Source organism: Phodopus roborovskii, unplaced genomic scaffold (genome assembly GCF_943737965.1).
Source record: "Phodopus roborovskii unplaced genomic scaffold, PHOROB, whole genome shotgun sequence".
NCBI classification, from domain to species: Eukaryota; Metazoa; Chordata; class Mammalia; order Rodentia; family Cricetidae; genus Phodopus; species Phodopus roborovskii.
The window spans coordinates 2,832,313-2,976,491 of NW_026126550.1; the positions used below are offsets into that span (position 1 = coordinate 2,832,313).

A 144,179-nucleotide genomic window follows, 5' to 3' on the forward strand; every position below is an offset into this window, starting at 1 on the left:
AATATCTAGATTGAAGCATTATTTTCTTAAGTGACTATCTTGTGTACGTAGTTTCTTCTCTAGTGGTAAGGTGTACTTTATTTAATCTAGTGTGAGAGATAAAATTCACCATTCAATGCCTCCAGATCTCACCCCTGATATGAAGGAATTACATACATTAAAGAATTTCAGGAACAACATATGGTATTGGGGTGGGGGGATGGGAAGGGAGGGTGGTTAGAGTGCATGTGAGAGGGCAGAGAGGGTAAAAGGGAGGGAAAGAGGGAGGGAGGGAGGGAGAGGGAACTGGGATTGACATGTAAAATAATAAATTAAATTTAAAAAAATGCTTTGACTCCAAAATTTAAGTTCAAGGACAAGTTACTGGGGAAAAGGATTTCTATTTTTGTTTCCACAGAAAATGAAAAGCTGTGGATTCCTTCCAGTCTAATGTGGTTTGATCAAGCCAGACTGCCTGAAACTGAGTACGAGGTGATCCTACATTCAAAACAGCTGGACAAAGCAGCCTTACAGACTACAGCCAGGATTTCTGAATCTTCTTCAAATCCCCCATGACAGCACCCCTTACCAGCAGGAAGTAGTTTGGAAAGAACAACACCCAAATTCCCAAATATTGTCTATAAATGTTTGTTTTCATTTAAATGGACTTTGTTATATAAAATAAATTAAAAAAAAAAAGAATTTAAGGAACAAAAGCTAGGCATAGCAGTGCATGCCTGCAGTTTCTGCACTCGGGAGGCACAGCAGAAGGTGAGGTGCTTAAGACCTATCAGGGCTAGAGCAGACGATGAGGGAAGCGCCTAAGACCCACCTGGGCTATAGTACTTAAAAGGCTTCACCAGCTTAACCTAATGGTGGTCAAGAGTCAACAGAATTCAATACATCCTGACAAATTCACAAGAACCAAGAGAAACTGAGAAGCTGGAAATAAACCAACATCAACTACAACTCACAACACTTTATAGATCTTTGCTGGCGTCTCATTGGTCCCCACACCTGCCCTGCCCCACACAGCTCTCAAGAGCACCTGTCTTGTTTTCTGTGGGTGGGCATGGGCTCAGGGAAACCAGAAAAATCAAGGGGTAGAAGAGACTCCAAGATATAAAGATACAAAACACGACCAAAATTTGCAAAAAGACTCCATGGGACTGCGACCTCACCACAAAACAGTATCTGGTGGGAAGTGTAGTGTCCTGAGGCTGCAGTCATCCAGATAATGGTGCCATCCCATTAAAAGCCTCTGCTTCCTGACTGGCAGAACTGGTGCAGTAGACAGAGTGGCAACAGTCCAGCAAGGGAAGATGTAAGATGGACAGACAGACCATTTCTCTGCAGCTGTGCAGAGGCTCCTAGGAAACCCTGCCCTAAGCAATGAAAATGGGCTGTCTGAGTTCAGCTTGGTCTCACTGTAGTATGTTCTTTCTATGTCTCTCAAGAGGGAGGCCAGGGTGCTGTGTTCTCAGTCAGCAAGTTGCATGTTTCCTTTCCTTGACCATCTTCATCAGGAACTCCTCCGCTCTGAGAAAACCAGCAGGGCCTCACCAAGTCCACCAAGCAGGAAGCTGCAAACGGTAGCAGATGGTTAGCTTTCTTCACCCCTTCAGCCTGCTTGGCACCTACAGACAGCAAGGAAAGGTGATGTAGCCCACATCCACCAGCCCAGGCAAGGTCAGATACAGCTCAGGAACCACCATGCCACGAAAGGGGAAAATGTCGGGGTAGGGGGTAGGTTAAGGGGTCTGGGAGGCTGCCTCAGGGAAGGGTACATATCCCACTTATCCTGAACAGTTAACTCTGAAGGAAAACATGAGAGGAGGAAGCAAGGCAGAAGAATTTCCCATGACCCCTTAGGTGCTTCTGGCTAAAGTGGATTGTGGGATATGAAGTTATACAGACATTCACAACCTTGTATTAGGAGGGGCATGGCTTCTTAGACTAACAGAACAGTTACAGGTGAGCATATAAATGAGAATCGTGAACTTCCCACCAGCACAGAAATGTAGCAGGCGACTTGAAAACTAAGACATGAGAACTGCAGCCAGGAAAAGAGTGAATATTCAGCATGCCTATAATTTAATACATCCAAAGGTCTCTCCATCTTCATTTACTGTGAAGAGAGCCAAGAGGTGGATTTGATGTTGTTTTCTAACCAGCAGGAGCAGTTCACAGAGGATCCTGTAGTCTTAACAGCATTAGAACTATTTAAGTCAAAGCTTGCGTGAACTGTTTGCAAACCTTGTAATCCTCAATATTCCTGAAATGAACACACTTCCCTGGGTGGAGGCATAAACCTGAGGCTGCAGAGCACACATGCCATAAACACCCATTCCAAGTGTCTCTACAGAGCAGTATTTCAGGGCTCTCCAGCCCTTCTCCTGCTGGTATCAAAGTTCCTGTCTCACCTTAAATCTATTACTGTGGCTGCCTGGCTAATTCCTACCCAACTCAACAGACAGATGATATTTTTCCTCTGATGAAGACCCAGCATACACATACACACACACACACACAAAATGAATGACCAAATTGTTAAATATGTTCCCCATCTCCCCTCTATATTTCAATCACTTGGTTTTTACTCCCTTCTACCCTACTAAAATGTATGTTGCTAACATCTCACTACCTTGTAGAATGAAGTTCACAATCTGATAAAGTATGAAACACATGAAAGATAATAAACAACTTTATCTTTTTGTTTTTGTTGTTTTTTTTTTTTATAGCATCTGATGGAGCCCGAATTTAAACTCACTATGTAGGCAAGATACCCTACACCCAGTTGAATGTGGTACTAGGGATGGAACCCATGGTTTTGCAAAAGCTTAGGCAGGCACTCTACCAACTGAGCTACATCTCTAGGCCTAGATAATACCTTTTAAAATGAGACGCCAACATTCAATTCAAACAGGAAACTGGTATGTTTTATTTGCTATAGTCCTAAAGGGATTTAAAGGATACTAGGACATTATTTTCTATTTACCAAGACTTGAGTACTCTCCAGGAAGGGGTCCTAAAGTCAGAGGGAGAGGATATCTTTTTTTCTTTCTTTTTAAACAGGGTTTCTTTGTATATCCTCAGTTGTCCTGGAACTCACTTTGTAGACCAGGTTGGCCTAGAACTCACAGAGGCCTGCCTGCTGCTGCCTCTGGAGTGCTGCAATTAAAGGTGTGCACCACTACTGTCTGGCTGAAAGTCTTTTTCTTTATTCTGGGTCTCAATCCCAGGCTGGTCTCAACTTAAGATGACTCTTGCCTCAGACTACTACCTCATTAGTAGTCTGCCTTAGCATTTCCTCCTGCCAGAGAGCTGTCTTGCTCTGATTTCTCTCCCTCAATTCAATACCTGGGTTTCTTTTGTTCATTTTGAAATTCCATACAAAATATGAAGGTGTGTGTATAAGTGTTGGAATTTTGTACATAACGGCATATCCAGCTCTTTACAATCATTTTCTAAAGATCCTTGGTGTTCATGAGGTCTGTACTGGGATAAGGTCTGGGTGACTGTCATGGTTGGCAGCCTGTGATGGATGGATGGCAGGCCAGGTGAATGATGGGCAGAGAGTTGTCATGGACTCCTCAGAATGAAGCAGATGCATGATGGTCATTCTCCACAGCTTAACACTTGAATCATTCCAATGAGCACTGCTCACATCTGGGGGCAGGTGCTAGGGGAAAGCCTACACAACTGACTGCCATGCAGAGCCACTTTCAAAGCCATACCCAGGGTGCCTAGGTGATGCTGCCAAGGATTCAAGCCACTTCAGATCCCTAATCAAGAGATGAGCAAATTCCTTAGGATCTTGTTGAAAAGTCAGATAGCATTTTTTCCTGTTCATTTGCAGGAATCTTAAGACTGGTGATTCTGACTCCAGAAAAACACTCTCCAGTGCCTTAAAGGCATTTTCTATTACAAATAAGAAGGTACTACTAGCATCCAGTCAGGTTTGCTACTTGGCATCCAACAAGGCACAGGATGGTACTCTACAACAAGGAATCTGGCCCCAAATACCAAAAGTGCCAAGAGTGACAAGCCTGACTTTATTTTTATATTTATGTATCTATTTTTTGTATGTGTGGCATATGAGCACATGAATACTATGGGGCACATGTGAGTATCAGGGACAATTTGTGGCAGTTGGATAAAGCTCAGACTTTATCCACTGAGCTTGCCAACCCAGAAACCCTACTTTAGATGGCCTAATATAACCAGCCAAGATACTGCCCTCCCAAGAGAACTGCCTCCCAGTTCAGGCATGGCTGTGACCATGCTCATCAGAGAACACTTTCCAGGTCAGTGTCTGTCCACTCTGACAGCTGCTGCCATGAGTGAGCATAGGCCCAACAAAAACTCACAGCAGTTTCTGTTTTCAAAGGAATATGGAAATCTACCTTTGTAAGAAGAAATCACCTAATTTCTAGATGCTACTGACTAATTTAAAATATGAAATTAATCAAAACATAAGAAACAATAACTGTACAGGAAAATACAGTAGTTCTAAAACATTAGAAAAAAATCCAAGACCTGCAAACCCTACCCTTTGGGACTTCTGATTAGTTTAAATCACCAGGGTACAAAGGCCAGCCACTTCCATCTGGAACTCACGAGCTGGTATGGCACTTGGCCATGGGCTAACCACCTGGGTAAGAGTTAGAAGTTGGGGTTACATCTTGACATACTCCTGGCTGTTCACTTTGTGGTTGGAGAATTCTTTGAGGCTGAAAAACCATCCCTAACTGCAAGAGTTCTAAAAGCCCAGGAATTCTCAAAGCCAAGGGTCCTTTTGTAACAGACATGTATGCTGCTTCCTTGGTTTGGGTCCAAATGGTCTCTCTTTCCATTTTGTTCAGGGCATAACCTCAGTTCCACAGATGTGACACAGCCTGGAGACAGAGTCCCTTCCAGACAATCACCTCGTTAGTAGTCTGCCTTAGCATTTCCTCCTGCCAGAGAGCTGTCTTGCTCTGATTTCTCTCCCTCAATTCAATACCTGGGTTTCTTTGGTTCATTTTGAAATTCCATACAAAATATGAAGGTGTGTGTATAAGAAATAAAAATACTGTCAAGAACTCAGGCTAGCACCGTAGATGGAAAGATACAGTGTCCTGTGTCTTCTTTGTGGCTTTAACCTTACACACTAACCTGTAGCGCTGACAAGGCTTTGCCAGTGCCCATGTTAGTTCTGTAAGTTTGGGGGGCTTTGGACACACTGAGGCCTGGGTTTGAATTACAGTATGATCTCCTCATGTCTATAAAACTCTGGGGAAAGTCACTTAAATGCCTCAGGACAGGACACAAATTTGGTGCTAGTGGGATGGCTCAATGGCCAAAAGTGCTTGCTCCTAAGCCTAAAGACCTGAGTTCAAACCATGGGACTCACTGTAGAAAGGAGAACCAACTCTGGAAATTGTCCTCAGACCACCAGATGAATGCTGGAGTATACACATGCATGTGGACACACACACACACACACACACACACACACACACACACACACACACACACACACACAGATAACACATACTTATATAACACACATATACAAAGGCCTGTGCTCCTCTTCTGACAGTTTTGAAGCATGTGTCTTCCTCCCCATTGTTAGTGTCACTCTGTTGCAGGACAGAAAGAGTAAGCGTGGGGTTAGCTGTGTGGCCTAGATCCCATTTTTAATCCTATATCTTGCAACCAGAACCTCTAGTCCTGTGTACTGTGGGTGGGAGAGGCCAAATCCTCTCCTATCCCATCGCATAGCCAACTTCCCATCAGCATCAGGTCCAGTGTCAAGCCAGTTCAAAGCTTGCCTTCAAAGCATATCCATCCATCCTCTCACTTTAGTCTTCATGTCTACTGCAAATTCAGTAAATACCACCCTATGCACTGCATAAAACATCCTTCTGGTTTTGTTTTCCCTTGAATATTCATTGAGAATTAGATAATAACTCACACTTATTTAATGTTTTCCCCATGTGTTACATACAACACTCAGTAGAATATATTTATGTGGTTTTTTGCAAGACAGACTCTTACTATGTAATCCCAGCTATCCTGGAACTCACTCTATAGACCAGGCTGGCCTCAAACTCACAAAGACCCACCTTGCTCTGCCTCCCAAGTGTTCGGATTAAAGGCATGTGCCACTATGCTTAGCAATGCTCAGTATAGTAATTTAACCAACAGAATCATAGCTATAGTATTAAAAATCTAACATTCCTGGGGCTGGGACAGAGGGGGAGAGTAATAAAAGAGATGTCTTGATTGGGGGGGGGTTCAGGGTTAGGGAGAAATCTAGTGCCAGGGAAACTTCCAGGAATCCACAAAGATGACCCCAAGCTAAGACTCCTAGCAATAGTAGAGACGGTGTCTGAACTGGCCATCTACTGTAATCAGATTGGTGGCTACCCTAATTTTCATCAGAGAGCCTTTATCCAGTAACTGATGGAAACAGATGCAGAGATCCACAGCCAAGCACTGTACTGAGATCTGGGAGTCTTGTTGAAGAGAGGGAGGAGGGACTGTATGAGCTGGGGGAAGGGGGTCAAGATCATTATGGGGAAACCCAAGAGACAACTAGGTGACCCCCATTTGGGGTTGCCTCACCCAGCCTTGATGCAAGGGAAGAACTTGGTCCTGCCTCAACTTGACATGGCATGCTTTGTTGACTCCCATGGGAGGCCTGTCCCTTTCTGAATTGAGACAGAGGAGTAGGGGAGAGTGGGGGAGAGGTGGGTGGGAAGAAGGCAGGAGGGAGGAGAAAATGCAGTTGGCATATAAAATAAAAAATTTAATGAACAAAAAATGTAATAAAAAATCTAACATTACCTCCACAGCTCAGGGGACATAATGGAGAAGGGTGGAAAGGACATGCAGACACACGGACAGAGAGGAGAGCTGTGGGACACTGTCTTCTGGGTGTTCCATGAACTGACTGCAGGTACAGATACCTGAATAAGACCAGCTCAACCACGACGAGATTAGTCAGCACTGCAGCAGGTGGTGCCAACTGAACTCAGTAAGCCACGAAACAGGGCAAATGCGAGACAGCATGAAGCAGGGAGGAGAACGCCAAAGGGAATGGGGGGAGCGAGTTGAGGGTAGATATGATCAAGATCCATTGTACATATGGATGTAACTGTGAAAGAATAAATAAAACATATTTGAAAATCTAAAATGATGAAGTCTTCCTCTTAAACACATTCTGCTGACATTTTGAGTATGCCACGTCCGTCCCTAAAGGAGTTAGTACTGTCTTACCCAGGAAACGCTCTCTCCTGTCCAACTGTCACCATGCTCTTTACAGCTGACCATTGCTATTATCTGAGTAAGTGGCCCATTGTGTTAAAAACTTTGTCACCGGCCTGTGGCACTATTGGGAAGGGTAAGGGCCTTTAAGAGGTGGGGCTAATGGGAGAAATTGGGTTGTTGGAGATGGGACCCGGCCCCTTCTCATTCCTCACTTACAGGCTGTAACATAAGGTAGACTTCTCACTCCAGCATATGCTTTCCATCATGGCATTGGCCTCACTCAGGCCCAAAGGCAATGGAAAGGTCTGAAACAGAGCCAAAGCTAACTTTTCTTCTCTAAGTGGGCCTTCTCCAGTGCTCATTACAGCAGTGCAAGGAGAACACATCACTGTGTGTTTCTTGTGTGTCCCTCGCAGGCTTTGACCCTCTACACTGTGATGGTGCCCAAGTCAGTTCTAAGTTATAAAGCTTTGGACACAGGGAAGCCTGGGTTTGAACTATGTAAAATCTCCCATAGCTATAAAATCCCGGAGGGATTAACATCACTTAAATGCCTTATAACCCCAGCTACTTCATGTTTAAAATGTACATAGCTCAGAGGATTGTGAAAGTTAGATGATACTAATGAAAAATGTCAGATATATAGTAGCCTCTCTGTGGATGGTTAGGTTTTGTATGTATTATGTGTGCACATGGCAGCCAATCATTCTCCCCTTCGACAACAAGGGATCAATGGTCACCCACTCTGAGACAGATGAGTGGCTAAAAGGCACTCTGGTGACACGGTGAACTGAAATTAGTTAGGCATGGAATCTTCAGTTGTTGAAATTGTATCAGGTCATATAATATATAACAACATACTGTATAAATGTACAATATTGTATATCATGTAAGTTGTATAAAAGTAAGAGTACACTCTTCTGAATGTAAATTCACACACTCTTAACAGTTGAAAGCTAAAGAAGCAGGGCTTGCTTCCTCATACCTACCACCCCAGCATTTGAGAGACTGAGGCAGGAGGATTAATGCAAATTCAAGGTCTACCTAGGCTATAGTGTGAGGTGTAGGTTAGAGGAGAGTGCTTGCCTAGCACAGGAGGCTCTGTGTTAGCTTTAGTACTGCAATCAATCAATCAATGACTAAATAAAACAGTGAAGGCTTCAGTAACATGAAACACTTCTTAGGATGGAGATATCTACCCACACACATTCCTGCTTTATTTGAGCAGAAATCAGTATTGTGATGAATTTGCATCTTCTCTCTCTGCAGAGAACTTACCATCCCACAGTTGCACTGGTCAGGATCACATCAAACAGCAATAGTGACAAGCCAGCTGTGATGACCTGGAGACAAAAAAATGCCATCAGGGCAGCAGGAGTCTCAGAGACTCTCATGCCATTTCTCCCAAACTTTAAAAAGAACTGTCTCTGACATTAGACACCCCTGCCCATACATGCGTCCTCTGCATTTAGTATAGCCTCTGAATAAAATCATGGCATGGAAAATGCTACGTCCTATAGTCTTTTGGAGTTCCCGAGGAAGAATTTAGTTTCTAAACTGCTCAGAAGAGAGGTGTAGTGCCAAAGTCACAGAGAGACTATCAACAGTATTCCTCTTGTCTCATTGCACATATTCTAGCTCAAGTGTCATGTTGACCACAGACATTGATTGGCTTAGATCCCCAGGGGGAATACTTATCTGTCCATACCCGTTCTAATACTCTAGTCTTTCTAGATTGTGACACACATTCTAAGAAACCAAGGGCTTAATGGGGGAAGATAGCAGCTGAATCACTAAATTACTTGAATCACAAAGATGGAGGCAGAGGGAAGAGGTTAGTCTTATGCCTTTTAAGAAATTCCAGAGGACTTGGGAATGGCACCCCTGGGGTTCAGACTCCAAAGTGTGCCTCAGAACACACTGAGTCATGAAATGAGTGTGAACCAATGACCCAACTCTATCCACACTTAGAATGTCCATGTTAAGACAAGGTTGTGTCTAGAATTCTGCATTCTGTAGGCCAGAGACGCTTCTCTGAGGAAGGTAACTCCAAGGACATGATTTCTTGCTGAGAGCCATTCAAGCTGGATGTTCTCAGAAACCTCTGCTATTCCACCCCAACCCCTGTCAAGGGGTTGCCCTGCACTGTCCCAGAGGCCTTTCCAGGTGTCCCAGCAATGGGTTTAGTAAGCCCCTCCTCAGGCACTATCTTTCCTTCTCTCCTCTCCTCTTTCCTGCCCCCCTCCTTCCTTCATTTTCTCCCTCTTTCCCCTTCGCCACATGTGTGTGTGTGTGTGTGTGTGTGTGGATATGGTCACTCATGTGCTATAGATGCATATAGAGGTCAGAGGACAACTCCATGTGTTGGCCCATACCTTCTCCCTTGTCTGAGGCAGGATTTCTTGCATATGCCAGGATAGTCTGCCCCACCAGCTTCTGGGAATTCTCCTGCCTCCTATTTTGCTATAGAAGAGCTAGGGTTATATATGCCTACTGCCGTGTCTGGCTTCCTTTGGGCTCTGGGAATCTGGTCCTCATGTGTGAATCACTTTTTATTCATCATCTCAGAGACAAGTCTGTTCATCTGACCCAGAACCTTTAGAAACTAAGATTGTGAATTATTGTAGGTTATTACATTTGTTTAATGATGTAAAGATGTGTTGCATTCTTTTATTCTGCATTTGTTCAACTCTGTGAAATTGTATTACCTTGCCAGTCTAAAGCACATGACTGGTCTAATAAAAAGCTGAACAGCCAATAGCAAGGGAGAGGAAAGGATAGGCAGGGCTGGCAGGCAGAAGAGAATAAGTAGGAGGAGGAATCTAGGAAGAGAAGCAATCAAAGAATGAGAAAAGGAGGAGAGGAGGACGAAAGGGCCAGCCACCCAGCCACCCAACCAGAAACGGAGTAAGAAATAAAGGCACACAGAAATAGAGAAAGATAAAATCCCAGAGGCAAAAGATAGATGGGATAATTTAAGAAGAGCTAGCTAGAGACAAGCTAAGGCAATGCATTCATAACTAAGAATAAGTTATTTATTGAGAGCAGGGTAGCAGACCCCCCCCCAAAGAGTAAAAAAGTTCAAAACAAGACAAAACAACAGTGACTCTTTGTGGTTATCTTTGTCTCCTTTGAAAACTTTCTATCCACCTTACTTTATTAATTTGCAGCAAAAACTTTGCCTATACAAAAGACCTCTATATTGTTTGCAACGACATCAACACCAAGCTAGAGAAAGAGGAAAAGGATGATGGCTCTCTCCTTCCTCCTCTCCCTCCTCCTTCCTCTTTAGTCTGTGAAATAGTCCCTGTAGCTTAGGCTGGCTTTGATCTTGAGATCCTCCCAGTCCAGCCTCCTGAGGACTAAGACTGAAGGCGTGTCCCACCATCCTCAAGCTTTTTGTCAACTTAACATCTGACATGATATGTGTGGTCAAAATTCGAAACAGAGCTGTCTTTTAGGGCAAACGTCTAAGTTTGGAAATGAGCCATGCTTCCTATACAAATGTGTTTATTGTCTCATCTTCCAATAGGGGACAAACCTGGAGCTTCTGAATGCAACGGCTTTTAAGGACCACTGTCCCATCATGTCTTACTTTTCTATCAGAAGTATTTCATTTGCACTTTTCCCCAAATGTGGTGACATATTATTTGTGATTTATTAAAGCTTGCCTGAGGGTTCAGAAAGCAAAGCTAGCCCCAAGCCATAGAAGTCAGGCAATGGTGATACACACTTTTAATCCCAAGACTCAGACAAGCAGATGTGTCTCTGTTAGTTCAAGGCCACACTGAGCTACATGAAATTGATCCAGTCCTAAAGAGAAACAGCTCACACAAAGGTACTCCCAGCACCTGAGAACACATGCCTTTAATCCCAGGATTTGAGAGGTATAAAAGGAAGAGGCGGCAGTATAGGATTCGTGGAGCTATCCAGATCACCCTTTCAGTCTTGGTAGAGACAAGATAGCCATTTCATCTGGGTAGAGATAAGAGCCACAGTTTTGCTTCTCTGACCTTCAGTTTGAAGCTTCAACCTCAAAATCTGTCTCTGGGTTATAATTAATTGTGTTACACCCAAAATATTTCATCAAGGTTTTCCCATTTATCTGTTTGGGGAAAAAAATTATCTTATACTGTATGTCTGCTTTCACCCCATTCCTTTTTATTTGCACTCTTATCGCCATTTTCTCTTTATTTGTTTTCATTCCACAATACTGAACAAAATTAACTATCCTGATAGTCCCTTTTTTCTTTCAAAACATTTATTGTTTCCTGGCACAGCGCCAACAGGGATGTGTTTCCTGGAAGTAACCGGAGGAAAGTTTGCGATCTACAATGGCCGTAGGCTGTACTGTCAGCTTGGTGCACTGCAGCGCCCCACTGTGACTGTGGGGACCCTGCTCACATCTTTCTCTCTTTCTTCACCATTGCATGCATCGCATCCTCCTTTCTTCAAAAAATGTACATTTATTTATCAATAATGTGTACATGCGTGCGTGCGTGTGTGTGTGTGTGTGTGTATGTGAGAGCGTGTGTGTGTACATGTAAAGGAGATGGTTTTCTCCTTTCACCATGTGGGTTCTGGGATCCGAACTCAGGTGGCCATGTGTGGCAGCAGTGACTTTGTCCCCTGAGCCATCTTTCTGGTCCTCCTTCACCCATCTTTATCGGTTCATAAAGGCTTCCTTTGCCCATCTTCTCTGCCTGTTTTCTGACAGTTCTTCACGTGACTTAGTCATGACTTAAAAAAAAAAAAGGGAGGTGTCATTTCTCAGGGACTATTCTCCACCAGGCCTGTGCCTCTGCACCTGCACACAGTTCTGGAGCTGAGCAGGAATCCCATCTGCCAGGATTCAGGCAGCTGGCTCGGCTGTGCCTGTGAATGGTGCCTTTTGCCAAGAAAAACATGGCTTAAAATTTTCAAACGAGTCCTTACTTGAAAATCAGTTTGGTCTAACAGCCATGTTGGTGCCTCTGCCTCTGCTCCTTCCTAGAAATGTTTGTGCAACCTCCCACCTTCCTCTTAAGCCACATTTTCCAGCTCCCCCGATGTTTTCTCTTTTAATAAGAAGGCTGCTGATGGTTGTGACATGTGTTGACATGTTATAAATCAGTGTGGCTTGTTTCTGTTAGATTGCAGCAATGTGCTTGCCTGGCTGGGCTGCTGTGGGGCTAAGCAGCTGCTTTCCCATCTACTCCATAAGAACTATCATACTTCCGGATTTCACACTTTCTTTCCTTCCATCACTAGTCCCAGTGGGGCAACCTCTCAGTAAGGTGCATGCTAGCAGCCGGGTAGTCCAGCCCGCCCGCCCAGGAAATGGCTCCTAAAGGCTGACCTCTTCATGTCTGAGGGTCAAATTTGTATCTGCTCAATGTGACAGGTCTCTGTACACAAAACTGCTCACTCCTAATTTTACCTATGAGGAAGTAAAGGCCAGTGTTCCAGGTTAGAATATAATGGCTCATGCATTGCACTCAGGGACAATACCCAAGCAGTAGCACCCAAGCAGTAGAAGGACCTCCCTGGCTAACAGGTAGGACTGTGACTCGGAGATGCTGTGTGACTTGCCCCAGGGACTTTGAGGTTTGTGGCAGTATGAGTAGAACCAAAGCCTTGTCTCCTAGCTCAACCATCTCTTAAGCCAGGAACTCAAGAAAGGGACACACAAGCTACATGTGGCTTTAAGAAGCCACTGGAAGGTAAGGGAGATAGCTAAGTTGCCTCACAAGCATGGCCCCAAAATCCATGTAAAAAGCTGGCATGGTGGTAGATGCTTCAAATCCCAGTAGTCTCGAGATAGGCAGAGACAGACAGATCCCTGGAGCTCGCCTACTTGGTGAGTTCCAGGCCAATAAGAGATTGTATCTCAAACAAATAGTAGAAAAGCACTTGAGAAATGATACCTGAGGTTTTTCTCAGACCTACACACCCATGTACACAAGCATACAATGCACAAGAGTACCCACATGCACATACACACACACACACACACACACACACACACACACACACACAGGAAAGCAAATCTCATGTCTTCACACATCCACATTTACAGTGACATCATTTGCAACAGGCAGAATTAGGAGCAACCAAAAGTGTCCATTGAAAAATGATCATGTAAAGAACCTAACTCACAGTGGAGTATCACTAAGCTTTTAAAAGGAGGAAATCCAATGCATATTTAAGCATGGATGTTAGACCAAGTGCAAATAGATTCCACTTGTACATTATCTAGTCATAAATTCACAAGGCAGAGAGGAGAATGAAAGTTTCCATGACCTAAAAGGGAGAGTTAGTGTTGAATGGGTATAGAATTTCGATTTAGAAAAAAGAAAAATTATTGAGAGAGACAGTAGTAAGGGTCACACAATGGTATAAATCCACTTAATGCTACTGAACTGTTTATAGCTGCTTGAATAAGAATGGTTCCACAGCCCCATTATGACTGAATGCTTGATTACCAGAGAGTGGCACTATTTGAAAGGATTAGAAGGACTGGGAGTATGGCCTTGTTGGAGGAAGTGTGTCACTTTGAGGTTTCAAAAGCCCATGCATGCAAAGTCCATATTCTCTTTCTCAGCCTACACATCAGATTGTAGCTCTCAGCTACTGCTACAGTGCCGTGAGTATTGCCTGCTCCCCATTATGATGATAGTGGACTATCTTCTTAAATTGCAAGCAAATAAGAGTTGCCTTGGTCCTGATGTCTCTCCACGGCAACAGAGCAGTGACTAGGACACCACTCTAGAATGGTTAAGGTGCTGGCGACATGGCTGAGCAGTCAAAGTGTTGACTATGCAAGTGTGAGGATTTGAGTTCAGATCCCCAAAATCCATGTAATTTCCATGTGGACATACCATCTTGCCTGTATTTCCATACAAAATGTGAAGACAGGATCCTCAGACCAAGCTCGCTGGCAAAAACAGCTTTGAGGTCAACTGAGAGATCTCACCTCCATGAATGAGGTGGAAACAGAGTAGAGGATGATTGCCAGCACTAGCCTTGACTCTACATGCTCAGGCACGCATATACGTGAACAATAGAAAGAAAAAGAAAGGCTAAGACAATAAATCTTATGTTTAACCAGAGAGACAACAGAGAATTTAGTTGCTGACTCCCCAATGCCAATGGATCACAGAGCAGTCATGCTACCAGGGACAGCAAGTACAGATTGCCTTGCCCCTCCCCTATTGTTTGCTAAGCAGCAGTTGTGGGAAGGCATTGATTCTGATGTTTGCTTGTACCAGGGGTTTCTTGAATGTCTTAATCTTTTTTTTTTCCTGTAATAACAGAACACCTGTGTAATTTATAAAAAACAGGGATTGAGATGGGTATGATGGTAGATGCCTGCAAATCTATTTTAGCACATGGCTGGTGAAGGCAAGGAAGACTTATTTTATTTTAACATGTATTTATTTATTATTTATTTTTTATTTGCAGGGGAGATATGTGTCACGAGTTGACTCTCTTTCCACTGTGTGGCTTTTGGGAATTTGGGAATTGAACTCAGGTTATCAGGCTTAGAAGTAAGGCTGCTGCTTCTGCTTCTCCTTCTCCTTCTTCTCCTTCCCCTTCTTCTGTTATCAGGCTTAGAAGTAAGGCTCTTCTTCTTCTTCTTTTTTTTTTTTTTTAAAAGACAGGGTTTCTCTGTGTAGCCCTGGCTGTCCTGGACCTTGCTTTGTAGACAAGGCTTGTCTTGAACTCACAGAGCTCCACCTGCCTCTGCTTCCTGAGTGCTGAGATTAAAGGCAGTGCCTGCAGAAGCAAGCACTTTTTTCAGTTGTGAGTTAGTTTTAACAGCTAGTTGATACAAAGCCTAGATCAGATTAGCCTGTGGGCATGTCTGTGGGGTATTATCTTATGTTAATTATGGTGGGAAAGCCTGCTTACTATTGGGGCACCATTCCCTGGGCAAGAAGTATAAAACAGCACAGGTAGGCATGCATTCATTCTTTTCTGTTTTGACTGTGGATGCATGTGGCCAACTATCTCAAGACACCTGTGCTTCCTCAAGGACTAGAAACAGAGCTATTGTAATCCTTTTTCCTCTAAGTTGCTCCTGTCAGAATATTTTATCACACCAACAGGAAATGAAACTAAGACATCCACTGAGCTCTCTCATTAGTTCCCCATGACCCAGTCACAAAACTCTAAAACTAAGGCCAGGGAGCTGGCTTAGTGGATAAAACACTTGCTGTGAAAAACCAGAGTTCAGTTCCCCACAGCCCATGGAAAAGCCAGGCAAGCATGGGGACAACCTGTAATCCTAGCAAACAAGGCAGGGCAAAGAAATTGAGCCAAATTCAACCTTTTTCACAAGAGCCCATGATAATCAACCCAATTTCAGGAGAACAGCATCATCTATGAGGGAAAGCCTTATGAGTTAATTGTCCCTTTATACTGTTGCAATGACATTAAATGTCTTTTTTCTATCATTTTATTTCTTAAGTACTAATCCCAGTCCCCCCTCTCTCCTTTCCTCCTGCTCCTCCCTTCCTCTCAACCCACCCTACTTTTGCTCCTCAGAGAGGGTAATGCCTCCAAAGGGGGGGTCGAAATCTGTCCCATCACCATGTTGAGGCAGGACCAACGTCCTTCCCCAGTGTGTATAGGCTGAACAAGGTATCTCTCCATAGGAAGTGGGCTCCAAAAAGCCAGTTCATGGCTCCACAAACTGCCCAAACCACCCACTGTCACCTACATTCAGGGGACCTAATTAGATCCTGTGCAATATCCCCAGCTGTCAGTCCAGAGTCAGAGAGCTCCCACTAGCTTGGGTCAGCTATTTCTGTGGGTTTCCCCCTCCTGGTTTTGACCTCTTTGCTTATATTATCATTCCTGTCTCTCTTTGACTGGACTCCAGGAGCTTGGCCCAGTGGTTAGTTGTGGATCTCTGCATCTGCTTCCACCAGTTACTGGATAAAGGCTCTATGATGACAATTATGGTAGTCATCAATCTGATTACAGGGAGGGCCAGTTCAGGCACCCTCCCCACAATTGCTTAGAGTTTTATCTGGGGTCATCCTTGAGTATTCCTGGGAATTTCCCTAGTGCCAACTTTCTCATTAACACCATAACGATTCCCTCTATCAAGATAATTCTTCTCTTGCTCTCCCTCTCTGTCCTTCCCCCAACTTGACCATCCCATTCCCTCATGTTCTCCTCCCCATTTCCCTTCCTTCCTCCACTCCCCTTCTACCCCAACCTCTGCCACACTTCCAAGTTACTCAGGAGACCTTGTTTATTTCCCCTTCCTAGGCATTTGGAGGGGACAGTCAAATCATAGGGCAAGTGACCTGGGACACAGTCGGTATTAGCACGGTGGCTGAAAGCAGGGGGGGCACTTCTCATGCTCCCTCTTACACGGTGCCCCCTCCCTGCCAAGGCTCACTGGCCCATAGAATGGGATGCAACCTTCACACTGACTCTAGGGATGACTCACTCTCCCTCCTAGTGCTCTACACTTCCTAGCCTGCCTGGTTCTTGCCAGTCCTTGACCTCTTGACTAGAGCCATAACCCAGAGTCCTAGGACTGAAATTCTAGAAGGGCACTCCACCTGAGTTCTAACTATGACCTGCTATTTGGTTGTCAACTTGACTACATCTGAAATTAAAATCCAAATATGGAGGGTTATGTTTCGCTTAATTCAAAGTAGGAAGATCCATTTCTAATCCGATCTTGAGGTGGGACAGCACATGCCTTTAGTCTGGGTCTTGAGGCAGGAAGACAGACCTTTAATCTGGGACACACCTTCTGCTCCAAGCTTACGTAAGGAAATGGAAAAGAAAAGCTTTTGCTCTTAGTCTGCTTGCCCTAACCTTGTTAGCAAGTGCACTCCTTCGATGGTATTAGAGCCTTCTTCCAGCAGATACTGAAGACAAGCTGAGTTATCCAGCTTTGTGGACTGAGCAGCTCTGGGATTCCTGGACTTTCTGTTCATAGCCAGACATCATTGGACTAGCTGGACCACAGCCTGTCTAAGTCTTTCTATGTATAGAGAGGTTCATTCTATAAGTTCTGTTACTCTAAAGAACCCAACAAATACACCTGGATTTCTGACTCTATGTTCCATCTGTCATTTTCGGAGGTAATGAAACTCTTATGTCCCAGTGGATACCATGCATGGTTCCCAACTAGTTACACCTCTGAGCCTGCCTTGCTGTATGGCAAATCTCCCAAATTTGGCTATCTCCTTCTCTCCTTGCCCTGGACTTTAGGCCTCATGTCCAGGGACTAGGTAGTTGCCACATGTTCCAAATTGAATAGTTGGTTGGTTTTCCAACTACACAAAACAATCTTTTCACCTAAGCAACAGGCAGTTCCTGATTAGAATTGAGCTTCCAGTGTTCCTGAGCTGAGCGAGTTCAGAGGTAAGGACCCCACTGAAGTAACCTTACTCCAGGGTCTTTCCACCTTTTCAGCACCTCCAACCATCTTTCATACAATAATACTGCTCAGGTTACAAGAAAGCACCTCAAAATAAACTATGTCTTCCTCCACAGTGTCAGCACAGCATCTGCCCTCTTTAAAGAGCTCTTAAAGTGGCTGAGGCCGCCCTCGTGGAAGGCTTCCAGCTAATCACAATCTGCCATCTAGAAGATGCAAGAAATGCTCATTAATACTACTTGCTGTTCTTGCTTTTGAAAGCAGTTTTAAGAGATACAGGTTTTTCCAAAGAAAGAATCTTGTCAGCTGCACATGTCCCTGAAGCCTTGAGTAACAAGCACTAGAAGTTCCACAGGCACAGCTCATACCAGCAGCAGCGGGAATTCAATGCTACCAGCAGCGTCAAGCTTTGATCTTTAGGGCTTTGTTGATGGATCTCATAAAAACTGTGTTATTTAAACAAATTTTGCTATTTAAAGCTACTAAATTTTTCAAACATTCCTTTGAAACCTAAGATGGGGTGGGGGCAGGAAGATCAGTGGGGACTTGCCAGACAACTTGGGGGCATGTTGGAGATCAGAATTCCTGTCTGCTGTGACTTCGATGCACTTAACTCTTTTGGCAGTTTTGTTTGAGATGTCCTGGAACTCACTATGTAGGCCAGGCTGGCCTTGAACTAACAGAAATCAGCCACTTCTGCCTCCTGAGTGCTGGGGTTAAAGGTGTGTGACACTGTAGCCAGCTGTCATGACTCTTGAGAAAAAAGAGGCACCACAGCCTGCCCCTCAGCAAGACCTCCCTGCTGGAGACTTCACAGGTCTGCCCACACAATTCCTGCTCACCTCCCAAATGTCCATCCCCAGAAAGCCTTTCCTGACAGCCCCCACAAATGTATCAGTTTCTTCTCTGGGTTCTCAGGGTTCCTTGTCACCACACATGCCAAACTCTACTCAAACATGTGGCCTGGTTTCTCTAAGCAGTGTGTATGTTAATCAGCTGTGTGTGCTTGGGAGCGAACAACAGATCTCCATGGGATGGATGTCATGTGACTCTATGAGATCACAACACTGATCACTTAAAATCCTTCACAGATGCCAGCTAACTGGAACCAAGCCCTTACTAAGATACCCCCCTGTCTCTCACTGCTAATTATCTCCACCATTGGGGGTAGGAAGGGCTCCACAGAAAGGGTTGAGATCAACCTGGTGTCAACTCAAACAGGAAAGGTTCTAATGGCATCCTGGACCAGCTGTGGCTTTAGAAGCACAGGGATATAAGAATGGAGAATTTTACTGTTGAATTTCATGGGTGGAAACCAGAAGAGAACATTTCTTAAAGGAAAGCATGGTAAGTTCTTACAGATAGACCGAACAGGAGATAATCTGTTTCTTCTTTCCATGTGTATGTACACATGTATGTCCATGTATGTGTTGTTGTTGTTGTTGTGTAAGTGTGTGTGTATAGGCCAGAGATTGATGTCATGAATTTTCCTCAACTACTCTTTCACCTTATTCTTTGATCTCTCAGTCAAACAGACCTCACCAGTATATCCAGTTACCAGACAATTTGTTCTTGGGATCCTGCCTTTGCCGTCTGAGAAATACAGGTGAACTTCCACCATCACCCAGCATATGTGGGGATCCAACGCTTGTCCTCTTACCGTGTGGCAAATGCTTTAACGTCAGAGTCATCTCCCCAGCACCTAAGTGTAGCTCCAGACAAGCTGCACTGATGCCACACCTACAGAACAGCCCTGGTACAGATGCTCAGGGGATGATATACACACTCAGAATGGGAGTCTGCTTCACGCCTTTAGTGCCAGTAGCAAGACCACTTCCTCCTGCTCTGCCACACCTCCAGGGACAAGTGAGCAGCTGGAGGAAGTGATTCTTCCACTGTCCAGGTCTATGTCAGACAATCCTGGAGTCTGCACTGCTGACTCACATAGAAATGACCCAAACCGAGCTTACTTTTAAAGTTCAAGTGGAAATGTAATATGATATTAATAACTTGCCGGGCAGTGGTGGCACACGCCTTCATTCCCAGCACCTCAGAGGCAGAGGCAAGTGGATCTTTGAATTTAAGGCCAGCCTGGTCTATAAAGAGAATTCCAGGACAGCCAAGCCTACACAGAGAAACCCTGTCTCAAAATAACTAACTAACTAACTAACTAACTAACTAACTAACTAACTAACTCTTGAAAGAACTTAAGATCAGGCTTTTTGGCTCCCTCCACCCATGCTCTCCTGATGGAAGCCATGGCTAAGACTAGGAACTTGACTTGACAGCCTCTGGATATTCAAATAACACCTTGTGGTTTATTACAATGACCAACATAGTCAAAAATGAGCAACAACTCTCGATAACCTCCAGATGTGACTATTAATACTACTTGATATTGCTCATTAAAATACATGGACTGTTCACCACTTTGCCAGTCTTATGAGACTGGTGTTGAGAACACAGATAAACCAAAAAAGGTTAAGTCTACAATTTTAATGTAGAGATTTTTTTGTTTTGTTTTGTAAACACCTGTATTTTATGAGACAGGAAATAAGAGAGAAGAATTAGGGAAATGTGATAGGACTTTCTAGGCTGAAGTAAAGGATGTAAGGAGGAATAAGATGAGGAATAAGATGTCAGATAACCAGGTTCTCAGGAGCATATCCTTGGTCTCAGGAAATCCTTACTCCAGCTCTGCAGTGGAGGGAGGTAAGCCCACTTTACAGGTGAACAAACTGCAGTCCTGATCAGAGCAGTGTCTCCCAAGTCCTGGGCCAAACTTCCTCTTCTTGCAGTGGGCAAGCTGACTTTCCACAGTGGCTTTGTTTAACCTGAACAATGTCGCTGTGCCTTGACAGTTCTCAACTTTTGCTATATATGAAGAATATATACATATTCTTCAAATATATTGCCTCCTGAGTGCTGGGATGAAAAGTGTGCACCATCATCACCCAACTCAGGTTTAACTTTCTCAAGAAATTCTCATGACTTTTGTAATGAGATAGGGGTGGATCCCTGGTTACTGGGATTAATTTGAGTGTTGCTATATTAGTAATTTAAGTAAAAAGTCCATACAACTGTCAACATCACAGAACCATGCAATAACACAGACATATAAACCAGACCTTGGTAAAACAAGTACTGTTCCTAGCATCACTGTGGGCTTACTCGCCACACCCTTTTACATTCTCTCCGGGATGTATGAGGGCTCCAATTTGTTCTCATCTTTGTTATCATCTGTGGCTATGAAGTACCTTGGACTTGTGTTTTTCTGTAGATTAATGATGTTCTGCATTACCTTATGGGTTTACAGACCATTTGTTCATCCTCCCTGGAGACCTGACTATTTAGATTCTTGGCCCATTTTAAAGATTGGAGTTATCTTTCACTATTTGAGGCATAAGAGTTACACATTCTAGATTTTAAAATTTTTAATTGCATGTATGTGTGGGGGGGGGTGGGGGGGTAGGGGGAGATACACATGAGTTCAATGCTGCAGAGGCCAGAAGAGGGCATCAGAGTCTTTGGAGCTGGAGCTGCAGGCAGCTGTGAGCCAACCTGGATGGACAATGGGAAATGAACTTGGGTCCTCTGTGAGAGTACTAGTCACTGTTAGTCACTGCACCATTTCCTTAGCCCCGCTTATTATCTAAGATCAGGTCCCATGTCAGACATATGATTTGTCCGGGAGTATCTTTTCAGCTCAAAGTTTTTAATTTTCACAGACCCTACGTGAGCTGCTATTCTTCTTGCTTGTGCTTTTGGTCTCATAGACACATTTTAAGTAATAAGGAATTCTAAGTCACTGTTTCACCCAACATCTTAATAAACATAATCCGTACATACCAAAGTTATTGCATGATTTCCTTTTTTGTAGAGTTATTCTCCATTTGTTCTTTGAATACACAACATGAGCTTTCTAAATTATACACTAAGTCACCTGTTATTCATGGCTGTCCAGTGTGATATTAGGCTCTACCACAGGAATCTTTTTATTACTTGGAAGAAATCTGATTGGGATATAGAGTGAACATGGGAAATGAGACTATAGAAAACCTCACATAGTGTATCTCCAAATATTTCCATAGTAATTTTGGAAAGATGGGTAACCACCTCTTTGAAGTAGGAATAGAGGAATGGAGCAGGAGATGACCATCCTGTCCCTATACTTTATTGGGCAATGTTACTTCTCTGTCCATTATTCTCATGGTTTCCACTAAAATGTCAGCCTAGCCTGAGGCTGTTTCTTCATTTTGAATCCCTTTCTTCTTTCCTCCCTCTTTCCTTTCTTTTCTCCTTTATGTGGTACTGAATGTTGAAACTGAGACCTTCACATGCTAGGCCAGTACTCTACTATGCTATAATACTGCTAATCCCAGTATGTGGAGCACTTGTCGTTCTGTTCTTCTTGTTACTAGGCACACTTACCAATTTCCTATCTTTGCTGTGAAGTTCTTTGTAAAATAACTACAGGGCTTCCAGGCAACACCTTCTACCAAGAAGCACTTCCTCCATCACGGGTGGGGATGAACAGGGGCATGGATGGACTCAGAGATGGGATGCAGCTCTAGTGAGTTAGTCCTCTCTTTTACCTGGTCCCTCAAAGACAAATCACCAGACTTGAGTTTAGGGGCTTGGTGAGTCTCTATCTCCTCATTCATGAAAGGTCTTCCTTCTGGAGATTCTGAATTTGGCTTTTTAACTCTCCCATCTCATCCCATCCTACCCCATCCAAATTCTGACCACTATCTAAACTCACTGAACATTTATTGCTGGTAGCTTCTTCTAGAAGGATTCTGTCTCACAAGATCATGAGTTTTTCCTTTGCCTTTCTAGGCTAGGCCACAGCCTCTATGCTGCCTCAGAATTTAGCAAACATCTCAAGAAAACTGGACTTGCCTTTACAGCTACTCCATTTCCAAATCTTAAATAAATCTGCTGTCTGTCAAAAGGTCTACTAGTTTTTCCTTTCCTAAGAACATGGCCTCTTGAGCCAAACAATATCTGTAGCTCACATCCAGAAACAGCACATACCTTCCCTCTAGCCTGTCCCTATCACAGAGATAGCAGTTTGTGCTACTGCATATACCTCTCTGGAAATGTATTTCGTAAATCCTCATTGTCTTCATAGCTTTCCAACTGTCTTAAACAATATGACACATGTAACTTCTTTTCTTCCTAGTTGTTTCTGTTACAATACATAAAATTCTAGTCTGAAGTAAAAGTTTCCCCTTTATTATAAAGGAAAACAGAGTCAGTGAGATATGATCTAAAGACTACTGGCTTTCAACCCAGATTTGGCCAAATACTATGCCCCCACAGACATTGGATGTCATGCTGAGGCAAGGTGGAAGAGCCATGTGGGAACTCTCCAAACATCTTCAGAAAGTCACTACTAGAAAGCCCTTTTCCTAGTAAGGTATCCCAGAGAGCCACACCTACTCAGAGAGGCAGCTGGCCTGTATGCTTGTAAATCAGAGGTTGACAGTTGGCATCTACCTTCTTTTTTGAGACAATAGCTCTCACTGAGGCAGGGCAGGCTAGGTAGGACTTCCAGGCAGAAAGAGGAACTAGGAATGAATTTGAGCCATGTGAGAGATGCCAATGAGACATAGAGGTAGATACAAAGAATGGAGGAAAGGTAAAAAGCCACATGGCAGAACATATATTACTTGAAGCAGGTTAATTAAGTTAAGAGAGCTAGCTGGAAATAAGCCTAAGCTAAATAAAGGCTAAGAAAAATTATTAGTAAGTCTCCATGTCATTATTTGGGAGCTGGTGGTCCCCAAAAGGAAGTTTGACAAGAAAGTCCTTACTTAGTAAGACCCAGGTTAAAAGATTTTAAAAAGGGGGTATGGTGGTTCACACTTGTAATCTTACTGCTGGAGAGGTAGAGATAAGAGGGTCCTTGGGGCTCACTAGCCTGCCAGATGAGCCAAAATAGGGAACTTCAGGTCACAGTAAGTCAGTGATTCTCAACCTCCCTAATGCTGTTCCTCATATTTTTGCTGTTACTTCTCAACTGTAGATTTTGCTATTGCTATGAATCATAATGGTCAATGCAAGCACTGCACTCATATGCACACATCCACACAGACCCACACAGAGAACTAAAAGCAGTACATTAAGCCAGGCATGGAGACACACACCTTTAATCTCAGCACTCAGGAGGAAGAGGTAAACAGATCTCTATGAGTTCTAGAGGCCAGCCTGGTCTATATAGTGAGTTCCAAGACAGCAAAGGCTGCATAGTGAGATCCCATCTCAAAATAAACCAACAACCCAATAAAATAAACCAAAAAACCAAACCAAACAAACAAAATACACACAGAAAAGACAGGTGATGGACAGGCAGATGACAGGGAGGTGGATGGGCTGTGGTCAAATCAATAAGCTTTTTCTTCTTTTCATTCACTCTCCAAATCTCTCGTTAGCCTTTAGGGTTTCTCCTTTTTTAAATTGTGTGTTTTGGTTTTTGTCCTGTCTTTATTTTCTGTTTAATTTTTATGTATATGGGTACTTTGCCTGCATGTATGTTTATGTGCCATGTTTGTGTCTGGAGTCAGGACCCTGCAGGAGGCCAGAAGATGACATGGATTCCCTTGAACTAGAACTACAGATAGTTGTGAGCTGCCATGTGGGTACTGAGAATCAAACCACCTCCTCTGGAAGAGAAGCCAGTGATCTTACTGCTCTAGTTCCTTGTTTTTGTTTTGGGGGACACAGGGACTCACATATCCTGGGCTGACCTAGAACTTGCCATGTAGCTGTTTGTTTGTTAATGGGTCTTTATGCTTCTAAAATGCTGGGCTATGGGGCTATTCTATCCTGAGACCTTACCCTAGCCTGGAATATAAGAGACCCCCTGTGGTGGTTTGAATAAGAATGGCACCCACAGGTTCAGATTTTTGAATGCTTAGTCATCTGGAAATGACATTACTTGAGAAGGATTAGAGTGGCCTTGTTGGAAGAAGTGAGTCACTGGGGTGGGCTTTAAGGTTTCAAAAGCCTAAGCCAGGCCCAGTGTCACTCTCTCTTCCTGCTGCCTGCAGATCCTGATGTAGAGCTCTCAGTTACTTCTCTAGCACTGTATCTGCCTATGTACTGTAATGCTTACCACTATGATGATAATGGACTAAACTCTCAAACTGTAAGCACCCCCACCCCAATTAAATGCTTTCTTTATAAGAGTTGGTGTGGTCATCGTGTCTCTTCACAGCAATAGAATACTGGCTAAGACACTACTTTACACATCTGCTGAAAGAGTTTGCTAACAGGACATCTTCTCACTGAGTTACTTGAGAAATAAAACTTCAGGATGAAGGCAACTCTCTTAAGAATCAGGACTTAGGCAAGTTCCAGGCCAGCTTTAGCTGCATACTGAGTGTCTGTGTCTCAGTCAGTACCCCATGACCATGGTAACTAATAAAGAAATGCATTTAATTGGGACTAGCTTACAGTTTAGAGGATTAGTTCATTAACAGCATGGTGGCATGCAATGAAACACAGTACTGGAGAGTAGCTGAGAGTTCTACATCTGGATCCACAGACATCAGGTAGAGAGAGACATTGGGCCTGGCCTGAGGGTTTGAAAACTCAAAGCCCATGCCTAGTGACACAGTTCCTCTAACACATTTCCTAATCCTGGTCAAGTAGTACCACTCCCTAATGCAATCATTTAAATGTATGAGCCTATTAGGGCTATTTCTTTTCACACCACCATAGCCTGTCTCAACAAAACAAATCACAAAGCAGAAAGGGGGTACAGAAAGCAGCTTCTAACTGTATGGGAGAAGAAACACTAGCTGGACAACTCAAGTCAGGGGGCTAAGGGCAATAGAACACATGTGACCACAAACAACGTCCTGGAAGCTTCAGGAAGGATCATACAGCATCTGGCTTCACACACCAAGGCACGGATACTCCACTAAAGGAAATGTTTGCTGTTACTACCAACTTCTCTTCTGCTTTCTAGAGTGCACTAGCTTTCTCAGAAGAACAAAACAGAAAGGCAACATAGGGCGCCTATGAAAGATGAAACTAAAGTATAGCCAAACCTTTTCTCTCAAATCCTAACATTTTAAAGATGCAAAGAAGAAAGTGGAAGGCTTTCACACAAAATGGTGTAAATGCTTGGAAATCTGGAAGAGCAAGGCAGATAGATGTCTAAGGAGGGCAGGTCAGTGAGATGTCTCAGTGGATACAGATGCTTGCCAACTGACCAGAGGGCCTGAGTTCAATCCCTGGGACCAATATGGGGAAAGCAGAGAACTGACTCCCATGGGCTGTCCCCTCATCTTCACAGAGAGCCATGACATGTACCTTCACACATACACAAATAAATAATTATAATATAAAAGATTTTATATTTATAAACCATCTAAAAAGACTTTTCAGGGGAAGAACAAGGCCTAGCATGAGAGCCCTTTCAAAGATGACAAACTCTCCTGCTTGGGGCTAAGAGTGGAACATTCACTCTAAGAGTGAATCTCGGAGATGAAAGCCTCAAAGTGCTGAGAAAGAAATCCAACACAGTGTGGAAAAATGTCACACAATTTTGCTCCTTTTCAGATGGGAGGGCCAGGAAATTGTGTAAAGGACTGGCTTAAACAATGGCTCCTGACCCCATTTTCACCAGACTGGTTTGGGAATGCTTAATCAGCTAATTTCCACCCTGCTCCCTGGAAACTTGTTTATTTGGTTCTCTTTGATGATTAATCACAACCCTCACCCCCACTCCCCCCACCGCCAAAATAGGAAGTTTGTAAATGTGTTGAAATAAGAGACCACTCTAGTTATTTTAAGTTATCTAGGATATGAGGCACACCCAGAAACGACTCACAGTCAGGACATTTACAAAATGTCTCCCTTAGTAAATAAGAAGCAAATTCCTTCAGGCCAAAAGTTGTGAAACCCAGAATTGCCATCATATTTTTGCCACCCAGAACCCCATGATGATGGATGATACTAAAAATAGCCCAGGGGAGGGGTCCACAGAACTAAAGACAAACAGCCACCTCATCTCCAGACACCTGTGAACATCACCCTCGTCTGTGGATTAATCTGGCAATAGGAAACAATCCGGTTATTTTTTCTCGAATCCAGAACAGTATTTCCCTCCCAGAATCCTCTTGGAAAATCGTGTTCATAAACAAATGACTCCTAGGTAACCGGCCTCTTTGTTAAGTGTTTCCATATGCATCACCACTAAGAGTCACTCCGTAACATGCCACTCATGTTCCTGTCGCCTCATTGCTGATGTTATGGAAAGGCATCAACATGCCGTTATTATTGCCGAGCTAGAGACTGTAAAGGAAATTATGCTGCTACCTCTAGGTTTCAATTTTCCATGAAAAATTGTTCCCAATGCCACAGAGGCTTAGCCAGTCAACAAGAAAAATGATTTAATTAAGAGGCAGCCATAATAAGATTTTTTTTCAGTGCACTCTTTCAACATAAAAGTTACATTACAGCAGAGCTTCATTTTATTTCATGTCTTATTTTCATCAGACCATTCCAGAACACACAAAGATGATAAGTAAAAACTAAAGGAAAAGAAGAAAAGGAATACTGGAGTGAGAACTTCCATAGTCAAATAATCTTAGAAATGTGGTGTGAAGGGGGGATGGGAGCAAGAGGCTGAGAAACCAAGAACCATGAACACGTGGGCACAGGGAGAAGAAACCTCACTCGGGATGAAACCTGAGGTGAGAAAAGACAAGACTAGCCTGGCCACCTGACAGACAGCAGAAGGCATGTGAGTGTAACAATAACAACAAAAAGTTAACAGGAGTACCAGAATTCACATGGAAGGAAGAAGACCAAACTCTGCAGTCCGTCCTTGACAGACACATGTCAAACACCAAACCTAACAACTCTGGTTCACAACCTGAAGGCATGGCCACTTGTCATCTCCTTTAATGTGCCAGGCAACAGCCAAGACTAAGCCTTGGGCCTTCTTCTAAATACATCAAGATACTGGGTAAAAACTTAAAAGCTAAGAAGGACTGCAGAGATAGCTCGGTGGGTAAGGGACCTGCTGTGCAAGCATGAGGACTTGAGTTCAGATCTCCAGCACTCATGAAAAAGATGGCTGTGGCAGGGCATACCTGTAACCCCAGTATGTAGACATTGAGTATTCCCAGACAGCCAGCTGGACAAAAAGTGAGTCCTGGGCTCATTGGCAGACCCTAGGGCACCCATCATCAACTCTGGCCTCCCTACTGACACATGGGCATGCACGTCCACACATACCATCTGCACATATAAATAAATACATAAAATTAGTCAAAAGTAAAAAGGCATATTATTTAGTTGTCAGAAGATTTGTATGATTCCTCTATTTCAGCCTTTTGTATGTGGTGTATGTGTATCTGTCTGTTTCTGTGCAGGTGTCCTATGTGTGAAAGTATATGGAGTCTAGAGGACAATGTTGGGTGCCTTGCCTCAGTTTTTCTTTTCTTTTCTTTTTGTTTGGGGAGCATAGCGATAGACCAGTAATTAAGAGCACTTGTTCTTGCAGAAGACCCAGGTTTGATTCCTAGCATCCACACCCTAGCTCACTACCATCTGCAACTCCAGTTCTAAGAGACCCTCCTCTGGCCTCTACAAGTACCAGAAATGCTTATGGTGTACAACATACATATGGGAAAAACACACATACACATAAAGAAAAAACTTTTAAAAACTTAATTTTATCTAGACAACTGACATAGTGAAGACTCTTCAGTTAGTATCTTGGCAACAGGACAAGAGATAGGTCAACATGTCATCTTGACAAAAGAAAGGAGCTGTGCTATGGCCTTCACCTGCAAGAAAACCTGAGACAGGAAGTCAGAGCTCAGAAAACTTCCTGTGCACATCAAAATTTCTCATCAGGACAAATCAGCCAACTTATTAGCAGCATTTGCCCACCTCTTACTAGAAACTCCCACGTGGGAAACACAGACCTGGGTGGCAGTCACGTTATTCCACAAGATGTTGTTATGGAGACAGCTCTGAAGGCTCCCAGGCAATGCCAGTATATAATCAAGGCTAGTGAGTGATCACAGAGCAGCCAGCTGGGTGGTCTCCATGGAAACCAGCAAACATACATTTTCACATGCACAGTGGCTGCTTTGGATCAATGACTCTTTATATAGGTTTAAAGCATGGTGAATGGCACATCAGTGACCTCTTTTGTTGGTCTCTCCCAGGTTCGGCTGTGAGGAGCCTTGTTCTTGTGGATGCTGCACTCAGAGCACAAGGGCAGTGGGCAGTAAATCCATGCCAGGAACCAGTGAACACAATGGGAACCTAAGAGCCAGGAAATCACTGGTCAACTTTTCTAAAGGACTGAGCAAGTATTTGATAGAGTCAAGGACCTGCCCAGGACTGGCTCTCACCATACCAGAGCTGTCAGGCTGCTTTTAATGCCATCAGTAAGGTAGAAATTAGTATTGTACTTATTTACAGAAAACCAGTTTACAGATCTGAAGTGGCAGACCTGAGACTAGGTGAAAATTAAGTCTTTATTTGCAGGTCTCTATTGTCCTACATAGTGCTGGTTGCAAAGCATACCCCAGCTATTTCCACATACACTAGCTCATTTAATCTGTGAACTAACAAGAGCTCATATTCTAGTGCCTTTCAGCTTTACAATATCCCCTCCATATGAACAGCATCCTATCTGAAGAGCAATGTGAGGGAACTGCCTTCTAGGGTGAATTCTGACCATCTGGGTTATGGACAAAATTCCAATAAACTACCTGTAACACTGAGAGCAAGATCTTCCCCCAAGAGAAAGTGGGTCCCAGTGACAGGGACAGAAGAAAGTCCCATAGTGGAGTGATAAATTCCAGTTAGTTCTTATAAATCTGGCAAATGTTTTTGTTCAGTAGACATGGTAACTATCAACACAGTTCCCAGCAGTTCACTGTACAGGGCTACATCAGATGTAAAGGCCATCAGCAAGTCAGTCATTTATCAGAGTCACTGTGGTCCTGCCAGCTTTGAGCTATCTTTAGATGCCTTTCAGTCTAAATTCTGCTTTACAGAGGAAGAATGAACCCAGGCTCCTGTGTTTAAGATGCCACTGTTTTGGGGGGTGGAGCAGCAATTGGTCAGCTGTGCAGGCCTTGAGGTTTAGAGCCTAGCCCCACTTCCTCTCCAGGAACTGCTTCCTGTTCCACAGAGAAATGAGAGTCTCTTTATTAGTATCAGCATACTGCATACGCCTGTGACCATGGAACCACTTGCTGCTATGCCTTCCCCATCACAATGGCCTTTGTCTTCCCAGACTGCAAGCCATAATAAACCCTTCCTGCCTTACCATAAGAAAAGTAACATGTGGGTATCTCATCCACCATGGCTGCTGTGACTAATGACCAGAGATCCGGTAGCTTAAAGACAACATGATGGTACTCTTCTGAAGGCTGGGAAGTGCAGATTAGCATACTGGTAGATTCCATGTCTGGGAAAAGCTGCTTTCTCAGAGACAGCATCCTCCTCCCGTGTTCTCACAGTGGATGGGGCAAGACAGCTCCATGGAACCTTTTATTTTGACAGGATGGCCTGGAACTGGCCACACAGACCAGGCTGGCCTCAATCAGTCTCAGAGATCTGCCTGCCCCTGTTTCCTGGGTACAAGGATTAAAGGTATGAGCCACCATGACTGACTGGAGTCTCTTTTGTAAGAACAATGATGTCATTCATGAGGACTTTGCCTTCATAAACTTACCATGTACCCAAAACTGCACCTAGGACCATTGTCATCGAGATTAGGATTTCAAACTATGAATTTTGGGGGGAACAAACATTTCATATCATACAAGTTCAGTGAATAGTGGTCAGAATCAAGCAGTGAGCACTCCCCCCAGTCCCAGGAGGATCCTCAGTCCCTCTCCCACACACATCCCACACAGGAGCCCTGACTGCCTCCTTCCCATCTATCACTCTGTCTGCCAAGGCACATGGGGTAAAAGGCTTTCTGGTTTCTCTAGGACAGCCCTAACCCCCTAGTCTTTCCACAAACTATCAACACCAATCTCCCTAACTTTCCCTCATCCTCTAGCACCTGGCTTTCTTTGTTCTCTCCCCAAGTCCTTCTTGTAGAAAAGGTCTCATTATGAGATCCAGCTATTACCCGCTTAAGCACAGCTCAGGCCTCCACTTCAGTGCATTAATGACCCATCTTGCTTTGTCAAAGGCTGCCGATATCCTTGCTCTAATTTTTCCCCACCTGCTCTCTCAGTGGCAGCTCTTAGAGCCCTTGTGGCTTTCCTCCCACCTCTTTGCTGTTACTTCTCTGTCCTGTTCATTATGGTCCCCTGCGTTTGAATGCCTCCCGAGTTTTGCCTGTGACCTCTCATTCCCACATCCTTCCTCTCCCAGTGAGCACTTCCGTCCCTTCACAGTTGGGATGTATGATCTAAGTCCTCACCCCTCTCCAGGTTCTCAATTCAAAGCAGCTCCATTTAGCTATTTGGCTGCCACACATTTCACCAGCTCTCCCCCTGCAGTCTCATTGTAACCTCTTCTGTCTGTCATGCCACAGGTGTCCCACGTCTCCAGTTACAAACCCTGGAGACATCCATGCTCTTCTGGATCCATCATTATTGGTGTTCTTTGACTATCATCACCTACTCCCATCTGTTCTAACATGGTCTAGTCTTTATTTTGTCATGTCCTATACCAATCACATGATACATTTCCTTCAAATTTTCAGGAAGAACTGACTTTCATCTTTTTTTTTTTTTTATTCTTGCCACTGAATTGATTACCTCCTGACTGGATGCTTGAAGCGCAGTTCTGTCTAAGCTGTTTCCACAGTAACATGCCCAAGCATTATTTACCATCATCAGCTCATCCAGAGGTGCACAACCGGCTCTACAGAACAGCTTCTTTGTTCTGTCATAGGACTTTTTGTCTAATTTCTCTTTGCCTCCACTGACTCTTCCTCTAATCAAACTCACAGTTCCCCACAAGCTCATACTGCCTTATTGCTTGTGCTGTTCATTCTGGAAGGTTCTTCCTTTCTTCAACCTTACCCTGGCAATCATAACTTTCAGGGCCAGTGCCAGCCACTCCCTTGCTACCTGGATTGGCATCATTGCCCAACTCAACCTTATCTATTCTGAGTTATAACTGGCCTTAGACAGGCACTGAACACAGCCAATTCATTTTTCCTTCCTTGTGTCCATCAATCTCCAAATAGTTCCTTAAAGAAATGTTGAGTAATGGTAGAATCATGTACAAAAGGGGGTCCATTGAAAGAGAAGCTATATACCTTCATATCATCGTATCATATCATATCATATCATATCATATCCCCTGGTGTGTCTTAAATCTTACAGGGTTGCTAACTGCTTTGGGCTGGTAGTAAATTAGAGTAAGAAAGGATTTAGAAGCCAAATGAGGCACCTACACACTGAGGTTACAGCACTGCAGAGATGTTTGCTCTGGTGCTAATGGGATTAGTACTAAACTGCAAGAACCAATTAAAAATTGCCCTCCTCTCCCAGAATTGGGGAAAGAGTTATAAACTTCCCTTCAAGTTTTGAAAAAATAAAGGCAAAAGAGACACTTAGTGACCAGTGGTCAAATAGGCAAAACCATACCAAACCTCTCAAATTGTAAAGGCAGAATGAGTGCCAGGGTTTACAACTCTTAGGGATGGCTTACAAGCCAAGAAACTCTGTCACTGAAATGTAAGGTGTGATTTTTTTTTTAATGAAATGATTTTTAAAGTTTTTTTTAAGATATTTCTATTTATTTCTTATGCAATTGGTGTTTTGCCTGTATGTATGTGTGAAGGTGTCAGATCTCCTAGAACTAGAGTTACAGACAGTGTGAGCAGCCATGTGGGTGCTGGGTGTTGAACCTGGGTCCTCTGGAAGAACAGCCAGTTCTCTTAACCACTGAACCATCTCTCCAGCCCCAATGTGATAATTTTTAACAAATTCTGTACATTACTGAGTGATTTTGCAATCCTCACTACAACCTAGCTTTAGTTCATTTCCAGCCCACAAAACCACAACTTCTTTAAATCTAAATGTTATAAATTTCTGCCCCATGAAAAAACACCAGTACTGTTTTCCTAAATTCACCTTTTCTGGACATTTCACACAGATGGGATAATATATACATTACTTTGTGACTTGGTTTTTCCACTTTGCAGAAGACTTCTAAGTCTTATCTGCATTATAGCATACATTAACAGCTCATTTCTAGTTGTGGCTCAGTAGTATTCTACCACATACATACATATGACCTTTGCTTATCCATCCATAGAGAGTCGCACATCTACATTATTTGCCTGTATAAACACCATGCATGGGGTTTTGGTGGATGTGTATTTTCATTCCTCTTGAGGTTTCCTAGGTACATAGGTGCTGCAGGAATGTCAGTTTACCTTTCATGAAGTACCAGAGCCATTTTCAAAGTGCCTGCATACATGTGTCCCATAGCTTATAAGGGCTCTGGCTCTGCTCATTCTCAAAGTCAGCCTACATGTATCCCTGACTCAAGGTCTCTTCTGGAAACTGTAATTTTGTCTTCCCTTTTAAAATTACAACCTAACTAGATGGTGGTGGTACACATCTTTAATCCCAGTTCTCAGGAGGCAGAGATAGTCAAGGACAGCTCGCCCTACAGAGCTCTAAAAGCCACAGAGAAACCCTACACCGAAAAACCAAAATAAATAAATAAGTACAATCTAACAACCTCTGTTTTTTTTTTTTTAATGGAGTATTTTTGAAAAAAATCATTTATTTTTATTTTATGTGTTTGAGTGTTTTGCCTATAAGTATGTATGAGCACCACATTCATTCCTGGTACCCACAAAGGTCAGAAGAGGGTGTTGGAGCCCTTGGAACTGCACTTGCTGGTGACTATGAGCCACCATGTGGACACTGGGAAACAAACTGGGTCCTTTCCAAGAGCAGCCAGTCCTCTCAACCTCTGAGCCATCTCTCCAGCTCTTTAAAAGTTTATTCACATTTAATATAATTATTGATATTGCCATTAACAACAGAGCTTTCAGTATTTATTTGGGAATATCTTTATTTCTCTGTCATATTTGATGGACAGTTTTGCTATATACTGAGTCCCTAGTTGCATATTTTTTTCTTTAGCATTCTGAATGTGGCCTCCTCTTGCTACCTATGGCCTCTTAGTTTTTGTTTTGAGGTTTGTTTTTTATTTTTAATTAGTTGCATTGATTTCCTCCATTTATAATGTATCTTTTTTTCTTGATACTTTTAATATTTTCTCTTTGTCTTTTAACAGTTGAGTTATAATTTGTTTGGGTAAGGTTCTGTTTTTGTTTGTTCTTAGGGCTTAATGAATTTTAATGTCCTTCATAAAATCTGGAAGTTTCATCCATTATTTATTTAAATATTTTTATATCCCTGGCTCTTCCTCTTCCACGACTGCTTATACATGTGTGTATATATGTAAACACACACACACACACACACACACACACATATATATATATATGTTGATATGTATGATATCTCACTGGTGTCTGGAGTGCGGTTTACATTTTTAAAACGATGCCTTCTCCCTCTTACAGTTCACTTTTCTGCCATCTAAAATCTGTTCAGCCCCTCTGCAGGAATCTCATTTCAGCTATATCTTCAATTTGGACTTTCCACTGGTTATTTCCTAGTTCTCTCTGAGTGACATTCTGAATTCAGGGAGCCTTTCTTTATATCCTGTAGCCCCCCCCCCCCGCCCCCAGTGTCTTGATGGAGGGTGGGCAATGCTCCAGGATAATACCTTCTGAGCCACATACCCAGAGCCAGTTCCCATGGACTTCCTTTTCCTGCACATAGGCCACAATCTGCTTCTCTAAATTTGTATAACGCTTGCTTGAGTGCTGTGCTTTCTAGATAATATGTGGTATCAACTCTAGGTTCTGACTTTCCCACATATCTTATTACAGTTGTTTGTTTTGCCTGTTCAGTGATCTTCCTAAACCAAACATAAAATCTGTCTTTCATAAAAGGTGCAGTGCTAATTTGTTCTTATTCTTCATGCTTGTGTAACCTGGTGTCCTGGCAAGAACCAATCAGAGCTTTTGTCTCTGCTTCTACACAGCTGGAGAGGACATCTGACTCTTAGGCAGTTTTCACATCTGCCTTGGGTTGTACTTTCCACTTGCTCTTTTGTGTGTGCAAGCAGGCTCTACTAGCCAGGGATATGTATGTGTGTGTGTGTGTGTGTGTGTGTGTGTGTGTGTGTCTGCTCCAACACTTGTGTGTTCCTAGATGCAGAAGGCATTCAATGTGAGATATACAGAGAGCAACACAGCTCACAATGCTCTCTTATCTCCAAAATTACTTAGGTCAGCAGCAAAACCACTGTCCACAGCTGACTCCAGTGAGGCCTGTACACTCAAGACAGTGAAACTACTGGCTTCTCCTGTTCACTTCTGACCAAAATGGCCACTTGAATGAACAATACCCCAAGCAAAAGGAGAGACTTCTAGAAGCAGCAAAGCTGATTTTTATGGCTCTTCACAGCCTGCTCTGGCTTCATCACACAGATAGCTGAAAGGAGGGAATGGGGCAGTGGCAGGCAAGAACACCATGAATTCACTCTCTTCCTACCAAGAACAAATACTTCTGGTTTCTTGTGTGCTTTCCATCAAGTTTTGGAGCACAGAAATGGAGACTTTGAACAATGATTTCCCAGCTTTCTGCTTGTTTTGGAGATTCTGCCAACTTCTTTCCTCTCCCAGCCAGTCTCCACATTCTACTGTGAACAAGACTATTAAGGGTGGACCGTTTAGGTGACATCAACACTGTGTAATCTCATTTTCAGAGAAAACAACTGAAAAACTAGACATGACTGAACACAGAAGCTCTGATAATTTCATCATGGAATCTCACTCCTCAGCAGCAGGTCCAAGGCCCCCTGCACCCTAACTGCTTCAGACATGAGATGAAAGGAAGGCCCTGGAGGAGAGAGCCCTTCTCAAAGCATTTCTGTTACCATGGTGCTTCCCACTGTTGCCTTTTGGTTCCTGAGCCTTCATAGCCCACCTACCTCTCTCTTACGTCAGTCAGCCTTGACTCTGACAAAAGCTCTTTTTGCAACAGCCCTTGCCTTGAAGGCACATGGAAGTCAGTTTTCCTGTAGTACCTTTTAGGAATGTGATGATGTCTTGCTGATAAAGTAAGTGAAAGGTCTCAGAAATTGTCACCAGGCTCCGATCACTAAAACTGGTTTCTTAAAGGTTCCACTTTACAGAACCCAGGCTGAGAAGGCTGGCTACACAGGACTAGACCTTCCCACCCCTACAGCCCCTCTCTCTTACCTTAGCAAAGAAAATCCAGGCTGCACACTGCCCTGGGGCCAGAATACTTTTCAGCTTTACTGTACTGAGCATGAGAAAGAAGCCCAAAGCTCCGCTGAAAGGAGAAAACACCCTTTGGTTAGTGAGGCTGCCTTCCTTCATCTACAGCCAGTCAGTTCCTTCCCATCCACCTCCACACTTGCACCAGGCTTGCCACATGAAGCTCTCAACCCTCCACCCCTTCTTCCAAGGGCTGTGACTACAGGCAAGTGTCATGCTGTCACACTCGGTTTATCAGTCAACATCTAATTTCTGAGCATCGCACAACCTCCATCATATTCGTGTTTTCTAGTGCCCCTAGGGAAAAGCAGTGTAGAAGCCTGGCCCTCAGCCTTTCTAATGAGAGGAGAGAGAGGCTCAGAAACCTTGCTATGTCACAACAGAGAAATGTATAAATGGGCATTGTTACTGCTTCGATATTAAGTATTGCTCCAAAAACTCAGGTACTAAGACTCCACAACAGATGTAAGCAGTGTTAGGGGAGGGGCCTTGGGGAAGTGGTTCATCATGAGGTCTCTGATTTTGGATTGGTCCATTTACGGAGTCATCATCTGAAGGCATTATTGAGAGATAATGGAAGCATCAGGAGGTAGGGCCTAGTTGGAAGAAATGCATCCCTGGGGGTACACCTCTGAAGTATACACACTGCCCACAGCTCTTCCCTTCTTACCTCACTTCTCTGCTTCATTAGGCAAACACCTCATCTACTGTATACTGTCACTGTTAAAGAATTCATATGCCTTCCCATCGAGAAATTGTTCACTTAGAGGAAAATCTTCACACACACACACACACACACACACACACACACACACACAGAAGGAGAGGGAGAAAGAGAGAGAGAGAGAGAGAGAGAGAGAGAGAGAGAGAGAGAGAGAGAGAGAGAGAGAGAGAGAGAGAGAGAGAGGCTACCACTCAAGGAAGAGCCAGTCTCGAATAGAAGTTTTGGCTAACACGCATTTTAGGCTTATGCATTTACAAATGCTGTCATCCTTAAATCTCTTATAGATCCCAGCCCCAGGTTACACTTTGAACAATTTAAACTCACAACGGGGACTGCAAATCTGGCCACTTGGGCAGATGGGACATTTACACAGCAAAGAACCCCAGAACTGTTTCTTAAGTATACCAGGTGTGTGTGTGTGTGTGTGTGTGTGTGTGTGTGTGTGTGTGTGTGTGTGTGTGTGTGTGTGTGTGTTTTGTTTTGTTTTTTTCTGAGTAATTGTTACCTGGTGACATCTTCTCCACCTGGCTTGGGCTTTTTCCTGACTTGGGCACAAAGAACTTACTAACAGACTGGGACTTAACAGCCTTTGTAACCCTGTACTACCCCCTTGAGCTGCATGTTGGAGGCATGAAGCTGGTCAGTATTGGTGAACAAATATTTTATCCTAGCATGGTAAACTGCTTACCTCTAACAGGCCCGGGTAGCTACTACTTATCTTTGGGGCATTTAAGGGGCAGCACCCCCTTAGCTAAATTCTACATTGTATGATTTAATGTCTCCTAAGCAAATCTATTAGTATCCTCTACTGTCTATTCTATGACTTTTGAGTTTTTCCTACATCACCACCACTATTGTCAGTCTCTCTCAGGCCCAAAGTGGGATAACCGGACAACCTTGGGCAGACACTGGAGCCAGGAGCCAAAAAAGATCCTTTGATAAAATTTGAATTGTTTCTCTTAGACACCTGTCACAGCAACACATCGGTAAGTCAGAATGGGATGTTCTAGGGTGCATATCTCTGAGGGGAGAGGTACACAGAGAGGCACTCTGTGCTCCAAGTCACCTCTTGGTAGCCAAGAAACAACATCACAGGTGTGTTCAATATCCTAACCCTCCTGGGATCCTTGGGATGTGCCCTTCCTTCTCCCCCTCCAGCCAAAGGACATGAGTATAATCTGTTCTCTCAGAAGAGACTTGATTAGGAGGAGGTAGCCTCAGTTGTGTAGAGGAACATCCAGCACTTTCCTCCCATTGCGTGGCTTGTTAGCTTGTAAATAATTTCTATGCTGTGGCTGCCTTACTCTATCCTCCTTCTGAGTCTGAGAGTTCCATAGAGGAGGGTTTTGCAGGTTGCCTTCATCATCAAGTGGGAAGCCAAGGTCAAACTGGAGAGGACACAAACAGCCCTTGAACTGAGTCAATCCCAATAGTTTTATACACTGCAGTTCTGCGTGGTGACTGTGGAGTTGAAAACGTGGGGAAGCACAGCAAGCTTGAAAACCACAGCCCTGGCTGAACATCGCCACAGGCCAGGGTCTGCTGCATTCAGGATGGCTGTGAGCGGGTGTGAGTGTACAGGAATGACGGCCAGAGACAGAAGCCTGCTCCCACAGTACCCCCTCCTTGTTTCTACGACTCACTTGGTTCACCATAATTATGCTGGGCTGCATACAGATGAAGATACAGCTAATGGCACAGAAAACACATACCATGGCTCAAGGTTACCTGGCACAGCAGCTGCCGTGGAATCTGTAGAAATACAGGAATGGAAAGTCCAGGACACTGAAGAGGTCACCTAAGGAGCACAGCAACGGTGACACAATAGTCTACAGAGCTCCCTCAGCTCCCTGCACCAAGCTACTTCGGGAAACATAAATAAGACAATGTATCCTGCATGGTGCCTTTAGTCCTCCAACTCTCCTGTCCCTAAGAATCTGCTACTGCCTCCTAAGAATGAGGTGATGGCAGTGACCATTCAGCGAGAGCATGCTTTGTGCAAAGCCCTATGGGAAGTGTGGTGACTTCATCTCTTACTCCTTGCAGCAACCCTGAGAGGTTCTGTACCCCCACTCCAACTGCAGTTAGAAGAGACACAGCTAGAACTGTATAACTGTTGAAGTGTGGAGCTGGAACGTGAAAGCAGGTCACTCCAGGCCTTAGGGCTTCCCTTCAGCATCAGCACCCACACAGGGACAGTATAAGGAAAGAGCCTGCCTTTATCCACCAGTTCCAGAACTTAAGTGTACAATGGCACATTCTGAGGCTCTTTTCTGCAGAGAAATGACAAACACGATAACCCTGGGACTGTGGACTGCAAGAGAGGATGAAGCTCCTGCTCAGGCGTGCACATGGAATGTCCATGGAGATTCTCTTCTGTCTCTTCTGCAGATGCTGGCTCTTGGCCTTTGCCCAATCTCCCAGTATGAGAGGAACTGCAGTGCAATCATAGAATTAATGAGAAATGGCAGAGAAGGCGATCAATTAAATCCAGGACCTTGAGACCTCTCTGGATGTGCCTCCTTTTGACATCCCATCTTTCATCACAAATGTTCCAGCTGGGTAAGCCAGTGAGAGAACACAGGTAATATTCATAGCCTAGCCGAGGCTTTGAAAGGGAGTCTAAAGAATAAAAGGGATGGTCATGGGTAGATTATGATGAGGAGAATAACAACGGGGAGTGTCAGGGGTAGATGAGGGGGAGGAGAATAACAAGAGGGATGGTCAGGGGGAGATGAGGGGGAGGAGAATAACAAGAGCGATGGTCAGGGGGAGATGAGGGGGAGGAGAATAACAAGAGGGATGGTCAGGGGGAGATGAGGGGGAGGAGAATAACAAGAGCGATGGTGGGGGGAGATGAGGGGGAGGAGAATAACAAGAGGGATGGTGGGGGAGATGAGGGGGAGGAGAATAACAAGAGGGATGGTGGGGGAGATGAGGGGGAGGAGAATAACAAGAGGGATGGTGGGGGGAGATGAGGGGGAGGAGAATAACAAGAGGGATGGTGGGGGGAGATGAGGGGGGAGGAGAATAACAAGAGGGATGGTGGGGGAGATGAGGGGGAGGAGAATAACAAGAGGGATGAGGGGGAGGAGAATAACAAGAGGGATGGTCAGGGGGAGATGAGGGGGAGGAGAATAACAAGAGGGATGGTGGGGGGGAGATGAGGGGGAGGAGAATAACAAGAGGGATGGTGGGGGAGATGAGGGGGAGGAGAATAACAAGAGGGATGGTGGGGGAGATGAGGGGGAGGAGAATAACAAGAGGGATGGTGGGGGGAGATGAGGGGGAGGAGAATAACAAGAGGGATGGTGGGGGAGATGAGGGGGAGGAGAATAACAAGAGGGATGGGCAGGGGGAGATGAGGGAGAGGAGAATAACAAGAGGGATGGAACCCTAGAGCCATCAGCTCCTTTGAAAGCAGGGACTCCATCTCACACACCCGGGTGGCCACTCTAAGTCAGGATCACAAAGACACCTTAGCAAGCACTACTGAAAGAAGGGTATCTGTAAGACTGGGTGCTTCTCAGCAGGCCAGAAATGTTCCAGACTCGACTATGTGACCCTCAATTTCCAGCTGACTCGAAAAGCTTCGCTTTTGGTGCCCCGAATCTGCCTATTACTAATGCAGGTTTCTTCATTTTAGTTTTTTTATACAATATATTCTGATCATGGTTTTCCCTCCCTATTTCCTCCCAGATCCTCCCCAACTTCCCACTCATTGACCTCTACTTCTTTCTCTCTAGAAAACAAACAAGCAAATTAAATGAACAACCAAACAACAACAACAAAAAGAAAAAGCACAAGAAACACACACACACACACACACACACACAAAGTCAAATCCACTGAAACGAATTCAGGAAGTAAATAAATGGGAGGCCAGGGGAACCTGCAAGGGGCACATGAAACATCTGTAAGGCCCAAAGCCTGAGAAGGTGTGGTGAGCAGACAGGTGACAAACAACACAGAAGAGCAGAAAGCATTTGGAGCTCACAATTTTGTGGGATATACTGTGCTTTTAACGATGACAAAGGTGAGGACATTCAATAGAGTCCCAGGTAGTGTTACCATTGCTGTGAGAATATACCATGACCAAAAGCAAGTTTCCTCTAAAACTCATGCTCAAGTCTAATACCTTGTGAAGTAAAAGAAGGTTTTTAAAAAAGAGGAGATGAGAAGGGGGGTCTTTGGGAGATGAACTATGATTAAATGAGGTAAAAGGGTTGAGGCTACCACCCACTCACAATTTAACACTGGTAGACTTAATGATATAGGTGTTTACTTGTTTGCTTGTTTCCTTTCTTCCTTTAAAAATAATTTAAGACACGGTTTCTTGTGTAGTCTTGGCTGGTCTAGAACTCACTTTATAGACTAGGCTGGCTTTGAAATCATGTAGATCTCCCTGCCTCTGTCTTACAAGTGCTAGGATTAAAAGTGTGCAACACCACTGGCCAGATGAAATGAAAATATTCTAAAGTGACATCATTTTGATATAATTTCTTATATGTAGGTGTGGAGGCTTACTGAACCTCTTTATTTGCTCCTTTTCCCAATATGGTTACACCAATTAAATCTTTCTCAGCTTTTCACTATTACTTATCTCCTTGATTCATCCACTGATGAAGGGCCAATTCTAGCCTCCTGTGTTGCTAGGGCCCAGACTCCAACCCTAGAAACCCTAGTAACATAATGAGAAAGCCTCACCAGAAGTGACCCTGTAAACCTGCACCAAGACTAGGGACCAAAATAAGCCTCTTTTGAAAAGATAATTTACTCTGTCTGCAGTTTTGTGTTACTAGCAACAGAAAACAGACTAATAGTACTCCAAAACCTTTTAAAGTAAAAAACAAACTGCAAGACAGAATAGACCATTTGGGGAAATTCCAAAATCTGAAAAAACAACCTCAGTGTAACCAATGCAACAACAATGTAAAGATAATTTGAAAGCCAACTCTTTACTGCATTATTAAAAAGACAGGGTGGCAACTATGATAAGAAATTATGTTAAAATGATGCTGGCAGGGCCAGTAGGATGCACTCTATGGCAAAAGCACTTCCAACCAAGTCTGATTATTTGAGTTTGAGATCCTTAGAATCTACATGTTGGAAACCAACTGCTGCTAAAGATGTTCCCTGACTTCTACATGCATATTCTCACACACGCACGCACGCATGCACGCGTATTCAGCCATAAAGGAAAATATTATATCAAAGGGACAGAACTATAGATCATCATACTAAAGAAAACAAGCCAGACTCAGAAATATAAATATCACATTTTTTTATCATGTGCAGGTTCTAGGCTTAAACTATATAAACTCACACTCATGGCATGAAGCATGAAGGAGGCAGGCTGTTGGGGAAGAAGGAAACAGTGGAAGTGACACAGCGGGGACAAGGGGCAGTAGCAGGGTGAGATCATGAGTGAAAAACAGCAGCACACATGTATGAAAATGTCACAATAGTGCCTATTATTTTGCAGGCTAACTAAAAAATCTCAAAGTTTAAATGAACTTTAGATTAATTGACTCAATCACGTCTCCAATTTTTTTTTTAAACAGGGATAAGAATAAATTGGTTGGCAATAAATCTTTTTTGTTTTTGCGTTTTACAATGCTGGGATCAACCAGGCTTATACGTGCTAGGGATGTGTTCTACCACTGAGCTATACTCACTCCCACCATTTGGGTTCAGGGTAGTTTCAAATCTAGAGACCACTTGATCCTCACATTCTGTTACACAATGCCTTAAGAGCCCTGGGTGAACAGGGGTTATAAGTAAACATTAGAGTGCTTTACCTGTGGGGTGCGATGCAAATGCCAGGAGTGCCACACTGCAAAACAAAACAAAACAAAGTACAGCAAAGCAGTCAAGAAAGCTCTCCCCAGTACATAACCAAGCCCTCCCCAAATGCATAAACAAATCACATTTCCATCCAATTCTACCAGTTAAATTTACATGAAAGAAAACTGTCTACACTCACAGATCTTTCTGCGTGAACCCAGATCCTGAGAGAATGAGAATCTCTTGGAACTGCTTATGCCTTGGCAAGAGGGCTCATGGTTAGGACAAAGACTTCATGTCCCTCCGTCTATTACTTTCATTAGCCCTGGCTGACCCTATTATAATGTTCATTTAATTTACAATGATTATTTGAAAGCTAAGCAACCTAAAACGATTATTAGGTTGCAATCTAAAAGCTAGCTGTTGAGTGTGGGCCAAGAATATTTTTATTATGAGCTATACAAAAAGGAGTTAAATTTCCAAGTGATTCACAAATTTATCTATCTAAGCAGATGCTCAATAGATACCAAGTATTGAAGGATGCAAAGGAGGGTTTCTTTGATGTGGGCCATATTCGGTCTTGGCACTACATCCTTTTTCTGGTAGTCTCTCCATTTCCCGGAACTCCTACTGTTCCTGGAGCTTAGCTGCAACGGGGCTACATTTCCACCTTCTGCTGCTGCTTTTAGCAAAATTCCATGTCATCTAGGCAACTGAACTAGTGACAGGGTAGGACTAAAACTTGCTGCCTAAATTGGATGGTGGTGGCACGTCTTTAAACCTAGCACTCGGAAGACAGAGGTAGGCAGGTCTCTGAGAGTTTGAGGCTACCCTGGTCTGCAGAGTGAGCTCCAGGACAGCCAGACCTGTTATGCAGAGGAACTCTGTCTCAACAACAACAAAACCCTTGCTGTCTAAGTAGGGTATCCTCTGGGCATATGCCCAAAGTGGTATTGCAGGGTCTTGAGGTAGATTGATACCCAATTTTCCAAGAAACCACCATACTGATTTCCAAAATGGCCCTACAAGTTTGTACTCCCATCAGCAATGGAGGAGTGTTCCCCTTATACCACATCCTCTGCATCATAAGCTGTCATTAGAGTTTTTGATCTTGGCCATTCTGACAGGTATAAGATGTAATCTCCGAGTTGTTTGATTTACATTTCTCTGATGACTAAGGATGTTGAGCATTTCCTTAAGTGCCTTTTGGCCATTTCAGATTCCTCTGTTGAAGAGTTCTCTGTTTAGATATGTATCCCATTTTTTACTGGATTTTGTCTTTTAATGTCTACTTTCTTGAGTTATTTACATATTTTGGAGATCAGTCCTCTGTCAGATATGGAGTTGGTAAAGATCTTTTCTCATTCTGTAGGCTACTGTTTTCTCTTGATGACCATGTCCTTTGCTTTACAGAACTTCTCAGTTTCAAGAGGTCTTATTTATTCATTGTTGCTCTCAGTGTCTGTGCTACTGGTGTTATATTAGGCAGTGGTCTCCTGTGCAGTCAAGGCTACTTCCCACTTTCTCTTCTATAAGGGTCAGTGTGGTTGGTTTTATGGTGAGGTCTTGGATCCATTTGGACTTGAGTTTATGAATGGCAATACACAAGGATCTATTTGCATTTTCTGCATGTCAACCTCCAGTTATGCCAGCACCATTTGTTAAGAAGCTTTCATTTGTCTATTTTATAATTGTAGCTTCTTTGTCAAAAATCAGGTGTTCATAGTTGTGTGGATTAATATCAGGGTCTTTCATTCAATTCCATTGATCCATCTGTCTGCTTTTATGTCAATACAAAACCGTTTTAACTACTATAGCTCTATAGTAGAGTTTGAAGTCTGGTATGTTGATGCCTCCAGAAATTCCTTTATTGTTCAGGATTGCTTTTGTTATCCTGGTTTTTTGTTCTTTCCATATGAAGTTGAGTATAATCCTTTTGAGAACTGTGAAAAAATTTGCTAGGATTTTGATGATTATTGAATTGAATCTGTAGATTGCTTCTAGTTAATACTGCCATTTTTTACTATGTTATTCCCACCTATCCAAGAACATGGAGTTTTTTCCATTTTCTGATGTCTTCTTAAATTTCTTTCATCAAAGATGTAAAGTTCTTGTCATACAGGCCTTCCACTTGTTTGGTTAGTGTTACTCCAAGATATTTTATGTTATTTTTGGCTATTATAAAAGGTGATGTTTCTCTGATTTCTTTCACATTCTGATTATCATCTATAGGAGGGATACTGATTGTTTGAGTTATCTTATATCCTGCTACACTGCTGAAGGTGTTTATCACTTGTAGGAGTTCCCTGGTAGAATTTTTTGGGTAACTTATATATACTATCATATCATCAGCAAATAGCAAAAATTTGATTTTTCCTTTCCAATTTGTATCCCCTTGATTTCCTTGTGTTATTTTATTGCTCTAGCTAGAATTCTGAGTGCTATATTGAACAGATATGGAGAGAGTGGATAGCCTTCTCTTGTTATTGATTTCAGTGGGATTGCTTTGAGTTTCTCTCCATTTAGTTTGATGTTGGCTATTGGGGTACTATATATATTATGTTTAGGTATGTTCCTTTTATCCCTGTTCTCTCCAAGGCCTTTATCATGAAGGGGTGCTGAATTTGTCAAAGGCTTTTTCAGCATCTAATGAGATGATCATGTGAGTGTAGTAGTCTGGGTCTCTTAGTGTCTACATAACACTTTCTGGCTTTCATTATTTCAATTGAGAAGTCAGATATAATTCTGATAGGTCTGCATTTATATGTTACTTGGCCATTTTCTTAATATTCTTCATTTTGCATGTTTAATGTTTTTATTAATACATGACCAGGGGACTTTTTGGTCTAGTTTTCTAGTTTGTCTGGTGTTATGTAAGCTTCTTATATTTTCATAGGTATGTCCTTCTTTAGGTTGGGAAAGTTTTCTTCTATGATTTTGTTGACTATATTTTCTGTGCCTTTGAGCTGGACTTCTTTTCCTTCTTCTATCCCTATTATTCTTAGGTTTGATCTTTTCATGGTGTCCAGATTTCTTGGATATTTTGTGTTAGGTATTTGTTGGATTTAATATTTTCTTTGACTGGTGAACTATTTCCTCTATTGTATCTTTAATGCCCGAGATTCTCTCTTCTATCTCTTGTATTCTGTTACTTATGCTCGCACCTGTAGTTCCGGCTCGTTTACCCAGTTTTTCCAATTCCATAATACCCTCAGTTTGTGTTTTCTTTATTGCCTCTAGTTCAGATTTCAAGTCTTGAACCATTTTCTTCATCTGTTTGACTGTTTTTTCTTGGTTTTCTTTAAGGGACTTGCTGGTCTCTTCCAATTTTTTGTTTGTCTTTTCCTCCATGTTTTTCTGGGAATTTTTTTATCTCCCTTTAAGGGCCTCAATCATCTTCATAAAGTTATTTTTAATGTTCTTTTCTTCTGCTTCAACTGAGTTGGGATGTTCAGGTCTCATTGCCATAGAACCACTGGTTTCTGGTGGTGCTGTATTGCTCTTTGTGTTGTTGAGTGTATTCTTACCTTGTTGTCTACCCAACTCTTCTTCCAATTAGGATAAGTGGAGCCTGTGCTTCATGGGGTCCCTCCTCCTCCAATTGATGCAGTTGAGGGTTGTGGCATCATTGAATGCTCCTTCAGCAGGTGAGCACTCCTCTAGGTATAGACGGGTCCAAGGCTTAGATGGTCACTCCTATCGGTGTAGGTAGGACCATGACTTGCATGCTAGCCCCCCCCCAGTGTGTGTGTGTGCATGTGTGTGCGTGTGTGTGTGTGTGTGTGTGTGTGTGTGTGTGTTCTGGCTTCCAGGGTGCCTGCTTAGCTGCTGATAGCTTTTGATTTTTTTTAATGAATGCACTTAGAATGGCAGAGGTGGGAAGAGAGAAGGCTTATGAGAATGTGGAAGGGATCAACCCTGTGCCCCATTATTCAAGAACCTGTAAGTTAGTAAGACAGGATTTACACATACACACACATGCATGCCATACACACACACACACACACACACACACACACACACACACACACCACTGCAGAATTGGTATGCCTAGTTCTCTGCATGGGCTCTGTACATCTGCATATTTTTTAAATGTATACCCTTCATTATTTTAACCTCGAGATACTCTTTTGATTATAACTTCAGGAGTGTAGATTATTGGTCCATGATAGGATAAGGGAACCCCTTTTCCATCTCAAAGTATCTTCTAGGACCTACCATGGTGCCATATTACCTTAAATGCTATCAGGGTCGCTCTGAGTAAAAAGAATTCAGATTGAGTGTCTAATCCCTATTTTCAGTTTCACAAACCCAGCCTGACCCCAGACTTGTGTGGTGCCCTCGTGGGGGACCAGAGCCATATTTTCCTCATCTTGGGATCACAAGCAATGAGGCATATGACTGCTGATCAATATGGGTCCTAATGAACTCAACGCCCCTCTAATTGTATTTGTGGTAAGAATATGTCAGAACAAAAATAAAACTTGAAACCCCCTAGTAATAAATGACATACAAAGGCTAAAAAGAAAAATGTGCTAATATAAATTACACTAATATATAATACCTAGTGATTAGCAGACCTTTTAAAAACTTACTCCTTAATGAAATATTTAATGAGTGACAAATCTGTGTGTGTGTGGTGTGTCTGTCTGCCTGTCCCTCTGTGTGTATGTGTGTGTGTGTGTGTGTGTGTGTGTGTGTGTGTAATGTCTCTCCGTGTGTGAATGGTGTGCCTGTCTCTTTGTGTGTGTGCATGTGTGTTATTGTGGATTGAACCTAGTCCCTCGTGCATACTAGGCAAGTACTCTGCTGCTGAGCTATAACTTCAGATCTATTTTTACTGTTGATTTTTAGAGATAAGGTGTCACTAAATTGTCCAGGCTACCCCTGAACTCACTTTGTAGTCCAGGGCAGACCTTGAACTTGGGATCACCCTGCCTCAGTAGCTGAACATAGATCATAGCCACTGAGCCTGGCAAGTACTGTCCTAGTATGAGAACAAAGCAGCAGATGAGAAAGCATCTCAGTGCTCCTAGGAAACATACCTGGGAGAGCTAGGGGAACTGTGATCTCCAAACACTAGCCTGCATGTTTTCTGTCTCATTGAGTCATCCCCCAGAGAATACCTGTCCATTTCCCACTGATAGACTTGTGCATAAGCTCACCCAAAGAATGAAGTGGAGAATGTGTTAGCAACATTGCAGTAATAATTTTAAATTTTATACATTGGGGGAATTCATTTAGAAAGAATTTATAATATAAGGATCTATTAGTTAAATTCTCCAAAATGCAGACAGAAGGCACACCTGCATTGAAAAGTTCCAGTTCTTTTCAGCTGTCTAGCCAACCTTTCCCTGTACTATGGTCTTATTCATCTATCTGAACTGTAAAAATGGTGTTAGCCCTCTCCTTGTTCCACACTGTCCCTCTTCATGGGAAGAACTATGCTTTATTTACCTCTGGGTCTCAAGCATAGCAGTATAAGGCATATAACAGATGCTCAAAATAGGTTCTGCTACAGGTAATCACCTCCAGGTGTGTTGGTAGTGGGAGTATATGGGGGAAACAGCAAAGAGTCAGAGTCAGGAGAATATGCATTCTCAGTGAAGGGAGACTATCTGCCAAAGACTAAGACCCTTCCACCTATTGCAACTCCCAGAATACTGACAGACCAAAACAGATCTACCCTGGCAGGCAGTGCCCCATGCTGGTCCAGACAGGGGCATCCATAAATCTAAGCAGAGGGCAGATTTCTGGGTGCTAATTTCCCAGCATCAAGTAGTAGTGGCCTGTGGGAAAGTGGTCCTCATTCTGATTCAAACGTCTTTACCACTTTACTGAACAGAGCAAAGCTGGACAGAATTGGGGCTTTACTGGAGTGCACAATAGACTCATCCAGGAATCCCGAGTACCATGGTCAAAGCAATAAATATCCTCACAGCAGACAAAGTGAAAAACACAAGAGTTAAGGACCACAGTGCTCTTTTCTCTGTACTGCTATACCTCTGCTGCATGGCATATGTCTTCTGTGAAGAACTACCTACTATGACCCAACTCTGGGAAATATTTTTCTTTTCAGCAGTGGGGACTAAACTCAGTGCCTAGCATGCTGGGTATTATACCATAGAACTATAGCTCTGGAAAAGTTTTGAAATATCCAGAACTATTGGCATTTTGGGGGGAAAGTATCTTAATTCCAGCCAGTGGCTGGAGGATGGCAACAAGCAGATCCCAGGGGGCTGCCAGCTGGCCTAGCTGAAATGGAAAGCTCTAGGTTAGGTAAGAAACCCTGTCTCAAAAAATAAGGTAAGCAACAAAGGAAGATTCCCCCCCCCACACACACACACAAACACACACACACACACACACACACACACACACACACACACACCACAGCACCAGCAGAATGAATTGACTAGGGCTTTTTGTTGTTGTTGTTGTTGTTGTTGAGGGTAAAGGTATTGAACAGCCATGCTTAGAGTGAATTTTACATTAAAACATGTGCTGGAGAGCTGGCTCAGTGGTTAGTGTGTACTGCAGAGGACCTGAGTTCAATTCCTAGCATCCATATATCAGGAGGCTCACAACCATCTATAACTCTAACTCCAGAAGATCTGACACCCTCTTTTGGTGTCAAACACATACAACCTAATTAAAAATCAAAATACTAACAGGTGTTTTAATAATTGCTGGGCTGAGTTGTACAACAGGAGATTTCTGTGAAAATGGAGCTGCAGTGAGTACTGAAGTTGTAAGTCAAGTAACTACCTATTGCTGGAGTTTCTTTCCAGCCTGGTCCCACAGCCACTTTGCCCCAAATAAACACATGGGTGCTGTATTAATTCTAAAACTGTTGGCTGATGGCTAGGACTTCTTATTGGCTAGCTCTGTTTTAATTATTAACCCATTTCTATTAATCTAAGTATTTCCATGTGATCTTATCTTACCAGAGAAGGGTCCAGACCTGTTACTCCTTCCTCTGCTACATGGCATCTCTCCACAGCCTCCCCCTCTCTCCTCATGCCTTCTACTTGTAGCCTGGCCTGTCCTTTCACCTGGCTATTGGCCAAGCAGTGTTTTTATTCATCAATCAATAAGAGAAATATATATACAGAAGGACATCTCCCATCAAACATCATCAAAAATCATTGCCACCAAGTGCTAAGGCAACCCAGTCCTGCCACTGATAAGTCTGTATGTCAGGCACACTTGGATCCCCAGCAGCAAGTCTCACTTTCTCAACATCAGATAGCCTAAGGCTGCTAAAACCCAAGAGCCATCCTGAGCTGTATGATACAGCAGGATGACCTGTCCTCTGCCCGGCCGGGGTAAGGGCGCACACAGGAGTCCATATGCCATGCCTAAAAGATTATAGATTAAGCTTCAGACCTGACTAACCACCTTAATAAATACACCATACAAGCAGCCTAAAGTCTAAATTAGTGACTGACACTTCACATCAGAGGGATCTGGCCTCTGGCTCTCTGTTCTGAACCAGGTTGTGTGTGTGTGTGTGTGTGTGTGTGTGTGTGTTTGTGTTGGAGTATTGAAAACATGAGGGCCAAGACAAAAGCCAAGGTCAGGACCACTTGTATGGGAGATTCAGGATGCAGTCTAGAAGCAAAGGTGTGGGCACCAAAACAAGTATCATTCACCCTCCAGGGAGAGGGTGGGGCCTCTGAAGCTCAAGACCAAACAGGCTCCTCTTGTCTGGGCTAAGGGCAGGACAACTTTGCATTCTTCAGAGTGTGATCAACTCACAAAATTTTAAACTTGCTTCCCTAGCAGGCCAACTTGTTTAAAATTGTTTATTCAAAATCTTACTGGAAAACAAAAACTCATCTCTAAGCAAGATATACATTATTCTTGAAAAATATAAATTCTGTCTTACCTGAATATATAGTTTAAGTACTGCTGGTCAATGTCACTGAGAAATTAGAGAAAAAAAGATAAGACTAATAAAATAATAGAAAGAAGTCATTATCCTCTATTAATAAATTCTACATATAAGTTACTGATTTCATAAATTATCCAAGGAGAAGTGCTTTGTATTTAAGTCCAATTCTTCCATTTGACCAGAAATAACTTTTTAAATTTCACACAACTCATTGAATATGGAGAGCTGGTGCCTACATGGTGTCTCACCTCTACATTCTCATCATTTTGGTTTGGGAAGGGATTCTGCAAACCACAGAAAGAGAAATGTGGATACCAACCCAGACACAAAACTTTTCACCTACAATTTGTCCTGCCTGCAAAATATTCTAAGGCATCAATGGTGGCTCAGGACTGTGAGAGCAGCTAATGATTGCCTGATTTGACTTAAGGCCCACTCCACAAGAAGGAAACCATACCCAACCAAGAACCAGGGACTAGATAGTCCTAAGGCAAATATCTAAGGTAAAACCAAAACAGTTTTCCCTAAGGATAAAACCAAACACAACTGGCCAATAGATAGATGATAGGTAGGTAGGTACGTAGGTAGGTAGATAGGTAGGTAGACAGATCGAAAAAACTGATTCCTGGTGATACTATGCTATACTCATAGATCACTGTCTTGTCCATCATCATCATCAGAGAGGCGTCCTCCAGCAGCAGAGACCCACAGGCAGACATCATGCAGAGAGAGTCTAAATTGGAGGTCTCTATCAAATCTTTCCCCGCAGAGCTTGGGGAATTCCATGGAAGAGCTGGAAGACACCAGGAGAACAAGGCTCTCTGAATCAGCTAAGCAAGGTGCATACTAACTCCCAGAGACTGGAGCTGCAAACACGGGGCCTTCACCTGAGTCTATATTATCGATGCTAGCTTAGTGTTTTTATGGGACTCCTGACTGTGAGACTGAACAGGTCTCTGACTCTAGTGCCTGCTTTCGGGACTTTTTTCTCTCCTTTTGCGTTCCTGTGTCCAGATTCAAAATAAAAGATTTTGCTTCATCTTAATGTATTTGTTTGTTATCTCATAGAAGCCTGTTCTTTTCTAATGAGAGACAGAAAGGGGATAAATAGGTCCTGAGGGGAAGTGCAGAGAAACTGGGAGAAACTACAATCAGGATATATTGTATGAGAAAAGATCTCACACAGTATTTCAATAAAAGAAAGAAAGGAGGTGGGGGGAGGGAGGAGGGAAGGAAAATTAGATTACTGACATGGCAAAACAAATAAAAAACAAACAAACAAACAAAACCTAATACTTTTCAGGACCAAACAAAGTATGTTTTCATTTCAAGTTAGTTATCCAGGTAAGTAAAGAATAAACCAGCTCCCTCAAACCAGGAGTCAGGCTAGAGTGGCAGAGCCCACTGCAGCAGTGGACATGCAAGCAACTGTCAAGGAAGCAGGAAATTCGAATTCTAACCTTCCACACAATTGCTAGTTTAGTGCTAATACACACTTCACCTGGGCCAGCTGTTTCCCCCTGTGTGTTGGCTACTTTCACAAGAGTGTCAGCTCTATCTAGTGTCTTAGACCACTGGATGCAATGGCTTCCTTAGCAGACAAATCCAGGGCCTGTGAGGTGGCTCAGCTGGCACTGCTGTCCTGAGGCCCTCAGGTTGCTCTCTAGGAACTGATGGTAGAAGGAGAAAACTGACTTCCAAAAGCTATCTTTTCACCTGCATACAAACTGTGGCACAAGCACATCTCATGTATGCTTACCATAACACAGTATTTCCTTTTAAAAAACCAGAATACTCAAGTAAATTCAAAATTCAGCTAAAAACTTTTATCTCAGTGTATGTTCTAATACCACATGGTATATACTTAAACTTTAAGAACCATGTGCTATTCATCCAACCTCAGATTTAAGTGGGCATCATGCACTTTGATGTGCTTTGTTTTTTTCTGAGACATGGTTTCTCTGTAGGGTCTAGTCAAGCCTTGAATTGTAGATCCTCCTTCCAGAGAGGAATTTATAGGAATTTATAACCACACCTGGCTCTCCTGGTTTCTGGATGCAAAAATACTTCACTCAAAGAACAAAGGGTGACCCAAGAGATAAAACTCACAGGGACAGCACCTTGGCTTGGGAGCCATCCCTTCCTTTCTGGGCCTCCAGACCCAGGGGCCAGATGGCCAGTCTCAAGCCCCAGGTCACTTTCCTTTCCTTTTTTTTTTTTTTTTTAAGTTTACATTCTCCAAAGCTGTTTTATTGGCTGTCTACAGCAAAGACTGGGAGCTAGGAAGACTTCCAGATATAAACTGAGTCTAATTTTAGGGACAGTGGAAACAAGAACAAAGAAGTTGCCCTTCTGAGGTGGATTCAGTCAAGTGGCACCCAGAACAACTAGGGTATGGGTGTTTCATTACATCACCACCTAAATGGCTATTCCCCACCCCCTTGCCTGTGCACATACTGCTAAAGGCAGGTGGCAAGAGGTAAGTGGCCTAATTAGCAGCAAGAGGGATGGCTTTGGGGACATCTGCTCTCCTAGCTGCATCACTCACTTAGGGGGAAGACTATATCACTTGTGGGGCTCATCTCTTTAGCCAGCCAACTCCCCAATTGTTAAGAGCTTACCTTAACACACTGGGCTTCTGGGACTTCCGAAGTATTTTGTAAGCCCCTAGATATGAAGAGACAAGAGTCATTGGCACTTTCTGTTTAGGGAGCTGCCCACACTTCCAGAAAAGCAGAAAAAGCCACAGGGAAAAGGTAGCTGGGCCCCCAAGCCCCAAAAGGGTACTGGCCCCTTCTCCCTATTTTGTTAATCTCAAAGATGAAAGGAGAAAGACCACTTACCCAAATCATCAAGGCCAAATTAATTAATTAAAGCAAACATTTTTGTTTGTATATATGGGCTGCCTCCCCCAAGGAGAGGTTTGAGAGGTCAGCACTATACATGAGGACGACAGGTTTTTATAGCTCAGGGGTGGGGGGTTTCCAAATGGGAGATTCAGTGGGCAGAATAGGTGGGTTATAGGAACAGAACATAACAAGTTAGTCCTAACACCTCCTGAAACAAAGATATGATTGCATGGTGGTCATAACAAGGTAGTCATAACAACCCTTTTAAACAAAGGTAGAGTTGCAAAATGGTTATTAACTTTTTGAAACAAAGACATAGTTGCCATTCCTGGAACAGGCACTACAGAATCATTTGTAATTAGGTTACAGGTGGGGCAAAGCCTTAAGAAACAGGGATTTATGCTGGGCAGTGGTGGATCACACCTTTAATCCCAGTACTGGGAGGCAGAGGCAGAGGCAGGCAGATCTCTGTGAGTTACAGACCAGCCTGGTCTATAAGAGCTAGTTCCAGGACAGCCTCCAAAGCCACAGAGAAACCCTGTCTCAAAAACAGTAACAACAACAACAAAACAAGAAAAAGAGGTTTAATCATAAACAGGAATGAGCCTAGTTAGTCTTTAATACATGATGGTTTTTAAGCTGAAAATGGAGGTAGGCTGGCTCCTCAATCTCACAGAGAAAAAGCCCCAAAGGGGCAGGTATGCAAATCCCATGCTAATGTGGGGCACTTCAGTCTCCAGCAGGAAGCACTTGGCCATGAGTGACCAGGTGGTACTGCTAACAGTGCAGTTTTGTGTCCTTCCCAATGCATGTGGAGAAGGGAAACCCCTAAGATTTCTGATTGCAACGAAGTCAAACAAGAAACACTGAAGTCATGACTTGAAATGAAATCAGATAGTCTTTTAATTTCACTTTTTTTTTTTTTTTTTTTTTTTTTTTTTTGCTACTGAAAGACTTTTAGACATGACATTCTGAGTATCTTTCAGGAAGCCTGGATGTCCAGAAATGAGCTCCAGCTGAACTATATAGGACGATTTCCAGTGGTTTAGATAAAGCAAGCATTCCTTAGGAACTTGTGAAACTGATTTTCCATCCCCAAAAGGAGCCCTTCCAGATACTCACCCCTCACCATCCCCACCCCCTACAACTCCCCATGCCCTGGGGCTTTCTCTCCTACTCAGATGTCCTCTTGAGCTTTTTCTGTTAGGCTCTCTCTTTCCATAATCTCTACTTTTCTCTCCTGCTCTCCTGATTCCCTAGCCTGACCATGTCCAACCTGCTTTCCTTTCTCTGCTCTGGACTCTTCCAGATGCCTCTGAATATTTTCTTTCTAACCCACAATAAAGAGCTTGGAACAGTGACATCAGTAGTTTCTTTATTGAGCCCCCTTGTAGACATTGAGCCCACCATTTTTACAGAGGACCAACCAACATTATAAGTAAACCCAAACCAAGGAGAGTTTGGCACAAAAGAGAAATTATGTTGGAAATATCTGAGGAAAAGTACAAAGTAGGAAAAAAAAATCTAGAAAATGTCTATTTAACTTTAACCTTAATATCTTAATTTTCATATTGTATAGGGTCATTAAAAAAAGACTATACAGTAAGAGCTTAATAACAGTCCTTAATTATTTAAATAAATACTTAAAAAAAAACTTACCTACACAAAATAAGTGAACTATAGCCCAAAAATATCCATCTGGATCAAACTGTAACACAGGATTAAAATGGAAAGGAGAAGCTAAGTTATAGTCAAACAAAATATACAGCAATCAGGACCAGGTGAACATAGCAAGCTCCAGAGCAACCTTCCCAGGGTATAGAATCAGTTCATTTCCCCAAACATCTTCCTGGTTCTCCAGCATCTCCTCTGCCTCACCCCCCATGTGTTCAAATGTAAATTTATGACATCCAATGACCACTATGACTGTTGTGGTAAAGAATGGGACCACTCTCTAGATGGAGACATGCCACTGTTTCCTCTCTGAAGAGGTAATCTGGTTGGGTGGGTCCTACACCTGTCAGGGAACTACCCACAGAAATGCAGGACCTCCTGAGGAAGGCTGGTTCACCTTAAAACATGCAGTGGAATAATTATCCTTTTAATGAGATACTGTATTTTACTTACCAGAATTCTCATTCTCAGCACTGTCCCTACTGGCTGCAATGGGATTCAGCTGTGTCTCCCTTCCTAACTCAGAAAGATGATGTGGAGGTTTGAATGTAACTGGCCCCCATAAGCTCATAGGGAGCAGCACTATTAGGAGGTGTTACCTTGTTGGAGGAAGTGTGTCACTGTGGGGGCGGGCTTTGAGGTGTCCTATGCTCAAGCTACTCCCAGTGTTGGAGACCATTTCCTGTTGCCTGTTGTAGGACTCTCAGCGCATGCTGCCATGTCCCACCATGATGATAATGGACTGAACCTCTGAACTGTAAACTAGTCACCCCAATTAAATGTTTTCCTTTATGAGTTGCTGTGGTCATGGTGTCTCTTCACAGCAATAGAAACCTAAGAAAGATGCATTTCCTTCTTCTTTTTTCTCTTTCTTCTAGAAGTTGTCCATCCTGACACTTTGGGTTTCCTAATTTTCTTTAATGCTCTGCTCCTCCTCAACCATGGCAGCTGTCTGCCACCCTGTGGCTGACCTCTGCACCAGCAGTGTGGAGGCACCACCACCTGCTTCTCTCCAGCATTCTCTTCAGCTGCTGAGATGCACAGCTTATCCATTTGTGGTGGTGGTCTTTCAAACGCTAATAAAATTCCCCTCCAGTTTCTGTTTCAGTTCATTCTTTATATCTTTATTAATAAGAATAAAAAACCCTGATTTCAACAGACTTAGATTTCCTAGGGAAGGCCTTATCCCTCTCCGTGGAGATGGGAGGGGAGGGGAGGAGAGTGGGGGGAAGCATGGGGAGGAGAGGAGGGAGGGGGGACTGGGATTGAAATGTAAAAAATAAATTAACAAAAACAAACCATTAAAAAAAAAAAAAAAAGAAACCCAGATTTCCCGTGTATCATCTGTGACCGCCAAGGGACTCCCCAAAGCCCCAGTGATACCGCAAGCACATCTTCAGTTATACCGACAGCCTCCCATTCTGACGAACAAGGACATGGTACATTTTCCCAAGCATGAATGCTTCCCCTTCAACTCAGCCAAGGAGACTCCCTCCTTCCTCTGTATTTCTTTACTAATTTACTCTGGCAATGCTGGGGAATAGAACCCAGGGCATTCCCAGATAAACCCCAGAATAACCATGCCTCACCCCAGGTCACCCCTGCTTTCTCTCCTATTAACACCCTGCTCTTCTGTATTTAAGTCTGGTCAGGAGAGGCCTGTTTCAGTGTCACAAAGCTCTGGAAAAATTCTAAAATACACACTTATTAGCTGATCTGGACCACACCAACTCTTTAATTATAAAATAGAGATTTAAAAAATCCCCACTCTTTCAAAATTGTTGTTGAGATTTTTTTCTTTTTGGTGTGCATGTGTATACGTGCACATGTACATATGTGCCTATAGGTGCACATGGGAAGCCAGAGACAGACAGACAGACAGCAGGTGTATTCCTCCACTGCTTCCTGAACTTATTTTTGTTATGTTTTGTATGTGGGTACTTATGACTGCACCTGTATGTGGAGGCCCAACTTATTTTTGAGACAGGGTCTTGAATTAAACCTGAAGTTCGTTGAGTAGAAGTCCCTGAGATTCTCCCTGCACTGGGATTATGGGCTTGTGCCACCATGCCCAGCTTTAAAACAAAACAACAACAAAAAGAAAAAACCAAACAAGCAAACTTGGGCACTGGAAATCCAAACTCTGGCCAAGTACTTAACCAATGATCCATTTCCCTAGTCTGTGTTATGGACTCTAAAATAAAGCATAAAATAGCACATAAATCACTGGCACAGAGCCCGCCATACGGCAAGACCCCTAGCTGTGAGCTACAGTCAGGTGCTTTCCAGCTTGGCCTCCCGTGTGTGTTACAATGATCTGTTGCCTAGGCCTGCTCCCTCTCCCTTGTTCTACATGGCCTTCAATATCTGCTGCAATATCTGACTGTATTCTTGTATCCAAGCACAGTGCCTGACATTTGGTAGAATACCCAGGGAGAAAGAAAAAAAAGGTAAGTAAGAAAGAAAAATCTAGCAATGAGATGATGAGATGGGCCCCTAAATCCTCATCAGTTGGGCACAGAATGCCAGTGAAAAACACCCTGCAGAAGAAGCTGTCTTAGGATGAGAAGGAAAATCAGCTTTGATTGAGTGCCCAAAGCTGGGCTGATATTAGGTTTGGGACCATAGGTTCCTGAGGCAGGTCAGACAGCAGGCCTCCAGAAGCCACTGTTTGAGGCCTGGAGAAATGATAGGCTGGGCCACAACACCGCCAGTTTGATAGCTTTTTGAACATCTTTGCTAGGCCAGGATATTGTGGTTCTACAAGAAAGCCATGGAAACAAGAGTGTTTGACAGTACCTTTTCACTGGACGTACCTGCGCATCCTGAAAGGGAAGGCACAATGCAGCAGCCACGAGGAAGAGGGCACTGTGGACAGGCAGACAAAACGGACAGCTTCATCTTTCCACATCAAAACACGTCCCAGAGAGTGTGGCATGGATGAACACACACACACACACACACACACACACACACACAGAGGAATCTGCAAGTGGCCAAGAGACTGTATGACCACCCCTGCCCTGACCATCCTTCTAGTCCTACTACCTACATCTCAGTCATGTGCTCTGCTGACAAGCAGGTATTTCCTTCTCTGTGGCTCAGCTAGCTTGTTCCTAAACCCAGGATTTACAGAGTACCTGAAAACTAGAGTGTTCCTGTTCACTATCAATCCCCCCAGATATGAAAGAGGCAAGCTGGGAGATCAGATCACAACCATGTCAATCACTAGATTAATTCAGCATGGAAAGTACATTATGTCCCTGGCCTTGTTCACCACCACCTTGTCTAAACAACTGATCTCAATGTCATCGCTAATAACAGGGCGTATCTGTCATGTGCTTCTTGGTAAGACACACTCAGGACACAGAACGGAGCCTCTGGTATCTCTTTCTTATGTGCTTTGAATTGAGTCATGAGGAAATAATACAACAAACCCAAACAACAGGTCCAGACTTTCACAAACATGAGACCAGGCTGGCTGAGGAGGTAAAGGCATTTGTCACCAAGCCTGATGACTTGAGTTAGAAGAAAAGAACTAAACCTAGTAAGTTGTTCTTTGACCTCCACACATCACATATGACAGGGCACAAGCACATGTGCACACAACACACACACACACACACACATCACATCATAATAAATAATTATAGTTTTTAAAACTTAATAGAAAAGCAAGTTAAAAAAAAAAAAGAGATACAGAGAAGGTTGAAGAACTGACCAAGATTAAAGGATAAGAATGACACATACCATTCTGGTGGGAAAATTGTTATAAAAGATAAAATGGTAATTTAAACATGGACTCAGTGTCAGACGAGAGCATCTTATCGATGCCAGTCTTCTAATGTAACTGGTTAGGGCAGGGGTGGCTGACACTAGAGTATTTAAGAACAGGGTTATGGTCTTTGCAACTTATTCTCAAGTGGATTAGAAAAATATGAGTAATGAAATATATATTCTTACATACACTGTTATATTTATACACATGGGCATATATATATATACATATATATGCATATACATATGCATACATATATAAAATGAGAATGGAGAAAGAGAAAAAATAAAAAAGGTAGAAATAGGTAAATGTAGGGATTTACTGTAAGCTTTTTGCTTAATCTTTTTTAAAAAATACTTTTTAAAAATTGTTTTTATTTTATGTACAACTCCATTGGTATCCTGCCTTCAGCATGGGGCTTCTTAGTCATTGCTGAGGGAGGGGCAGTCCAAGCCACAGGACACTGTTAGAACGAGGACATGAAGGTACAAAGACTTGGGACATACTCTGCTAAGGACCTGAGGCATGGAATTTTTAATCTCATTTATGATCACAGCCCTGGACCACAATTCAGACCCTATCATAGAAAATCATAGAGACCCAATGTGCTACCCAGGTTAATGTTAACTTTATCTGAAAGGAGGGAACCTCACCCCAGTTGAGAATGTGAGAATGTCTCCATAAGATCCAGCTGTAAAGCTTTTTTATCTTTTTGAGACAGGGTTTCTCTGTGTAACAGCCCTGACTATCCTGGAACTCTATAAATCCACCTGCCTCTGTCTCCTGAGTGCTCCTGAGGCATTTGGTAAGGAGAGCCCAGCCCATTATGGGTACTGCCATCTTTGGGCCGGTGGTCTTGGATTCTATAAGAAAGCAGGCTGAGCAAGCCATGGGAAGCAAGCCAGTAAGTAGCACTCCTGATAGGCCCTGCATCAGCTCCTGCCTCCAGATTCCTGTCTGCTTAAGCTCCTGTCCTGACCTCCTTTGGATGAACTGCGATATGGAAGAGTAAGATGAATACACCATCTCCTCCTAACTTGCTTTCTGGTCACATGATGTTTTGTTGCAGCAACAGAAACCCAATAAGACACCCAATGATGCAAATTATTTTAAATGTAAGTGTATGCACACACAGACTTGTGTGTGAAGGGATGCACACACATGTGCACTCAGGAATGATCCACTCTGCTATTTTCGTTTGGTTCTCCATCACTTATTGCACAATTAATGAAGTTTTGTGTACTCAGTGTAGAAATATAATACGGGTTAGTTTTTCCTTTCAGAAGAAAATATTGCACCCTTTAATCCCAGCACTTGGTAGGTAGAGGAAGGTGGATCTCTGTGAGTTTGAGGCCAGCTTGGACTACCCAGAGAAACCCTGTCTCCAAAAAGGAAAATACTGCAAAATAGAGGTGAATAATTTAAAAAAAATTTAAAAAGCACAAATATATGACTGTTCATAATAAATTCTCCCTTCAACAGTTCACTAGCTGAGTTAAAATTAGGACGAGCCTTACATCCTCGGGTGTTTTAACTTACCTACAGACCTTTGTGGGCGATGTTTTCTGTATGAAAGTGAAAAAGCATAATTAATTAGCCTTAAAAACTTTAGTTTCTTTGAACAAAAACATTAAGATTAAAAATCAAATAAATTATTAAGTCAAATTTTTAGGAGGCTTAAGAGCTCACTATCAGAGGCTAGAGAGATGGCTTAACAGTTCAGAGCTCTGGCTGCTCTTCCAAAGGTCCTGAGTTCAATTCCCAGCACTTAAAAGTGGTGGCTCATAACTATAACTGTAGTCCTACAGGATCCAATGCCCTATTCTGGGGTACATGCATGCACACAAAACTGCCACATACATAAAATACATAAATAAATAAGTCTTCATTTCCTTTAAAAAGAGCTTGCTTCCATAGTGCTTCCTGCTGCTTGGACCAAAGAATGACTTGGGCTGCAGCTGAGTCCTCTGTCAAGCACTTTGACCACAGATACAGTGTTTGCTTATGAACAAGATGACACTGGTGCCAGTTTTTAAATCTTACACACCAATCCAAGGACATGAAGAGAAAGCAATGTGATCTACACAAGAGAAGAAACTAACCTCTATTTACTGATTTTAAAAAATTATTTACTACTTAAGTGTGTGTATGTGTGTGTATGTGTCTGCATGACTTTACATGTACTACACACATGCAGATACCCACAGAGGCCAGAAGAGGGCATCAGATCTCCTAAAACTGGAGTTACAAGGTTAAGACACCCAGTGTAAGTGTTGGGACCAGAACCCAGGTCTCTGCAAAGGTAGCAAATGGTCTAAACCCCTAAGTCACACCTCCCGTCCCATCCCTTATTTAATGATTCTGGGGAGGGGGTTGGCCTTGCTATGTTTCCCAGACTGCACTTGAACTCCTAAACTCAAATGATCCTCCTGCCTCAGCCTCCTGTGTAGCTGTTACAGGAATGCATCAAGACACACAGTTACACCTGTGTCTCCCTAAATACCTCTTCATTCATCCTGGTCTGACTCTTAGCAATGTTATACATTTTCTATTCTATAAAAATTAAACAGAAATGAGGATGGGGCAATTTATCTCATCCACAAAGAGAAGGGAAAAATAACAAGTTGGGAGAATATAAATCTGGCATTAAAATGCCTTGAAACAAAGAACTTCTAACCTGGACTCTTAGTCTTTTTAACAAATCAAGTAAATTAACCCTTGGCACAGAAGAATGGAGTTTTAGCAGAGTCGTACAGATTTTTTCTGTTCAATGATGAAGTGGACAGGAAGAATGGCAGCTTAATTCTGGATATTTCAGGATCATGTTACTATCTGGGACAAACTATAATTTTTGACACTTATTCAGATAGTGTGTTGCTTAGAAGCAAAGGGCTGAAGCCAGGCACAGTGACACACACCTGTCACCCCAGCACTCCAGAGTCCAAAGCAGGAGAATAATAGGTTCAAGACCAATGTTGGCTACAAAGTAAGTCCCAAGCTAGCCAGTTCCAGTGCAGTCTGAGACCAAGACTGCAGTCTGCTCTCCGAGATATTAGTAAGTAATCAAGCTTTCGTTCTTTTAGCAAGCAGAACCTATTCAAGTAGAAAGCTACGACTTGTATCTTTGGGATCTTCTGAACATGGGAAGCATGGGCAAGCATGGGCAAGCATGGGCAAGTGGGCAGAGTGCCTGGGCTTATAAGACCTGCATCTTTGACCCTGTTATTGTAAACTGTGCTGTCTTTCAAGCCATATTAGAAGCTAAATATAGTGGAAACCTTATAAATCTTGCTGAAAGTGAGCATAGAGGGCAGGGGTTGTGGGGCCAGTTTACCTTTGCTATGAATAACATGTCTACCCAGCAGCCCTACAGGGCTTATGACACAGAACAATGCAGCTACCCAGTCCCTAAGAGTTCAGCCTCTCAGATGGGTAGTCTGTTTTAAGTAATTGTTTTCATCTTATCTATTCTGGGTTTTGTTTTGTTTTGTTCATGTATACCAGGCAGGCCTTGAACTCATTCACCTTCCAGAGCTGAGGTTCAGGAGGGCACCACCACACACCCCTATTTTGTTTTCATGAGACACTCTGTATCTCAGGCTGGCCTGGAACCTACCATGTAGCTCAGGTTGGCCTTGAATTCAAAATAATTCCCCTGCCTCAGCCTCCTGCGACCCGGGATTACAGGTATAATCTAGCATGCCTAGACCTTTTAAGATTTCAAACCCTTTCAGATGGACTAAAGGAGTGAGAAGCAGAGTGAAAGCATGATACAAGCTCATTACACAGCTCCGCCCCCAGGGATCTGGACACGACTGGGGCATTCTCATTCAGGGTTTGCTCCAGAATAAGCGCTTGCAATTATATCTCAAGGTCTGGGGTTGCAACTCCCCAGTGTGGTAGCTGAGTGTGGTAGCACAGGCCTATATCCCCAGTCCGGGAGGACTACAAGGTCAAGGCTAGTCAGAACTACACGGTGAGAAAGAACCCATTTAAAAGGAAACAGTCACATGACAACAGTTACAATCAGGGCTAAAATCACTCTGGACTATCTCATTTCCTGCAAGCATCACTTAGTATGTACTGGGCTTTCCCTGTATTGTCTGGTATAATTATGAGTCAACAGCGAAGACACGATGTAAAGCAGGGAAGAGGTTGTCCAGGGTCTTGGGAGTTTGGGCTCAGCATTCTGGTTCCACACCTGACCCTTTAATACCTTGCCTGCCAGTCCTTCACTGACAGCCTCTCTGACCTTAAGCCACCAGCCTCCAGTTGCTTCCTCTGCCTACCTGAAGTGTACTTTCTCCTCCGGTCCAACTAGCAACCCCCACCCACCCCATGAAGCTCAACTCAAATCTAGCCCTTAGAAAGACTTCCCTGCAGTCTCTGGTCCCCTGCATCCAGCTGCAGCCCACATATGATCCTATGGGCATCCTGGCCCACATGTCAACATCAGATATTCCATACTCAATGCTAAGCTCCATAAGGGTCATAGGTGTACTTTTCTCATCTCAACTTTAGGCCTGGTAGAATGTTTGCTATTTAGTATAAACAACATACACAGTAAAACAAACCACCAGTGACAGTAATCTAACTCATACCAGGCAGTGAGGATAATCCCACAGCTACCATTACCTTATAGCCAGACTCCTTGTGGGATGGGGGGGAGGGGGGAATGACAGAGAAAGAGCACATAGAACTAACTGTGTGTGGTGAAAAAATGACCTGTAGACTACATCAAGTTAACTCATAATTTGGGAAAGATATCACAGGGTGTCAATTTTACTCTCTAGAATTTATACATTTATACATAATGGTAAAGTTTATATATGGGTAAAAAGCCAGACTTTCTCATAACTTTTGACATTTATTATTAGTGTGGTGGGGGGGGATAAGGGGTGCATGTCACCAGGTCTAAGGACAGCTTATGGTAGTCAGACACTCCTCTTCTGCCACCACGTGGGTTCCAGGAATCACACTCGGTGTGAGCCACCTCACTAGCCCTCACTGTAACATCTGGCAGAGCGTGAGGGAGGGAGCAACTGTGTTCTTCACGGGAAGGACATACCCCAAATCAAGGAGGTGGCAGAGGCAGAATTTCAGGTTCCAGGGTAATCTGAGCTACAGACCAAGACCTTGTCTCAAAGGTACCAGAGGTGTTGTACAGACCTGGAGTCCTAGAACTATGGAGGCAGAAGCAAGAATATCTGTGGTCCAAGCCCAGCATTGGTCTACATAGTGAGTTTCAGACTAGCCAGGGCTATAAAATGAGGCCCTGAATTTAAAAAAAAAAAAAAATCAACACAACACAAACAGAAACCCAGAAATCTTCATCTCAGGGAAGATTTTAACAATAAACTGGGTGGGGGGAAGCTACATGTGAGCAAACAGGAACTCGCCAAACATGCTTCGTCCAATAAGAAACAACAATAGCAGTAGGATATCTGAGATTTGTTAAATGAAAATGTCTGTAAAAAATGCAGGGTTACGCAGGAGTAGACGCCAGGAAATAATCAACTTGAGGGCTGAAATCAACAAAATACAAACCAGGAAAACAATACAAAAAATCAATGCAACAAAGAGTTGGTTTTTTGAGAAAATCAACAAGATAGACAAACCTTTATCCAAATTAACGAAAAAGCAGAGACAGAACATGCAAATTAACAAAATCAGAAACGAAATGGGGAACATAACAACAGACACAGAGGAAATCCAGACAATTTTCAGGTCATACTTTGAAAATCTGTATTCCACAAAAATTGAAAATTCAAAGGAAATGGACAAGTTTCTGGATAACTATCACTTACCAAAATTAAATCAAGAACAGACAAACAACTTAAATAGACCTATAACCCGAAATGAAATAGAAGCAGTCATCGAAAGCCTTCCAACGAAAAAAAGTCCAGGGCCAGATGGATTCAGTGCAGAATTCTACCAGACATTCAAGGAAGAACTAATACCACTACTCCTCAAACTGTTCCACAAGATAGAAACAGAAGGTTTATTGCCAAACTCTTTTTATGAGGCCACAATAACTTTGGTACCCAAACCTCACAAAGACACAACTAAGAAAGAAAACTACAAACCAATATCCCTGATGAACATCGATGCAAAAATACTCAATAAAATACTGGCAAACCGAATTCAAGAATACATCAGAGAAATCATCCACCATGATCAAGTAGGCTTCATACCCGGATTGCAGGGATGGTTTAACATACGAAAATCTATCAACGTGATCCACCATATAAACAAACAGAAAAAGAAAAACCATAGGATTATCTCCCTAGATGCGGAAAAAGCCTTTGACAAAATTCATCACCCTTTCTTGATAAAGGTATTAGAGAGGTCAGGGATAACAGGAACATATCTAAACATAATAAGAGCAATATACAGCAAACCAACTGCCAACATCAAACTGAATGGAGAGAAACTTAAGCCAATTCCTCTAAAATCAGGAACAAGACAAGGCTGTCCTCTCTCTCCATATCTCTTCAATATCGTACTAGAAGTTCTAGCTAATGCTATAAGACAACAAAAGGAGATCAAGGGCATCCAAATTGGAAAGGAAGAAGTCAAACTGTCTCTATTTGCAGATGATATGATAGTTTACATAAGCGACCCAATAAACTCTACCAGGGAACTCCTACAGCTGATAAACACCTTCAGCAAACTAGCAGGATACAAGATAAACTCAAAAAAATCAGTAGCCCTACTTTTTTCAGAAGACAAAGAGACAGAGAAAGAAATCAGAGAAACATCACCCTTTACAATAGCCACAAGCAACATAAAGTATCTTGGTGTAACACTTACCAAACAAGTAAAAGACCTATATAATAAGAACTTTGTGACTCTAAAGAAAGAAATTAAAGAAGATACCAGAAAATGGAAAGATCTCCCATGCTCTTGGTTAGGTAGGATAAACATAGTAAAAATGGCAATCTTACCAAAAGCAATCTACAGATTCAATGCAATCCCCATTAAAATCCCACCACAATTCTTCACCAACCTTGAAAGGATAATAATCAACTTTATATGGAAAAACAAAAGACCCAGGATAGCCAAAACAACCCTATACAATAAAAGAACTTCAGGAGGCAATACCATCCCTGACTTTAAGCTCTACTACAGAGCTATAGTTCTGAAAACAGCCTGGTATTGGCATAAAAATAGACAGGTAGACCAATGGAATCGAATTGAAAATCCTGATATTAATCCACGCACCTATGAACGCCTGATTTTCGACAAAACAGCTAAAATTATACAATGGGGCAAAGACAGCATCTTCAACAAATGGTGCTGGCACAATTGGATGAGGGTGTGTAGAAGACTGCAGATAGACCCATGTCTGTCACCATGCACAAAACTCAAGTCCAAATGGATCAAAGACCTCAACTTCAATCCAGCCACATTGAACCTCTTAGAAGAGAAAGTAGGAGGTACCCTTGAACAAATTGGTATAGGAGACCACTTCTTGAACATAACTCCAGAGGCACAGACACTGAAAGAAACAATTAATAAATGGGACCTCTTCAAACTTAGAAGCTTCTGTAAGGCAAAGGACACAGTTGACAAGACCAAACGGCAGCCCACTAACTGGGAAAAAATTTTCACTAATCCTATATCTGACAAAGGGCTGATCTCCAAAATATACAAAGAACTCAAGAAACTAGTCAACAAAACACCAAATAACCCTATTAAAAAATGGGGTACAGAACTGAAGAAAGAATTCTCAATGGAGGAAATCAAAAAGGCTGAAAGACACTTAAGAAAATGCTCCACATCCTTAGCTATCAGGGAAATGCAAATCAAAACAACTTTGAGATACCATCTTACCCCTGCCAGAATGGCTAAAATTAGAAACACCAGTGATGACTTATGTTGGAGAGGATGTGGAGAAAGTGGAACACTCCTCCACTGCTGGTGGGAGTGCAAACTCATACAGCCATTTTGGAGATCAGTATGGCGGTTCCTCAGGAAAATGGGAATTAGGTTACCACAGGACCCGACAATTCCCCTCTTAGGCATATACCCAAAGGATTCACATCCATGCAACAAAGACATCTGTTCAACTATGTTCATAGCAGCACTATTTGTAATAGCAAGAACCTGGAAACAACCTAGATGCCCCTCAATTGAAGAATGGTTAATGAAGATGTGGCATATCTACACAATGGAATACTACTCTGCAGAAAAAAATAATGGTATCTTGAAATTCGCAGGCAAGTGGATGGCACTTGAAGAAACCATCCTGAATGAGGTAACCCAGTCACAAAAAGAGAAACACAGTATGTACTCACTCATATATGGATTTTAGAACTAGATCAAATGATCACCAGCCTATAATTCACATCACCAGAGGAAATAGGATACAAGTTGTATTCTAAGAGATTCATATAAAGTCCCTCACAGAACTGGGAAGGGACAAGTCCCCCAGAGCTCAGGTAAAGTGGGGGAGGACAGCGAATGGAGAGAGAAGTAGGAGAAAATGAGGGGGAGGAGAGGAAGGCATGTGCGACCAGGAGGATTGAGCCTGGTTAGGAATGGAAAATAGGAAAGAGAGAGAGAGAGACAGAGACAGAGACAGAGAGAGAGAACATAAAAGAGGGAGCCAATATTGGTTTGAAGATAAAATTGAACACAAAGAAAGGTCTAGAGAACTACAAGACTGCTCCCAACTAACAATCTGAGCTTTCGTGGAAAGGCTATCATAAATGCCCTTCCTGGAGAGTGAGATCAACAACTAACTTCTCCATGGAGCCCTCAACTAATGCCTGTTGAAAATAGGAGCAAACACCCATACATAAACACTGAGTCGAACTAGAACCCAGAAGCAGATCGAGAGGACAAGACCATGCGGTAGAAGTACATAGAGACAGCTTACCTGAACAAGGAGGAGCTAAGGGCCACTAGACTGATAGCTGGGAAGCCAGCAGGGGACTGACTCGGACCCCCCTGAATATGGGTCTCAGCCAGAAGGTCTGAACAGTCTAAGAGACCTCAGACAGTGGAGCCAGGATGTATCCCCTGGTGCACAGAAGGACTTTGCAAACATATCCCCCATGGAGGGATAACTGCCTTATTCTAGAGATAGGAGAGAAGCCCTAGTCCCTACTTCACAGGACCTGTCAGATCTACATGACCCCAACTGGATGGCATTCCCCTACATATGGTATTGTGGTGGGGGGTTGGGAGGGGAGGGTGTTTAGAGTGCATGTGAGAGGGCAGAGAGGGTAAAAGGGAAGGAAGGAGAGAGGGAGGGCTGGAGGGGAGCGAGGGAGGGAGGGAGAGGTAACTGGGATCGACATGTAAAATAATAAATTAAAAAAAAAAAAAAAGCTTTGACTCCAAAATTTAAGTTGAAGAATAAGTTACTGGGGAAAAGGATTTCTATTTTTGTTTCCAAAGATGTGGATTCCTTCCAGACTAATGTGGTTTGATCACACCAGACTACCTGAAACAGAGTACAAGCTGATCCTACATTCCAAACAGCTGGACAAAACAGCCCTACAGACTACAGCTACAGCTAGGATATCTGAATCTTCTTTGAATCCCCCAAGACAGCGCCCCTTACCAGCAGGAAGTAGTTTGGAAAGAACGACGCCCAAATTCCCAAATATTGTGTATAAATGTTTGTTTTCATTTAATTGGACTTTGTTATATAAAATTAAATAAAAAAATTATATTATATAAAAATGCAGGGTTTTCCTCGTTTTTTTTTTTTGTTGTTTTTTTTTTTTTTTGTTTTTTTGTTTTTTTTTTTTTTTTTTGCATTTTCTAAAGCTGTTTATATTTTGCAACTCTCACTGTGTAAAGATTTGGGTTTTGTTTGACATAGGGTCTCAAGCATGACCTTAAACTTCTCATCCACCTGAGAAGTGCTGGGATTATAAACACATGCCACCACACCCAGGGCTTCACACATGCTCAGTAAGGACACTACCAGCTGAGCTATGTCCCCAGCCAAAGGTTTTTAAGTGACTGAAATTTTCACCCGCTTGCTTCCCAGTTTACTCTGACAAGAATGGATGCTAGCTAGGTGTAGTAGCACATACCCAAGGTTTCAAGGCTATCCTCAGCCCCTTGCCGAGTTAGATTAGAAGCAGCCTGTGCTATATGACACCCTATCTCAGGGGGGAAGAAAGAGATGGTTTGTTGGTTTGTGTGTCTAATGAAATAGACTTGAAGATTCTAAATACTTTGTGAATGTTCATTAGCTACTGTTATTAATCATTTCAGCCAGAAGCCTGATCCTAATTTGCAAGTAAAGAAGGGTCTCCTGGTAGACAGAAAAACCCTGAGGTTACTCCCTCACTTACTTGCCCTCATCTGTAGAGTCTGCCTAACCAACAGGGAAGCAGAACTCTGTGGAAGTGCAGGCCTTCATTTCTAAACTCGTGGCTAAAAATGTAGGTGGTGTGAGTCAGGCCCCCAAAAGCTGAGCAGCTGAACTTGAATCTCAAAGAAGAAAGTAACTAACCAGAAGCCCTGGGGCTTACTCCTGGAGTTAAAAAGAGGTTCCTCATGTGGCTCTGACTGGGGCGGTGGGGGGCAGTCAAAAGAAGCCAGCTAGAAATGCAGAGAAAAGAATGCCCTGTCATCAAACACAACAACAACAACAACAACAACAACACACACACACACACACACACACACACACGAGAAGGGACTGGTAACTCCATTTTACAGTTCTATATTCTATATTTCTATAACTCTAGAGGTTGAGGTGGGAGTATCTGAAGCCAACTTATGTTACATAGCGAAAAGCTGTATCAGCAACAACAAAAAGATATCACATAAAGTTTCACCTTATTCTATGTATTCAAAGAAAGTCACACCAAAGTGCATCTGACTATAAGAGCTTCAATTCTAGGTCGTTAAAATGGAGTGCTGGTGGTGGGGGGAGACTTGTGGGAGAACTGAGGAGATAAGGATAACACAGTGATGTGTGGTAAAACGTCAGAGAGGTGTCCCCCTCTGAGCCCAAGGAGGAAAGCTGAAAGCGCAGAGATCTGGTCACTCCCTCACTCTGCTCTGGGACAGCCTCAGAAAAACTGAAACTGGTCCTACCTGGCTGTCTTGAGAACATGCACATTGAACTCATTCATTAGTCCTCAGCCAGCGACCCTGAGACAGCAACAAAGACCTGTGAGTGGCCACGGCAGGGGAGTGCAGAGGGAACAGGAATGTGTGGAAGACAGAGGCCCTTAAATTCTGACTCAGATGATCCCCAAGTGAGGGTCAGGTCTGGGGAAACGGCTGATGGCTTTGTACTTCAGATGCTTTGGGGCCTCTCAGAGGACAGAAGGCCAGAGGCTCTGCTGGGGCTCTAAGCTCAGGGGAGACAGCAAAGTTGGAGTGGACACAAGGGAGCTGGGGTCAGAGGTGTCTGTGGGCATGAGGACAGAAGGTCCTGACACACTGCCCTAGCAAGCCATGAAAAAGCAGGTGAAGACTGAGGAAGAGGCCAGGTTATGAGGGGAAAAGCCTGGGGCTCAAGAGAATCAGGTCCCGTATCTCATCATCTGGAAAGATGCTCCATGAGGCATCCATAACTGTAGCTCCACTCACTCAAGGTCTTGGGTGATAGTAATAGTGTCAGACAGGATCAGCACTGGAAAGAAAAGCCTATCTCCCCAGAGTGAGCAAAGGCCCAACACCCCGTATGAAACTCAGCTGTGGGCTCCCTGTGCTGTTGAAACTGGCTACGAGTAGGAATGCTCTCCCACAGAAAATTCCTCTTAGGGTCTGGTTCTTCCCTCGCCAGGAGTCCAGTTGTATGTCACATCATCAAGTGAGCTGGGTCCCCGGAGCCAGTGACCACTGCCAGGCAGTCTGACTAGAACTGATCAGAGAAAAGGACCCCATACATTTGGGCTGTGTGCTGGCTGATTTTATGTCAACAACCCAAGCTAGTCATCCGAAAAGAGAAAACATCAGTTGACAAAGGCCTCCAAAAGATCAGGCTGCAAGCAAGTCCATAAGGCATTTTCCTAATTAGTGACTGATGGGGAAAGGTCCAGTCCACTGTGTGTGGAACCATTCCTGGGCTGGAGGTTCTGGGTTCTATATGAAAGCAGGCTGAGCAAGCCAGGGAGGCAAGCCAATGAGCAGGACCACACCATGGTCTCTGCATCAGCTCCTACCTCCAGATTTCTGCCCTCACTAATTTTGAGATGAACTGTTAAATGTAATGTGAGTGAAATAAGCCTTCTCCTCCTCCAGCTGTTTTTGGCGTTTTATCACAGCCATATGTATGTCAGGCTATTGAGTGAAAAGCAGGTCTCTGACACTTAAAGGAAGGGCTGTGAAACTAGCATCTTGCTTGATCATTTACCTCTTTCCAGACACATTTCTGGTACACGCAGATGAGAACTTCAGCTACATTATGCAGAATGAAAAACACAGGAACAGCCTGAAAGCAAACAAAATAACAAGCATGAAAATACCTTCTCCCATCTTTCAGCTACTTGACTTTTGTTTAAAAACAGGATGTATGGGAGCATGCAATATTTAGTCTCTGGAGCAAAGACTTTTTTTGCTGAAGTGTTCTTCATTTTTCCTCCAAGGTTTTCTTATTTATTCTCTATGAGTACTTTCTCCATGTGCTTGTGTACCATGTGCATGCAATGCCGATGGAGGCCAGAAGAGGGCATCAGATTCACTGGAAGACACTACGTGGGTGCTAAGAACTGAACCTGGGTCCTGCCAGAGCAGCAAGTGCTCGTAACCATTGAGCTGTCTCTCTAGCCCTTGAAGTGTTAATTTTGGTGGGGTGTATGTCCAGGCTTCTCTCCTACAGGTTTTTCACCCACAGTCGTAAGCACCTCCTGTGTATCAGGCACCATGCCAGTTGCAGGGCACAAATCCCATGAGCATGGTGGACACACTATGGAGAGCCTGTCCCCAGCACACAGCAGCTCAGGAAAGTTTTGTCTCACATATTGAGGCAACAACCGTGAGGCAAAGCGAGCTAACTAGGAATGGCTTTTGAAACCCCAAAGCCCACCCACCCCAATGACACACTTCCTCCAACAAGGCCACACCTCTTAGTCCTTCCCAAACAGTTACACCAGATGGAGACGAATCATTCAAACATACAAGCCTATAGGGACCGTTCTCATTCAGACCACAGTCAAGAAAGTGGAACCAGCTTACTAACTCTTTAAGGCCCACCCTACTGACCATTTCCTTTAGCAAAAGATCCACTTTCTAAAGGTTCTAGGGCCTTCAAATATAGAAAAATGTCCCACAGAAAACACTGATCCTGCACACATGCATGGCCTTTGGTCAATCTACACAGGTATACATAACCCTAGACTAGCTTCTTTTTTTATTACTATTATTACATCTTAGTTATTTCTGTGCATATAGGGAGTAGGTGAGTGTGGGCACATGGTATGCATGTAGAAGTCAAGGGACAGCTTGGAGGCATCAATTCTCTTTTTCTACCAAGTGGATCGCAGGGATTGAACTTAGGTTCTCAGCCTTATCAAACACGCATGTTTACCTGCTGAGTCATCTCACTGGCTCCCTGGGTTAGCTTCTTAATTTCTGTAAAACAATGGCAGTCCTGTTTCTTCTCTTTGGGTGAGTTTTAAATATGCAGATACATCCTTAATGTATTATACAAAATAACTGCACTTAGGCAGGCCCTCTCTGCAGAAAGCAACCTTGAGATGCTTGTTTTTCAAGACTGTATCTTAACACTATAGCCCAAGCTAGCTCGTAATTCACTATGTGTCCCAGAATGACCTTAAATTCTTGGCAATCCTCCTGCCTCAGACTCCTAAATGTTAGAATTTACAGGTATGAGCCACTATACCTGGAAATTTGTTTATTTGTTTGTTCGTTTTATGGATACCACACTGTTTTCCACAGCAGCCATACTATTCATTTCTGGTTTTTGACAGTACCGCCAAAGCACATACATTTCAACACGTCCTTACCAGCACTTGTGGTCTGATCACAGTAACCCTGATGGAAATGAAGTGGTGTTACCAGTAGTTAATATCTGCATTTTCCTTTTTTACAAATTATACTTAACATTTGTGGATGTTTTCCCTGCATATATATCTGTGGACAAGTGTGTGCCTGGTCCCTGCAGAGAACAAATGTCTATGGAGGGCTCAGCTACACATGGGACTTCCCTCATGTCTCCTCTGCACAAAACTTGGGCACCATCACTGAAGAAAGAGTCAGAGGCCAGTGAAGACTGGATCAAGAGGGCATCTTCTGAACATGACAGGACCACTGCACTCATGACCCCACAGCAGCTGCAGCTGACTACACAAGATAAGACAGCCAACACTGCAGTGTGGAGGCAGAAGTGGCTCACCTGTAGCTAAGGTGCTAGTGAGAGCAGATGGCTTCTAGTAGGATATGGGCTCTGGGGGACTGACCACAACCTCATGAATAGCCAACACCCATGAGTACATGAGCAGCACTAATTAAATGACTTAGAAGGTCTTTTTTTTTTTTTTCATTTTACATGTATAGATATTTTGCCTACATGTGTGTCTATGTACCATGAGAAGGTCACAACAGGGCATCAGATCCCCCAGGAAGTAGCATTATAGCTAGCTATAAGACATCATGTGAATGCGGGAAATCACACCTATGAGCTCTGCAAGAGCAGCCAGTATGCTTAACAACTGAGCTAACTCTCCAACCCCTTGGTGAATTAAAAAAAAAAAAAAAAAAGTAAAATTAAATTTAAAAAGACATGAAGCTGAAGAGGCTTGGACTCTGGTTCTAGGAGGAGTTGGAGGAGTAAACATGGTCTAAATACTTTGTATACATTTATGAAACTCTTAAGGATTTAATAAAATTACTATTTTTTTAAAGAAAGAATTGGGTATAGAGCTTACAGGTAGAGTGCTTGCTTAGCATGTGCAAAGTCATGGGTTCAGTCTTCAGCACCAAAGAAAGAAGGGTGGGAAAGGGGGAGGAAGTGAAGAAGGAAGAGGCATGAGGCCCATCTCTACTGGGCTATGAAACATGCTAAGGCAGCCTCCATTCTATATGACACTTACATGATTAACCTTTGTGGGTACAAATTCCTTTGTGTGGCGACAAACAATGAAAGGGGATTCTATTCTGCTCAGTAAGGAACTTGCTCCCTATGGGTTTAATTAACCATGTTTTTCTCCAGTCTATTTCCATCGCCTGTCCACTTATGACATGCTGAGTGACAACTATGCTTACAGAAGCCAGGAACATTGACAAACAATTAGAAGGACCAAGTTCAAAGATATGGGCAAAACACAAAAACCAACCCAAGACCAGGTATGAAACATGCCTGTACTTGCAGCACTGGGGAGGTAGGGACGGTCAATCCTCCGCTACAGTGGAGTTCTATGCCAGCCCGGGCCACATGACACATTGCTACCAAAAAGGGGAAAGGAAGGAGGGAAGGAGGGAAGGAAAGAGAGAAAGAGGGAAAGAAGAAGGAGAAGGGAAGGAGAGGTGGAATCCAATCCAGTCCTATTGAGCTACCCGATCTGCATTTGTAGTCTCTCTAGCTGCTCACCTTGGTCTTACCTACTCAGGAAAATATGCAGTGTGCTCTAATCAGGTAGCCAACACCAGTCCACTATTTACATATTTAAAATCAAAATAAACATATGTCCTAATCCCTTGGCACTCAGGCTTTGAGGCAATTCTGTCTTGCTGAGACTTTTGGCCAGGATTTAGAATGAAAGTAATAATTGCTTATCAGAGTTACACTGTCCAAAGACTGCTTTCAGGGCATGAGAGCCACCATCACTGTAACCTCATCCATTGTAGAAAAGCTGACAGGCAGGCCTGAATCATTCTGTGCAAAGAGGACAGGAAGTCCAACATAAATCCATAAGTCATCAAGATTGGCAACAGGAATGCCTCACACATCTTCACAACACACACTCAGCAGCTGTTCCTCTGGACATGTGTCTCTCTTTGGCCACACCCCTTTAATTTCCTCAGGGTCAGAAACCATGTCATCTATGTCTTTAAGAACACAGTACATCTAAATGCCTACATGCTGAATAGCTATGAAATAACCCTCCCAGGGTTGGGGATATAGCTGGGTTGGTGGAATGCCCGCCTAGTAAGTACTACACTAGAATGTGAGTCAATGCTCTACTCCCCCAAGACCTGCTGTGAACCAAAAGTCAACTCAACTCCACAATGTACTTAGGGCTTACGGAGCATAAGATCCTGTGTCAACCCCAGGACAGCATAAGCCAGATACGTCACTGCATCTCTGCCATCCTAGACAGGAGAATCACAAGTTCAAAGTCATCCTCAGCTACAGTTTTAGGACAGCCTGGGTCAGATGAAATCACTCCTCAAAACAAATAACAATGACAACAAAGAACATGCAAATGCTCTCTTCTCTTCTAACCTCGACATGTCAGTCAACTTCAGTGTGATGTGGGAAACACACGAAAACTCCCTACATGGCCCAGCGAAGCTTGTTTGGCTCCCAGGTGCTGTACAACACAGAGCTTCAAGACTTTGTCAGATCAAGAAGGTCTTCCTGAAGCACAGCTAGTCAAGGGTCTTGTATATCAATACACCCATGATGTTAACTGCCCTTACCCCCAGTTCTTCAGATTCATTAACTGACAGTTTGGCACCAGAATAGTGAGGAATGCTTTCCATCCAACACAAACTGAGTTCCCGGTGTTTATCCACCTAGGAATGGCTATGCAGCAATGTAAAAACAAAGAACTGAAAAGATGTTTGGTTGAATTATGTCACTAAAAAACAATACCAAATGTCTCCTGCTCATTGTCCTCCAGCTCCCAAAGGACATAGGGGGTTGGGGTGCTTTTTCTAACATTTGAATTGAGCAGCGACCCCAATCTAAGTGAAGCCTGGGACTCGATAGAGTCATTAGGAACCAGTCTCTGGGGTGATATTTTGCTTGTGCTATAACAAATAAAGCTTGCCTGAAGATCAGAGTATGGCTAGTTAGCCATAGAGGACAGGGAGTGGTGGCCACACCTTTAATCCCAGAACTTGGAAGGTGGAGACAGAAGTAATATGGTTAGGCAGAGAGAGGAATATAGGGCAGGAAGACACAGAAGTTCTTGGCATTCAGTCTGAGGATTCCTAGGGACAGCACCAGTTTGAGGTTTCATGGAAACAGAATCTTGTCCCCTTTGTTCTGGGGATTCAGTAGAGGTAAGAACTAGTGGCTGGCTGCTCCATTTCTCTGATCTGTCAGAATTTACCCCTATATCTGACTAATTAGAATTTGTAACACAACTCTCCTTAGGAACTGTGAGGTGAGACTGAGGTTAGTGACACCAGAGAGAAGGGGGTGACACTGGGATAGTTATGTTGTATAAGTGAAAGACAAAGAGACAAACCGGATTTTCTGGGTATGTCACTCCAGTTCCCTTGCAGGCCTGAAGTGGGTGTCTATCTTATGACTTACTTTCATGGAGAGTGCTCTTCCCTGTTACTTAGACTAGAGTGAGCTTTCTAACAAACTAAACAGTTCCATGTGGCCAGGCTAGACTTTCTAACAAACTAAAACAGTTCTATGTGGCCAGGCTTTGTGGCACACACTTGTAATCACAGCTACCGCTCAATTGACTAAGGACAAAGAATTGTAAGTTAAAGCTAGAATGGGCTACAGAGGAAGACGGTTTTTTAAAAAAGAAAAGTCCAGGCTAGAGAGCTGGCTCAGTGGTTAAGAGCACTGATTCTTCTAGAGGTCCATGGTTCAATCCCCACATGGCACCTTACACTTGCCTGCAACTCCAGCTCCAGGGAATCTGACACCCCCACAGACACACATCAGGTAAAACAACAATATGCACATTAAAAATCATTTAATAATTTTAAAGCTTTAACTTTGAAGACTCCCCATGGAAGGCCTCACCCCTCCTGGGATGGAGAAAGGAAATGGGATGGAGGTTGGTGGGGGGAACAGGGGAGGACAGGAGGTTGTGGGAACTGGGAGTGACATATAAAACAAGCTTGTTTCAAATTTAAATTTAAAAAATTAGTTAAAACAAAATTTTAAAGCTTTTCTAAAAAACAAAAAGTCTATATGCACTAGTTCTTAAAGAGACAAATTTGAAAAAGACAAAATATAACAAACCATTAGAGCTGCCAATATTTGGGGACTAAAGGCAGGTTTTTACATCTGTTTCTTCCTCCATCAACGACTAGTATTTGCCTCATCCCTCACTTGTCCAGTGATTATCATTCACATAAAGGAGTGTTGCAGAGATGGCACATGCATGAGTTGAGTTCAGATTCCCAGAAGCTACCTAAAAGCTAGGTGTGAACATGCATACCTCTAACCTAAAAGCCAGTGTGAAGGTGCACATGTCTAACTTAAGAGCCAGGTATGAAAATGCACATCTGTAACCTAAGAGCCAGGTGTGACGATGCACATCTGTAAACTAAAAGCCAGGTGTGAAGGTGAACATCTGTAACCCCAGTGCTAGAGGGAGTGGCGATAAGCTGATCCCAGGGTCTCACTACCTAGCTAGTATAGTTGAATCTGTGAGATACCTTGAGGTGGGGTGGGGTAGTGAGAGGGAGGGAGTGTGTGTGTGTGTGTGTGTGTGTGTGTGTGTGTGTGTGTGTGTAGTGGAGTATGATAGAAGATTTTTTCACTGGTAAAATGGTCCAGGGGATGCTGAGTGCAGCTGGGAACACAAGTATGGCACAAAATGGACTAGTTCCTGGGGTACTGGTAAAGTTAGTTGTTCATTCTGTCTTCCTATTTTCTTATTCATCAGCCCAGCCCCTCCAGGACTGAGCTCCTCAAATGTGTGGTTTCTGAAAAACAGAGATGCCTCCCAATCCAGAACTCCACATCCCAGAGATAACATGAAGCATGTTTTCTGCTTTTGTTAATTGAAGGTAACTAGAAAATATGGGAGGGCCAGCTTGTCTCACAAGGTAGAGATGGGCAAAGAGAGAAGCATTAGCAACAATTGTGAAGTCTGACCCAGTTAGGCCTCACCTGAGCAGCTTTGACATGGAGGCCTCAGCACTGTGCCTGAATGCAATTATCCTTGGAAGCAGAGAGTTCAGACTAAGCCTTTCCCTGCTACTGAGGAGTTGGAACTGGGTGTTATAGGATATTCTTGTACACTGTGAAGATGTGTCTCTACTAAAGCACCTTCTTACTGGCTTAATAAAGAGTTGAATGACCAATGGCTAGGCAGGAAAAGATAGGTTTGCCTATTAAGTGTCCTCTCAGAAGGGCTGACATCTGCAGGCTTGGTCTCTGAGTAGCAGTACTAATTTAGCAAAGCCTGGAAACTTTAGGTAGCAAGACCTCTAGTAGGTTCTTGGGGCAGGCCTTTGAAAGTCATTCCTGGCCCTCTTTGTTCTATCTTGCTGTTTCCCAACTGCCATGGTGTGAACAGCTCAGCCACATCCTCCATTGTCATGGTGTTCAACCTTACCACAGGCCCAAAACCTAAGAGGCTGGGACATTCTGAAACAATGAGACAAAGTGTGTTTCCTTAAGTTGTTCCCTTGGGTATTTTGATCACAGCTCCCCTATTCTCTCATCTAGTTTTACCTGCAAGCCCAAATGGTGCCAGGTGCAACAAATTAGAACACAAAGGACAAAGGGGTTATGTGTCCTCGTCATGGCCGTTGCCATGTCTTCCCCCCTCCCCCACCACACACACACATTCTAATACTTACCAGTCTGGACAAAGCTCTGGACCCTGCATAGATTATACCCACGAACAGCACTGAAGCAGGAAGCCATGCCAAAAAATTAGATCTGAAAAGAGGGGAGAAATTATAATGCTTTGGCTACTTCATGTTTGAAAAGATCTAGCTGGATCTAGCTTCAACTCATTCCACCAAGGTTGTGTATACATCCTTGGGGGACCTGTTAAGTGAGATGTGCTCTTTACTCACTGAGACATCTACTTAGCATCCAGGAGCACCCCCAAAACTGAACATGGTACTGTTGCATGCTCAGGGAGAGGAAACAGCTGATTTTATTCAATGATGGTAATTTTCAAGTATACCAATAAATTTTTTAAAGACTGTTCACATAAAAAGTTTCAAACAGCTTCACAGAATCACAACATGGACAAAAATCTAGAAAAAAAGGTTTTTATAGAAACCTGGGGTCTTTAACAGGGTAGTATTCTGGCTTCTTCAAATGTTAATCTGGAATTCTGGAGTAGCCTTAGGATACACTTGTATGGCTCAGGTTGGTCATACTAGGATCAGTTTGTTTGTTTGCTTGTTTTCACTAGAGTCTAGAATCTTGTTTTCCCCCAAAATAAATAAATAATCTGGGAGTGGTGGCTCACACCTTTAACACTTGAGAGGTGGAGGAAGGTGGGTCTTTGTGAGTTTAAGGCCAGCCTGGTCTACACAACAAGTTCCAGGATAGCCAGGACTATATCATGAGGTCCTATCTCAAAAACAAAAACAAAAATAAGAGATGAGAATTGAACATATAATACACTTGCTTCCTCTCACTGGAGTTGTAAGTGAAGCCTCACTACTACTTGAGGGTCCCAGAGTCAGTGTCACATGAATAAACATAACTGAAACTATCTGAGCAATAGACAACATAATCACCCAAAGCATTCAACCACCACCAATGTGTCTGCAAACTCACAAGAAGTCTTCCCTATTACTGTGCAGGACAGGCAGTCAATCAAAGATGAGACCTCAACCTAGCATACCAATGTCCCAGGCTCCATGATGGCCTCTAAATCTTACTGACTGTATCAGTTGCAATGCTGACAGCAACCAACTTATAAAACTCTAGGACTCGCTGTGAACAGTGACCTCACAGTTTAATCAGGCACTATGTTAAATGTTTTCCATGCTTTAAAAAAATATGTATGTATGTATGTATGTATGTATGTATGTATGTATGTATATGTATATGTATATGTATATGTATATGTATAGACTTTTGTGTGTCGGCATATATGTGTAGAACCCACAGACGCCAGAAGAGGGCAGGAGATCTCCCAAGACTGGAGTTACAGAGAGCTGTGAGCTAACATTCGGGTACTGGGAATCTAATTGAGGTTTGGACCAGTAGCAGTGAACCTAACCACTGAGCCATCTTTCCAGCCCCATGCTACATTAAAAAAAAAAAAAAAAAAAAAAAAAAAAAAAAAATTCCACACAGTAGGGGCTAGGGAGATGGCTCAGTTAGCAAGGTACATGATATACAAACATGAGGATCTGGGTAACATCCCCAGTACCCATGTAAAATGTGGGTGTGGTGATACACCCCTGTAATCCCAGCAGTGGCGTGATAAAAGAATCTTTGGAGCTTAATAGTCAGCCTGGCTGAATCTGAGGGCTCCAGATTCAGTAAAAAACATGTCTCAAAAATTAAAAGTAGACAGCCAGGATTTCTGAATCTTCTTCGAATCCCCCATGACAGCGCCCCTTACCAGCAGGAAGTAGTTTGGAAAGAACAACGCCCAAATTCCCAAATATTGTCTATAAATGTTTGTTTTCATTTAAATGGACTTGGTTATATAAAATAAATAAAAAAATTAAAAGTAGACAGTGATTGAAGAAGGCACCCAAAGTCAATCTCTGGCCTGTGTACACATGTGCACATGAATATACACATGTATACACACAAATAAAAAAAATCCACACAACAATCTCATGATAAAAATATCTGACCTAACAATAGTTAAGATTGTTAACCAAACACTTTTTCAACTTTATGACAAAGGGAGAGCATTCCCAAATGCCCACTCTGCTTTCGACTTTCAATACAGTACTCAATCCATTACATAGTAAACCATAGGAAAGTTCTCCCCCTCTTACAGACACTGAAAGGTGTAGGGAGTACAGCTTAGAATAAGCACTGGATAAACCAGGACTGTCAATCACATGAACCTATTTTCTCCAACGGAAGGAAATAAATGATGCCTAGTCACCTGGAATGCCAGGGTAAAAAGTGGTCAATCAACCTGCTGATGTTTTGCTATTCTGTGATCCAGCCTCCTTGAATCCCCCAGTATCCTAAGTATTGTTCAGGCCCTAATCCTGAGCTTAGTCTCTCAGTGAACAGAGCACATCCCTATTAAAGAGACCCCATGCTCTTTGCACCCTCCACTAATAAAATCTATCCTTACACCTATCACAGATCCTTCTCTAGGCCCCAGCCCTGAGCTCTGTTTATCAGCAAATAGAAATCTTTCTTATTGTAAAAGCCACAGGTCACAGTTCTACTATGCTTAAATGTGTAAGGCTCAGGCCCTGGAGTGTACTTGGTTGTTTGACTCTTTGGGGTCCTGCCACCTAGCTCCCAAATAAATCACACATGGAGGCTTATTCTTTCTTATGAATGCATGGTCTTGGCTTGGCTTGTTTCCAGCCAGCTTTTCTTAAATTATCCCATTGACTTTATGCCTCTGGGCTTTTAGCTTTCTCTATTTCTGTTTCTTTCTTTACTTCTTACTCTGTGTCTGGTTGTGTGGCTGTCCCTTCTTTTCTCACTCCTTGTTTCCTTCTTTTTTTTTCTCCCATTTATTCTCTCTGCCTGCCAGTCCCACCTATCCTTTCTTCTGCCTTGCTATTGGCCATTCAGCTCTTTATTAGACCAATCAGGTGTTTTAGATACAGAGAAAGTAACACAGCTTCACAGAGATAAACAAATGCAACAAATCTTTGCATCATTAAACAAATGCTCCACAGCATAAACAAATGTTAACACATCTTGAAATAATATTCAACAACACTGGAGGCCTTGACCCAGAACCCACAAAGATGGCACTGTCAGCCAGGCAGTAGTGGAGCACACCTTTCATCCTAGCACTGAGGAGGCAGAGGCAGGTGGATCACTGTGAGTTCCAGGTCAGCCTGATCTACAGAGCAAGTGCTAGGACAGCCAGGGCTACACAAAGAAACCCCATCTTGAAAAACAAAAAAACAAACAAACAAAAAACAAGCAAACAAACAAAACAGGCACTGTCCCAAGTTCTCAGTCTTATCTCTTCCTGGTTCATTTTCCTGCCAGTGGCAGTACCTGCAAGAACTCCTGCTGGGTCAATGCAGACAAGCTTTCTCACCTGGGAAGTGAGTTGACATGAAAGAGCTCTGATGTTACAGCACAGACACCATGCACCCTGTTCCACCTTCTTCTATGCCTCCAGCCTGGCACCCAGACAGCCTGACAGTGGCTGCCACTATCAACTTCCTGTCATCCACTAAGGTCTAAGAGGCTCCTTCCTCTGGCATTTTTGCTCTGGTTCTCCTCTTCCACACCTCCTCTTCTTCCACCTGTCCCTGGTGCTGGGGCTTGAATTCTTCCCAGTCCACCTCTTTCTTTTTGTCCACGGTGTTAATGATAACTCGAGTCCTGGTAATCTGTCTCAATGTCTTGGATAGCCTGTCCTATTCACATTTCAGTAATATCCAACAGTGTAAGATGGGCTCTGTGCTAGATGATTTTCTAAGTGCTTTGAGCATTCAGGACAGGCTAGACAAACCTCCAATGTGCTCAAGGTTCAGTTTACGTATATAAAATGCTTTGTTTGCTTTTGTTTTTATTTTGAGACAGGGTCTCATGTAGCCTAGGTTAGCCTTGAACTTACTATTTAGCCAAGACTGGCTTTGAATTCCTGATCCTTCTACATCTATTTATCAAACATCAGGGTTATAGGTATTCACCACCATGCTTTGTTTGCATTTTCTACTTACAAAGCAATACAGAAATAGTGTTCTTGAGAACAACAGAGCCTTTCTTGGAGAGTTAGAGCTCTGGAAAATTCAATGTCCATTATGGTAGTTTGAATTAAGAATGGTACCCACAGCCTCATATAATATTTGAATGCTTATTTGAAAGGATTAGGAGGTATGGCTTTGTTGGGATAGATATGGCTTTTTTGGAAAAAGTATGTCACTGAGGGTGGGTTTTGAGGTTTCAAAAGCCCATGCCAGCTCCGGATGTGGATGTGAAACTTTTGATGCTTCTCCAGCACTATGTCTGCATGCATGCTGCCATGCTTATTGCCATGATGACAATGGACTAAACCTCTGATACTGTAAGCCAGCCCCAATTAAATGCTTTCTTTTATAAGAGTTACTGTGGTCATGGTGTCTCTTCACAGCAATAAAACACTGACTAAGACAGCCACAAATAGCTTTCTGGTTCTTGTCTCGAAAAATCAAAGAATAAAAGAAAGCCAGACAACCTACAGAATGGTAAAAGATCTTTAGCAACCCATCTGACAGAGGACTAATCTCTAAAATTTACAAAGAACTCAAGAAACTAGACATCAAAAGACCAATAACCCAATTTTAAAAACAGAGCTAAACAGAGAACTCTCAACAGAGGAAGAGAATTCTTAAATGGCCAATAAACACTGAAGGAAATGCTCAACATCCTTAGCCATCAGGGAAATGCAAATAAAACAACCCTGAGATACCATCTTACACCTGACAGAATGGCCAAGATTGATGATAGCTTATGCTGGAGAGGATGTGGAGAAAGAGGAACACTCCTCCATTGATGGTGGGAGTGCAAACTTGTACAGCCATTTTGGAGACTAGTATGGCTGTTTCTCAGAAAATTGGGAATCAGTCTAGCTCAAGATCCAGCAATACCACTTTGGGGCAAATATCCAGAGGGTGCACACTCACACCACAGGATATTTGCTCAACTATGTTCATAGCAACATTATTTGTAATAGCCAGAACCTGAAAACAAGCTAGATATCCCTCAACCAAGGAATAGATAAGGAAAATGTAGTACATTTTCACAATTCAGTACTACTTAGCAGTAAAAAACAATGAAATCTTGAAATGTGTAGGCAAATGGATGGAACTAGAAGAAACCACCCTTAGTGAGGTAACCCAGTCACAGAAAGACAAGTATATGTACTCACTCATAAGTGGATATTAGGCATAAAGTGAAGGACAAACAGCCTACAAGCCACAACCCCAGAAAAGCTAGGTAAAAAAGAAGTCTCTTAAGAGAGACATACGTGAATCCACCTAGGAAAGGGACAAAGCCAGATCTCCTGAGTAAATTGGGAGGAGGGGGGGAAATGAGAGAAGGGAAGAGGGAAGGGGAGTAGGGGGAAATGTATAGCTTGATAAAACAAGTAAAAAAAATTTTTAAGAAAAAAAAATAAATAAAAGGAAGCCAGCGAGTTGAGAATGAAGTTCAGTTCCCACTCACTCATCTGGCCTCAAAGGTACCTGCCATACACTCCCATAGACACACACACACACACACACACACACACACACACACACACTTTCTCATATCCCACCAGGTCCCACTGCTTCAGCCCCAAATAAACACACAGATGCTATATTAATTATAAAGCTGTTGGCCGATGGCTAGGGCTTCATATTGGCTAGCTCTGTCTTAATTATTAACCCATAACTACTAATCTATGTATTTCTACATGGCCTTATCTTACCGGAGAACATCTGGCACATCCTATCTTCCTGGTCTCTACATGGTATCCCCCCGGCAGGCTCTCTCTGCCTACCTTTCCCAGAATTCTCCTTGTCTCTTAGTCCTGCCTATCTTCCTGCCTCTATTGGATAGTGCTTATTTATCAACCAATAAGAAACATTTATGCAGGAGGACATCCCCCATCACACACACACACACACACACACACACACACACACACGTAAAAATTAAAATAAAAAATAGTGAAACTCATGAACCACAAAGGATCATTTAGACAGAAATTTATTATAGATTTGTGGGTAGGAGCTTAAGGAGTTCCGGAAGAAGAACAAGAGGGAGAAGGAGAGTGCTCCTGTATAACAGGAGGGGTCCCAGAAACAGGGTTCCTTTCAAGCTGCTAGTCTGGGGGGGGGTTAAAAGGGCTTACAGCAGAAACTAGAGTGGGGTCTTGGGGAAGCGTGAGAGTGAGCCATTAGTCCAGGTGGCCCAACCACGTAGGAATGTGGGAGCCTTCTCTCACTTTCAGTCACACAATCACTAAGACCTCTCATTAGATGTGCTTATCTAGAAGTGTGCTGGCTAATTTTAGGTTAACTTGACACAGGCTAGAGTCATCTGAGAGGAAGGAACCCCAGTTGACAAAATGGGGATGGCCCAGCCCATGGTGGACGGTGCCATGCCCAGTCTGGAGGTCCTGGGTTCTATAAGACAGCAGGCTGAGCAAGCAATGGGGAGCAAGTCAATAAGCAGCGATGCTCCACAAGCCTCTGCCTCCAGGTTCCTGCCCTGCTTGAGTTCCTGCCCTGACTTCCTTCAGTGATGAACTATGTGGAAACATAAGCTAACCTTTCCTCCCAACTTGCTTTTGCAAAGAAGCAGGGACCAAAACCCTCTCTGACATTCCCAGAACGGCTGCTTTGGGATGGGGGCCCCACCTGACCAGTTCCTATCTCCTGTTCTCTGTCCACTCACACAGATGGCACTGACTCTGGTCATATTTCTACTGAACAGCTGATAAGGTGAGAATCTGAAGTCACCTTTCAATCACATCTCTGCACTATGCCCACACACCCACAGTGTGGGAGACAAGGCTACAGACAGGTAAGCTGCAAGTGAAAGAGCTAACCAGAACATCTTCTCCATTAGCACAGCCCTGCCTGCAACAACAGATGTCTACATTCCCAACCAAAAGGCAGGTGACTAGAGAGGAGAGCATGCCATCCCCACCCTCATGGGCCAAGAGATACTATAAACTGTGGCCATTCCCCTAGGAAAAGGCTTTCCCACTTCTGATTTGTCATGCTATGCTTACAAAGATCAAAAGCAAGAGAACACAAACCCACAGCCAGCCATGTGCCAGAAGTCCAGGACTTAAGCCACAAGCAGAGCAGAGCGCTGATGAGAAAGAAGCCGGTGCTTAAGGCGTGTCAGCAGCTGGCTTGGCTGCAGCAACCCCAGACTTAGGAATGTAAGGTAAGTAAAGTCCCAGACCTCTGCACTTGAGTCCCTCTTAAAATAAACAAAGCAAACTCCTGCTGAGTTACAGACTCCAAGAAATGAGAGTATCTGTAACTGCTCATTGTGGAAGTGAGGGAAAGAAAACCCTAGGGAATGTCTTATGTGCCAATCCCTGCTCTGAAATACAAAGACAACTTTAACCAGATACAGAAAAGACTCCTGAGAAATGTGGCAGGGAGGCTGGGTGAGCCTTTTGCTCCAAACATCTGGGCCAGAACTCAGGCCCAGGACATTGTGGCTTATACTGACCTGCCATCTCACTTGAAGCTCATGAGACAGTGGTTGCTCCTGAGCCAAAAGGGGTGCAGGCATTTTTCTCCCAACTTCAGATGCCTTCAGAGGTTGTGTAACTGGCCTGACATGGATGAAGACATTTGAAGGGGGTGCCCCTCCCATTAGCTATCAGATTCCCCCAGGACACTAGAATTACCCAGAAGTCTCAAGCTGGAAAAACAGAATGCCTGGGCCAACCAGAGAAGAAACTTGTCTACCAGAAGGAGATGTACAGTCTATCAGATGACCTACAGAAGACACATGGATAGATCAATGGTGGGCAGGGCCACACATTGCCAGGACTGCTTTGGCATACATAACTGTCTCTGAAGTTAAACTGTCACCTCACTTTAGGATCCAGAAGAAAATTGTGGGGGTGAGGGGACATCAATGGACTTCTTTGTCCCTCCCCCCAGTATGATCAAGGTGAGTAGATCTTCTATTTCTACTTTTCACTATTAAGTTAGCTATTTTAATTGCTTTATTGAGGGCAGATGCTAAACACGGCTTATTGGAGCACAGGCTGTGGCCTAAATCTGGAACAGTTGGCTGTCGGGATTCCTTCACCTCATTCTAACATTAAGAAAAACACTGTAGACTTAGTGTGGTACACACCTATTGTTGGTAAACTGAGAACCACGCACATTCCAGAACCAGATGCTCACCCAGCCCACCTTCAGCCACTCAGTGCCAGAAGCCACTTCATCACTAGTGACCAAATGTGACATATTTCCACTGTTGCCATGAGTCTAGCGCCCTTTATAAAGCCTGCACCTTCACAGCACGCCCTCTCTTTCCCATCCTCTCTCAGAGGTGGCCTTTCACACCCAATAAATATCTTTTATGAGGTCTATCATGTGTTGTGATCTTTGCAGCATTCCTTAGCCCTCCAATCACCCAGAGGCAGAGGCAACAGATCTCTGTGAGTTGAAGGTCAGCCTGGTCTACACAAGTTCTAAGCTAGCTAGGGCTGCACAGCAAGTTCAGGGCCAGCCAGGACTACACAGTAAGACCCTGTCACAAAAACCAGAAAACAAAAGAAAGACACTGCAATTACAATCCAGGACATGCCCAATATGGGTTAGATCTGGAAGGTGTCCTCCCAGTCTCCAAATGTCACATATATTAACATTTCAACAATAATTGGATCCTGTTGCACATACTGTCTCATAATCTGCTTAATTTCATAATTTCCCATGGCAAAAAGCTACACCCAATTTACTTATGACTGATTTAATGACCTCTGACTTGCATTAATAATATTTAAACAATGCCAACTGGCAATGGTGGCACACACCTTCAATCCCATTGCTGGGGAGGCAGAGGCACGAGGATCTCTGTGAATTTTAGACCTATAGAGGACCTATGGTTGCACATTTAAGTCAGTCTTGCATTTTTTACTATCCTAATGCTATATGAGTATTTTTGAATATACTGTTTTCTCACATGTGTGATTTTATAATACTCAGGATAGATTCCCAGAAGTGCTGTTCAAAGATGTAGGCCCAGAAGTTTGACTGGTTACAAAATCACTCTGTAGAGGGGTTACCCTGACCCAGCCTCCTTTAAAGGCCTAACACTGACTCTAAGAGCCAAAAGCCTGAACACCAGAAATAGAGGCGGCTCCTTCTCCCACTTTGATTTCATCATCTGGCGGCTTTAATTTTTTTCTTTACCTCATTCATCCATAAAGGAAATAAAATGGAGTTAAAGTCTCTGGTGGCCCTGACAGGTTCTTGGGTTCCTCTGGGGACTGCTGAGCCAGTGCACACGTTCATGTGGACATAGGCATGCATACAGATGTTGTACATGTGGGTGGGGGAGCAACTCCTGGCTGGAAGGATTGCAAGTGCTATCACGCTGTAGGATCTCTTGCCAAGGGGTCTGGTTTAGGAACTGTACTGATCTGCCGTGCCCCTGAACTGACTGAGGAGCCCACATACTGCATCTCACTTGAACCCTACGTCTATTTCCCATTTGCTTGCCTCCTACCACCACTAAGAACTGTGGGGAGTTAAGGAAAGTCTATTGGCGTACATCATAAAACTGTTTACTTTGAGATGAAGCCTAATTAAATTAAATCACCTTTTTTTTTTTTTTTGTAAATCATTTGTTATGGGTGTTTGGAGGACTCCTCAAACAGAATTGACCAAAATCCTGTTTTCTGCTGACATCTAGTGGACCTTAAAAAAATAGCTTACAAACACAAAAGTAAGAGAACAGGTTCATAGGTTGACCACTGACTGACACTGGCATTGCCTAAAATCCTAACACCCTATCACTATAAAGTCAACCCTTGTTTTATAAGCAAAAGGACCTCAGCGTATTTTTTCCTATTTTGTGTGTGTATCTATGTGTACATGTTTGTGTGTGCATACATGTGTGCATGTGCGTGCCAGAGGTCAACCCCAGATATTTTCCTGCACCTTTATATTTTTGTTGCGGCAGGGTCTCTCACTAAAGCCAGACAGCACTGATTCTGCTAGGCTGGCTGACCAGTGAGTTCTACTCTGTCTCTGCCACCCTACCCCTGCCAGTATTAGGTTTACAGGTAAGCACTTCATTGTGTTTTTAGTTCACTAATTAGGGCGAAGGTAAGATTTAATAAGCCACTTTTCTAGATTAGATCAGCATCATATGCACAACATGAATTGTGACATAATAGAGTCAGGAATAATTAATGAAAATAATGGTTTGAAAGAGAGCAAGGAGAGTTATGTGGGAGAGTTTGGAGGGAGGAAAGAAAAGAGAGAAATGATATTATATTAAATATATTAAATTATAATCTCTAAAACTTAAGGAATTAACTTTTAAATAAAAAATAATTAAAAATTGAAAATGCCATGAGTTGTTTTCCATGCACACTCTCTGCTTTCTGCTTGTGAAACAAGGTGTGAGCTCCCAGCTATTACTGTGCCAGGCCTCTATGTAGCCATCATGGACCTTAGTCTTCTGGAACTGTAAACCCGAAATAAATCCTTCCTTCTATAGGTCACTTTGGTCCTGGTGATTTGTTGCAACAATAAAACATTAACTAATACATTGGTTCTATTCTTAACTGTTCTGTAAATAGAAAACAAATTAATCAAAACTCCCAAGACTATTTAAAGCTGCTCCAGTAAATTCTCTGTGAGGATCCTTAGGCGTAAAGCAAAGGCAAATTCATATGGTTGTAAGACAATAAATAATGACGAAAGATTGATACTTGGGTTCAAGCTTCAAACTGAAGATCAAAAAAAGCAAAGCAGGCAGTCACCAGCTCTTACTCTACCTCAGCTGAAAAGGCTGATTCAGTCTCCATGAGTCCTTACCAAGCCTCTGACTGCTGCCTCTCCTTAGTGTGGCTGGAGAATCCTGAGACTTCAGTGTCTTCCTATCTTCAATGTGACTGGAGAATGAATGCCTGATACTGACAACTCAAGACCCTGCTCCTACCTTTCATACTCTCTAGTGCTGGGATCAAAGGCATGTGATCCCAGGTGCTGAGATCATCTTTGTGTGAGTTGTTTCTCTTTAAGACTGGATCAATCTTGTATAGATTTGGGTGGCCTTGAACTCAGACCTGTCTACCTCTTAATCCTGAGTCCTAGGGTTAAAGGTGTGTACCACCACCTCCTAGCTTCTGGCTGCTGGGATTAAAGGAGTGTAACACCACTGCCTGATCTCTATAGTGTGAGGCTGGCTTTGCTTTCTGAATCCTCAGGCAAGCTTTAATAAATCAAAAATAATATATCACCACATATGGTATTGTAACTGTGTACCTCTAACAATTTCATATCATATTAAAGGTTTATCTCATTATAAAATCACTGAATCTCAAGGTTGGAAAAGAACTAAGAGACCAAACAACTCAAGCATACATTCAAGTTTCCGGTTACATTATAATACATATTGAAAGCAATCACGAGTCTGTTACAAAGAGGCTGTTATACCTTAAACTGCTGTTGAGCTCTACCCAGCCAAGTTTCCATGACACATGAAGCAAAAGTCCACCGATGAGTGTCTGCCACCTGGGAAGAACAAATGTCCAGAAGAGTTACCCAGGCCTACAGAGTTCAATGCCAGGACAGGCCTTTTAATGGCCGCTAGTACATACCTCCAACCCTTCTACACCTCTCTTCTCCCATTTTCCCAGCTATCCTCTCATTCCTCAGACATTTTCCCATCTCTATTCCTTTGAGTCCAGCTCTCCAGTAAGTGCTGATATTCTTACTCGCCTCTTCTCCTTCTAGACATTCCCTGAACCTCATCCATAGCCATAGACATGGATGACTTCCAGATCCCTGTTCTCAACTAGATACTTCTACCCTGAAAGTCCACAGACTCCCAATCAGGTTCCATGCAACATGCTATCTTAGACATGCCACAATGCTGGTCATCATCCTACTGCCTTTAATCAGCCAGCTGAGATGTCACCTCAACCCTTCTTCCTAGCCCTTCCTCATACTTCACGTCCCTCGTCTACTTGGCAAAATCTTCACAATTGTATTTATCATCATAACAGCATTCACATCCAAAGCCACTTCTTGTACCCATCCTCAGCGTCCTATAATGACTCCTGAGGGTTGTCCCCCAACATTCATTCTCTACCTTGTAGCAGATTTTTTTCTAAGCTGCTAATTAAATCATGTCACTTTCTTGTTTTAAAAATGGTTTATTCTTCCTCAGCTCTCAGCCCCTTCACAGTTACATACACCCTAGGGTCATGAAGCACCCTAGAGGAACAGAGCTCTTATCAATACAGTTAGGGACAGCTCTCTCCTCCACTGTACAAAGCACATCAAAATGCCAAACGAGCAGGGCATGGTAGGACATCCCTGAAATTCCAATACTTGGAAGACTGAATAATGGCTCTGTGGCTAAGAGTAATCCCTTCTTTCCAGAAGGCCCACGGTCATACCCCAGCACCAATGTTGTGCAACTCATGTCTGCCTGTAACTCCAGTCCCAGGAGACCCAACAGTCTCCTTAATCACTGCACCCACTTACAAAAAAATCACTGCACACACTTTTAAAAAAGTTCAAAGGTGTCTCCTGGAGACGAAAGAGAGGTGACAATTCCAAGGATTCTCTTGAGTAATGTTTCTTATCTTTATTCTGGGGCTCAAGTAATATTCAGCTTTCTAGTGGTACTACAAGTGCAGCGAATTCCCATTGATCCCTTTAAAGTGCACTGATAAAGGAGCCACTGTTTGTGAAGCCGCTAAAGTGTCTATAAGATCGGTGGTGGGTCCACGGCTCCCTCATCCCTCATGCAGCTAACCTCTTCCTGACGGTGTTTAGTGCTATCCCTTCTATTTTCCACTGACACCATTATCGTGGCCATGTCATATCCATGTCCAGGGGTCACATCTGACAGCAATCTGACCTCTTAGGACAATCTCAATGTTTAGTTTATCCACTTTTATATTCTAGACGACTCGTTCATACATTTTAAGAGCCTATTTTTTAGTCACAAATGACATGAGACACCTCACCTCAGAAATGGCTATGTGCTATGATATTATACTGAGATCACCTGGCCTCCAGAACAAAGTCCCTCATGTGTGACTCAAAGCCCTCTTGACTTGGGCCAGGCTCTCCCCAGGAGAAGTTCTATCTCCCTGCCTTGAGGATTCCCAAGGCACACAGCCTGCAACCTCCAAATGTGCTAGGCCATTTTCCACTTCTTGGAATTTGTGGGTACTACCCCATTATCCATGATAACCCTCCATTTCCTCATGCACTAGGAGACAACTGGTGAGTAGTAAGAACTACTGTTTCCCTGCCCCGCCAAGAACAGAACAACCAGTCCATGCCATGAGTCAGACTGATCTAGAGCAGAGGTCTGAACCTGGTCAGTTCTTCCCAGAGACGTAGTAGTTTCTCTGTGTACCCTGGTTCTACTGAAACTCACTCTGTAGACCAGCCCACAGAGCTCCATCTGCCTTTGCCTCTGCCTCTGCCTCTGCCTCCTGAGTGCTGGGATTAAAGGCCTGTGCCATCACCTCCAGGCTTGCATATGTGTGTGTGTGTGTGTGTGTGTGTGTGTGTGTGTGTGTGTGCACCAAAGGGGACCAACCAGAAGAAGGCATCAGGTTCCCTGGATCTGAAGCTACAAACAGTCTTAAGTTGCCTGATATGGTACTGGGAGCTAAATTCTAGTCCTTGAAAGCCAGCTTCTCTAGCCCTATTATTTATATCCAAAAAAAAAAAAAAAAAGTACTAAAATAGGATCCCAGGTACTGGGAAGGCTGAGGCAAGAAGATCACAAGTTCAAAGCCTGCCTGGACTACAGAGTGAGTTTAAAGCCAGCCTGAGTAACTTAGCAAAGCTTTGTCTTAAAAAGGAAATTTTAAGGGCTGGTGATACAGCTAGGTAGTAGAGAACATTTCTAGCTTGTGTGGATCCTAGGCCCAATCCCCTGTACCAAAAACAGCACACACCAAATTAATAAGAAAACTGCTACAATCTCAGTAAACATAAGTGGGTAAAAGGCACAAATAGAAAACTCACTGAAAACAAATAATAAACACAAGGAAACTATCTGACCTTATGAATATATTAAATTATGAACAAAAATGTTATTTGTTAATGGTAGTTGGAGAAAGGAAAAATATGAATCATAGTTTGGATGTGGTATTATAGAAATTTTCATATGTATGTAGGGTTAAAGGTAAACTGGGGTGGAGAGATTGCTCAGTGGTTAGGAGCACTAGCTATTTTCCTGGGGTTCAATTCCCAGAACCGACATGGCAGCTCTCAATGGGCTCTAACTCTAGGTCCAAGAGATCCGATGCCTTCTTCGAACTCTGAGGGGCAACAAGTATATACATAGTATATACACATACATATATTCATTCACATAAATCTTAAAAAAAAGAAATTGGTAAAATATTCTCAAAAATGATTTATTGCCAAGAATAGTGACCCACATCTTTAATATCAGCACTTGAGAGGCAGTGGCAGGCAAACTGTGTGAGTTTGTGCTAGCATGTTCTACATAGTGAGTTCTAGGACAGCAAGCCAGAACTAGGTAGAGAGACTCTGTCTCAAATAAATAATAAAGAAAAATAAAGCTAAAGAAGTTCTTTTATCAAGTTTCTTAGGTGGAAATATCCAAGAAGTCATTCCTAGTTTGATAGGCTCAAATACAAAAATGTCTGAGGTTTTATGCTTCCTAAGTGGGACAAGTCACTTCTTGTTAAGTCAGGGATTGGTATCTGAGTTGCTCTTATGAAGCGATCACAGAACTTTTGCACAGCTTAGTCTCCGGACATACCTAGCAAACCAGGACGTTTCCATATGGCTGAGAACTGCTTAGGTAATGGTTCCTTCAAACACCTCTAGATAAGAAGTTCTGGTATGTGGAAACTGACTTGCTAAAGGTGTCTTCTGTGTAACAATAAAGAGGCTTTTGCAGAGCACAAGGTCATCAGTCCATCAAAGGGTGATTCCCCTGTAGCAGCTTCTGCTGCTAATAAACCATTAAAGATGCTGGAGTGACCCAAGTACACAGGGTATCTACAAAGTCTACTAACAAATGGATAAACTATAGTGTCTCTAGCTGCGGAAGAGCTAGATAGAGTCAGGAAAGCCTCATTCCTCTCTCCTGAACCCCCAAACCACACCTGCTCAGAGTTCCATGTTTGCACCAGACACCCAAGTTCCTACCTAAGTGCTCAGGTTTTGACCATACTTAGGCCCAAAGCCAGCTTGTGGCAAACAGATCTCACCTACAATCTATAAAACTTTCCTGCCTTGGCTCGGGTGCACAACTTCTCTGGCTTCATTCTCTAAGGCCAATGAACCTGACCTGGAATTGCTTTGCTCAATATACCCGTGTTATACTTCAATTTGGCTTGATCTGGCTTATTTTGGGGGAGGAGGGCATAAAACCTATTACTACGTAGTTCCTAAAACTGTTCCAACGAACACTTTAAGACATTATTTGGACATTTCCTACAAATGCATATGAAGGTAGTTAAAGATATTTGTCCTGGGAGCTAGAGAGATGGCTTAGTGGTAAAGGGCACATGCTGCTCTTGCAGAGAACTAGAATTCAATTCCCAGCATCATGTCAGGTGGCTTACAACCACCTGTAACTCCAGCTACAATGCCCTCTTCTGGCCTCCGTGGGCACTTCATTCATTGTCATATACACATATATACACACACATACACATTTTAAAAAATGAGATCTGTGGGGAAAAAAGAGGTACTCACCCTTGGAATAATGTAGGGTAGGTAAATTTCAGGACAGACAGAACATACTGAAAAACAAATACCAGATTAATGGACATTTTGAATGAAAGAGAATTGAAAAAGCATATAAAAATATTCCTATTGAAGAAATCTGAGTATTCTTTGTAAAGGCTTTTATCCCCAACACCCCCCCCCCAAGTCACAAATGCACAAAAAGAATGGCATTCCAAGTTATACTGAAGAGACCAGCTGGGGTACATTTATATTTTTTGTTTTATTATTGTTTGTTTTTCTTGAAACAGGATCTTGTCTGTAGCCCAGCCTGGCCTAGAACTTGCTATGTAACCCAGGATCCACGTAAACCTTTGGCCTTGGCCTCCTAAGTACTGGAATTACAGGTAAATGCTACCATATACTGATTTAATTTGTTGTGTATAATTTGTTGATATAATGTATGTATGTGTGCATGTTCATATGTGTGATTGTGGGCACAGGCATAGCACATGTGTGGAGGTCAGAGGACAACCTCAGAGTGTTATTCTGCCTTCCACCTCATGTAGATAGGTCTCTTACTATTCACCTTGGCATATGCCAGGCTAACTGATCATGAACTACTTCCCTATGCTGCTTCTCGCTAAAGGAGTATAGTCACTCCTTTATAACAGGTTTTTTAGGTGGGATCTAGGAACCTTACCCGACCATCTCTCCAGCCTTTCTATTAAGTCTTTTAATCAGATTTCTAGACCTTCATAATTGAGGAATTGTATTTTGTCTTTGGAGATACCTTTTTTTTTTTTTATTATGAGCACTTTAAATTTACTTATTGTCTAAAGTCATTAAATACTTCAGGAAAGGATTCTGTTAATTCTCCACAAGACCTTTAAAAAACAAAAACAAACAAACAAACAAAAAGCAAACACAGCTAAGCAAGGCACACACCTTCAATTCTGGTGCTCATAAGGCAGAGGCATGTGGATCTCTGTAAAGTCGAGGCCAGCCTGGGCTTCCAGGCCAGCTGAAGATACATAGTGAGACCCTGTCTCAAAAGAAAGAGGAGGGTTAGGAAAAGGAAATGAGGAGAGAGAAAGGGAGGGAAAGAGGGAGGGAGGGGGGAGAAAGAAAAGAAGAACGGGTAGAATTAAATAAACAAAACAGTATATTGAGGAAGTTCACAGAAGTATCCTTCCAGCCTACCCAAAAATCCCTGAATAAACTCCTGAATGTTAGTATTATGGGTCAGTTCCTATGAATCGTTTCCACTTCCATCATTCAGTGTGTCCCAGCCTGCCTTTCCTAAAGCTTCTATTCTGAACGGGAGAAAGGATGAAGTGAGACCTGTGTATGTCCTGGAGCACCCACAATCTTAGTTATGATAGCAAATATTTACTCCATGTACTGCGTGCTGCAAACTAAGGGAGCTGCAAGATGCTGAAGCTCAGGTATGGGGGTTGGGCCAATGGCAGAGCATGTGTCTTAACATATGTGAAGCCCTGGGTTCCATCCCTAGTACCACAAAATAAACAAAATGTTGGAGCTCTAGCCTAACTTCTGTTCAAGAGGCAGAGGCAGAAGGATCTCTGAGTTTGAGGTCAGCCTGGTCTACATAGTGAAATTCCAGGTCAGCCAGGGCTACAAAGGAAAACCTTGTCTTGAAAAACCAAAAAAAAAAAAAAAAAAAAAAAAAGGAAAGAGAGAAAAGACACCTATTGGGTGTATTGAGTAGTAAAGAGGCTACCTCAGTTAGATTCCCAGCATTCACACTGATGGTTGGCACACCTTGCACTCCATCTCTAGGAGCTTCAGTGCCTCCTCAGACACCTGTGTTCACATGCATGTATCACACGCATATACATGTAACTAAAAATAAAATAAGTATTTTTAAGAAGAAATCTATTACAAATTGAATGTTAACTCTAAAAATGTCTATGAGCTAGGTGGCTAGGTGTAGTGGCACTTGACTATAATCCCAGCACTCAGGATGCAGAAGATTCCAAACCAGCCTTGATTACACAGCAGGGTCCTCTCTTGGGAGTGGGGTGGGGTGAGATGGTTCATCAAGTAAAGGCACTTACCACCAAACCTAATGACCTAAATCAATCTAACCTGACTCCTTGCAAGATGTCCTCTGACCTCCACACGTGCCCCATGCAAAGTACACCCTTGCACATACACACACTAAATAAATAAACAAACAGATAAATAGATAAACAAAGGCTCAGAAGTTAAAAACACTGGCTACTCTTCCAGAGGATCTAAACACTGGCTCACAACCATCTGTAAACTCCAGCTCTTGAGAATCTAATACCATCTGGGCTCTGCAAACACTGCAACACATGCTGTGTGACATGCCTGCAAGCAAAACAACCATACGCATAAAATAAAAAGTATTAATAATAATAGCTGAGCGAAGTGATCATAGACCTTGGGAGGCAGAGGCAGAGGCAGAAAGACCCACTAAACTCAAAGCAACTTCTGCCTTTCAAAGTTTTAAAACCTTGGACATAGTGGAAATGCTTCGAATCGGCATAAAGACTAAATTAATCAATCAGTGTGGTAAGGGTTGATAAATTAATCTTTTCCTCTGCTTCTGGAACTTTGGTTCCTGGGCAGAAGGCTGTTGGGGATGGGGCAGAATGTGTTGACTCCTTCGACTCTTCTGTGTGTGTATATATGTATTTATTTACTTGAGACAGGGTTTCAAGTATCCCAAGGTGGCCTTATACTCTTCCTGCCTCCACCTTCCAAGAGCTGGCTGTGTAAGTGCTGGGGATGGAGCCCTAGGATTTGTGCACGCAGAGCCTCATCATCCTCTTGAAAATAGCCCTCCGGTCCAAGAAACTTAGTTCCGGGCAAGTGGACTCAGTGGTTTCCTCATGGTCCCCACCCGGAACCAGCCAGCCCGGGCCAGCTTCCATGACGTGGCCCGCATGGCTCGCAGCCGCAACTGTCTGCACGCTGACCTTGTTCGTAAGGTGAGAAGCCAGGTAGCAGGTGCAAAAGGTGAGAGCTAGCAGGGACCGTCTTCTTTTCATCTATCAGGTTCTCTGCTTCTCAGGAGCAGCCACAGTCCTGAGCCCACCCAGCCGCCTCTGGCTCCTCCGGCTGCCACGAGACTCCTGTCCGCCAATCAGCAAGCAACTCGCCTAGGCTCCAGCCTCCTTAAAGGGACAGCTCCAGCTAGGTACCCTCAGCTTCGCAGCTAGCCTGAAGACATCTCAGTTGCAAGACTTGGGTCCTCTCTGGCTACAGGTGGTAGAAAATGATGGACAAGAAAGTAACCTCATTACAGAAGACATCACAGCACTCCTTTATGGTTTGAAGGAAAACAGCCATACCTATTAGTGAATGACTGGATGAAAATGCTCAAGGCTTTACAAAATTTTTCTGATTTTCTTCATTGCTTCTGTTTAACTTTGGCAAAAACACAAATTAGCCACAATTGAATTCTAAAGAAGCTAGAGAGTGTAAGCATTTCGACAGATCGGATGGGATGGACAGGAATTCTGGCACTAGGTAGCCACAGAATAATGAGTGTTACAGCTCCGAAGAAAAGGTATTCTGGCACTCAGGAGCCAAGGAATACCACAAGTCACAGTGGCCCTGTTGGTGGCCATGGCCCACAGTGGGTCATTAGGGGAGACCATTGGGCCTGGGCCTGGCCCTGACAACTACAGAAGCCCAATGACCCTGGCCCAGTCCCTGGGCCATTCAGGGAGCCCATTAGCCCTGGCCTTGACCCTGAGCAACTAGGGGAGACCAATGGCTCAGGCCCAGAACACTCAGGGAGCCCACTGGGACTGGCACTACCCAAGGCCACTTGGAAAACCCATTGGGACTGGCTCTAGCCCTGGGCCACTGGGAGAGCCCATGGAGCCTGGCCCAGGCCCTGGTCCCTGCAGGTGAGTTTGTGACCAGCCTGGTGTGCAAAGTGAGTTCCAGGGCAGCTAGGACTGTTACACAGAGAAATTGTTTCTTGAAAAATAAAAAACAAACAAATCCAACATGCTTTGGTAATCAAAGCTGTACAGCCAACACGACTAGAGTGAACATGTATATATCTAATAAAAGCTAGAATATTAAAGCATGGTAAAAGATGATACTCTTAAAGCCAATATCATCCTAAATTGAGATGAACTTGAAGCAACTCAGCAGGAGACATGCTGTTCTCCATGCCCTAAAAGTGTCCCTGTGTATTTAGGGAATACCTACACACACACACACACACACACACACACACACACACACACACACAAACACACACACACACAAAGAAAGTTTCTGTTTTTGACAACCATTCCATTCCCCCCTCAGAGGACATCTGGATGTTTGAAAGGATTTGTTTTTGTTATGTAAATAGGGGGCTCCTCAGACATAACTCTGAAATACTAACATAGAATAAAACCTGTTTCTCTTCCCTCCTGTCTGTCAGGTCTCTTGGCTTTTGTGGGGTCATGTCCCACCAACAAGCAGCTGACAGCCATCCACAATTCTAATTTCAGCAGATGCACGCCCTTCTTCTGTCTTGCAAAGGCACCAGGCTCTGGCAGGGTTCACAACCAGGCAGGTGGGTAGGCAGCCACACAGGCAGGCAGGCAGGCACGTGTATGTGTGTGGTAACAAGCATGTGTGTACATCATCCTTTATGATGGGCCAATGGCACCATTACAGTGGGGTTGGACGCAGGAGCATAAGAACCCAAATCTCTGCTTGGTATAGTGAGCAGAGGAAACTAGAGCCCTTGAATTTCCCTATTTGTAACTTTTATCTTACCGGTAGAATTACCCAGATCTTCTTCAAAATACAGGATAGGACCAAAGGCCAAGTAAAGAAAACAAACAAAGCAAAAGGAACAACAAAAACAAAACAAACAAAAAACCCATGCAATCCTAATTTGATACATTGTCCCTTCTGTGTAGTTTGGATTCAACTTTCTTTATGAAGGAAATTTTATGCAGTACTATCTTCAAAGACAAGCCAGCTGCCTCTGTGTGAGCAGTTGTGTTCCTGCTTTAGACAAATAAGCCAAAAGCTAGAGTCTGCACAGATTGAAGCCAGATAGGGCACCAGTGCGGAGAGGGGCAATGGACAGAAACCTTAAGTCCCTAATGTAAGGATTCAGGCATTATTCTGGCCTGCCCCTGTCACCTGGCGGAGTGCACTCAGGCAGTACTCTGGTCAGCCCAGGGTTCTATTAGTACTAGCCTGTAGGCAGGTGTATAGGACCCCTTTAAAAGTCAGATCCCTGCTTACTTTCTCTTTTGTAATCTCTCTCTCTCTCTCTCTCTCTTTCTCTCTCTCTCTCTCTCTCTCTCTCTCTCTCTCTCTATCTCTCTCTCTCCTGCTTTCTGTTGGCCACCAGGTAACCCCCTCTTCTTCTCTTCCCCTCCCTTCCCCTCTCTCTTCTCTTCTGTTCCGGGTGCCTCTATGTCTCTTCCCTTCTCCCTTACTTCCCTTTCTAAATAAACTCCTCATTTACGCTCTGTCTGCCTGGCATGTTATTCCCTCCCGACTTCGTCACCCTTACCTGCTATGTATGGAACCTGCTATGCTCTCCCACGTGGTCCCTTACCTTGGGACTCCACTCCCTTGGGACCTTCACCCGGGACCACCCCCACACCCCTTCTCCAGTTTTTATTCATAGAACTGTAACTAAAGAACAACTCCTAATCCAGAAGTTATCTCCACTTGATAACTACCCAAGAAGGAAATATTATTTATCTCCAACAGGAGTCTTAACTGAGTATACAAACCACACTGAAGAGCAGACCCCACCCAGGTGAATCTGGCTGGGTGGGTGGAAGGGATTGTGGGAAGGGAAACTGTGTCAGAAAACATTGTAGGGAATTAAAAAAAAAAAAAAGAAAGAAAGAAAGAAAAAAAGCGAAAAAAAAAAAAAAAGAGAGACAAATAATCCCCACTTACCCCTCCAAAAACAAAACCATAAAAAAAAAAAAAAAAAAAAAAAAAAAAAAGCCATGCTGTGGTGGCTCACACCTTTAATCCCAGTGCTCACTTGGGAGGCAGAGACAGGCAGATATCTGTGAGTTCAAGGCCAGTCTGGTCTCCAAGTGAGTTTCAGGACCAGCTCCAAAGATAAAGAGAAACCTTGTGTCAAAAAACAAAACACGTTTTTGGATCTCCTGGCCTGGAGACCCCAGGCAGACTAAACTATCCAGAGTCTACAGGCATTATGGTGCTAGTCCTGCCTCCACCGAACAGGAGAGGGAGTGTCTCAGACCCTCCTGCACTCATCCTGAGAGCCATACAAGGGTTGGACCTGCTTGCATGCAATGGAAGAGAAACTTGGACCGAAACCCACCAAGAGAGGAATAGACCCCACCTGAACTGGAAAAAGGGATGGGGAGGTGACAATATAAGAACACATTCAACAACAGAAAAACTAACATGATGCCACCAGAGTCTAAGGACTTTACACCAACTAGACCTGAACATCCCAACACAGATAAAGCAGAAGAGAATGACCTTTAAAATAACTCCATGATGATGATAGAGACCCTAAAAGAGGAAATGACAAAATCTTTAAAGAAGTAGAAGTAAAAATGAACAAAAAATTTCAAGAAATGTAGGGAAAGATAAACCAAAAATTGCAAGAAACAATTCAAACAGTGCAAGGCTTGAAAGCTAAAATAACAATAGTAAAACATCACAGTCTGAGGGAATGCTGGGAATAGAAAAGCTGGGTAAATGATCAGGAACTACAGATGCAAGCATAACCAACAGAATACAAGAGACGGAAGAGAGAATCTCAGGCACTGAAGATACAGTAGAAGAAATAGATTCATCGACCAAAGAAAATCTTAAGTCCAACAAATCCCTAACACACACACACACACACACACACACAAAAAAAAAAAAAAAAAAAAAAAAAGAAAGAAAGAAAAATTTTAAAAAATCCAGGAAATATGGGGCACCATGAAAAGGCTAAGCCTATGGATAATAGGCATAGAAGAAGGTAAAGAAACCCAACTCAAAGGTGCACAAAATATATGCAACAAAATCATAGAAGAAAACTTTTCCAACCTAAAGAAAGACATGCCTATGAAAGTACGAGAAGCTTATAGAACACCAAATAGAGTGGACCACAAGACAAAGTCCCCTTGCCACACAATAATCAAAACACCAAACTTACAGAATAAAGAAAGACTATTAAGAGCAGCAAAGTAAAAAGGCCAAGAAACATATAAAGGCAAACCTATTAGAATTACACCTGACTTCTCCATGGAAACTCTGAAGGATAGAAGGCCCTGGATAGATGCTCTACAAACACTGAGAGAGCACAGGAGAAAGCCCAGACAACTATACCAGCAAAGTTTTCAATGACTATAGATAGAGAAAACAAGATATTCCATAACAAAACCAGATTTAAACAATACTTATCAACTAATCCAGCCCTACAGAAAGTACTGGAGGAAAACTCCAACCTAAGGAAATTAACTACACTCACAAAACAACAACAACAACAAAAAAAAAAAGGCATGGTAAATCCACACACACCTCCAATAACAACAAATCCAAAACAACAATTAACAATCAACAGTCATTACTTTCCCTCAATATTAATGGACTTAACTCTCCTATAAAAAGACACAGGCTAAACAGAATGGATACAAAGACAGAATCCATCCTTCTGCTACATGCAAGAAATGCACCTCAACTTCAAAGACAGATGTTACCTCAGAGTAATGGTTTGGGAAAAGATTTTCCAATCAAATGGACCCAAAACACAAGCTAGTGTAGCTATCCTAATATCTAACAAAATAGATATCAAACTAAAAGTAATCAAAAGAGATGAAGAAGGTCATTTCATATTCATCAAGAAAAAAATCCATCAAGATGAAGTCTCAATTCTGACCATCTATGCCCCAAATACAAAGGCAGACATATTCATAAGAGAACTCAAATCACACATAAGATCTCACACATGTATAGTGGGAGACTTCAACACAATACTCTCACCACTAGAGAGGACTACCAAGCAGGAACTTAACAAAGAAGCAAAGGAACTAACAGAAGCTATGACCCAATTGGGTTTATAAAACATCTACAGAACATTCCACCCAAACACAAAAGAATATACCTTCTTCTCAGCTCCACATGGAACCTTCTCTAAAATTGACCACATACTTGGCAACATAGCAAACTTCAACAGATACAAAAACATTGGAATAATCCCCTGTATATTATCAGACCACCATGCTTTCTGAACATAACACTAGTAGCACAGACACTGAGATTGACAATTAATAAAGGGGACCTCCTTAAACTGAGAAGCTTATGTAAGGCAAAGGATACAGTCAACAAGACAAAATGGCAGCCCACAGAATGGAAAAAGATCTTCACCAACTCCACATTTGACAGAGGGCTGATCTCCAAACTATACAAAGAACTCAAGAAGCTAGTCACCAAAACACCAAATAATCTAATTAAAAAGTGGGGTACAGAGCTAAATAGAGAATTCTCAATAAAGGAATCTAAAATGGCTGAAAGATACTTAAGAAAGTGCTCAATATTCTTAGCTATCAGGGGAACGCAAATAAAAGCAACTTTTGCTCCTGTCAGAATAGCTAAAATAGAAAACACCAAAGACAATTTATGCTGGAGAGGATGTGGAGAGAGGTGAACACTCCTCCACCACTGGTGGGAGTGCAAACTTGTAAAGCCACTTTGGAAATCAGTATGGCAGTTCCTCAGAAAAAGGGGAATCAGACTATCTCAAGATCCAGCAATTCCACTCTTAGATATATACTCAAAGGATGCACATTCATACAACAAGTACATCTGGTCAACTATGTTCATAGCAGCATTATTTGTAATAGCAAGAACCTGGAAGCAACCTAGATGCCCCTCTGCTGAAGAATGGATGAAGAAAATTTGGTACATTTACACAATGGAGTACTACTCAGAGGGAAAAAAAACACAGTAGAATCTTGAAATTCTCAGGCAAATGGGTAGAACTTGAAGAAACCATCCTGACTGAGGTAACCCAATCACAAAAAGACAAGCATGGTATGTATTCACTCATATATGGATAGTAGACATAGAGCAAAGGATTACCAGCCTACAATCCATACCACCAGAGAAGCTAGGAAGCAAGGAGGACCCTAAGAGAGCCATACATGGTTCCCCAGATAAAGGGAAAGGGACAAGATCTCCTAAGCATTTTTGGAGCATTGGGGGAGAGGAGAGGGAATTAAGAGAAAGAAAAGAGGAGAAGAGGAATGAAGAGGAGGACATGAGGGACAGGAAGATTGAGTTGGGGGGAGATACAGGAGAGCAAGAAAAGAGGTACCATAATAGAGGGAGCCATTATAGCTCTAAAGAGAAATCTGGTACTAGGGAAATGTCTAGAGATCTACAAGGATGGACCCAATTAAGAATCTAAGCAGTAGTGAAGAGGCTACCTTTAATGCCCTTCCCCTATAATGAGATTGACGATTACCTTATATGCCACCCTAGAGCCTTCATCTAGTAACTGATGGAAGCAGAAGCAGACACCCACAGCTAAACATTAAGCCAATCTCCTGTAATCCAGTTGCAGACAAGTAGGAGTGATGAGCAAAGGCATCAAGATCAGGCTGGAGAAACCTACAGAAACAGCTGACCTGAACCAGGGGGAGCTCATGGACCCCAGACTGATAGCTGAAAAAACAACATAGGACTGGCCCAGACACCATGGGTCTCAGTTAAGAGGACTGGGCAGTCTTTGGGGCCTCTGGTAGTGGATCAGTATTTATCCCTAGTATACAAATGGTCTTAAGGAGCCCATTCCACATAGAGGGATATTCTATCAGCCTAGGCACATGGGGGAGGGCCTAGCCTGCTCCAAATGATATGACAGACTTTGAAGATCCCTGTGGAAGGCCTCACCCTCCTTGGGGACCAGAAAGGGGATGAGATAGGGAATCAATGGGGGACAGAGAAGAAAGGGAGGGAAAGGTAACTGGGATTGACATGTAAAACAAGTTTTATTTCTAATTTAAATTTAAAAATTGTATAAAAAACAAAACAAAATCAATCATTCAATAATAAAATACAAAACAATACAGCTGAACTTTGTGACTGTAAGCATTCCTTTTGTGCACATCTCACCACTCTCAGCTAGCTAGTGTAGAATTCTGTTCCAGGTGAGGAATATCCAAACTATAGGGCATTCAGGTTAAGTAAGGGGGCTCCAGGTGTCTGGTTTTAGAAAACCAGCATCAATACAATGTTGACTGTCCAGTCAATACAATAGCTCTGTCTGTCCTGGATGCCCCACATAAACTCTGTAGGCAAGCCTTACAAATTCGTCATTTCCCCAGGGTGTTCTTGGTAAAACCAAAACTTTGGTTAGTGTCTAAAGGAGGAAGATATCAACAACAAAGCAGCAACATGAACAAACAAATAAATATGAATTATTAAAAAAAACAAGATGGAACAAAGATAATTTACAAAGAGATGAGGGAAATAGACATTCCTAGTATTTTTAAATGCTTATTTTTTTGCTCAACCTTTACCTGCCCAATGAATATGAATTAATTACCAGACCAGTGCCACCGAACCTCTCTAAGTCTCTAGGTGTTGAATAACCATTCTCAGAGAGACAAACTATCTCTACCCCCACTCATTGCCCTTGACCTCCAAGGTGAACTAGATTCCAGGGAACCTGTGGGAGCAGCAGCTCTATACATTTCCTGTGCCTTGGCTGTGGAAAACCAACCATTTTTGTTCATGGAGATGTAAACTCTAATTCTGACCAATGCCCAGTCTGCAAAGAGGAAGGTCAACAAAGAGAAACAAAATCCCACATTTCCAAAAGAAACAATGTCCAAGCAAGGCCTTCCTTTGACTTATCCTCACATAGAGAAGAGGCATTAATTTGCAAAAAGAAGACTTCAGGAGCCAAGGGGATGGTGATGATGATGATGATGATGATGATGAATAAATAACAACTCTAGTTACCTACACAGCAAACATGATATAAGGTCAACAAAACTTTTTTTTCCCAGTTATTAGAGATCATACCTAAACATCTGAGATGATATTATTTGGATAGCTATTATTCAAGAATGTTTCTTTCTCTTCCTGACAGCACTCTGGAAGAGTACTTCTCCCAGTCATCATGTGTCACACACTGAATGGAGGGAAGGGAGCCAGGAAGAGGAAAGGTTAGAAAGGGAGTGGCCCTGCCTTGCCTTCCCTTGCTTTGCTGAATCAGGAAACCACTTTTAAAAGAGCCTTGAGTCTCTGCTATCTCTGAGAATGCCTGGGTAACAGAGCTCATCCTAGAAAATGCTGCCACCAGGAAGCTGTGCTAGACTCTGTTCTTTTGTTTCTAAAATCCCTCTTTAAAATTGTGTCAGGTTTTAAGTGGAAATTCTTGCCAAACATGTTGCCAGTGCCATTCTGTTATGGAATTTCCCATCGGTTCTGCAGCAAGCTCAAAGTGCCAAAATAAATATATGGATGCTATATTAATTATAAGGTGTTGGCCACTGGCTGTCTTCTTATTGGCTATCTCTGTCTTAATTATTAACCCATAACTATTAATCTAAGTATTTCTACATGTTCTTCTCTTCAAGGAGAATGCCTTACTCATGTTTTCACTTTTTGAAAATCACATGAAGTCTTCTCTTCCGCCTACACTTCCCAGAAGCATCCTCGTCTCCTAGTTTTGAAAGACAAAAAAGTAAAGTTAAAGAAACCCCTCACTTGCAATGAAGGACTAACCTGGAAACCAATATCTGTTCCTTAGAATTTGCTAGCTTCCTCTCACCAGGCCCTGAGATGACAAGAATTCACACTGCCCCTCCTTTCCTGTGAGTCAGCAGGTGGTGAATATGGTCCTTAGGAAACAAAGAGATAGCTGCAACTCCTGTTTGGCCAGAGAAGATTAATTAGCACACCCTGAGGCCTTAAGGTCTGCTGACCCTAATAGCAGACCATCCGGCCTCCAAGGGTCACATACTCAATGGACATAGGGTCCCACCCCCTCCCTAAGCTTGTGGGTTTGCCTTTAAAAACACCTGGGCCCAGGGGAGGGGGCTTCTCTCTAGCCTGCATGCTGGAGGAGCCCGTTTGCGCAAACGTTTCCTGTTCATTAAAGCCTCTTGCGTGTTGCAGCAACTGGACTGGACATTGAGTTCTTGGGGTATCGACCGAACCTGGAAGACTCCTCATTCTGAGGGTCTTACAGCTTCACCTTTCATTCTGTCTATTTCGCCACAGTGGATTATTCATCAAATAAGAGAAACATATGTATAGAAGGCATTCCCCACCACATGTGTTTGCTTTGCTTTTCCCTGTCTTGTCCCTCTTTGTCATGCTATGCCTGCACTGCCATTCTTTGACTTCTCTTGCCTTGCCATGCATATCAACAACTTGATTTGCACTGCTTCATCATTAGCATGCCTTGGCTTGCCTTGAAATTCTTTGTCATGTGCATGCCTTCCCTTCCCTTGCCTTGCCTTCCCATGGAAATTCATTGCCATATCCAGCCTTTTCTTTTATCTCTTTGTCATGGGAATACCTTGCCTTTCATTGACTTGTCTTGCTATGCACATGCCTTCCCTTGCATTGACTTGCACATTACTTCCATTCCCTTCCCTTTTGTTTTGATTCCCGTACCTGGACAAATGTTTCCATGTCATGCCTTGCATTGACTTTCCTTGTCTTGAGCCGAACTGGCTTTGCATTTTCTTTCTTTGCCTTGTCTTTCCTTCTCTTGCAGTGCATTGCTTTATCATGCAATGCACATGAATTGCATTGGCTTTCCTTTTCTTGCCTTGCCTGGACTTGCCTCACCTTGCTTTGTCTTGCCTTGTCATCACATGCAATGCCTTTGCCTTCACTCGCCTTGTCTTCCTATTCACATTCCTTGGTTTTCATTTCATTGCAAAATGCATAGTTTTCTTTCCCTTGCTTTGCATTGCTGTGAGCAGCCCTCACCCTCACCTCCTTGCATGCCTTTCCTTTCCTGTTCCTTCTTTCCCTTCCCTTTCCATTTATTCTCTTCCCTTCCTTTTTCTTATCATTCCTTTCCTTTCTTTCCCTCTCATTTCCTCTTTGCTTCCCTTTCCTTCCCTTCCCTTTCTCTTCCCCCTTCCCTTCCCTTCCCTTTCTTGCCCTTTCCTTTGGTTTGCTTTCCTTCACTTCCCTTCCTTCCCTTCCCTTTCATTCCCTTCACTTCACTTTCCTTACCTTCTCTTCCCTTCCCTTTCCATTCTGTTGCTTGCATTGGCTTGATTGCCTTCATGTACTTACATTGCCTGACATTTATTCCCTTGCCACGCTTGCCAAACCATGGACTTGATTTGCTTTTCCCTGTCTTGTCCGTCATGTCTATGGCTGCATTGCCATGATTTGCTTTGTCTTGCCTTGCCATGACTTGCCATAACTTGACTTACCTTGCTTTGTCATAAGCCTGCCTTGACTCGCCCTGTGTTTCTTTGTCACATGAATAACTTGACTGTCCTTGACTTGCCTTAGCATGCACACACCTTCCCTTGCATTGCCATGCAAATTCCTTCTATTCCATTCCCTTCCCTTTCCTTTTGATGCCTACTCCTTGGCTTTGGTTTCCAAGTCATGCCTTGCATTGACTTATCTTGTCTATTGCCAAATTGTCCTTGTATTTTTGTTTCTTTCCTTTCCTTGCCTTGCCTTGCCTTGCTTTGCTGTACCTTTCCATTAAATGTACTACTCTTGCCTTTATTTCCTTGTCTTTCTATTCACATTCCTTGGCTTACATTTCATTGCAAAATGCAAACTTTTCTTTCCTTTGCTTTTCCTTGCTATGAGATTGGCTTGCATTGCCTTGCCTTGTGTTAAGAGTAGATTTTTTTTCCTGCTGGTCTTGCCCCACAGCCTCACCAGCCCCAAATAACACACAGAGGTATTGTATTAGATATAATTTTGTTGGCCAGTTACTAGTTTCTTATCGACTACCTCTGTCTTAAATATTAACCCATTTCTATTAATCTAAGTATTTCCACGTGGTCTCATCTTACTGGAGACAGGGCCCCGGACCTCTGTTCTCTCAAGTCTCTACATGTTGATTCCCTCCTACTACTTGCTCAAATCCTTGTCTCCTAGTCCTGCCTATCTTGCTTTCCTATTGGCCAACAGTGCCAACCAATAAGAGACACATATTTACAGAATGACACCTCCCATCAGCCTTCTCTTTCCTTTCTTTGCTTTGGCTTGCCATGTGCATGCCTTTCCTACCCTTTCCTTCCCTTCCCCTTGCTTCCCTTCCCTTCCCTTTTATTTCTTTCCTTGTCTTTATTTCCTTAACTTTCCTTTTCTTTTATTCTCTTCCTTTCCTTTTCCTTTCATTTCTTTCCTTACCTTCAATTTCCTTCCCTTTCTTTTCCTTTCCTTTTCATTTCTGTTGTTGCCTTGCCTTACATTACCATGTACTTGTATTACCTGAAATTACATCCTCTCTCCTTGCTTGCCAAACCATTTTCTTGATTTATTTTGCCTTATCTTGTCCCTCTTCTTAATATCTATTCCTGCAATACCATACCTTACCTTGTCTTGTCTTTTCTTGACTTTCCAAATTGGCTTGCCTTGCTTGGATATGAGCATGCCCTGCCTAGCCTTGCATTTCTTTGACAAGATCATGTTTTCCCTTCCCATGCATTGCCTTCCTTTGCGAATTTATTGCCATAGCTTGCCTTTTCCTCCATTTCATTTTCATGTAAATACTTTGCTTTTCCTTGACTTGACTTGCCAGGCACACTCCTTCCCTTGCGTTGCCATGCATTCATTCGATTTTCTTCCCTTGTCTTCCTTTTCCTTTCCTTTCATTCTTTTTCCTTCCCTTCCATTCTGTTACCTGCCCTTTCCTCCCCATCCCTCTCCATTCCTTGCCTTCCCTTGACATGTCTTACCATGTACTTCCATTGCTAGACATTGCTTCCTCTCCTCTTGCATGTCAAATCATATGCTTGCTTTGCTTTGTCTTGTCCCTCTTTGTCATGTCTATGTCTGCATTAATTCTTTTTGTCATACTTTCCTTCTCTTGTCTGGCCATGACTTGCCTTGCTTTCCTTGGTCATTCACATGCCTTGCATTGCCTTGCAATTCTTGGTCATGGGAATGCCTTTCATTCCCTTACCTTGCCTTACCATGGAAATTCATTGCCATATCTTCTTGCTTTTCTTTGCATTTCTTTGTCATGTGCATACCTTGCCTTTCCTTGTCTTGCCTTGCCATGTAAATGCTGTCCCATGAATTGCTGTGCACATTCCTTTCCATTTCCTTTTGTTGCCCATTCCATAACTTTTGTTTCCATGCCATGCCTTGCATTGTCTTACATTGTCTTGTGCCAAACTGTCCTTGAATTTTCATTACTTGTCATTTCTTGCCTTGCATTGCATTGCCTTGTCGTGACATGTGCATGAGTTGCACCGACTTTCCTTTCTTTGCCTTGCCTCCACTTACTCTGCATTGCCTTGCAATGATGTGCAATGTTTGTGCTTAGTTTCTTTTCTTTCTTATTCACATTCTTTGGCTTACATTTCCCTGAAAACTCTGTAACTTCCTTCCTTTGCTTTGCATTGCACTGAGCATGGCTTGCCTTGGCTTGCTTTGTCTCTCATTGTCTTGCCAGGTGTGTTTCTTTCCCTTCCTTGGCTTAAATTTCCTTGCAAAATGCATATTTTGTTTCCCTTGCTTGGTCTTGCTGTGAGCATGTCTCATCTTTCCTTACCTTGTCTCTCCTTTTCATGCCTTGCTTTGCAATGTGCATGCCTTCCCTTTCCTACACTTCCCTTTCCTTCTCTGTACTTTGTTTTCCTTCCCTTCCATTTCCTTTACATCAGTTCCCTTCCCTTCCATTCCTTGCTGTGACTTACCATGTGCTTTCATTGCCTGGCATTGCTTCTTCTTGCTATGCTTTCCAATATATGTGTTTACTTTGCTTTGAAATACTAACAGAAAATAATTGTTCCATATCTGAGACTAATGACAAGCTAGCAGATTGAACATTGTTTTTGGAAGGTAATTTACATGCCATTCAGATAATCTCTAAGGATGCAAATATTAAATCTTTGGAATCTTACATAAATGAAGACAACAAGAAACTGACTTAATGAAATCCCTGGAAATATGTACTGTCTAGGAAATTAAAACACTTAGAGAAACAATAGTGAATAGATTATAGGCCATAGAAAACCTTCAAACTGATACATCAGCATAATAGAGAATGAAAGGGATTTAATATTACTAGTATTGTAAGACCCTCAGAATGAGGAGTCTTCCAGGTTCGGTCGATACCCCAAGAACTCAATGTCCAGTCCAGTTGCTGCAAAACGCAAGAGGCTTTAATGAACAGGAAACGTTTGCGCAAATGGACTCCTCCAGCATGCAGGCTAGAGAGAAGCCCCCTCCCTTGGGCCCAGGTGTTTTTAAAGGCAAACCCACAAGCTTAGGGAGGGGGTGGGACCCTATGTCCATTGAGTATGTGACCCTTGGAGGCCGGATGGTCTGCTATTAGGGTCAGCAGACCTTAGGGCCTCAGGGTGTGCTAATTAATCTTCTCTGGCCAAACAGGAGTTGCAGCTATCTCTTTGTTTCCTAAGGACCATATTCACCACCTGCTGACTCACAGGAAAGGAGGGGCAGTGTGAATTCTTGTCATCTCAGGGCCTGGTGAGAGGAAGCTAGCAAATTCTAAGGAACAGATATTGGTTTCCAGGTTAGTCCATCATTAACATTACTTTTTTGGTCTTTCATTCCCCCCTTTTTCTCTTGTCAATAGTTCTAATCTTATAACTATGGAAATTAAGAAGCAGCCTCCTCTTAGCTCTGGAGGCTCCTGTACTGCTATCTAAGCACCATAATCTGGACAGCACTCATAACAAAAGTAATAATTTTTCCAACAGTAAGCAACAAGAGAGAAATAAAAATGGGCAGTTGTAAGAGGCTGTCCCTAGGTCCTATAACCTGGAGTGGCGTGGGGGTGGGTCCAGAGGAGGAGGACTGAGTCTCAAGGTTTCTGTGCGGTGACATCTAATGTAATCTGGATCTGCAACTTGGAAGTGATGCAAAACTTTCAAGTCTCCCGCCACGTAGGTCTCTCAGAGTTGCTTCCACGCTCGCTGTCTCACCCACTCGAGCACCTTAAGCCTAGCAAACAGAGGCTTAAGAGAACAGCACATCAGCACTATGTACAGAGGTAATTTCCACCAGTGGAGGGCCCCCACAGAGCCATTTACAAGGGTTCAACCTAAATGGTCCAGGGGTGTTTCTAACCCTGAAAAGCATAAAGGGTAGGAGAGCTATCTGATCATTAACACCAGTCTCCGCGGTCAATTTAGTGAAGGTCTCCTCAATGGTTTTATTTATGCTTTCTACCTGAGCTTTGGGGTCTGTATGCACAATGTAATTTTAATCACTCCCCAGTATCTTGGCCAGTGACTGACTTACCTGGGCAACAAAAAAACTGGACCATTGTCTGATTTTACTACCTTAGGTATTTTAAATCTTCGGAAAATTTTCTTCAGTAATTTTTTTTAGCCACACGGTTGAGACAGTCCCATGCACATGAACAGATGAAAAAGCATACCTGCTGCCTGTTAATGTTTATGGACTTCTCTTTGTCTAGCAGTACCACTGCCCCAGCCCTGTCTTTACCTTTTACAATGTAACTGCTCCCAGCAGTGAACAGGTCAACATCTCCCCAGCCAGCAGGATGTCCTTAAGATCTTTGCAAATTCCAGTCTCTTTAACCAACAGTTGATGGCAGTCATGAGTCCCTGGTTCACCAGTCTCCTCAGGCAGAAGAGTGGTGGGATGAGGCTGGCTGGTGGAGCGAATGCAATCAGCTCAGTCTCTCAGTGAGAAGCAGGCTTTGGTGGTGAGTCATGCTGGCGTTGGTCATCATCAGTCAGCGGGTGCCGGACAATGCTCTCCAATGCATGGGGGCTATTGTAGTTGCTTTATGCCCCAAAGTCAACTTGTCAGCAGCTATAGCTTTAGACAGCCAGGCCCTCCCCTGGCTACAGGATCAAGCTTCTTTGACAGATAAGCAACTGGTCTGTATGTCTCTGGACATTTCTCTGGAGTCAGTTTTCTCTTCAAACCCCCTATAATGGAATTTCTTTTCTTGCTCTTGTCTATTCATCCCCCAACTCAATCTTCCTGGTCCCTCATGTTCTCCTCTACCCTTCTCTTTTTCCTAACTCCCTCTTCACTCACTGTCCCCCACCCCTGCTCCCAAAATGTTCAGGAGATCTTGTCCCTTTAACTTCTGTGGGTGACCTTATATGACTCTTTTAGGGTTCTCCTTGTATCCTAGCTTCTCTGGTGGTGACAATTATAGGCTGGTGATCCTGTGCTCTATGTCTAAAACTCATATATGAGTGAGTACATACAATGGTCTTTTTCTGTGACTGGATTACCTCATTCAGGAAAGTTTCTTCAAGTTCCATCCATTTGTCTGTGAATTTCAAGATTTCATGGGTTTTTTGTTTCTTTGTTTGGTTTTTTTTGTTTTGTTTTGTTTTGTTTTTGTTTTGTTTTGTTTTCCTCCACTGAGTAGTATCTAATTGTGTAAATGTACCACATCTTATTTATCTATCTATTCTACAGTTGTGGTGCATCTAGGTTGTTTCCAGGTTCTAGCTATTACATATAATGCTGCTATAAACATAGTTGAACAGATGTCTTTGGTGCATGGATGTGGATCTTTTGAGTATATGCCTAAGAGTGGAATTGCTGGATCCTGTGGTAGACTGATTCCCATTTTCTCAAGGAACTAACATACCGATCTCCAAAATGGCTGTATAAGTTTGCACTACCACCAGAAGTGGAGTGTTCCCTCTCTCCACATCTTCCAGCTTAAACAGTCATTAATGTTTCTGATTTTAGCCATTCTGCCAGGAATAAGATGGTATCTCAGAGTTGTTTTGATTTGCATTTCCCTGATGGCTAAGGATGTTGAGCACTTTCTTAAATGTCTTTCAGCCATCTTGCATTCCTCTATTGAGAATTCTCTATTAGGTTCTGTACCCCATTTTTTAATTGGATTATTTGGTGTTTTTGTGATTACTTTCTTGGGTTCTTTATATATTTTGGAGATCAGCCCTCTATCAGAAGTGGGGTTGGTGAAGATCTTTTCCCAGTCTGTGTTCTGCTGTTTGGTTTTGTCCTTTGCCTTACAGAAGCTTCTCAGTTTAAGGAGGTTCAATTTATTAATTGTTGATCTCAGTATCTGTGCTACTGGTGTTATGTTCACGAAGCAGTCTCCTGTACCAATTTGTTCAAGGGTACCTCCCAATTTATCTTCTAATAGGTTAAGTGTGGCTGGATTTATGTTGAAGTCTTTTATCCATTTGGACTTGAGTTTTGTGCATGATGATAGTCAAGGGTCTATCTGCAGTCTTCTATACACCATCATCCAGTTGTGCCAGCACCATTTGTTGAACATGCTTTTCTCCTTCCATTGTATAATTTTAGCTGTTTTGTCCAAAATCAGGTGTTCATAGGTGTGCTGGTTAATATCAGGATTTTTTATTCGATTCCATTGGTCTATCGGTCTATTTTTGTACCAATACCAAGATGTTTTAAGGACTATAGCTCAAAATAGAGCTTGAAGTCAGGGATGGTGATGATTCTGAAGTTCCTTTATTGTACAGGTTTGTTTTGGCTATCCTGGGTCTTTTGTTTTTCCATATAAGTCTGATTATGATCCTTTCAAGGTCAGTGAAGAATTGTGCTGGGATTTTGATGGGTACTACACTGAATCTGTAGATTATTTTGGCAAATTGGCCATTTTTACTATGTTTATCCTACCTATCCAAGGGCATGGGAGATCTTTTCATTTTCTACTATCTTCTTTAATTTTGTTCTTTAAAGATGCAAAGTTCTTGCTATATAGGTATTCCACTTGTTTGGTTAGCATTACCTCAAGATATCTTATGTTGTTTGTGGCTATTGTAAGGGATGATGTTTCCCTGATTTCTTTCTCAGACCCTTCATCATGTGTATATAATAGGGCTACTGATTTTTTTTTTTTAGTTAATCTTGTATCTTGCCAATATGTTGAAGGTGTTTATAAACTGTCATATCACCTGCAAATAGTGAAAGTTTGACTTCTTCCTTTCTAATTTCTATTCCTGTCATCTCCTTTTGTTGTCTTATTCAAGTACAATTGAATAAATATGGAGAGAGTGAACAGCCTGTCTTGTTCCTGATTTTAGAGGAATGACCTTAAGTTTCTCTCCATTTACTTTGATGTTGGCTGTTGGTTTACTGTATGTTGCTTTTATTACGTTTATATATGTTCCTGTTATTCTGGATCTCTCCAAGACTATTATCATGAAGGGGTGTTGGATTTTGTTCAAGACTTTTCCAGCATCTATTGAGGTGATCATATGATTTTTCTTTTTCAGATTACATTGCTAGATTTTCATATGTTGAACTATCCCTGCATCCCTAGGATGAAGCCTACTTGGTCATGATGGATGATTTCTCTGATGTGTTCTTGGATTCGATTTGCTGGTATTTTATTGAGTGTTTTTGCATCAATGTTCATGAGGGATATTGGTCCATAGTTCTCTTTCTTAGTTGTGTCTTTGTGTGACTTGGGTACCAAGGTAATTGTAGCCTCATAAAGAGAGTTTGGCAATGGACATTTTGCTTCTATTGTACAGAACAATTTGAGGAGTATTGGTATTAGCTTTTGAATTTCTGGTAGAATTCTGCACTGAAGCCATCTGGCCCAGGGATATTTTTGGTTGGGAGACTTTTGATGACTCCTTCTATTTCATTAGTGGTTATATGTACATTTAAATTACTTATCTGTTCTTGATTTAATTTTGGTAGTGATAGCTATCCAGAAATTTGTCCATTTCCTTTGAATTTCTGAATTTTGTGGAGTACAGGTATTCAAAGTCTGACCTGAAGAGTCTCTGGATTTCCTCAATGTCCCCCTTTTCATTTCTGATTTTGCTGAGTTGCATGTTCTTTCTCTCCTTTTTTGTTAGTTTGGATAAGGGTTTGTCTATCTTGTTGATTTTTTTTAAGAACCAACTTTTTGTTACATTGATTCTTTATATTGTTTTCTTTGTTTCTATTTTATTGATATCTGCTCTCAATTTGATTACTTACTGGCATCTACTCCTCCAGCGTGAATTTGCTTCATTTTGTTCAAGGGCTTTCAGTTGTTCTGTTAATTCTCTAATGTGACTATCCTCCATTTTCTTCAGATGGGTACAAGGGAAGTACAATGAACTTCCCTTGAGACACTGCTTTCAAAGTGTCACATAAATTTAGATATGTGTCTACATTCTCATTGAATTCTAGAAAGTCTTTACTTTCTTTCATTATTTCTTCCTTGACCAAGTAATGGTGCAATTGCACATTGTTCAGTTTCCATGAGTTTGTAAGGCTTCTGCTATTTATGTTATTATTGAATTCCAACTTTAAAGCATGGTGGTCTGATAAAATACAGGGGGCTATTCCAGTTTTTTTTTTTTTTTTTTTTTTTTTTGGTATCTGTTGAGGTTTGTTGTGCTGTTGAGTATGCGGTTGATTTTAAAGGAAGTTCCATGTGGAGCTGAGAAGAAGGTATATTCTTTTGTGTTTGGATGGAATGTTCTATAGATGTCTGTTAAACCCAGTTGAGACATAACTTCTGTGAGTTCTTTTGTTTCTTTGTTAAGTTTCTGTCTGGTGGTCCTATCTAGTGGTGAGAGTGGGGTGTTGAAGTCTCCCACTATGAATGTGTGAGGTTTCATGTGAGCTTTGACTTTTAGTAGTGTTTCTTTTAGGAATGTGGGTGCCTTTGTATTTGGGGCAATGATGTTCAGAATTGAGACTTTATACTGATGGATTACTCCTGGATGAATTTGAAATGGCCTTCTCCATATATTTTGATTGATTTTGGTTTGAAGTCTAGCTTGTTAGATATTAGGATAGCTACACCTGCTTGCTTCTTTCGTCCATTTGATTGGAAGATCGATCTTTTCCCAACCCTTTACCCTGAGGTAGTGTCTGTCTTTGAAGTTTAGATGTGGTTCTTGGATGCAGCAAAAGGATGGATTCTGTCTTCTCTTAGCTTGAGTCTTTTTATAGGAGAGTAAACACAATTAATATTGAGTTAATAAGGACCATTGATTGTTAATTCTTGTTTTAGACTTGCTGTTGGTTACAGTATTATGAGTAGATTTGCCCCACTTTTTCTTTTGAGTTCTTGTAAAGTGGGGTTTTTTATTGCCTCTGGCTTTGTGAGTGTAGTTAACTTCCTTGGGTTGGAGTTTTCCTTCCAGAACTTTCTGTAAGCCTGGATTTGTGGATATTTATTGTGAAAATCTGTTTTGTTTTGTTTTTGTTTTTTTGGGGTTTTTTTCATAGAATATCTTGCTTTCTCCATCTATTGTTATTGAGTGTTTTTCTGGGTATAGTAGTCTGGACTGGCATTTGTGGACTCTTAATGCTTCTAGAATATTTATCCAGATATTTCCATGGAGAAGTCAGGTGCAATTTTGTTAGATCTGCCTATATGTTACCTGGACCTTTTTCTTTGCTGATCTTAATATTCTTTCTTTATTCTGTATGTTAGGTGTTTTGATTATTATGTGGGGAGAGGACTTTTTCCTTCCTTTCTTTTTTTATTTTATTTTATTTTTTTCTTTCCTTTTCTTTTTTCAGTCTATTTGGTGTTTGGTATGCTTCTTGTGTTTTCATAGGCATGTCCTTCTTCAGATTGGGAAATTTTTCTTCAATGGTTTTGTTGAATATGTAATCTGTACCTTTGAGCTGGGCTTCTTCACAATCTTCTATGCCAGTTATTCTTTGGTTTGGCCTTTTCATGTTGTCCCACATCCTACATGTTTTATGTTAAGGATTTGTTGGATTTAAGATTTTCTTTGGTCAATGAATCTATTTCCTCTAATGTATCTTCAGTGCCTGAGAGTCTCTCTTCCATCTCTTATATTCTATTGGTTATGCTTGCATCTGTAATTCCTGATTGTTTACTCAGTTTTTCTATTTCCAGCATTCCTTCAGTTTGTGTTTTCTTTATTGTCTCTATTTCAGTTTTTAATTCTTGAACTGTTTGAATTATTTCCTTCTTCTGTTTGATTGGTTTTTCTTGGCTTTTTGTTTGTTTGCTTGCTTGTTTTGTTTTGTTTTTGCTTTCTTTAAGAGATTTGTCAATTTCTTGTCTTTTTTTGCTTGGTTTTTTCCTCTGTTTCTTTTTTGTTTGTTTGTTTGTTTTTTCTTCCACTTCTTTAAGGGATTTTCTTACATTATCTTTGAGGGCCTCTATCATTTTTATGGAGTTATTTTTTAAGTTGTTCTCTTCTGCTTCACCTATTTTGGTGTGTTCAGGTCTAATTGGTACAGAGTCCCTAGATTCTACCAGTGCCATACTGTTCTTTCAAATGTTGGATGTTTTCTTGTATTACCGTCTTCCTATTGCTTTTCCCCGTAGGTGCAGGTGGAGTCTGTCTCTTTGCCTTGCTCTCTTAGTAGGTGTAGGTTGGTCAGGAGTTCGAAGTCAGTAACTCTGGATTATCTGAGCTTTCTTGGATGTCTCTTAAGCAGAGGCCACAGCAGGGCCAATGATGTGGGGAAGGCAGGCTCTGTATGGTCTCAAGCACTCAGGCAGTGAACAGGCGAAGGGTCCAATTGTCAGGCTCCAGATGGTCCAGCGTGGAAGCGTGGGTCCATCTGTGCAGAGCCGATCCAGAAAGTTCCAAGGAGAGAGTGGGGGTGTTGGACCTGTACTCTGGCCAAACACTCATCTAGAGCCGTGGGCCCAGCAAGGCCAAGATGATTTGGTTTTAGTTTGATTGCTCTGACATTATGTTTTGCCCTATCGATACATGCCCGTGTCTACCAGTGACACTACTGTGGTGATAGCTAAGTTCCCCACACTTGCAAGATCTGCAGTTTTCCGTGATTTGCACAGGGCTTGTTTTCCTCCTCATTTTAACAAAACCTCAGTTATTTTGAATTTGTTGAGAATCGCTTAGAATTCACAGATTCCTCTTGTGGCCCAGGGAACATCCCGTCCCTGAACTCTATTTGGAAGTACACCTCTACCACCTGCTGGCCTACCTTACTTACTACAAGTTGAAATCTGTAAGTAAAATGGAATACTGGATACAAGAATATTACTGAAGATAATTGCTGCACTCTTTGTATTTTAAGTTAATAATAATAAAATAAGATTAAGTACTCTATACCAACAGCAGATAATCTTACAGTACGAGAAGTTAGGAATCTTTTTGTGTCTTGAAGGTATTTTAGAAGAGCATTATTGCCTATTATTTTTAATGATGACAATTAGTTTCATAAATCATATATCCTTAAAGAAAGGGTTTGAGATTAGATCAAAGAATAAGTAATTTATAGAATCAGTTTACTCTCAACCCTATAATGGCTCCCTCTATTATGATATCTCTTTTCTTGCTCTTATCGATTCGTCCCCAACTCAATCTTCCAGGTCCCACATGTTCTCCTCTCCTCCCCTTCTCTTTCTCCTATATCCCTATACACTCACTGCTCCCCATTTCCAATATGTTCAGGAGATCCTGTCTCTTTCCCCTTATTTGAGGGACCTTGCATGAATCTCTTAGGTTCCTCCTTGTATCTTAATTTCTCTGGCAGTGTGAATTATAGGCTGGTGTTACTTTGCTCTATGTCTATTATTCATATAAGAGTGAGTACATACCATGTTCCTCTTTTTGTGACTGGGTTACTTCACTCAGGACGGTTTCTTTAAGTTATGTCCATTTGCCTCCAAATTTCAAGATTCCACTGCCCCCCCCACTGAGTAGTATTCCATTGTGTAAATGTACACATCTTCTTTATCCATTCTTCAGTTGAAGGGCATTTAGGTTGGTCCCAGGTTCTTGCTATTACAAATTATGCTGCTGTTAACATAGCTGAACATAAGTCTTTGTTGCATGGATGTGAATCATTTGGGTATATGCCTAAGAGGGGAATTGCTGGATCCTGTGGTAGACTGATTCCCATTTTCCTGAAGAACTTCCATACTGACCTCCAAAATGGCTGTACAAGTTTGCACTACCACCAGCAGTGGAGGAATGTTCCCCTTACTCCGCACTTCTCCAGCATAAACTGTCAATGGTGTTTCTCTGAGTTTAGCCATTCTGGCAGGAGTAAGATGGTGGTATCTCAGAGTTGTTTTGATTTGCATTTCCCTGATGGCTAAGGATGTTGAGCACTTTCTTAAATATCTTTCAGCCATTTTGCATTCCTCTATGGAGAATCCTCTATTCGGTTCTGTACCCCACTTTTTAATTGGATTATTTGGTGTTTTTGTGACTAGTTTCTTGAGTTCTTTATATATTTTGGAGATCAGCCCTCTGTCAGAAGTGGAGTTGGTGAAGATCATTTCTCACTCTGAGCTGCCATTTGATGTTGTCCACTGTATCCTTTGCCTTATGAAAGTTTCTCAGTTTCAGGAGGTCCCAATTATTAATTGTTGATCTCAGTGTCTGTGCTACTGGTGTTATGTTCAGGAAGCAGTCTCCTGTACCAATTCGTTCAAGGGTACTTCCACTTTCTCTTCTAAGAGGTTAAGTGTGGCTGGATTTATGTTGAAGTCTTTGATCCATTTGGTCTTAAGTTTTGGGCATGGTGATAAATATGGATCTATCTGCAGTCTTCTATACATCATCCAGTTGTGCCAGCATCATTTTTTGAACATGCTTTTCTCCTTTCATTGTATAATTTTAGCTGTTTTGTCCAAAATCAGGTGTTCATAGGTGTGTGGGTTAATATCAGGATTTTCAATTTGATTCCATTGGTCTTTTTGTCTGTGTGCCAATACTAACCTGTTTTCAGGACTATAGCTCTAGAGAAGAGCTTGAAGTCAGGGATGGTCATGCCTCCTGAAGTTCCTTTATATTGTACAGGGTAGTTTTGACTATTCGGAGTCTTTTATTTTCCATATAAGTTTGAATATTATCCTTTCAAGGTCAGTGAAGAATTGTGCTGGGATTTTGATGGGGATTGCATTGACTCTGTAGATTGCTTTTGGCAAGATTGTAATTTTTACCATGTTTATCCTACCTATCCAAGAGCATGGAAGATCTTTCCATTTTCTGCCTATATAGGTCTTTCACTTGTTTGGTTAGTGTTACCCCAAGATATTTTACGTTGTTTGTGGATATTGTAAAGGGTGATGTTTACCTGATTTCTTTCTCAGCCCCTTTATCATTCATCTGTATATAATAGGGCTACTGATTTTCTTTTCTTTTTTTTTTCTTTTCTTTCTTTTTTTCTTCTTCTTCTTTTTTTTTTTTTTTTTTTTTTTTAGTTAATCTTCTATCTTGCCAATATGTGGAAGGTGTTCATCAGCTGTAGGAGTTCCCTGGTAGACTTTTTCAGGTCACTTATGTAAACTATCATATCATCAGCAAATAGTGAAAGTTTGACTTCTTCCTTTCCAATTTCTATCCCTTTGATCTCCTTTTGTTGTTTTATTGCTCTAGCTAGAACTTCAAGTACAATATTGAAGAGATATGGAGAGACTAGACAGCCTTATCTTGTTCATGATTTTAGAGGATTCGCCTTATGTTTCTCTCCATTTACTTTGATGTTGGCTGTTGGTTTACTGTATATTACTTTTATTAAGTTTATGTATGTTCCTGTTATCCTGGCTCTCTCCAAGACTATTATTATGAAAGGGTATTGGTTTGTCCAAGGCTCTTTCAGCATCTAGTAAAATGGTCATATGATTTTTCTTTTTCAGTGTCACATTGATAGATTTTCATATTTTGAACTATCCCTGCATCCCTGGGATGAAGCCTACTTGGTCATAATGGATGATTTCTCTGATGTGTTCTTGGATTCAATTTGCTGGTATTTTATTGAGTGTTTTTGCATCAATGTTCATGAGCGATATTGGTCTGTAGCTCTCTTTCTTAGTTGTGTCTTTGTGTGACTTGGGTGCCAAGGTAATTGTAGCCTCATAAAGAGAGTTTGGCAATGGACATTTTGCTTCTATTGTACGGAACAATTTGAGGAGTATTGGTGTTAGCTCTTCTTTGAATTTCTGGTAGAATTCTGCACTGAAGCCATCTGGACCTGGGCTTTTTTTTTTTTTTGGTTGGGAGGCTATTGATGACTCCTTCTGTTTCATTAAGGGTTATAGATCTATTTAAATTGCTTATCTGTTCTTGATTTAATTTTGGTAAGTGATAGCTATCTAGAAATTTGTCCATTTCCTTTGAATTTCTGAATTTTGTGGAGTACAGGTTTTCAAAGTATGACCTAAATATTCTCTGGATTTCCTCAGTGTCCGTTGTTATGTCCCCCTTTTCTTTGCTTGTTTTGTTGATTTGCATTTTCTCTCTCTGCTTTTTGGTTAGTTTGGATAAAGTTTTTTCTATCTTTTTGAATTTCTAGAAAAACCAAATCTTTCTTACATTGATTCTTTATGATTTCAGCCCTGAAAGTTATTATTTCCTGGTGTAGATTCCTCTGGGGTGAGTTTCCTTCTTTTTATTCTATGACTTTCAGTTGGGCTCTTAATTCTCTAATGTGACTATACTCAGTTTTCTTCATATGGGCACTTTGTGCAATGAACTTTCCTCGTAGCAATGCTTACAAAGTGTTCCTTAAATTCAAGTATGTTGTGTCTTCATTCTTTCATTCTCACTGAATTCTAGGAAACCTTTAATTTCTTTCTTTATTTCTTCCTTGACCAAGGAATGGTGCAATTGCACATTGTTCAGTTTCCATGAGTTTGTAGGGTTTCTGCAATTTGAATTCCAACTTTAAAGCATGGTGGTCTGATAAGATACAGGGGGCTATTCCAATTGTTTTGTATCTGTTGAGGTTTGTTGTATTGCTGAGTATGTGGTTGATTTTAGAGAAGGTTCCATGGGGAGCTGAGAAGAAGGTATATTCTTTTGTGTTTGGATGGAATGTTCTATAGATGTCTGTTAAACCCAATTGGGACATAACTTCTGTTAGTTCTTTGTTTCTTTGTTAAATATCTGTCTGGTGGTCCTGTCTAGTGGTGAGAGTGGGGTGTTGAAGTCTCCCACTATGAATGTGTGAGGTTTCATGTGTTTGAATTTTAGTAGCGTTTCTTTTAGGAATGTGGGTGCCTTTGTATTTGGGGCAGATGTTCAGAATTGAGACTTTGTATGATGGATTACTCGTGTAATGGCCTTCATATATTTTGATTGATTTTGGTTTGAAGTCTAGCTTGTTAGATATTAGGATAGCTACACCTGCTTGCTTCTTTCGTTCATTTGATTGGAAGATCTTTTCTCAACCCTTTACCCTGAGGTAGTGTCTGTCTTTGAAGTTTAGATGTGTTTCTTGGATGCAGCAGAGGGATGGATTCTGTCTTCGTATCCATTCTGTTAGCCTGTGTCTTTTTATAAGCAAGTAAAGATCATTAGTGTTGAGGGAAAGTAAGAACCATTGATTGTTAATTCTTGTTTGTTTTAGACTTGTTGTTTTTGGTGGTATTGTGAGTATATTCGCCTTGCTTTTTCATTTGGGTTCTGGTGAAGTGGGATTATCTATTGCCTAGAGTGTGTAGTTATCTATTGTGAGTGTAGTTAACTTCCTTGGGTTGAAGTTTTCCTTTCAGAACTGTCTGTAGGTCTGGATTTGTGGATATGTGTTGTTTAAATCTGGTTTTGTCATTGAATATCTTGCTTTCTCCGTCTACAGTGATTGAGAGTTTTCCTGGGTATAGTAGCCTGGGCTGGCATTGTGGACTCTTAATATTTGTACAACATCTATCCAGGACCTTCTGGCCTTGAGAGTTTCCATGGAGAAGTCAGGTGTTATTTTGATAGCTCTGCCTTTCTATGTTACCTGGCCTTTTTCCTTCACTGATGTTAATATTCTTTCTTAAATCTATATGTTTGTGTTTTGATTATTATGTGGAGAGGGGACTTTTTTTTTGTCCAATCTATTTGTTGTTTAGTATCCTTCTTGTACTTTCATAGGCATGTCCTTCTTCAGACTGGGAAAGTTTTCTTCAATGATTTTGTTGAATATGTTTTCTGCACCTTTGAGCTGGGCTTCTTCACCTTCTTCTATACCTATTATTCTTAGGTTTGGCCTTTTCATGGTGCCCCACAATTCCTGGATATTTTGTGTTAAGGATTTTTGTTAGATTTAAGATGTTCTTTTGTCAATGAATCTATTTCCTCTGGTTTATCTTATGTGCCTGAGATTCTCTATTCCATCTCTTGTATTCTGTTGTTTATGCTTACATCTGTAGTTCTTGATCATTTACTCTGTTTTTCTATTTCCAGCATTCCCTCAGTTTGTGTTTTCTTTATTGTCTCTATTTCAGATTTTAGGTCTTGAACTGTTTGAATTGTTTTCTTCATCTGTTTTTGTTTTTTCTTGGTTTTCCTTGCTTTCTTTAAGAAATTTGTTCATTTCTTGCATTTTTTTTGCATGGTCTTTTCCTCTATTTCTTCCAATTTTTTGTTTGCTTTTTCTTCCATTTCTTTAAGGGATTTCTCATATTACCTTTGAGGGCCTCTATCATTTTTATGAAGTTATTTTTTAAGTTGTTCTCTTCTGCTTCATCTATTTTGGTGTGTTCAGGTCTAGTTGGTGTAAGTCCCTAGATTCTAGCAATGTCATACTGGTCTTTCTTTTGTTGGGTGTTTTCTTGTATTGCTGCCTTCCCATTGCTTCTCCCAGCGGGTGCAGGTGGAGTCTCTCTCTCTCTCTCTCTCTCTCTCTCTCTCCTGCTGTCCTGGTGGGTGTAGGTGGGTCATGAGTTTGATATCTGTAAGTCTGGATGATCTGAACTCTCTTGGAGGTCTCTCAAGCAGTGGCCACACAAGGTCAATATTGTGGGGTAAGCAGACTCAGGATGGTCTCAAGCACTAAGGCAGAGGGCAGGTGATGGGGCCCAAAGTTCGGGTGAGTGTACGCTCAAGATGGTCCTGAATGGATAAGGCGGGTCCAGTTTGTGCCTGAAACAGTTTTTTTTTTTTTTATATATTATAACATAAAGCATTTAACTGGTATACCACACAATCCTATAGGACAAGAAATAGTTGAGTGATCTAATCACACTTTAAAGAAAATGCTCTGTAAACAGGTAGGGGGAACAAAGACCCCCACATATAGATTACATAATGCTTTACTGACATTCAACTTTCTTAATGCTAATGAGAAAGAAAAATCAGACACAAAAAATGACATGAACAATAGGAAAAACCCTCTAAACTAAATCAGTTGGTACATTTCAAGGATATGTGTTATGCTGGGATAGCAGTTTAACCTTTGTTTCTACAGGAGAAGAAAAGTTGTGGATACCATTACGTTGACCAAGATCTGATTTGAATAGAAGAAACTTTTTGATGAGGAGAAATGATAAGTCATCCACCAAGGTATATCCCATGAATTGTATGGAAACCTCACAAAGGTAGGGGGAATGTTTTATTCTTGTCTTTACAGGAAGACAGAAAAAAAACCCATTTCCTAAAAACAAAAAGCCACCATATATGTAAATGTCTAAAAAAGAGAAGATAGCTATCCAAAAAGAACCATCATATAAAGAAAAATCTGATGTATGGTACAATATTTATATTAAACTCTTAATTTCTTCCAAGCACAATTGTAGTCCCAATTCTCATAAAAATGAAACCTGACTTTGGAATTTGCCTTGGTCCTCCTCCAAATGTATACATGTTGTTAAAATAAAATCCAGAGTTTCTGTCTCATATCAAAAGACCATTGGCATAATACAAAAGAAAACAAAACCTAGAACTATTGTTGTCTGAACTCTGTCTTCTCTAAAACTCTAATTTTCCTCATACTAAATTTCATTCTTATTGCTACCTTTCCCTGTATGCTTACCTATTAAAGTTAAATTTTTCTATGCTGATATTAATGTTTAAGTTCTTTACAGTGAACAAAAAATTTCCAAACAGCAATCTTTGAACTCTCCAGAAAGAAGATGGGGCTCCACTTCATCGATTCCACTTGATTCAATTTGATGCCTCTGAACTGACAAACACCAGCCTAAAAGCGGTTTGGGACTATACTGTTCTAGACAACTCCAGACTCGCTAGCAGAAATGGTGCACCTTTTTATAATACCTCCAACCATGCAGAGACTACCTATGTATGTTACAGCTAGTCCCTTCCAACTTTTTGTTGCTCTATTTTTTTTCTTACAGAATCCCATGGAGTCATCATCACCCAATTTCAGCTTGAAGTAATCCTAAGAAAACTTTTCCCTAATGTTGGCATTAAGAGATAGTATACACCTGCATAGGGTTAGTTTTTAGTTGTTTAGGTTTGGGTATGGAAGGTGATTCTCTGACTTGCATCTTTACATGCATACATTTTGTATATTGATACAACTTAGGATATTTCATCATATTGAACATTATAGTTCAAGACATTTCAGCTGTATCTCTGTTAGTGATATATATATTTGAAGTCATTGTCCTTGCTAAATGGTTTTGGGAAGCTTTAGACATTGTACAACTATGTTTCTGAGAATTACAGACTATTACCACCCATGTTTCTTATCTATATTATTAGTCAGACATAGATATTTCATCTTCAAACACTTCATAGACCTACAAAATATGGCATTTAAATGTTTTAATATTAGTACTCTGTTGACATGAGACATGATTGCTCCTGACAGCACAAAGCTATTCTCAAAAAAATGTTGGGCACTGATGTCACTCCTTCTGGAGTTCATTCTCTTTGTGGCCAATGGCCTCTTGGGCAAAGAACTGCCCCCACCTCTACCACTGACTTTGGAATGCTGTCCTACTGTGCTTGCAGGAGACAAACATAGAAGACTGCTGAACCTTGGCAAGTCAGGCTAAGACAGTCTTCCTAAATCTCTGCTTCGGTGTTCATCAGTCAGTTACTCTAGGTCTTAGCCAAAGCTAGTTGCCCATTTGCTGCTGTGAGACTTTGGGTGACTGTTCAGGTAGTCTGCTGTCTTCACTGCACCTTTTGGAAGTAGCTTGCTTATATTTCCTGCCTATTGTTATCCTCCTTCTCAGGTCTTTGATGAGGTTGAAGATTAGACTGTCACAGTTATTGTTCTCTCTTCCTAGATAGGAATGTTAGGTACAAAACTTAAACTTTTCAGCTTAGGACAACTCTATATTAATCTCTGTTATGCCTTTACTCTAGGACTGGATATGTAGTTCTTGCCATTTGCTCTTGTTGTTTCACTTAAATATTTATATTCTTACATTCCATTCTCCTAGAGCATACTTGATATTTGCTATCTTTGTATATAGTTTTGTATCAAGCCTAAATCTTTTTCTTTAGACTAAAGGGGGAATTGTTGTGAGACATCCACCTTTCCCACACCTGTAGCACTGACCATGCCCGTTTGGACATTTTGTCACAGCTGCAGATGTGATGGAGAGTGGGTTTTAGGTCTGGAGTTGGGACAGGTGGCACTCTCTGGTCAGGTGACTGAGAGCAGCCTATGTGGATCCTTAGAGTGTGAACCTGTGGCAACCATCTGTGCTAGTCACTTCTCCCTGAAATTATATTTAAACTATTTTGAGCCTAGTGCTGTGAATTTTATCTGTGCAACCACACACAATGCTCATGACAGCACTGAGCTATTCCTGAGAGTATGTTGGGCACTGATGGCATTCTATGTGGAGTTCATTCTCTCCTTGGATACTGGCCTCTTGGGTAAAGATCTGCCCCAACATTGACCACTGACCTTGGACATGCTGTCCTAACTAAGCTTGCAGTAGATAAACTTAAAGAAGACTACTGAACCCTGCTAAGTCAGGGTAACACAATTTTTCAATTTCTCTGTTACTGAGATAGTCCATCTTCTACTTTAGACCTTTGCCAAAGTTGGTTGCCCTAATGTTGCTGTGAGACTTTGGGTGACTGTCTGGGTAGCCTGCTTTTTCTGTCTTTGCTTGCTTGCACTCTTGGAAGTCACATGCCTATTGTTATTTTCCTTCTCAAGTCTCTGATGAGGTTGAAGACTAGACAGTCATAGCAATATCCTCTCTTATCTTAGTTAGACAAGATTTAGACTTCCAACATTAGGACTGCTATCAAAATAATCTCTGGCATGTCTTTACCCTGATACTGGACATGTATACTGGACATGTAGTATATATCTATTGCTCAATGTTTTTCTTTCTGATAGTAGGTTTAAATTTGTGTTTACCTTTCCTTTTCCTGGAATATACTTGACATTTGTTATCATTGTATAGAGTTTTTGCACCAAGCTTAAAACCTTCTTCTTTAGACTCAAAAGAATAATTGTAGGCATCTGGTTTGTTGACTTGGAAAGGTGACCAGACCCCTTTGCATGTGGCTTCATACAGCCAAAAGATGTAAGAGAAGAACTTGAGGTGTGGCATTCCTTGGTGAGCTCTTTCTGTTGGCTCTGTGGATCTAGAAGGAAGAACAGGGAAATGCTCCAGTGGTTCTTTGTATTTTCTATGTAATTGTTCCCCAATAAACACCCATTTATCATGTATCTTTGGTCTAGTGATATAATTACACCCTTGCCTTCATATATTACCTTGCAAAATGCATAATTCCCTTTGCTTTGCCTTGCTGTTAGCATAGATTGCCTTGCCTTGGCATGTGCATGCCTTTCCTTTCCTTCCCTTTACTTTCCTGTGATTTCCTTTCCGTTTCTTTCCTTCCCTTCCCTTCTCTTCCATTTTCTTTCCATTCCTTGTCATGCCTTGTCTACATTAGCATGTATTTACATTGCCTGACAATGTTTCCTCTCGCCTTGCTGCCAAAACTTTTACTTGCTTTGCTTTGCCTTGTCTTGTCCCACTTTGTCATGTCTGTGCTTGCTTTGCCAAGCCTTGCCTTGACTTGCCTTGTCATGACTTGCCTTGCCTAGCTTGTTAATGAGCATATCCTGCCTTGCCTTGCATTTCTTTTTCATGTGCATGCCTTCACTTTCCTTGGCTTGCCTTTCCATGGGAATTCATAGCCATATCTAGACTTTTCTTGGATTTCTTTGTCATGTGAATACCTTGCCTTGTCTAACCATACACATGCCTTCCCTTGCTTTCCTGTGCACATTCCTTCATTTTCTTCCCTTTTGATTCCCATTCCTTGACTTTATTTCCATGTCATGCTTTGCATTGACCTACAATGTCATCTGCCAGACTGTCCTTGCATTTTCATTGCTCACTTTTTTTCTTTTTCTTTTTCTTTTCATTGCATTGCCTGTAATGCCATTTTTATGACTTGCACTTACTTTCCTTTATCTGCCTTGCCTTTCCATCACATTCCTTGGCTTATATTTCCTTGCAAAATGCAAATATTTCTTTCAATTACTATACCTTGTTGTGTGCATGGCCTGCCTTGCCTTGTCTTTCTTCCTTTACCCTCTCTCACCTTGTACATGCCTTTCCATTCCTTATCTAACCTTTCTTTCCCTTCATTTCTGGTCCTTTCCTTCCCTTCCCATCCCTTCCCATTCCTTCCCTTCTCTTTCCATTCCTTCCCATCCGTCCCCTTCCCTTCACTATCCTCTCTATTCCTTGCCTTTCCTTACCATCTACTTGCATTGCCTGACATTGCTTCCTCTTAACTTTCTGCCTAATCATGTGCTTGCATCACTTTGACTTGTCTTCTTGCTCTATGTCATGTCTATAACTGCATTGCCATGCATTGCAGGGTCCAGGACCCTGACCCTGAACCTGGACTACTTGGGGAGCACAGTAGCCCAGGGCACAGGTCACAGGGCTCAGGCCCTGGCTCACTTGCAGAGACCAATAGACCAGAACCCAATGGGCCAGGGCCCTGAGCCCTGGCATTGGTGCACTCTAGGATCCAAGTGGCCTAGGCTCCAGGGCCCAGGAACCTGGCCCTGGCCCACTCAGTAAGCACAGTATCCCAGGGCCCAAGGCCCTTATAGTACCCATTGGACCCCTTTAATGGTCCAGGAACAAGTGGGCCAGGGCTCTGGACCCTGGCATTGGCCCACTCAGGGAACATGTGGCCCAGGTCTCAGGGCCCAGGACCTGGCCCTGGCAAACTTGTGAAGTCCAGTGGCCCAGAGACCAGTGGGTCAGGGCCCAGGGCATACTTGGGGAGCCAAGTGGGCCAGGTTCCAGTGGTCCAGGGTCTAATGGACCAAGGCCCAGGGCCAACTCAGGGAGCATAGTGAACCAGGGCCCAGAGGCCCTTGGACCAAGGACTTGGTACTGGCATACTCAGGTAGTGCAGTGGCCCAGGGCAAAGTGACCCAGGGCCAAGGTCCCTAGCCTCTGGCTCACTCTGTTAACCCAGTGGCTCAATGACTCGAGGAGCACAGTGGACCAGGGCCCAATGTTTAGGCCAATTGTGGAACCCAGTGGACCTGGGACCAGCAGCCTAGGGCCCTGGGTCCTGACGCTAATCCAATCAGGGACAATGGCACATGGCCCAGCTCCCAGGGCTCTTACCCTGGCCAACTTGGGGTGCCCAGGGGCCAAGACCCAGAGTCTAGTGACCAAATTCATGGCCCTGGCCAACTTGGGGAGCACTGTGGCCCAGATATCAGTGGCCTAGGGCCCTGAGCCCTGGCTTTGGCCCACTTAGGGAGTCCAGTGGCATGCCTTTTCCTGATAATGAGTTTGATAACTAACTTATATGCCATCCTAGAGCCCTCATCTAGTATCTGATGGAAACAGAAGCAGACACCCACAACTAAACACTGAGCCAAATTCCTGGAATCCAGTTGCAGAGAGGGTGGAGTGATAAGAAAATGAGGTCAAGACCAGTCTACAGAAATTCACAGAGACAGCTCACCTGAACAAGGGGGAGCTCATGAACCTCCTGAAGGATAGCTGGGAAACCAGCATTGGACTGACTCAGACCCCCTAAAAGTGCATCTTAGTTAAAAGGCCTGGGCAATCTAAGGGACCTCTGACAGTGAAACCAGGATATATCCCTGGTGTACGGAAGGACTTTGGGAGAATATTCCCCATGGAGGGATATTCCCTCAGCCTAGAGGTAGGAGGGAGGGCCTAGTCCCTACTCCAAACAACTTGACAGATTTTGATGATCCCTCCAGGAAGGCATCACCCTCCTTGTGGAGTAGGGGGGTGGGTTGGGAGGGAGAGAGGGAGGATGGGGGAACTGGGGTCGGTATGTAAAATAAGAAAATATTATATATAATATATATTATAAAAATAATAATTATGAGAGAGCTAGCCAGTAAGCAGGCATAGCCATCAGCCAACAATTTTATAATTAATATAGTGTTCTTGTATTTATTTGGGGGGAAGCGGCTGTGAGACCAGGATGGAAAGAAACTCCAAGAACATTTAGTATTTTGTTTTGGTATCTTTGAAACAGGCTTACAAAGCCTAGGTTACCCTCCAGAGTGTTGATCTTCCTGCCTTAGCTTCCCGAATGTTGAGATTTGCCATAACTGGTTTTAGTAATAGTCTGTAATTTCCATTTTAAAAATCTTTTAACTGCCTGACTAAATTAATTTATTCTTGATGTTCTTTTAAACTGAATTAATTTTGCAATTTTCATTTAGATTACTTACTGCTAGTATATATAAGTATAATTGATTTTTGCATGCTAATTTTAAATATTATTATATGTGTATATGATGTGTATGTCACTGCCAGTATTCACATGCCACAGTGTGTGTGTGTGTGTGTGTGTGTGTGTGTGTGTGTGTGTGTGTGTGTGTGTGTGCCAGAAGACAACTTTTGGGAACCTATTCTATCCACCATGAAATCCAGAGATTTAACTCAGGTCTTCTAGGTCTTCTAGACTTGACCCTGAAAATGTTTTTATCACATTACCCTTCCTAACCTGCCCTATTTGCATCTTGATACTTTGTTGAGTTTATTATTTAAAACTTTTAATACAAAGATTTGTTTTCATTATGTGAATTGTATCTATATTAATGTACACCATGTGTGTGCCTGCCTGCAGAAGCCAAAAGCGGGCAATGAATTACTTGGAGCTGGAGTTACAGGCTACTATATCCACTAGACATGGGTGTTGGGAAGTGAATGCAGGTCCTTAGGAAGAGCAGTAAGCACTTTTAGCCTCTGACCTATCTCTGCTGTACCTACTTTTAATTTGAGCCACCACACAGACTTTAGCAATCCAATGACAACTCTCGGGAGTTGGTTCTAGCTTCTTACCCTGTGTGTGCCTGGAATTGAACTCAGGTTGTCAGATTTAGTGGAAAGTTCTATTTCCCATTGATCTACTTCAATGGCCCTTAATTTTAAACTTTTGGTTTAAAATACAAAGTATACAGTTTCATAATGACATCTTCATATACTTGTGATCATGTGTTTTTCATGTTTGTTTTCTTCTCCCACTACTCTCCCTTTTGACCCTCCCCATCTCTAGTTGATTCCCTTTCTTCTCCATATTAGTTCCTGAATTTATTTACTAGTCTTCAAAAGCAAGCTTGCTTAGCAATTTTAGTATCTACCAACATTGACTTCAAACAAAAATTAATCAAAAGAGATGGGGAAGAACAATCTATATTCAAAGGAAAACAACACATTTATGACATTTCAATTCTTAATATCTTTGTTGAAAACACAAGGTCAACCACTTTAGTAAAAGAAACACTTCTAATGATTAAATCACACATTGGCTCTCATGCAGTTTGATAGTGGTAGACTTCAATACTCCACTCTCACCAATGGACAGATCATCCAGACAAAAAAATCACACAGAGAGATATTGGAGCTAGTGCATTTTAAAAACCATATGAACCTAACAGATATACCATTTTCTTAGTACCACATGGAATTTTCTCCAAAGTTGATTACATATTTAGACACTACTTAATTAAGTCTTAATAGAAACAATAAAAGTGAAATAATTCCCTGCATCCTGTCACACCACCATGGATTACAGCTGTATGAGTGTATACACACACACACACACACACACACACACACACACACACGAGAGAGAGAGAGAGAGAGAGAGAGAGAGAGAGAGAGCTTACAAACTCATGGAAACTGAACAACTATATCCTGAAGAAAATGGGTCAAGATAGAAAGAGAGAAGGAAATCAAAGGCTTTCTAGAATTCAATGAATATGAACACACAGAGCTTAGGGGACACAATGAAAGTGGTGATACAAAGAAACTTCATAGCACTGAGTGCCTACATTAAAAAGTGGAGAGCTCTCATACTAGAAATTTAGCAGCACACATGAAAGCTCTACAACAAAAAGAATTAAGTATACTCAAGAGGAGTAGACAGGAAACTATCAATCTGAGGGCTAAAATTTACAAAATAGAAACAAGGAATCAACAGAAAATATACTTGGTTCTTTGAGAAAATCAACAAGATGGATAAACTCTTAGCCAAACTAAGAGATTGATAGGAGGACATGACATATAACCCCAGTACTCAGAAGCTGGGAGGAAAGATGTCATGAATCAGTGGTCTTCCTGGGCTAGATAACAAAACAATTTAATTCAAAATAGTAAGAGCAGGCCTAAGAAAATCACATTTGAGGTACCATTTTTTTTGTTGTAAATTTCCTCTCTGTTGCTGTGATTGAATTCTCTAACCAAAAACAACTCGTGTAATGAACAGGTTTATTTGGTTGATATCCCTATGTCTCAGTCCATCCTTGTGGGAATTTAAGATACAAACTCAAGCTAACAAATGAATGCAAAACACGAGGAAAAATTGCTTCCTGGCTTGTAAGCTATCGCCCTTATCCAGCCCAGCTTGGAGATATTGCCAACTCAGTGAGAGAGACTTCAAACATCAATCATACTCAACACAATCTCTCTCAGATACAGCAATCAGGTATTCTGATCAAGGCACACCCTCAACTGATGTTACCTTAGAGACTCTAGGCTATGTCATGTTTATAACTGAGGATAATTACAAAGAAGAGACAATAATATATGAGAAGGTTTTAAAGATCCAAAGCTAATGTGTTAATGAAATCAACCACATAAGCAGCAAAAACCCAAACATGAAGGTAGCAACAAATAGAAAATACAGATATGCTAGCAAACAGGAAGAGGCGAGCCTCTAACTAAGATCAAGAAGAAAGAACTAAAACCACTCTCCACAGAAACTTTACAAACTATCAAAAATTTTAGGACCTCATAACAAGAAAAGTTCTGAATATAAAATTGGTGATCAATCATTTTCCAGAGAATCAACAATATAATTAGATGATAATTAATCTAACAACATAGATGAAACCACTAGAAAAAAAAACCAAGACAGAAAAACATACATGCAAATACATATCAAAACCTAATTCTAATCAAAACCAAACTACAAGAAATCACTGGCCATCACTCACCCTGTACACCCCATTCTCTTTTGGTAATAATAGAAAACAGGCTATGTGAAGAGTGTATTCCACCAAAATTGGAGAGATTTGCTTGAAACCTTCTGAGGTTTTAACTTTGTAGAAAATAGTTTTGACTACTAAAAGGATCTCATTTTCTTATGATAAAGAAAAGGATGTCTGTTAGGATCACTTAGACAACATTTTCTTTCCTGTGATTGATGGTTGCCTGTAAGTCTCCATCAGAGTGAGGAAATGAAAACTTAAAAAAAAAAAAGCAAGATAACAGATTTTAAAGAATCAGTGTACACCTAAAGCAACTTGTTTTGTTCTAACTCCTTTCTAAGTTACAAGACATTCTGAAAACAAGTTTATTGCTATTTTTTAATGTATGTTTGTGCATGAGAGAGAATGTCTTCTGCATGTATACAGGTGACATACAAAAGAAGAAGGTGTCAGACACTCTGGATCTGGATTGGTAGATAGTTATGAACCTCTCCACTTGAGAGCTTGCATATGAACTCAGGTCATCCCCCACAAGAATGTGCTGAGCCACCTGCCAAGACCCATAATTGTAGTAAGATATTCACTCTGTCTGCACTTGTTGCACTGACCATGCCCACCCATTGGGGTTGGGACAGGTAAAGACTTGACCTGGGGGAACTAGGTCTGGGGAAGGGGACCCCTAAACACTCTCTAGATTCCTGGATGGAGACAGAGGGCATTCGGAGACAGCCTTGGGACTGGAGCCTGTTGGCCTTCATCTGTCTCTGTTGTAAATTATTTCTCCCTGAACAAACATCTATTCAGCCTATCTCTTTTCCCCATCATCATTTTTCCATGTCTGGTGTTAGAAGTGGGATATAGATTTCACTCCCTGACTAACACTCCTCTGCACACATGTTCTGTGGTTCCCTTGCTCTAAGTGCTCACAGGCACCTGCGCTGACCTGATGGCCGCAGCCTTTGAGAGCTTGAGCTTCCTTTCCCCACCCCTCAGATGCTGCTAATCCGTGCCTCCACCTCCACCTCCACCACTGTGGGCAGAAGTATGGCCAGCTACCAGGTACCATTTGGTGACACACCTGTGCCACCTACTGGCCAGTTGTAATTACTGCAGGTTGAGATCTGCAACCAAACAGGACCCTGCACTACTCAGCACATAGCCTTATTGCTGCTGGAATTCTTCCATCTGTTCTAGGACAACAGAACCCTGATAAGATAATTGCAACTTCTTTTGCAATTTAAGCCGGTATATTAACTGAGATCAATTGTTCCATACCAATGTCAGATAATCTTACGATGCAGAATGTTAAGAATCTTTTTATTTCATATATGGAAGGAATTTTAGCAGAAGAAAATCATGACTTAACTGATATATACATTTTCTTTGTAATAGCAATGAGTTTCATAATCAAGATAATATTTTAAAGGGTTTGAGATTAGAGTGAAAAATAAGGAACTTGTACAAACCACAGGAGATTAGTAACAAGGATTCAGAATATTGAAAATGACAATGGAGATCTGAAAAGCAATGCAAAACATAGAACGTTTAGAAAAAAAAGGTTCAGCATTTTGAAAATGACAATATAGAATTGAAAAACAGAACACAAAACACAGAATGCTTAGAAAAAAGGTTCAGAATATTGAAGACGTTGGGAACCAGCAGTCTGCTGACCCTGCCCCCTGATGATGGGCGGGATGCTCATGGCCATGTCTTATCTACATCATGACTTACCTGGCTGCTCAAGCTTTTCCTGGCTGCCAGGGGACTCAGTTATGCATGCGCAAGTTTCCCTCTTAAAGCAAGCAAAGCACACCTCTCTCTTGCTGTTTCTTTCTCTCTCTCGCTCTCTTTCTCCCTTACTCTCTTTCTCTCCTCTCTCCCCTGCTTTCGGGTGGCCACCAGCTACCCTCTTTCTCTCCCCTCTATCAATAAACACCATGTGGGCGCTGAGTCTCATGTTTGTGTTTCATAGGCAATATCTGCAACAAAAGAACAACAGAAGATGGCAATGGAGATCTGACAGGTAGAATACAAAACATGGAACATAAAAATAACCAACTAGAAAACAGAATTTGTTCCACATCTGCTGCCTCAATGACCAAAACAGAAACAATGCAATGCATTAACACACTAGCAGAAACAGCTTGCTCCTTGTCAGATGAAGCTACTAATAAGGTTAAAAAAATGGAACATCAGATGGAAAAACGGATAGACTCTGTTCCATGTCTGAGGATGATGGCAAACTAGCAGATAGAACATTGTATCTGAAAGGCAGTTTACATGCCATTAAGATAATATCTAAGGATGAGAATATTAAAGCATAGAATCATTTGTAATTGGAAAAAACAAGAAACTGATTGATTCAATGAAGTCTCTGGAAAGTTATATGATTCAAGAAGTTCAAACACTCAAAAAACAAAAAAAACAAAACAAAACAAAAAAAGAAACAATGATGAATAGATTGCAGGCCTTAAAAGTCCTTCAATCTGATACATCAGAAGAAAAGGTACAAGTAACATCATGAAAGAGATTTAGAATCTCCTACACCTTTTAGGGTCAGGGGAGACTTGCCTATGGTCATTCATTATCCCATCACCAATGGTTTTCCCTGTAACTATCACTGAAAAACCAGCAAAAAAAACCAAACAAACAAAAAACAAACAAACAAACAAACAAAAAAAAACACCTGAAAGGCGTCATTGCATATCAGTGGGTATAAAGGAAACAGTAGTCTCTTATGGCATGCACTCACCATATGTGAAGCAATTAACAGAATCATGTGCAAGGAATAACAAGATAACCCCTAAGGATTGGGATTAATTAATAACAGCTGTCCTTGAAAACTTGTCTCAATTAGAATGGAGGGCTTTATGGAGAGAAAAAGCAAAAAAGCTCTTGAACTTCAGGGCTTAAAGAAAGGTTATAAAGCTCCCCAAGATAAAATTCTTGGTGAGGGTCTTTATGCTGGTCCAGAAACTCAAGCTGCATATGATGAACACATCTTGTCTCTATGCAGTACAGCAGCTTTGAATGCTTGGGATAACATTCATGAACCAGGGGAGAGGATAGAATCCTATACCAAGGTGAGGCAGGGACTGAGAGAACACTTTAGTGTATTTCTACAAAGATAGTCTAGAGCAATACAATTAGAGGTAACAGACACAGATTCTAGGTGAATATTCATAGAATCATTAGCTTATGAGAATGCGAATCCACAATGCAAACAAGTGCTTTGGTCCTTAAAAATAAGATCAGCACTCTTGGATGAATGGGTCCTATATAGCCAACATTGAGTATAACGACCATGACACTGAAGCTTGGGTAGGATAAGCCATCTCCAAAGGTTTAAAAAGATATCAACATATCAGATGTTTTAATTGTGGTAGGATAGGACATCTAAGAAGAAATTGTAGGCAGAATATTCCTAGGTATAACACTCCTAGGAATGAACTGAACAGAAAGCCTCAGCCTTCTGTGTTATGTAGAAGGTGTGGCAAAGGCTGACATTGGACCAATGAATGTAGATCAACCAGAGACAAGCAAGGAAACCCTCTACAATTAGGAAACTCCTTGGAGGACATCTCGAAGACCCCCATATCAAAGGTGGGTCGGACATTCCCAGTCACTGCGGAGGACAATCTTCCCCAGGACAATTAGAAAATCCGTTGCCTATTGTAAAAAATCATACTGCTCTGGATGACAAACTAGCTATGGAAGGTGAATCAATCATGAATGAAGGAAACAAAAAACATATTTTGGCAAACTTCTATAAACAGTCAAAGGCCTAGATTGATGGTTAAGATGAATAACAGATTGGTTGAGGGGATTGTTGACATGGTGCTGATGTAACCATCAAAACTAATAATCCAAGATGGCCCCTGCAAGAGATAAATGTTCAATCTTAGGGATTGGAACCCTATCTCAGGTAAAACAGAGCATGAGATGGATTGAATGTATAGGACCAGAAGGACAGAGAGGAAGATTGAGATATAGCAATATGGGGTTGTGATCTATTGTAGCAATGGAATACACATATTAACATTCCTCCAGTATTAGATATGAACCATAAACGAACTCGTGGTTGTAGAAAAATATTATAAAGTACTATATAAGACAGACACCAAATATCCAGGCTGTACAAAAACAGAATACAGGTGCTAAACAGAGGAACCAAAAGCCCTACCCTTAAAACAGCTAACAGATGAACCTGTCTGGGTAGAGCAATGGCCTATGACCTCTGAGAAGTTAGAGGCTTTAGAAAATCTTGTTCAGGAAAAGCTAAATGCTGGACATATCGAGGAATCTACCAGCTCTTGGAACTCTCCTGTATTTGTTATCAAAAAGAAATCTGGAAAATAGAGAATGCTTACAGACCTGAGAGCCATCAATAAAGTTATACAAACAATGGGCTCTCCACAGCCTGGAATGCCCTTGCCTTCTTTGATACCTTAAGAATGGCTTATTATAGTTATTGATTTAAAAGATTGCTTCTTCATTACACTTTTACAAGAAAAAGATAAAGAAAAATTTGCCTTCACGATACCTAATTACAATAATTCTCAGCTGGTCAAGGGATATCAATGGAAGGTTTTCCCACAGGGAATGCTAAATAGTCCCACCTGTGCCAATATTTTGTGCAAAAAAACATTTGGAAATAATTCATAAACAGTTTCCACAATCAATAATTAATTACCATTACATGGATGATATATTGTTAGCTGATTCTAAAGTAGAAATATTAGGAAAGATGTTTGAGGAAGTAAAAGAAATTTTACCTCACTGGAGATTACAAATTGCACCTGAAAAAATACAAAGAGGAGATTCTATCAACTACTTAGGATATAAAATAGGTCTACAGAAATTTAGATCACAGAAAGTACAGATCAGGAGAGATTGTTACCTGACTCTTAATGATCTTCAAAAATTACTAGGAGAGATTTCTCAACTACAAACCTAAGCAGCTGTAAAGGCAGTTGTTCTAGAATTAATATACCTTCCCCAGGACAAATCACACACTTAGATTAATCAAGAATAATCTCTTAAATGATAGTATGCAACCATCTCTGACTAATGCTCAAAGAGAACATCTATACAGATTTTGCATTCCACATATACAGTCATCCTTAAGTGTCTTCTAGGTTCATGCTCCAGATTACACTTTGAACAATTTAAATAAAGACAGGAAACTACATGTCTAGCCACTTGGGCAGATGGGAGAGTCACACAGCAAAGATATTCCCAGAATTATCTCTTAAGTACACCAGAAACAGTAGGTCATTCTTCAATGACAGGATCAGGAGGTGAAAGTGCCAGGAGATGAGAAAGATAGGAAAAACAGAAGGTAGAAAAGATAAAAACTGGGTTGGGGATAACTTGCACAATCTATTTCCCATGCCAGGTAAACTTCTTAAGAAAAATAGCATCTTAGCCAGGCCTTGGTGGTGCACACCTTTAATCCCAGCACTCAGGAGGCAGAGTCAGGTAGATGGATCTCTCTGAGTTCAAGGCCAGCCTGGTCTACAGAGAGAGTTACAGGACAGGTTGCAAAAATACACAGAGAAACCCTGCCTTAAAAAAGAAAGTAAGTAAAGAAAAATGCTATCTTGTATACTACTTCCAGGGATAAAAGGAAGGAAATGGGGAACTTCTATGAAGTCAGCAGAAAGTATCATGCAACGGGACAAACTTGGGGAGGAGACTAATCAAACAATGCTGCACAAGGGAGCACAGTGTATCTCAAGATCATTACAACAGACTAAACCCACAGTGGCCTTGGGACTGCTAATCCCATAGCTCCTTATGGTACAAAAGGTTGGGTTCTCAGGATCTGAAAAAAACCCTGGCCCCAGACCATTTCCAGCTCTCCCAAGCAAATTCCTGGTTTTACACAAGGCTCCCTTTTTATTGTCAATATATCAGACCCTCAGGGAAAGCTCCTAAGTCCTAGGCCCCAGGCTGTTACTAGTTCTCCCAAGTATGTTTCTCCTCCCTACCTGAGGGCCTAAATAAACAAGCATTGCTTGATCAGGCAAGTCCTAAACACAACTGTGTTTCACTTTAAAATACTTGTCAGCTGGTGTCATATTGCCCACCTGGCAGAACTATGCTTTTCTCAAGAAGAAAACTGGAGCTTTATGGCATACCAGGCCTTAAGGTTGGTTGTGACCCTGTAATGCTTCCTTAAGCAGCTTATTAGAGGCCTGCTCTTTGGTATGGGGATGAGCCTAGTGGCTGATTGGAAATCAGGGGAGGCTTCTTTGTAATGGTTTGGAGCCAAATGTCTGGACAATCCTGGTGAACAAATGTGCATCCTACCATCCTAATTTCTAAACTATGTGGTTAGCATACACTCATCTTTTGGGTGTCTTAGAGGCAATCCTCCCTCAGCTAAGTTCTACTTTGTGAGATTTACTATTTTCTCTTCTACATCTACATTGGAGTGCTACCTGAAGAGTTTCTGCACCCCAGGAGGTCTCTCCACCACTGCAGCTATTCAAATCAGACCAAATGAAACCAAATTTTAAAAGCCCACTTTTAATGGATATAATGCTCTCAGATGACATTCCAGCCCACCAGAGAGGAGACTGAACAGAGAGACTAGAAAACCACAAGTCTATTTTCTGGATAACAGTTTAAATACCCTGTGGGAGTGGTCTTGGATATTTCTGAAGGAAGATAGGGGAGGAGAGCTTGGGTGGAACTTCTACCATAACATTCCAGACTCCTTGGATCTATGGATGCCAGGGGCTATGGTGAAGCTTCCACCATAACACTACGCAAAACATGAGATGCCTTTTACAACTTCCACAAAATTAACAATAAATGGATCTTACACATAAACGTAAAATGCAAAGAGCTGAATGTCTATAAGATATTAGAAAAACTGGGCCTCTCCAAGTTTGGCAACCTGTTTTCCATGGATACACCAAAACCATGTGGATACTGACTAAAAAGATGTTTCTGCACACAACTCCCTGCTCCCAATGTTCTCAGCAGATTCAGCTCACAGAGCAAAGTTATTCAGAGGCCTACCCCTGGGTCCAAGGAGTTGCAAAGTCCATGCGGGACCTTTCTGTACAATGAATCTGGCTGAAGGTTCCCACACAGATCCGGGGAAGACATACCACACTGGCTCCAGCACCTCACCACCAGCTCCTCCCAATCTGGGGAAAGCACCCCCTCACACACCATGTCATGGTTACCCAGCTTGCCCAAACTCTCCACTCAGCTACCTATAGCAAGATTCACAGCACAGCACACACCTAAAATAAGGTGCCAACTCCTCTTCAGAGACAAGCCTGAAACTGGTACCTGGAAGGACCCTGTACCACTTCTGATTGGCAGGTGGTCTGGAGGGCCTGATTGGCTAGTGAGGCCCAAGTGATAGGAGCAACTCCCATAGGGTTACACTGTGCTTAAAGGCACAGCACATCGGTTCCTGATCCAGCCTTCTACCCCAGGCAAAGACCTTTTCTAGATCAGCAGAGATAGGCATTTCAGTAGCACTTGACCCTGGTTTCAATAGCAGACCCTGGGCCCAGGACACTAACATTTAAAGAAAGATTTAAGGACACAAAATGAGATGTTTGTTCTGTAGTTTCACATTGAGGTCAGATGAACTGAAGGTACTTCCTGGGGATTTCAGACAACCAGGAAAGAATAGCAGCCACCAGAACACAAATAAGATAATAGGTCTTTTTCCCATCAGAAAATTGGATGGTGGCTCCATTGTTTTAGGAGTTTTATTTCTGAAATTCAAACCAAACTCTTGGCAAGTGAATAATAATAAAGAGTAGTCTTGGTGAAAAGTTGAATACTTAGAGAATAATAGAGCTAGGAAAAATGTGTCTATGAGCACTATTGTTAACCAGCATATCTTCATCAATGGGCAGGTTAAAAAAAAAAAAGCTGCACTATTAAATGCTATCTACAAGATGAGGACTGGTAGAATGAATCTCTCAATGTATGTAGAAAGTAGATTTATTATAATGTCTCACAAACTGTGGTTCAGGTACTCCAACAATGGCTGCCTACCAATGGGAACTTGAAGAATCCAGCAAATTACTCAGTCCATGAGGCTGGATTTCTCAGCTGGTCTTCAGTATACACCAAAATTCCAAAGAAGTAGGCTGTAATGCTAGTAATGGTAGCCAGAGATAGGGCAAGCAGGCAAAAAGAGAAAACTTCCTTCTTCAATATCCTTTACATACGTTAGCTGCTACCAAAAGGTTCAATCCAGATTAAAGGTGGATCTTATTCTGTTCTATTCTATTTTTAGTGTTTTTGAGACAGAGTAACCCCAGACCTCATTCTGTAGACCAGGCTGGCCTCAAACTCAGAAAATTCAACTGACTCTGCTTTGTGACTACTGGGATTAAAGGTATACACTGCCACAATCAGCTAAAGGTGAATCTTATCACCTAAGTAATCCAGATTAAGATGGGTCTTTAATTTCAAAACCTTTAAGAAAAATCCCTCACAGGTAACCCAACTCTTTGGGTCTTAGTTAATTCCAGAGGTAGTCGGTTTGACTACCAAGAATAGCCATCACAACATACAAGACAGAGAAGTGAGAAGATTTCTTACCTGCAGGAGTCAAGGAGAGCATAGGAGTTATTTCCAAAGCAATGTTTTGTTTTTTTTTTTTTAAATGCAGGAAGCATGTGGTTTTTACTTAGTGAGTCTGGACACATTCATGTGGAGTTATGCTTATTCCTAAGCATTCTCAGTTAACAAATCACCTATGAACATGATCACAATGTAAAATCAGAGATATTCTTATCTCAAAGTCATGCAGGAACATATATAAATTATAAAAACGATGGAATAAAATGCCTCTGGCATGTTCATCTTGAACCACAAGGTCTTGGCTGAAAATCAAGTAAATGATACTGTGAAAAGTAGATTGTTTTGGAGCCTATGATATCTGTCAATCTTAATATGTATTCTAAAGATAGATGTAGCAATACTACAATTCTCACATTTACAAAAGATAGATAACACAAATACAGAAAATGTCAAGGAAAAGTTACCTAACAAAACTATATACTCTGTTCTTAGATTAATGGTTATGATGATCTCTATTAACCTCAGAACAAAGCTGCTTTTGCCTCTTAGCATGCTGACTTGGCAGAAGGCCATGGGTACTTCATGAATGGCCAGAATGAGTTCATTTTAACTAGCCCAGGCATACTGTGTCAGGGTTGCGAAAACAATGTAGAGATTTCACTCTTTCTTTTTTCTAACTTCTTTTTAAATAGCTATATGGTGTTTTGCCTATGTGTTTCTGTTTGCAGTGCTTTCAGAGGCCAGAAGAAGGCAGGAGATGCCTGGAACCAGATTTACAGCAAATGGTTAAGTACCATGTGGGTTCTGGAAATGGAACCTGTGTCCTCCAAAACAACACCCAGTGATATTAATTGCTGAGCCATCTATATAGCCCCTCTTTTTATTTCAATTTTATCTCCATAAATTGTTAACTTAAAAATATTACATCACTTTCCCCTTTTCTCTCTGCATTCCATCTCTTCCCAAATGTTAGTTAATTCCAGAGACAGTCAGTTTGACTACCATCATAATAGGCAGGACTGTACCAGATAAACAGTTGTTGGAGCGCATCCCTGCCTGCCAGGAGCTAATTCTCTGTAATGGAGGGTAATTCCACTTTTTAATCAGCATCAGGTGTTTGACCCTGACTAGGCTGCCTTGAACAGGAAATTTAGGGTAGAAATACCTTAGCAGTTAAGAGCATTGAAGATTCACAACATACAACTTCCATTCCCAGTACATACAGAAGCTCATTACTATCTATATATAACTCTAGTACTAAGGGTTCTTACACCATCTTCTGGCCTCCATTGCCACCATAAGAAGACTTGCACCATAAAAATAATTTTCAAGCTGTGTGGGATAGTTCATTCTTTTAGTACCAGCAGTCTGGACCCAGAGGTAGGAAGATCACTGTAAGTTTTAAAGTCTGTGCTACATAGTCTACACACACACACACACACACACACACACACACACACACACACACACTTCTTGAATAACATACAAGAAAAGGAACATTGGATAATTGGATAACTGGCACAATGCAATACCTCTTAAAGTAATTTCAAGTGCCAGCCACTGCCTGCCATAGAACCATTTACAAAAATAAATATGGCCAAGTCTTGGAGCACATGACATTAATCCCAGCCACTGGGAGAAACTGAACATTGGACATTGGGCCACCTTACCATTTCAACTTTAAAGGCCCATCATGAGCTGGGTTTTATTGGACCAACCAAGTCCTGCACAACAGCCATCTGTTACCAAGTGGAAGTGGTATATAAGAGATCAGGCCCAATTGTGTCCTGAAGGCACAAGCAAACTACAAGAACAAGTTGCCCAATTGCCTATGGTTTCTACTCCTGTTACAATGCCTTCTGATGCCAGGAATACACCTATAACATTGTAAGTTGCTCCCTATAATTGGTTGAGTGAGGGAGAGAAGACTAGTGCCTGGTTTACTGGTAGTTCTGTACATCATACAAGTATCACCCAGAAGTGGATAGTTGCAGCATTACAACACCATTCTTGGAAAACCCTGAACGATATTGGCAAAGGGAAATCTTCACAGTGGGGAGAAGTTTAGGCAGTGCATATCATCATACAGTTGGGTTGAATGGGAAAATGGTCAAATGCACAAGTACTCACTGATTAACGTGCTGTAGTCAATGGATTAACTGGATGTTCAGGGACCCAGAAAGAGTATGATTGGAGAATTTGTGAGAAAAGACATCTGGGGAAGAAGTATTTGGAGAGATCTCATCAAATGAGCAAAGGGTGTGAAAAATACTTTTATCTCATGTAA

At 42.1% G+C, this 144,179-nt stretch overlaps 1 protein-coding gene across 3 annotated transcripts; it reads right to left on the reverse strand.

Moving 5' to 3' along the window:
* Positions 1–997: 997 nt before the first annotated feature.
* Tmem241 (transmembrane protein 241) lies at positions 998–97,110 on the reverse strand. Of its 3 annotated transcripts, none has more exons than XM_051201217.1 (15): positions 97,018–97,110; positions 94,079–94,125; positions 89,807–89,884; positions 78,353–78,434; positions 71,019–71,096; positions 60,221–60,246; positions 57,720–57,771; positions 54,889–54,937; positions 53,002–53,047; positions 50,375–50,410; positions 42,498–42,532; positions 38,425–38,494; positions 35,934–36,027; positions 8,515–8,579; positions 998–1,562 (listed from the first exon to the last, which is right to left on the reverse strand). In XM_051201217.1, the coding sequence occupies exons 1-15, from the start codon at positions 97,087–97,089 to the stop codon at positions 1,502–1,504; spliced, it is 891 nt and encodes a 296-aa protein (XP_051057174.1). In that variant the 5' UTR covers positions 97,090–97,110; the 3' UTR covers positions 998–1,501. The 3 variants fall into 3 exon arrangements, with proteins under 3 accessions (XP_051057174.1, XP_051057176.1, XP_051057175.1); XM_051201218.1 differs by having other exon boundaries at positions 1,497–1,616; XM_051201219.1 differs by lacking the exons at positions 57,720–57,771; positions 60,221–60,246.
* Between the last annotated feature and the right edge of the window lie 47,069 nt (positions 97,111–144,179).

Coding starts and splice junctions, on each gene's coding strand:
- Tmem241 (XM_051201217.1), bottom strand. CDS start 97,089: ATGAAAAGAAGACGGTCCCTGCTAGCTCTCACCTTTTGCACCTGCTAC. Junction 54,938..57,719: donor TTCCCTTTCAGGATGCGCAG/GTACGTCCAGTG, acceptor CCTGTGTTACAG/TTTGATCCAGATGGATATTT. Junction 50,411..53,001: donor CAGAAGCCCAGTGTGTTAAG/GTAAGCTCTTAA, acceptor CTAATTTCTCAG/TGACATTGACCAGCAGTACT.